This window comes from Homalodisca vitripennis, chromosome 1 (assembly GCF_021130785.1).
Source record: "Homalodisca vitripennis isolate AUS2020 chromosome 1, UT_GWSS_2.1, whole genome shotgun sequence".
Classification (NCBI taxonomy): Eukaryota; Metazoa; Arthropoda; class Insecta; order Hemiptera; family Cicadellidae; genus Homalodisca; species Homalodisca vitripennis.
In genome coordinates, this window is record NC_060207.1 from 139,712,372 (window position 1) to 139,856,550 (window position 144,179).

The following is a 144,179-nucleotide window of genomic DNA, read 5'->3' on the forward strand; positions in this document are numbered from 1 at the left end:
ACCTACCAGTAATGCATTTATACTAGACAACAAAATTATCAAGAACCAACAAAATGAAAATGTTACAAAACAAATAGTAAGAGACAAACTAAACATAACCTTCAAAGATTACATTCGTGTTTACACAGATGGATCCAAATCTGTAGAAGGGGTTGGCTCTGCCTTCTGGATACCACAACTTAATATCTCAGCCAAATATACTTTAAATAAGTACTCTTCAAGTTATACTGCGGGAGTTAGTAGCAATTTTGAAAAGTATTCAACACATAAGTAATCTAAATAACAACGATTTTATAATCTTAACTGATTCTCAAGCTGCAGTAATAGCCATAGAAAAAAGCATGGAGGGGTCGAATAATGATAATCAAAGTATTATTATAACAATAGTTTATGAAATATTAGTGACAAAGAAAAATATCATTATACAGTGGATACCGGGTCACATAGGTATCGCTGGAAACGAAAAAGTGGACAGTTTAGCTAAGGAAGCAATAACAGATGGCATCAGACTTGTAGAATTTAACATACCATTTGACGATTTTAAGGCGTATCAAAAAATACTATACCCATGCTAAATTTAATGAATACTTTTTAGGTTCAAATAAAGCAAAATGGTACTAAACAAATTGTAGATTCAGTCCCAAAACAAAGTTGGTTCAAAAATGTCAAGTTTAAAAGATGGGAGATAGTTAACCTACTTAGATTAAGAGTTGGACAATGCTAATACAAATAGTAGTCTTTTTACTATAGGTAAGTATTTTACTCCGTTATGCTTAAGATGTACTTTGGGTAATAACGAAACTTTAGAGCATATATTTTTCAGATGCCCGGCAGAATGACCCATGCTAGAAGCACAAATTTCAAATTAATTAGTAAACAATTTGGGTTAAATAATGTGAACTTATGTAGAGTATTACAAACCAATGATAGTCAAATTTTCAAAGAACTAAATAGTTTTCTAGTTGCAATTAAACGAAGGATATAACTAAACTGAATTATACACAACAGAAATCAACATACTACATACATGTAACCTTGGGAATAGGCACTTCAACCGAGGCCCCTTCCTTTCGGGATAGGAATGCCTGATGGGCCCCTGGCGAGAAGCTCTCCTAACACCCCACCATTCCCTATCTTCCCACCTATGTCTTAGATTCCCAAACTCCCATCTTTTGAGTGGACTAACGAAACACTACAGTACACTACTGAAACATTCATGTATTACCATTAATATCTCGATTATGTCTATTAGATATACATGTATATGGATTGACTAATACTGCTGAATACCTTATTAACATGACAACCACAGAATAATAGTTATCGCACATCGAGGCTTCATGGATTCCCCAAAGCCTATTAGCCTTAACGCTAAACAAAAAGATAAAAAAAAAAAAAAAAAAATTGTTGAGCAAGTCTATGTTTTGAACGTGATTGTCACTGTTTGAATGTTCTGTTCTTCTTTGTAATACCTGTTAGTTTTTTCCTGTTAATATTAAATTTCTTTTATTACTTTGTTTCTTGTACGATATGAACCGTTTTAACTTTTGAAGGAGTATTGCTGATATTCACTTTGTGTACGGACTTGCTGGAGGCAATGCCAGATTAGCAAGCAGATTGTACAGAGAGCGCTTTCCCAGTTCATAGCGTCTTCAGTTGCCGTTCATATTCGTCTTAGGGAAACTGGGACATTTGAAAAATAATGTTGTAGAACGGGTAAAAATCCTGTACCCTGTAGAGATACGGGTAGGTCGGAACAGTAGGGGAATACTGTAGCAGACAGGAAGGGCGTATTTCAACACGCTGCGGGGGGGCGCCACTACCAAACTATGCCACTGCTACTAATATATTGAAATATCTTCATTACATAGAACAGAGTATATTAATATTGTTTTACATTTAAAGAGTGTTAAGAGTAAACAAAGATAAAACTGTTTTATTATAGTCCATAGAATTTACTTTTAGGGTAACATTAGTTTACTCAACTTTGTTGTAATTTAATTATATTTATCTGCGGCAAAATAATTTATTTTGTTTGTACTCTTAATGCAATTTTTGTAAATTTAATATTTAATTTTGTATATACAGAATATTGTAGATTAAATTACATATCTTCAAGTAGCTTGTTTTATAAAGGAAATGTATCATTTACTACCTACTTACCATATTTTTAATTAAGTAAGGTCCTATATTAACTTTTAGGTTATCAAAGGAAACAAAAAATGATTTATCTCAAATTATTTGTTTGAATTTTCTAGACTGATTTTATAATAAATTCATTGTAATGGTTCCGTGCCAAATCAAAATAAGATATAGTTTTTGTTTAAATAAACCACTTCTGCTCTAAAAAGTATGGTTTTCGCCAGTTCTCTTCTGGAAATGTTATGCAAAGCACATTAGAACAAAATATTACAACCTCGGGTTGTAGGTTTAAGAGCACTTTCATGTGTTCTTTACTCCACCTCCACGTCTAGATGAAATCCATTCGTTGCTGTTTAATCTTAGAAAAAAAAAGATCAAGACTACTTGTTAGCAGCTGACGTACATTCTGCACCCATCTGGTACCTCTAACCGGTAAATTTGAAATGTTTCCATTTTCAGCTGTGTAAATATAAACGCTTTGAAGATGTGAGAATGGTTTTTTCAGTGTGGAATGGTAATTATAATTAATGAGAATTGATAACGTTATCATTATTTGTACAAACTTCTCGTGCACTCTTTACTGCTAAATTATTTCAGTTGTCAGTTCTTTGGTGATACTAGTAGATAATTATTTTGATGTGGTTACACACAAGTTTACTCACAGTTTTTCAAATTGGTAACTTTTAATTCTTAACGATATATTTTATCATGGATGATGATAAAGTTAAACTACGTGTGCAGTTTGTTCAGAACTTGAATGGAACTGATGTGACTGAAGTATTATGGGCAACTCTTCCTTCCCATATGTGTACATTTTTTGTGATTTTTACAGGAATTTTATTTGAGAATGTGGCTCATACTTGTAAAAGAGATTGTATCCCAAATATGTGCAATGTGATTAAAAAAAGAAGAGTACTACTTTTTGTTAAAGAATTCATTATTATCGTTTTGCCTCTAATTTTATTGACAACAAATATGTCAGATATTACTTCCTTGTACAATGTTTGTAGTCACTATTATTACTATATGTTTAATTTTTCTAACAAAAAGTAAGTTTTGTTGTTCCACTCCAAGTTTGTCTTCCAGCGATTTGAAACAAATTTGGAACACTCCAATATGTGACACCAGGAGATCATTCGTAACATGCTGCCGCTCTATTGTTAACACAATGACAGTTATTTCAATTTTGGGTGTAGATTTTTGTATATTTCCAAGAAAGTATGCAAAAACTGAAACCTTTGGATTTTCTTTAATGGATGTTGGTGTTGGATTTTTTGTTTTTTCTAATGCTGCAGTTACTAAAACAGAAAAAATTGTCAGAGGAGGTGTTAAAAAGACTATTCTCAGTTGTTTTGCACTATTTATGTTAGGGCTCTCAAGATATTTTTCTCTCCAGGAAATCAATTATCAAACAAATATAGCAGAATATGGCACTCATTGGAATTTCTTTTTTTACACTTGGAACAATCAAGCTTTTATCATTTATTATATTAAAGATATTTAACTGTACTTTTTGTACCAGCAATTTTCCTTTCTTTTACACATCAGTTCTTGTTGTACATAGGTTTGCAGGAATATGTCATTGGAGATAGAGGCAGGGAAAACTGGATTGATGCTAACCGTGAAGGATTGGTTTCTATACTTGGGTATACCAGTCTCTATCTTATAGGAATTTCAACCAATAAATTTGTACTAGAGACATCTTCAACGCTTGCTCGTGATTTAAAAATAATAATTAAATTGGTATTTACCAGTGCAGTGTTGTTCACCACAACATTGTATTTTAATAACTTTTTCCCTGTATCAAGACGTTTGGTAAGGTCTAACTTATATTTCTTGGGTAACATCTTTAGCTCTACTGCATGTTTCTGTTGCCATGGTAGTTGAAATTATTGTAATACTTATAATTACTCCAGTGAAAGGTAATAAATTTTATAGCTTTTTAACTCCAATTTTGTTTGAGAGTATTAATTACAATGGATTAATTTTCTTTCTTTTAGCAAATTTACACACAGGCTTAGTTAATATTTTTTTTGACACTTTAAAAATTCAAACAATTGAAAGTTTACTCATCCTTGTAATTTACATGGGACTGAATTGTGGTATCATATGTTTCCTATACTACAGAAAAATACAACTTAAATTTTGGTAATTCTATACAGTAGAGCGTCAATTCCTAGCCTAGTAGTTACATAAAATATGACAACTGTATTTTTGGTATAAGTTAAATATTTAAAACTTTTATTAATAAGTAATGAGTAGTTTTATTTATCTGCTCCACTTCTGTAAACAACAACGTCAGTTATGCTCGTTTGCACATAACTTTTCATGACCTCTTTTTTTATTTAAAAAATCTCGACAGGATGGATCCCAATTTATCCAGATTATTGTCGCTCAACTGTACTTCAATTGATACAGGGTTATTTTACTGATAAAAATACAGCAATAATACTGATAAAGTAGTAGAACACATTACTTCATCATTATATTTCAACTCTTTAAAAATTGCAATTTTTATTTTTCTTAATTCTTTGGGTACTATTCTAATATTTTAGGTATGTCACAGGTCTTGTTAATACCGCAACAAGCCTATATACAGCAATTATAAGATCATGTATAAAATTTTGCAGTGAATTATTGTAACTATATTAAACATACCCTGAATCAATTGTATTTGATGACTCCTACTTTTTAAAACTCATGTACACTGATCTTATAGACTGAGATTAAATAGTTTATGCATTATGGAAAGACTCCTACATCATATACACACACAAAAAATAGCACTTTTTCAAGGTTTCAGGTAAAAAATGTAAAAAATGCATATTTTTCATAAGAACTACATTAAAAACTACTTTGTATCCCCAGAGATGACAGTTAGACCAGATCTTTCCACTTTGTTGTTGACTGGTGTGACAATATGACAAGTTTATGCATGTGACCGATATCACTCATAAAATATATTAGTAACTAAAGCCCAAGGAAGACCAGTTAGAAACTTGTCCTAAACTACAAAGAGAGTAGAAGTAATGCACACATTTTAACGCTCTATAATTTACGATGTTTGCCATTGTTAGTTTAGCAATGAGCATATAGATACATTACTGAGAAATTCAATATGGCAGATCCAAATACTATGAAATGAGACCATACCCAGGAGACTGATTTCTTCACAGGAATGACTGTATGGGACCCTCTGTAACAAAAATGTTGTTTAGCATAGACAGGCTACTAACATTGGGAACAAGTGTTGGGTGGTCAAAATTAACTGAAACAAAGTCTAAACAGGGGAGGAGGCAGAAAAAAAATATATTCTACAACACTCTTGAGTGAATCCAGATGATACTTTTTGTGTGTATCCTAGTTTAGCAGAGCTGTAAAAACTGTATAAAATTGTAAAATTCATACAAATTCTAGTTTTGCGATATATATATAAAAAAAAAAATAGTTAATTGGAAGAATCTGGCCCTTTTGCTAAGGATAATTGTAATTAAACCACAACAGTATATATTGCTAGTTTTCAAACATTTTATAAACTTCTCTTGAGCTTTGTTAAACCAATAAATCAGGATTTTATTTTTTTAGGTAACTCACATTTCAGTAATGAGGAAATGGTCCAAATACAATATAGGATATGTAGAAAATGGTGGCTTTTAGCGACATTTATTTGAAATATTTACATTTACATATATTTTTTAATGGCTCATAGGTGATTTAAAGCCCATTTAACTATTTTAAGGAAAAAAAAAATGCTTCAGTTCAAACTGAAAACTTAAAAAGATGTTCGAAATTGTTTCAGGTAGAATTTTACAAAAAAATATGTAAGCGTCCTAATTTGTATTTCATATATATTACTGGCATAGCTGCTATTTTAAACTGCTGATGCAGTGTCCCACTGTGCTGTTGTAACATGAGTTTGAGTTTATGCTCTTCACTTCTCATGCTCATGACTTGCACTCTGTGCAGTGACAATGTACGAGTTTATTTTCTTATTTTCTCTTATTTAGACTCCAAGCAGTTTTCAGGTATATTTAATTTCTTTCTTTTTTAATTGGCAGTCTATTGCCACAAGTTTGAGCTTTTAAGTATCTATATATAAAACAGAAATTTAAGTCTTTTTAGACAGTTAAACAATCAATTGTAAAAATCTTTAACACATAGTTTTTAAAAGGTATTTGAATATGTAAACTTTTAACACCTTCATTGTGACTTTATACTGAGTGATGTCCACTGTTCTCACAAGAAAATGAGTGTTCTAGGGTGTCTGTCACAGTTTACATGTTTAAAACAAGACATCTTACAGAATTCCGTGACAAAAATAAGGGAATAGCTCGTTAGAGCTATTCAGAAAAACATCAAGAATATTGGAGAGAAATTAGATAAATTTCAGAGGTACTTATAAAAAAACAGATTCACTCTCTAACTTCAGGGCCTAATCTTTAAACTTAAATCTAAAATGGATCGAGATTAGAACATCTTTCAGTAACCATCACTTATCTTAGTATTGTTTGGCATGCCGTTTAAAAATATGCTCATGGTGTCCGTTAAAAAAAATAAACTTAACGTTTAAAGTTAGGCACGGGTAACTGTTACTATATGCTAAATGTATCTCTCTGTATCATACAAAATGTGTCCAATAAGTCCATTATAATATTTCAAGGGGAGATAAATTAGCTAATGACTAGTCAGAGAAACAAAATATGAATTTGAAAAATGTTGTTTAGTCTCCAAGATATCAAAACTTTTTGTGAAAATTACAAATGTTGCCACTCTAGAGTGGTATTTCATGTACTACTGTTACAAAACAAAACGAAACTAGGAGTTGTGTTATTTTTTCATAGATTTAAAGTAACAATGATAGGAAATTCTGGCACAAATGGAAAACAGGTGAAACCATAACTGTTTTCTCAATACAGAGAAAAGCAGAGGGATGAAACTTTAGGATAAAAAGGATCATTCTGTCAAATAAATTAAAATAAAATACTTTCCACTTTATTATTTTATCAATAGCAAATGAAAGATTAACCTAGATGGGCAGCAGTTTATGTGATTTTCGAATAAGCTTTGATATCTCTGAAACTAAGCAACTTTTACTTAAGTCATGTTTTGTTGTCTGGATTAGTCATTAGCTAACCTATCACTCTGAAATATTATTCTTGACTTATGGACACTCTGTACAGAGGCAAGAGGATAATACCATATGAAAAATAAAGTACTCCAACCAATCCTTATTAATTTTTTTTTAATAAAGACAATAAAATAACAACCTTCAGTGATTGTTCATTAGACCCATTTCAGTTTGTTTTAAAGATTTACAAAACTTTTGCTCCTTTTATTACTTTGAGGAAACTACAACATTCAGGTAGTTTGTGAGGGAATACTAGTTACGCTCCTGACCCGCAAAGGCCACACGGGCACAAAGATATAAACACAGGTCAGATACTTTTCGAACAGACCTCGTACAAATGAAATCTTTCTCATGATATCTTGCAACATACATTCACATTTTTGTTCATTAAGTTAGGTGTCACAGCAATGTTTAACTAATAAAAGTTTCAGTAAACTAGGGAGGGTACTAAAACGCAAGAGTGCATTGAGATCAAATCTTGTAACTATATCAGTGGTTCCTAAATTTTAAACCCCACAACATATTTTGGCAATTGTGCTCAGTGTATTTGTAATTCAATTTCTTAAATTGATCTAATCTTTTTAAATACTTTATTCAAGAGCATGCAATGAATTAAATAAAATTTGAAAAAATAATGTTGAAATCTCTTTGAAGATATTTTTAACAATTATTTTAAGACAATCACCTAAAATGAAAATTTGTTTAAAAGTATAAATACTCCATCATATGACTGAATGAAGGGGAACTTTAGATTTCCTACTTGTACAATATACTGTATGTTACTTTTATATTTATTTATTAGTCAAGAATTGTAATTGACAGCTTATATAAGTTAAAATCGAATAAGTATTATTTTATTAAAGATACTAATGAAAAACCTGAATTACTGTATAATTCTATAAAACAAGTGAGCAATTTATTCAACAATCTTTAGTCTCACAATGTTATGAACTTTAATATATTACAGCATGCATTACAATAAGAATTCGTAGATATTAAAATTATCTGAAAGTATACCAACAGTACTTATAATTATTATTTAAATGATTATCTATTGAGAATGCATTGATTTAAGACTATCTCAATGTCTTCGCAAAGCTACAATGTACAGTTTAAAATTAAATCCAAACTTTTTCTGTTATCTATTAGATTAATAGAATGTATTTCAGATTATAAGGCACAGAAAAACATTAGTGATGTTGTAATTGTAAAAAACTGGAAATCAGAACATCTTATTTATGACATAATAAGAAATTGTAAAATTCATTGCATTTTAACATTGTAAATCATAATACAACTAGTTTTAATTGTAGTGCTTTGCTATTTTTGTTGATGATTCTCTGTTTATTTTGCATTGTTTAAATTTAAAAAGTGCTGCGTATTTTAATTAACTATTGATGTTTTGTAATTATATAGTTAATTAGTATTGAAAGAGTTTTAATTGAGAAGCTTGGTTGTTAACTTATTAAAATTATAAAATGTCTTTATTATAAATGCTGATGCATGTCCTACTTTTGTATTGACTATGTTTATTACACCAATGTGCCCCTAATGATTGACAATATACTTCTGGATACACGTCATTTCTGTAGTAATTAGTAAATATGTTCAACTTACACATGTCATAAATGCTGAAGAGGAAGAAGATTAGTTGCAGAGTTAGACACTTGAATTTTACAAGGGAATTCATACTAATTACTTTTAGCTGTTTCAAGTAATATAGATATGCCTAGCAAGAATCTCTCTTCATTTTCTCTCAGCTCTTTTATATCCTTCCAGCACTCCATTTCTATATTTTGTGCACTCGAATAAATTGGACCACTTTCTTTCTCCTGATGTTCCATATCCTCTTCATATACTTAAATGACCTCAGCCACTCCTTTCCCTGTTTTACACTGATTCTTACCTTACTCTCCAGTGGCTCTATTTCTTCATAGAATTCACTATTTCACCTATTTCATTATGTTTAAATAAGTTATATAAATGCTAATATAACAATTATACCTTTTAATTATGTTTTTTAATAACTACATATAGTTAGTAAAATATTTTATCCAATTTTGTAGACTTTACATAAAAACTTGCAGATCCAAGGGAAATTTTATTTAATAATAAGAGAATTTTATATCTTCTTTAAATTGTTTCTATGTATCTGTGTACTCTATATTTTGTTGCTATTGACAGAAACATAGTATGAAGTTTATTGGTTTCAATTTTTTATAGTTTATGACATATTCAAATTATTTAATAGAGTATTTTTCAGTATCATGCATTTTTTATAATATATACATATTATTTATCCGTTAATTTAATCTGAATCAAAATCATGCAATCCAATCACACTGTATTACTAGTGCAAATTTGTTAGTTAGGAACATGAACTTAATTTTAAGAGTTAAGAGTAAAGAGGGGTTTTATCAGTGTTCATAATTTGAAATGTAAAGAGAAAAAAAAAAACAAACACCTATGCTATTGTTTTTGTTTGTGAAGTTTAAAGATATACAGTACAAGTACCAATTTTTGAAACCTAATTTAATAAAAACATTGTATGGTTTAATTAAGATAGTTTAATTTGGACCCCGCTGACAAGTGTACGTAGTGGAGCCAATGAAATGTCAAATTTTGGAAATAAACCAATTCAATCCAATATATATACATATGTGTGTGTGTGTGTGCACATGTATATTTACATTTATTTTGTATTTTTTTACATTAATGTTTTACATTTAGGCAGAAATCTTACATTGATCCCTGTGGCTCAGAAAGTGAGTTAGTAGAATCAGCATATTACTATCTACTTTTATAAACATAACTGTACTGTAAAAAATATCTAATTCCAATTTTATTGAAAAATATTTTAGCTGATTCCCAGAAACAACATAATTATCAATAATATTTTTATAACATATTTTATCAGCTAATTTATATGAACAAAACATATAAAGTTCATTAAGATGTGAATTGTGGCATTTAGTTAGTAAGTAAGATGTCTTGAAGGTTGTAAGAACATTAAACCAAAACTGTTAAGAATTATTCTTGTAGAAAATTTGGTTTGAAAATAAGTTTCTTTCATTTAATGTGTTTGCAAATGTTAAATACTTTTATTGGACCTGTTGCCAACTCTTAGTGTTCTATCAAACATAAAACCTGAAAATATATTAATTATGAATGTAAAATATAAAATCAAAACATGAGATCTAAACATTCAAAATTGTTAACTGGTATTGAGTATAAGTTGATGCTTTGCCTCTGTAAATATCAGTGGAAAACCAAACCCAGCGATGATAATGACAAAATTTGTATAATAGAATTAAATAAGTATGTTTTGCTCTCATAATTATGTTGTATTATTTAGTGTCTGTTTGTATGAGGTTTCCTAATGTTTTTTTGATGGTTGATATAACATTAAATATTAACTCTTGTTTGTTTACTGTCTAATTACCCACTCCCTATATAATATTTATTCAATAATTTCAAGTGTATCAAATCAAATCTTTTATTTGCCATTTTAAATGGCATAAGGTTGGAGCTTTGCTCCTGTACTATATGACACATCCAGAACATCAACACTTACATCACTGGATATAAAGTCTTGATTTCTAGCCTGCTAGTAGCGTTTAAATATTAATTTTAATTTGGTTAAGTTCTATTTGAATTAGGAATTTTCTAGTTATTAAAGAGAAGAAAAAAAAAAACAAAATACAATTATAAATGTATCTTATATTGCTTACAAATAAATATGTATCAGAAAGCAAAACATGGGATCTGCCAATTCACTGAAAAAAGAAACAGGCAAACACAATTTTAAGGAAACTAAATTTAAATCTCAAAAACGTCATCTTACACCTCAAAAACTGTCCATCTACAACATATAACACACAATTCAACTTAGGAAAAAATCTCAACAACTGCACTCTCATCCTCGGAAAAATTCATCAACGTCAGCGTACAGCACAAAAATGGCTCTCCGTTGCTACAGCAACCATATTCGGATTCAGAATCAATGAATAAATGATTAGGCAGTCAAGAATAACGAATAGAGTGTAGCTGTTGTCTGACATTCAGTTAACATTCACATGCATTTTATCACAAAGTATAGCTTGTGAGGACGAAATATTTTATTTTGACATTTGTTGTCATACACGTTCAAAGGGTTAAAAAACAGTCTAAAATAGAATAGACTATATTTATTGCATTAACAATATATGTCATTAATGCCAACTTTTGACAGTATTTATCTCACAAACTAAATCCATTCTCTCGACTTTCCATACAGTAGTACACAGGCACACATTAATATACAAAATTCGTGGGATCAACCTCCACAATTACAACACTGCCGTGAATGCCAATCTCGAGTGTGCTCCATGAACTCACCAACTGATTAAAGAGCACAGAACACCAGGTGATGTTTTAACTGTGTTTAAATTTTTTTTTTATTGGTTTCAAAATTTAATGTTTCAGAGAGACTATTAATGAACTTGATTCCAGCCATTGAAGGGAGGTGTTCAAATGCTGCTATTTGGCTCAAAGGCGCTCCCCCTGTCTCTTGTCTCATATTTGTTGTGTACATCACTTCCCTGTCTCAACATACTGTCTCAATGTGTCCCTGTCTCAATGTTAATCCAGACCTAGTAGTGTCACAAAGCACATTATGTCCGGTGCAGAAATTGAACAGCTTAATTTAATATATTTCAAATCATTCATACTCTGTCAAAATCGAAAGGTGGCAATGTACTTGTATTAGCTAAAAATATTGACAATAACTTAAAAGTTAAACCAATAATCCTGCCAGTTATTAATAGTATATTGAAAGAAAAAATATTTTAGTGTTGTTTAGTACAAGTAAAACTTGACAATCTCACTTCTGTACTGGCAGATATGTACCGTACCGGTCACCTTTCGCATGTTTTGAAAATTTGTTTTTAGATAAATTTGATTTATTCTCTAGAAATTATATGCAAAAAATAAAGTTTACATGGCTATTGCTGGTCATATTAACAAAGATGTTTTGGTACTCTCCCCAGGTAATTTTAAACTAAAACAGATTTTGCATTCACACAAATTACACTCAATTATGGACTTTCCTTCAAGGGTATGCAATACATGAAGTAGTGCTATAGAACATTTTTTTAACCAAAATGGATAGGAAAAACTTAATACTTACAGGTTTAATAACAAATTTATCAGATCATAATGCACAATTAATTAAACTAATTTGTCCAAAAAAAAAGAAAATAGTTACATATTTAAGGATAATAAACAACTGTTTTCTGAAACGCTGAGAAAAGAGACCTGGATTGACATTTGAATGCATCTATAACAACAAAATTCAATGTGTTATAAAATATTTTTTATTTATTACTTTGACTTATATTTTATCAAGATAAAAAGTAGAGTTAAAGGTAAGAGCATGAAATGGATAACAAAAGAATTAATTGAAAAAAGAAAGGTATAGTTACCATGTGAAAATTAGTAAGAGAAGATCGGAAACAAAATGATAACTTTTTAAAATTGATAAAAATAGATTTTAAGAAAAATGTAAAATAAATTAAAAACTGTTATTACAGCAATTTAGTTAAGAATTCCAAAAATTTATGTAAAACTACATGGAAAATACTAAATAACAAAGTTGGTAATAAAAACAAAAATAATTGACCTCTTAGCAAATGTCAATGATGACCCAAAATAGAGTCTGCCAAAATATTAATAATTACTTTACTAGTGTAGTTGAAAAAATGTAGTTCCTAATAATTGTGTCAGTAGTAACCCCAACCCCTACAATTTTATATAAAAATCAGGTGATAGGAATCTTCCTTTTTCTCCTAAGCAAATTAGTTATGAGGAGTTAGACAAAATTACGCAGAATTTTTATAACAAATTATCCTGTGAACGAGACGACAGTCACTGCTGTAAGAACTTACTGCTCCATTAAATAAAATCTGCATTACTTACTGGCTCTTTTCATAGATAGATATTTCTTTCATTTATTAACTTGTCAACAGCATCTCAATTTTTACAAAATAATCTCCTTCCAAATGCATTAAAACAAAATTTATCAAATTTTCAACCTTGACAAAAGCCAAAATAAAAATATTATTTTTATGGCAGAAAACTTAGTAGAGGAAATAAATACAATTAAGTTTCTGGATTTATAAATTGATACGCATTTAAATTGACAAGAACACATCAATAAAGTTCTTCTTTAAATATCCTCTGGACTGTATGCACTATGTATAATGTTAAAAATAAGCAGTTTAGAAACATTAAAACAAATTTATTTTGCTTTTGTGCAATCTCATATATCATTTGGTTTATCCCCATATGGCGCAAAATCGAATAGTAACTTAAACCAAATTAAAATTTTACAAAAAAAGGCCATTAGAATAATATTAAAATTGTGTTTTCAGGATTCTGTATAGGAACATTTCTGATCATTACTGTTGTGCTAGCAGAGGGTTGATACTGATCCCTTGGGGCTTTTACAGGTTTAGAGTTAGAGTATACTAGCACCTATAACCCATATATACCCAGAATATGGAGAAAGATAAGCAGTTATTGTAACATACTGTTGTCCTAGCAGAGGGTCGATACTGATCCCTTGGGCTTTTTACAGGTTAGAGTTAGAGTATACTAGCACCTATAACCCATATATACCCAGAATCTGGAGAAGATAAGCAGTTATTGTAACATACTGTTGTCCTAGCAGAGGGTCGATACTGATCTCTTGGCTTATACAGGTTAAGGGCAATTTATACTAACTACGCAAAATGGGAAGTTTCCATAATTATTAAACAAGAAATAGTCAGCAACCAACTTATGATAGCCATAGACTTGAACTATACGCCAAGAAACCTAGCTATGCAGGAGTCAAGTTTTTAATCATTTGCCATGTGAGTTAAACTACGTAAATAATCAAAACATATTCCAAAATAAAATTAAAACATTTATAACTGGAAAACTTCATTAGAAGTTTTTTGTGTGGCTGATGGTGTTAACAGTTTAGTTTACTTACTAACCGTTTTGATTAAAGTACTTAATTTTCTGCTATTTTATGTACATATTAAATTGTATACATTAGAATAAGTTTGATGCTATTCATGTGCACTTTTGCTTTGATGAATAGGACATTTTGAATTGTGGGGAAGACTCCAGTAGAAAAAATAAATTAGAAAATATGGGTTAATGGCTTAGCAATATATGGGCTTGCTAACTTCATTATTGAAGGGAATTTCATTCCAACCATATGAGTTTTTTACAATCAATTGAACTAATATTGAGGACATATTTTCCATCTATTATTCCAAAAACAAACCCTCCTGTTATCTTATTTTGGAACTTTCATATAAATTTCTAAAGCAGCAAGGTTAATCAAAAAAATTGCTTGTACTCCCAATTTCTGAAAAAGATTTATTGAAATATATAGATATGAGTAACGGGTCTTCAATGTTACACTCATCAACACTTATTTCTTGGCAAGTACCATAATTTGTGTTTGCATTTCATATATCTTGTTGTACTATAGACCAAGCTGACTTGCTTTCATTAGTTGAATTGTGCATAATTTGTTTCTCAGCATCTCTTATCTGTTTACTGTACTCAGATTTACATTGTTTAAAATAATTTTGAAAACTCAGAATTGTTACATTTGGCTATTTTAACCAGCTATCTTTTAACCTTGCTTGACTCCTTTAATTCTTCAGTGATTTTTTCCTGATTACTTTGAAAATTAACTTTAAAAGTACTGATTGGGAAACAATCTATATATAAATGAATATTTGTCAATATGGCCTATATAGAATTGTTAACAATAATTTGACCGATCATTATGAAAATTTGTATGTATATATATTTTCCACAGAGAAGGTTTATATACTATGCCCATTGATATAACTCACTGACAGACAGCACTGCAAAAGATACAAGTTTTCAAAGGCCCCTGCCCACTACAAACTGCTATTACGAGAGTTACGTATATGAAATAGCCAAACACTATTTGAAGGCAGTTATTGAGTTATATGATGTATATTTGTATTCAAGATAAATTTCTGGTTGAACTTAACCTTTTCCACTACCACTGGGACATCATATTGTCCCGAGAGAAATAAAAAAAAAATATGGACACTAAAATGATGCTAAATTTGAAGGGCAATTTATGTTAATAAGTCCACTACAGGTGGGTAATTTTTCAACTTTGCTGTATTGGCACAGATAACTTGCTGGAGCACTCAGTTTTTATTGTTCACTGTTGTTTTGTTCTGACCATGTGGTTGCACTTTTAGGAGGTTTAATGGTAGTGTTGTTGATATTTTTTGCTAATGTGACTGTTTAATTCAATATAGTGGAGTTAATTATTTGTTGTCCCTAATAGCTACAGATAAAACCGGTACTGTATATACAATCAATTTGTTTAATATTGATTTTATTTCATGTGAAAAACCTTGTTTAATTTGCCATAAAGTTCTTTGTCTTTTTTTGTGCTGGGGACAGAACAGGTGTCCCCCAGTGGTGATTTCAGTGCGGGACATATACGTCCCAGTGTAGTGGTAGGTACCATGTCGCATTTAAATAGTAAATGACATAAAGTAGTTTTTGCTAGAGTTTCCTCCTTCAAGTGAACCTGCTAGACCTTCGGAAGGATGATTTGATGTATGATAGCGACAAAGACCGCTGACTATAAACCGATGCTGACCTTAGTTCTGGTAAAGTGTGAATTGTGAACAGTTTTTTTTTTAGCTGACAGTGATAATGACGTTCACCAATCTGATTCTTCCCGAAAAAAAGTGGAATGACCGCTTCTGAAAATCCAGCTGCTGCAAAAAACCATGATGGATGCTGATGGACGGTGGGCAGGTTACTATATCTATGATCCTGGCGAAGGGAACTTAAGCTAACCAGCCGGACGACTGTCGATAACAGTACATCAGGCCACTTGCAGATTCTGATGAAAGAACAGGTCCACCATCCCTCAGGCCCCAGAAAACTAACACAGAAGAATAGAACGTGAACTAGGTAAAATAAATAAGCCTTGTATGGTATCGAGAGACCAAAAATTCAATTTGGAATAAGGTAAAACAAAAAACTTTTAAACACTATGAAAAATCCTTGCCAAATAAAATGTTAGGCCCTATAATTTTAGCTAAAATCAACAGAGGTTCAAAGGAAATGACAGTATTTTTGGAAAGTTTTTCCCCTAAAAGCCTCTTTTTATGTACATATCCGCACTGCACAAATGACAAGAATTAATACATACTTGACAAAAACAAAAGAAGAAAAAAAAAATAGTAGCTAAGACAAATTAAAAATCATGAGAATAATGGGGTTATGGTAATAGGCTGCGTTCTCATCATGTGCTACAATCGCTTACCAAACATATCTGACCAACTGGTCCATGAGCAAGGAATCCATGGGGAAATGTAAAGCTATAAAGAAAGCTATATCAAGGAAGCAGTTGGTTTCAGTTAGTTATGATGAGTCGAAGCTGTTAATTCAACCATGCCCAAACCAAACCTGAGATTGCTAACCAAGACTGTTATATGTTAGGAATGAATTAGTATTATACTTGTTTGAAACATACTATTTTTTTCCTAAGGCAAGAACAGAAGCAACATTTCAAAGCATATAGATGAAATCAATGTGCTAAGATTCAAGAGGTAAGGGATCGACCATTCGAAAACAATATGTTCCCCCCTAGAAACCCCATAAAGTGAGGTGGCATAAAAATCTGGGAAAGTGTGTTGGCGATATCTGACACTGGGCTATTGGGCTATGACTTTCAATTGTTTATGCAGGTCAAGATCATGAAAAAGTGGGACGTTAACCATATAGGTGAAAGTAGTTTGTATGTGGCAAACTTTATCCGTACAAACTGGTAAGAGGTGACAAGGGAAGGAAGTTGTGCTGTCATTTGATCCGTTATTTTCACCTCGGGTTCCAAAGTATCTGTTATGTGAAACACGCCATCCTAGTGACGCAACTTAGGCATCGGGAACAGGGTAAATGTGCCTAAGTTTTGAAAATAAACATATAAAAATATGAGAGTGAATTTTGTAATTGTTGGAAGGAAGGTGTAGTAGCAAGTGTCATGGAAGGATTCTAAGCAGTTTGTTGTCCCTGATTAACTTTACACTCAGGACACTTGTGACAACAGTCAAGAGAATGCAACAAAATGGAGAAAGAAAGGTTGTTACACTGCCCTGAAGCTATTGCCTTATACAACTGAAATAATGGGAGGAGTTGAAATTTTCTGATCAAAAAGTAGGTGTGTACGATTTTGATAGGAAGTCAAAAAAATGGTGGAAAAAAGTTGTTCTATAAACTTCTTCTAACATCAGTTGTCAACGCATGGATTGGTTAAGAAGTTCAACACAGGAAAACGTTCTCCTTCTGACGTTCATGGTGCCTCTAGCGGAACAGCTGCTCACCGAAGGATCAACAAATACTTCAGTCAAAAGAAGAGCTAGCATTGGAAGAACATCAAAAGAGAGTGAAAACAATGTCAAAACGTCGGTACTCATTTGCCTGTGGAAGGACAGACCAGAAGAAGATGCAAGCGCTGCTCGGATCACCAGACAGAAAAACGAACAAAAACCATGTGCGCCAGAATGTGACCTCCCACTATAGGAAAACGTGTTTTTTTCAATATATCACACTTAATTATGTAAAATGTAACTCTTCACGTAATTGTTACAATTTATTGGAATTGATTTTTCTTTTTATTTGTTGTAGATATACAAAGTGTTTGAATAAATTACTAATTATTATTTACCTTATTGTTACCAATTACATACTTGTGTATAACTACCAGTGGGACATATGTGTCCCCGTGTTCATATACCAATGGGACACATATGACCCCAGCAAAAAAAAAATTAAAAAATTCTGTAAAAAATAGTAAACGTTACAAAAAAAATCTGAAAAAAATAATTGCTTGCATAATTTGATATAACGAATTAATTAAAATCAAAATTTCAAAAATAGAAAAGTGTGTAGGTGAAAGGGTTAAAGCTTAGAGTGTTAGACCACTTTATTAACATTGTACACTTAATACGTGTACAATGGCTATAAACATACTCCGATATTCTTGATCGTGGCAACAAGGCAAACTTTACATCAGCGTTGGAAGTATATACATTCACTTGAATCAAAAGTGCACATACATGGTAAAAGCTTACGAAAAGTTGTGTGAAACAGCTAAGTTTGATTAAATTGGCATACTAATACAATTTATTTTAAGAGCCCCATTACTTATTTTTGTGACATGAATACAATGCATATGTCTCTTGCTGCACATTTCTTAAACATTTTACAAGGCTATTCTAATTCATGAATCATCCAAGTCATTATAATTCTTTTTTCTAAAATTATCTATTCTAGTTTATATAAACTGCTTTTTTTTTTCTATTTTGTAAGGTATAAACAGATAAACTTAACTCCAGGATTTGAATAGAAATTTTAATTTATTTATAAATTTTTAAGCGCATTACAAATACATTTAATCAATCTAGTAATTCTAGCTGTCCTCTTTAAAAAATTGGTTTACAGTTGAATGACAAATTTATATTATTTTTTTAAATTTTCTAATATGCTTAAATTTGATACTGCACTCAGAATGAAATACTCCAGGGACTTGATGAAGCTATGTGTGTGTGGTGTCCCATTAAACAAATCTCGTGGCAGAAGGTGTTCTCAGGTGAGCAGTCTTTATATTTGTGTCAAGTGTTTAATTTGAAAATTTACTATATAAAATCCTTCGATAAGAGTTTTGTAACGGGCATCATCCCATTCCAAAGCAGACTACTACCTTGAAAATTTCTATTTTTTAAATAAACCACATGCAACCGTGAATTATTCACCATACAGCTGAAATGCAGTGAACGTAGGCAGTGTGTTTTACACTTCTTTAACTGTTTACTGGCTTAGCTATACATGAACTTGCTAACTTCCTTATTGCTAGGAATTTCATCACAACCAAAGGTGTTTTATCTTTCCCCCCCCCCACCCCCCCCCCCCCCCACCCCCCCCCCCCCCCACCCCCCCCCCCCCCCACCCCCCCCCCCCCCCACCCCCCCCCCCCCCCACCCCCCCCACGTTCAGCTGGTGCGTTGCTTTGTTGTACTTCTGTGTTTTACCCCTATATTTCTCCAAACACAAAAATTCAACAAAAACAAAAATTACCAAACAAAAACTAAACTCTTTATTAAAAAAAAACACACAAAACTTGTTTTTATTCTTGAGCGCTGATGTCAACGAAAGAAAAACATCCCTCAAGATAGTACCTATCAGTAAAATATCAAATTCTAGAGGGGCTGATCAGAAATATAAATTGAATTGTAATGGAAAGGCAATTATGTACCGTGCAAAAAACTTAAATAATCATGTGATGCCTCGCGGCCTGCCGTAATCGGGATTCTCGAGAAAGATAATATAACAGTGACAACAATACCAATCACAATACCTGGAAATGCTTGTTGATTGATGGAATGTTAGTTCTGTTACTCAACTACATTGTTTTATAACGTTCTAAGTTCATTGAAAAAAGATTAAGTGAATCTGACTCCATTAAAAATTGATAATCTTTGTAAGTTTGTAATTTTGTAATTAAAGAGTTGTTTTTTTGTTCTATCATGTTTGTTTCTATAAATTTGTATTTTTGTGTTCTTCATACTGGTGTGGTTGGTATAATCCCAAAGTACCGATTTATTTTAGTATAGTGTCAAATATTGATTTGTGAATATAGTGTAACATTACATACAACTTACAAAAACTGTGCCCGGGTCACATTTACTGAAAAAAATCACAACTGGACTTCTATATAAGGTAGGCTTTTGGAATTTTGTAATTAGGTTAAGAGGTAGATATAGTTTACTGGGATATAACAGGAAATCAGCATAAATGTTTTTTGAAACCACTTATTTGTGCTAAAAAAACTTTTTTGAAAATTTAATTTATTTTTCTTAATTTTTATTTTTTTTATAAGTTTAAATTACATTTATGCAACTACAATTTACCAAATGATCAAGGGCATTTCATAAGCAAAATAATGGTAAAGAAATCATCAATATCTATTAAAAAATATAAAAAATTTATGATTCATTTTGTGAAAGCTTGCAAAACTGCTGAAAATGCCCTTGGCGTTTCTGGGTAGTACTTTTGAAAAATAGGCTGGCGTGCAAAGGGATAATTAAAGGTGATTGACAGCTGAAAAAAACATTTTGCACAACCCAATAATGACTGATCTTCAAAGGGGTTTAGTTTTAGTGCAGGTATACTGTGCAATACGATCTTTTTCGACTAATTACAACCCAACAGTTTATTCTATAAATTATTAGTTTGTTTACAAATATTTATAAAAGATTACTCTCTTTCCTGACAAAAATGGAAGTTCTATTTGAAAGTTACATATAATAACAGTCAAGCTGATTAAAAATCCAAACACCACCTGACTGTGATATGTTTTGTTTCTTGTATGTTTCATATTACAACAGATATTTAGCTTTTGTTTGCTCATTTTAAAAACTAAGATCATTTGAAATTAGTTTTTTATGTAATGTTCACTATGTACTTGATGAGACAGTTTACATTAGTTACAAATTTTGTCCAATGCTACATGGTTTTTGTTTTTGCCACTCAACAGTTAAGGTTTTGTTCTGAATGCTATTGTTAAATATTTTTATTAAAAGTTAAGTTTTAAACAATTAGTATAGTTTGAAATTTCTGTTAATTTATTCTGTAAAACTTATAAATCTCAAACAATTAAAAATTATATTTATTTTTCAATCAACAAGGTGTTATTTTTAACACAAAGTTTTGTTATGTAAATGAGTTTTATTAGCTCTTGGAGGGTTAAGTAAGTTGGTACTGAGATTTCTGTTTAGTCAGTTAATACTATTTAGGCTTAAATACATGACTTGTTCTTCTTCTCTTAGTTATGGTTAAACATATTTTGTTGGCAGGGAGCATGTTAGGTAGAAAGCAGGTGTCAGATAACATCCTAACTGTTGTATTGTAGGAGATTTCTGTTTAGTCAGTTAATACTATTTAGGCTTAAAATACATGACTTGTTCTTCTTCTCTTGGTTATGATTAAACATATTTTGTTGGCAGGGAGCATGTTAGATAGAAAGCAGGTGTCAGATAACATCCTAACTGTTGTATTGTAGGAGATTTCTGTTTAGTCAGTTAATACTATTTAGGCTTAAAATACATGACTTGTTCTTCTTCTCTTAGTTATGGTTAAACATATTTTGTTGGCAGGGAGCATGTTAGATAGAAAGCAGGTGTCAGATAACATCCTAACTGTTGTATTGTAGGAGATTTCAATATGACAAATATTGCTATAAATAATATTGTGAAATTCATGAAATTGAACATGAAACATTTCTCAAATTATGTTTTGGACACATGACTCTGATACTAAATGTTCACTACTATAAGAGTTTTTCACATGAAAGTTATTGGAGGTTTCCCATGAACTTCATGAGAGGTCATGAAAGCATATAAAAAATTACTTAGAATATTTGATTCTATTGGGCTCAATTCAGATTTTTAGATATTCCATGGCGTGTGCAAATTGTTGTATAAAATGTTGTTATATCTTGTGAATTTTCATGGTGTGATTAAAAAAATTGTGTTTAAGTGAACACAACTGGTCGAAGGATATATAACATTTTCAAGTCACAGTTCCAAGTACTTAATTTCATTGTTAGTATTTCTAATGGTTTCAAAGGTATACTGTGGAGGTTTTTAAAACCACACTTGTGATGTGACTATCAGAGATATAGGAGTAATCATCAATAAATTTCAGTTTTGTAATGACAGTGATTAGTAGTAATAATAGTAATTAAGTGATGAACTAAGCCTTGATGTTTACAGATTAGGGGTTTTTCCCACTTGAAACTATTTTACTAGCAATTATATGAAAAGTTATGTGTGACTACATAGAAAATGTGAATTTGGTGTATTAATAATGTAAGATTTAATGTTAAAAAAGTTATTATTTGTCATTATAAGTATTTTTTTCCAAGATAACCCAATATGTGTAGCCTGTTCATAAATGCAATACCTGTGTTTAATTTTAATACATAGCTCTTTTACTGATTTGCTCTGAACAGAATGTAGTGTCTTACAGAGATAAGATAAGCCCCTGTTTGTGGTTGAATTGATAGATAGTAATCCAGCCTTTGCTTGAAGTCTTAACAAGTATAAGTAATGGTCTTTCTCAAGAAAACATAAACATAATTTATTATGATTTAGTGATAAAAATCATGACAAAAGATATTTCTTATCCATCTTAAATGTTTTTTACATTTCTATTTAAAGTATAAATGCTACTTCTATATAATTTGAAAAATATAAAAAATAACCAAACCTAGAAAATAATATATTAATTTTTTAAGGATTAAAAAAATTGTTTCTGAGATCAGAATGACATTTTGTTTAAAATGTGTCATTTTCAGGTTAGAAGTAAATAGAACGTATGTTGGCAAATGCTTTGTTTTCCATCTCATATGTATTAGTTATGTGGGAAAATATTGTTAGTTTAAAAACTGACTAAGCTGCAGCACTGAAATTTGAAACATCCTTAAGCATGATTCCACAAAAATAATGTAATTTGCAATATCAAAGTGGCAAAAGAATTCAGCGTATTATACCTAATTTCATGGAAAGTGGTGATTTTTTAAATATTACTCAATAAGTTAATAAAAGCTTATTTAATCACATAATCAGTATTTCAAAGTGTATTTAAATCTCTTAAAGACTGATTGACTCATGTTTTTCTTAACAAATCTTAATCCTGTATACTGTAATACCAGTAGGTTTAAATATCTTTTAAATGTTCTCAACAATGTAATCTAACTGCACTTTTTTGTCACATGATTAGTAATTATGGACCTAGGCCGGTATTGGCCGAAGGTAACTAGTGACGCAACTGGGGGCATTTTAGTGACGCCACATTGACTGCAGCCAAATTATGAGCTACTGGTTTATATTACTTAAAGTATGGCATTAAAGTAGCAAAAATGGTGATTAAACAAAGAACTTATGCTAGTGTTCTGTGTATGAAAAAAAGAAGAGTCAAGAAAACCTTTAGTACTTGATGTTTTGTAAAAATGTTGGGATCCTACTGTCCCAATTTGCTGGGTTTTTCTAAATTTCAAAAATAAAATCTTCTGTATTTACCTTATTGTCGATTAATTAAGATTTTAATGTTAATAATTCCCTAGCCATTTTTAGCTTCTAATATGTCAAAAGGTCTCAATTTAGTATAATGCAAGCATGAGAGTAATTTTGAAGTTAGGAAAGCAAACAATAAAGCAGACGAGTATACTTGGGAGAAAGAGAGAGAAACAGCACTGATTTTGCATTTGTGCAAAGAAATAGTGGTGTCATCAGTGAGTCTGGTTTACTGGCTGCATTTATAATGTCACAGATCATTGCTGACCAACACAATATCAGGTATGTGGCCGAGCTCGGCAACCATCCGTCACCATATTAACGTATTGCCTTCAGCTAATAGGGCAACATTTTATACAATGACCCAAAAATCCACTGGCAACTAGTTGTTACCCTCAGCTAATAGCAGTCTTATGTTTTGTACCACAATACTTATTTTAAATAGTTATATAATTATTTGTGCAATGTAAAGCTAATAAAATAGATTTTCACAAGACCGTACAAGCATTGTTCTAATAAAAATAATATAAAATTTTAAAATGATGGAACTTTTAAACCAAAATTCCAAACAAAAAATAATGTTAATCCTCTAGAAACTGGGCACTTTAGCGCAGAAGACTAGCCTAGGACACAGTGGCTTAAAGCACTTTTTTTAGTGCTCTACATAGATTGTTCTTAAAACCTTATTACTGAAGCTAGAACAATATATTATTGTCTTTTAATGTACTATAAGATAAACATATTCAATCAAAGCCTTAATAATTTTTATTCAAAACGTACTAAAACCTTTTGTAGAATAAATGTTGTAGGAAAGGCCTGTGAAAATTTTCATGAAAGTTGACAGATAAATATAAAAAGCATAGCCTACATTATTTTCCAAAACATAGAAAAATCAATGTACATCATATTCTTGTCTTGTGTAAGTTTGGACAGTACAGGCTCTATTCTGTAGGCATTTGGACTTTTATGCCTTTTATATTGCTTTTTGAGATGACAAACCACCACACTAGACCTCTCTATCCGTTTGCATAACAAAAATAAAGCAATATTATGAAACATTCTCATATGAGGATATTGATGTTTCTCACAGAACATGATGACATCTTAAGGGGCCAAAGGGTTAATTTAAACTGTTAGTAAGTATAGAAAAGTATGAACATTTCTTTAATTGGTCATGCAGCCAATTAATTTATAATTATTAAAAATATTTTAGTAACTCAGATCCATTAACCATTCAGCTATCTACTTATTACTATATATCGTGAAAATTAAAAATGTTTATCTAAACTAGTTGTTACAAGATATCCATTGTTACAGGAGGATAAATTCAAACAGTCTCTGAAAGTGAAACTGGAGATGGCTAAATTTCTGCAGCAGACTCTGGATGAGATGGCAGTCACTGGTAAAGGACACAGTTCAAAGGCAGCCAAAGATTTTGTTGAGTTTTTCGAAAAGGTAGAGTAGCTTATGTATATTAGCTTATAGAACAACCTGAAGGATTTAACCTAAATAAAAAAATTACTAAGCACTGAAAGTAATAAACAACATCAAAATATGGAATAGACTTTGTCGTTACGTATTAGATATTTTGATTTCTCACTCTGCAGGTCAAAGGCATCGGCCATATATAAAATCTTGATATGTAGAATACCACATTGTTCTGTATTCAGACGGTGGATTATAAAGGCAGTAAAATTTATAGCATGACACATACATTGTATTGACTCTTCTAAAAATAGTAGACTTTTAAAATAAAATTGGAATGACAGGGTGCCACCCGACCGGGAATAAGCCGGAAAATTTCAAAAACAATTTTTCCGTCTCCAAGAACTTATAAAATCAAGACATAATTTGACAGCTTCTTCTCAAAACATTGTATTTTACGCGACGTGGTTTGTGAAATTGTGAATAAAGATCGACATATGTTCGTGAGTTCCATTTGACGCCGGTTTACCTAAGGTTACCTCCACTTGTGTAGTGGAGTTTATCTTAGTTAGTTCTACTCCTGTGCCGCGGTAAGCCTCCGTCCCCTTCCCCCAAAAAATATGTAACAATGCATTGGATAGTTAAAATCGGCCGACCGACCGTTTCGGACTTTGGCACTAAACGAGTGGTACGCTTTAAGCGGTAAAGCAGCAGAGCGGTAGTGTTGTCCAACTCTTATTCTTGAGTGAAAATAGTGTTTTGAAAAGACGTGTGTTAGATAGATAGCACAGGCCTAAAATGTACAGTTATAAACAGGCTTAAGTGTTTGGTTCGTTGAATAATACAATGTTTGATGGTTTTATAAGAGATGCAACCCGGTTTTTTGAGTACACCAGAATGTCAGTTGAATTTATAAAGCTTGATAAGATAACTTTTGGAGAAGAAAGTAGTGTGTTAGTTACAACAAGTAACACGTCGAGAAGGGGGCGTTTGCGTCATGTTGCACAGCAATGACAGAATGAGCTGAGGGGTGGGCTGCAGGAGAAACATTTAATGTCTAGAATTGGCGGTGGATAAGCGCCATCGTGTGGTACTGCCCTGCTGCTAACGACTGCCTTGGTTAGTGTTGAGTGTTCCCCATATGTACAACACAAACATTAAACTTTAAGTCCCCACCCAATCTAGCACTTACCACCCACCTCTAACCGCTTGTATCACGGCCAAGGCCTCGGTTGGTCTATGAACGATTGCTCCTCACACACATTCCAATTGTCATCAAATTACATAGGTTAAAACAAAGAGTGACATCATGTTTTGATATCACTGTCACATCCAAATCTCGACCGAACTGCGTTTACACCGGCAAAAAAAATGGTGCAAGTTTTGTGTTGACTATAAAAATTGGTCTAAACGGGCACAAGAGCTCTCGTGAGCACTGCCTCAATCAGTGTCGGACAGTTGGTAACAAGAACTGGAGAACAGTGTTGGCTATTAAAATTTCAATTATAAACATTGCAGAGACATCATTGCCGTGTGTGAACAAAATTCGTCTTGACCCCTGGAAAAACCAGCGTTACAACTGTAGCAAGTACTTGCAACAGTTCTCGTGAGTAAAATTGCTTATCTTGATCACATTATGCTAAAGTAGTTATGCAAATTCTCTTGCAACTTTACTTACCAGTGTAAACGCAACTTAATATTGTTGCCAGTCTACAAACGGCAGACAGCCAGCCGATCAAATCAACCACGCTCATCAGTTTTCGTCATCAGAGTGGCATTGGTTGGACGATGGCTGGAAATCCCAACAGTTCTCCAGTAAAATATTTACCAGAACAACACATATCTACGCACATGTGACAATCGTTCAGATAATTCGAATCGTTCAACCCAAATAGTCCAACGTGCATGAGGATCCTTATGTCATGTTGTTTCGTAGTTATTGACTATAATCTATGATACTGATGCATTCTTCATGTATTGGCTGTTATTAGTGGGATATATTCAGAGCCACGATATTTTCACGGGACTCTAACCAGGGCTACCACCAATGTTGAGAATCTGGAAAAGCGTGCATTATGCATGAATTTCGGACTCCAGGAAACATGCGTGGATATGCGTGAACTTTTATAATGTCCCTGGAAATTTTACTAGAGATGGATTGTTTCTGATACTTGATACTATGACTTTTCACTCAATTCCTATACCAACAGAAGTGCTTAACTATGCTTGAAAGATCATGATTTCACAACATTACTAATATGGAGAAGCTAAATCTCTAATCCAAAAATAAGTCTTGCTAAAACATTTTTGTACTTTCCATATGAAACAATGTAGATAGATAACCAACAAAAACTACTGTAAGTTAACAAATAATATTTTAGTAATAAACTAAAATTTTATAAACATTTTTTAATTTATAATAAACTAATAATTTTTATTTATTTTGGCGCATTGTTGAGAGTCTGCACTGTCTACTCATGGACAAAAACGATCGGCAGTACGCAAATTACCGATTAGTGAAACGTGTTTTTGTAGTTCTTTGTGTATAAAACTATTTAGAAATATATAGCAACAGAATAACGTGATTTTTAAATAATATTTTAATTGAAATTATTTTTTTTCGGTGTCTATATTTGTCAACGCTAGCATGTCTGCTGGTTCTAGGTGCGGACTTTAGCTCCTCAATAGTGAACAGATGATCGCTAATATGTATTTTTTCCGTACGTCGTACTTTGCATAGTTTTAAATAAATATATTCTCTATAAATATACATCCATACATTTTAACGTAAATTTAATCTATTCTGGAAGCTGATTTTATAACCTACCATTTCTATTACTTAAAAGGAGAAATGACTTGGAATTTTTAATATATTCATTTCCCAGAATCTCTGCAAATTCCTTTGAAGTAATGTGATATTCTTAGGCTTCCCCCTCCCCCACAAAAGATAAATTTATTAAGTAAAGTTCAGATGAAAGTATTTGGTTTATTTGTTGATTATACTGGCGAAATCATTGTCTCGTACCGAAAGTTCGTCTACTGCTAGACCTGTGACCCACAATACTGGGCTGCAGTCTGCCCCACGGTAGCGCTGTGTATTCATTTGTTATCTTTGTATTGCCAAATTTAATACAGGTACCTTCGAAACATCACAGAAAGGAAGGTTATTAGGTATACATGTTATGTCGACACATCGAAACACACAAAGTTAAATTCTAAGGAGTTTAAAATAGGTGATAGCGATAAATCGTCACCGAATTTCTCGCATATTGCTAACAACGAAATGCCTAGAGCACCGCAGCTTTGTGGCATTTCTTGCAAATGTTGCTAGTGGTGATAAAATGTCATTGTTACACTTGGTGTAAGGGTTAAATACAGTATTACAGTTGTCTATTTGGTTTGAAAATAGACTAGATAATCGGAAATTTTCGACCGGGAAAACCACGAAAAAACTGGGAATATGAAAAGAGGTTTTCAGTGGCCACCCTGAATGTTAAGACTAACAGATGACAATATTAAATAACATAAGGCACCAGAAGGAGACGTTTTGGTAAGATTTTAGCATATTTACGACTTCAAATTTGAAATCTTAATAATTACAGGAGATCAATATTAACATGTTGACTGCTATGGAAAATTCATGACACCAGAAGCTAAAGTCTAATCTTTATTAATAAATTATCTTAAGCTATCCAGAGGCAGCTTATGGGCAAATAATGATGGATGTTATCGAAAAGGCAGCTTAGATGATGCCCGTGGGTCCAAGGAGTTAGCTCATGGCTAGAGTTTTGTCTCACATAGTATGTCTAAAATGAGAGTTACAAACGTAAAAATATCAGTTATGAAACTATTTTATTTACACACTTTAAAAGTAACATAAATAAAACTATACAAATTTACATTGTCTTGAGGAGTTTAGCTTTACTGCTGGTCTTTTGTGATACTTGTCAAACAATTGACAGCACAAAGCCTTAGTTTTCCCGAACAAGCAAAACAAGTGTATGTTGTCATCGGTCCTCTTTTATTCAGTTTTGTAGTATACACTACAATTTTGTTGTTTCCGGTCGTCCTTCTTAGCGTATTCTTCATTTTGAATAAGCTTGTAGATTGGGTTTTGCGTTGAAGTGATTTCAGCAACAGCCAAAACACATGTACAAAACAGCTGGATCAAGCCCAACCAACCTCACAGAGACAATTTTTTATATCTCACCATGCAAAAGAGCACAAAACAGATATTTTTTCAACTCAAACCTGAGAACAAAAGAGGAAGAAATAGTCCAAACTACCAACTAAACATATTATATAAAAAATATACAAGAAATATTTGATATATAATATATTACTTGACCCAATTTTCTCAAATATATGTGAAAAACTAGTACTCAAGAGACTCCTAGAACGTAATGTATGCAGATGACATCATTCTGCATGAAAAACGAAGACACACTAGCAACTGCCTCTTAAGTAGCTTCTCAACATAGTCTATAAAATCTGTCATGGAAATGACCTGGTGGTAAATCATAAAATACTATAGACAAACCACTTAGAAAGAAACTTGCGCAGATGCAAATATCTGAACAGCACCGCGCAGGAGGAGCTCCCCTCTGGTGGAGGGTTGTGGCAAGCAGTGGTGGGGAGTGGGACCAGTGTCTTCTTGTCTCTGTTTATCAGCTGTGATAATTATTAGGATCGTGTCCCGCTTACATATTTTTTTTGCACTGCAGCTACTTACCTGTTTTATAACTATATTTTATTTTGTCGTGTAGGCCCATACAAGTGTCGCAGTCTAAGCGTAAAGTATTAATTGAGCAGACTCATGTTGCCATAGTCATATCCAGGGAGCTTGCATTTTGTTGTGAGGTTAGCCCCGTAGTGGCAGTGGCCAGTAGAGATGTGTCGTTGGATCTTTACCTGCTCAATTTGAATGGGTCAGTCAGGTGAACAGGTGATCCAGATCAGAGTGTTTCAAAGGACCCATTCACCTTGAATGTTTCGTTAACTTTTTCCTGCCAACTCAACAAATTTGATATTTTTTAAATGAGATATATTATTTTTAAGAATCGTTAATACTTATAATATTAGAATTAAGTTCATTTAAAGAGCCTTATCCATAAAAAATAGCTTATAATATGAAACCTTAGATTCTATGTGTTAGGTTACACTGGATCCCCAAAATCGTTCAGTCGTTCACTGCTATCCAATTAAGAATAATACCGTAATCATATAACTCAAGGTAGGGAGTAGGGAGCCTAGAAATTATGAAAAGTGGTGGGAACTTAATTGTCTAATTAGATGTCTAAAATACATAGTTATTTATAAAAATAAATTATTTTCAAACAAGCAATGTGTCTGTTTGATTTTTAGTAATTTTTTAAAAATATTTGTAAGGAAATAACCTCACTTATGATAAATGAAAGGCATATAAATCAACCAACTCCATTTTTTTTATTCTCTAATTGTTAGTTCTAGGCTAATAGGCTTTGGGAAATCCCATGCCGCCATTGTTCATAAGTATTAACATTTAAAATATTTACTAATGTATCTGATAACTTACAATTAAATTTTTTTAATAAGTTTAATAGATATATTTACATTTACTAGATTCCTGAAACAATACATTTATTGAAGGAGGAGCTCCTCTTATTGGAAAAACTTTTCTATTATTTTATATAAAAGAAAACTTACAATAATTGTCCTATAATTTTAATTTCAACATCTAGGATACGTTGGTTCACAAAATAGTTCCAAGGCATATTTGTTTGTTTCCATCTTGATGGGGAGAAGGACTCCGAGCATGACAACACCAACTACATTGTCTTCTGTGTAAGGTGGGAAGAAGAAAAAATAAACTTAAATAGCTATTATCTATTAATAAATAATTGCATTGATTGGAAATAGACTATGATTGAGGTCTCTAAGTATGTATTGAGAAGCCAGAAAATCTGGTAGGTAATTTGGTTTCTGAGAGAGAAACAATAAATGGTCATATATCCTCAATACTTGATAATAGACATTGACAAAGCACCGGATCTCTAAGCCATCAGAATGCTGCTAAAAGGAAGTTCTGTAATTTGTTGATTACAAATGAACAGAATCATAGCTTGGAATATAAATAACATAATAACAATAAATTGTGATAATTAATGTTCTATTTTGCAGGTAAGAACAGAAGGTGGAGGATTAACGAGTAACGAAGAAATCTTGAAGTTCTCCAAGTTGTTTGAAGATGAAATTACATTGGATTCCTTGACGAGATCACAGCTGATGGCATTGTGTAGGGTTCTGGAACTGCAACCCTTCGGCACTACCACCCTGCTTCGCTTCCAGCTGCGGATGAAACTCAGAAGTCTCGCTGCTGATGATGTGGTAATTTATGATATTTCATTGCAGCCAACATTAAATTAAATTTTAATCCTTTAGTGGGTGGATATATCAAAGAAACCTTATGATAATTTTCTAAAATTGATTCTAGGGGTTGATTTGTTTTATGTTAGGTTTCAAAAATCCTTGCTATTTTATTTGTTTTTGAATTTGTATTAGTGTTTATTATTTTATTAGTAATTTTTATTGGAAGTGTTTATTAATCATGTTAAAATTATTTTAAAGCTTTATGAGCTTAGCATTCTGATAATATACAAAAAGTTGAAAATAAACTTCTAAATATTTATTACTTAAGTTTTTTGGTTCAAACCACGTTAAAAATTGTTGTCACAATTAAATGTTGAATTATGTTGACCTGCAGGTATGTGTAGTGAGCCATATTTGGTCAATAAAAAGTACCTAAACAAATAGATACTTGATACAGAAAGTAACTTGATTTAGATGAAAAGCTTATTTTAAGATTTTAACCTTGTCAGCAGTTTTTCAATGAGCTATGAACCTGAAAACTTTACTGACAGTCATAACACCATATAAGCTTAAGTAAGAACGAAGATAAAGATATTGAATTTAGTAAAATGAAGTGTACTAAATTGGCTAACTGTATCAGTAAACATTGCTAATATCTAGAGGGCAATAGTTGAACTACTTATATGGCAGAACCTTTGACATCTATAGAACAGTTTAACACTTAGCTCGCCACCGCTCCCGCGCGCCGTCATTCGCTATACCGCCAGACGTTTGAGCACCGCACGGATCCAATACCGCCACGGCAAAATCACCCGTTTTTGCATGGTCACATATTAAATTACATAATTTTCGTAAATTTTGAGCTAACCTTTTAGTTTTGGTTTTGTTTTTGAGGGGAAGAGATGTACTTTCAGTTGATGTAATAAATTAGTTTTATTTTTTTTACATTTGTTTAGTAGTATGTATGCCTGTCGTAATTAAAAAAAAAAAAAAAAAATCTTTAAGTTTGAGGTCCAAAAACACACTGAATAAGTAACTTGGGCTCAAATAACGTTTTTTAACCTAAAAGTACGTATTGTTTTGAGCATATACTAAAAGTTACAAATATATTCCACAGAAATTGCATAAAATAATGTAATTTAAGTAAAATTCAAAAAATTTCAAAAATTTCGCTGTAGGATGAAGATACACTTGTTACTATAGAAACAAGTAAATATCAATATTTTATAGTTGAAATGAAGTAGAGCAATACAATTCAAAGTTGATATAAATATATTTTATATATATTATGTTTTAACTATAAGGACAAAGGCGTAGAGTTCACAGAGCCACTATAGTGGCCCGCGGCGCTCAAGGTACCGCATACGGCGAGCCACTATAGTGGCTCACGGCGGTCAAAGGGTTAACCCTAGAAGTGTGGAACCAGCATATTTTATGTCGGTTGTAATTTATGTGTGTTGTGCGGAACCAGCATATTGTATGTCGGTTCAGTTTTTCATTAAAAATAATTATTTATCTTCAAACAATCACCATGTTTTTGGTATCATTGAAATTGTGAGATTCCACTCTACAATTTTCATATAAACTTTTATTTTCTAACTTCAATATTACGGCCGTGGTGAAATGTTTCTGAAGAAGTCATCATTTGAGTTGAATTTCGCGGGTGGCCGGGTCAAAGAAATACGTCATTTTAAACCAATCACAGCAAGTTACGTATTGCCTGCAAACAGTGCTGCCATATGTCAATAGACGCGGAATGAAATATTCTTTCTTCCAGTGCAAACAGAAAGTCATTAGAACGAATAGTTGATTTACTATGAATATTCTAAAAAGGGACAATTCTAAAGTTGTAAACCAGCATATTTTATGCTGGTTAGTATAATAACATTCACACAGTTATTTATTGTCAATAAAGAAAATAAAAAAAACCGTGTAAAGTGAAAGAAACGATCTACCGGTACAATCTTTCAACGGTAAATTTAGTTCAGTAGGTTTCCGGCAGTGCGAAACGAAAGAGATGAATCACGGCGTCGCATCAAGACCAACCCAACCCATCCCTGTCGGCCATTGTTGACCATTTTATTTCACCACGAGCTTATTTTTTTACCGATTTTCATAATTTAGGTCTCTATTTTTTCAGGTTGAAATACTCAACTGCATAAATGCATATGAAATGACAAAAACATTATAAAACAATGTTATTTTGAACTATAATATCTATTGTTTATATATTGTCAAAAATTTTACAATGCAAGGTTTTACAATATTTGACGCACAACAATTATTTTTTACTCAATTTCAAAAATTATTGAGTGTATTTCTTTCAAACATTATGTGCTAACATAATATAACAAGTAAAAAAATTTAAAAAATGTTTTCATATTTTTTTTACATTGCAAACCAGATTATTTTTTATGAGTAAATTCTTCAACGTGGGACTGTTAACAAAAAATGTCATAACTCAGTTCCTTCTCAAAGTATTTGAACATATCTTATATTTTATTTTAGCTAAACAAACATACGTACTAAGGGTATATTCAAAAATTACATAAACATAAAGTATAAGTGAACATTTGTAGCTTGTTTCTGAATTTTGTTACAAAATATTTTCATTTTTCAAAAGAGTTTTTTTTTGTAAGCTTATAATAAACTAATAGTTTATTTAGTTGTTGTTTACTTTTAGTGTTTTCAAATAGCATGTATAATTTACAATAGAAAACTGTTTTTCATATAAATATATAGTCACATTTGGAGGTAAAAATAATGAAAAGCCCAAACCCTTGTACATTTTTGTAAATTTTCGCTTTTGTAAAAAACAAATGGCAAAATTACAATTTTTGTTTAATAGAAATTTTTAATATATTTTCTAATTTGGCATAGAATTTTATACATTTAACATTTTGACCTTACTGTAATATTTCAATACCTTACAGAGGTCCAAACTTGAAATTTTCATATAAAACTTTTTGCAATTTCTCATTATTTTCATAAAAATATATACTAAACCAAAGAATATCAAAAGATTTATTCCTATTTCAAATAGTACAACTTCTGAGAAGAAAAACGATATATAACAATATATGTTTTCTTGATATTAAGTATTTTTTACGAATGTTTTAAAAAACCCTTGCAACACGTCAAAAATGGACTGACGTTTTATCTTTGGTAACATGGACACACTTCTAGGGTTAAATACTACTTTGACTATTTGCTGAACTACAGCTTCCAAATACATAATTTTATCAAGTAAAATAAAGTAATTAATAACAGCTCACATTTGTGTGATCTTGTCATAATTATGCAATAGTGATATTTGTATTTCTATAAATTGTAGTGATAAAGTTTAACGTACTAATAATATGGTTCTTTAATGTCACCAATTCCAGTTCTGACCACAACATTCCTTACAATAATTTGCTCCACAAATGTATTTTATTTTTCATTCTGATACTCTTATACACTCTAAATCTTGTTCTGGTATTTACTATTGCAGAGAATCAAGAAGGAAGGAGTGGATTCGTTAACTCAATCTGAACTTCAGCAGGCATGTCGTGCCCGTGGGATGCGTGCTCTGGGCATGTCGGAGGAACGGTTGCGTGCGCAGCTCACACAGTGGCTGGATCTAAGTCTCAATGAGAAGGTGCCGCCATCACTGTTGCTGCTTTCACGCGCATTCATGCTGCCTGAGACCATTACTACCACAGAGAAATTGGTGGCCACAATCTCCGCTCTACCAGACACAGTTGTGAGTAGCTAGCATAACATTTAAAAAACAAGTTGTAAAGGATGTTGTAGTCATGGAAATATAAGCTGCCTAACTTTGAAGATGTGTTCGACTAAATACACAAAATATTGTTTACATGATGCCATATATTATTAATTCCATTTAAGAAAGTAATTTATCTTATTTTTCTTATTATTTAATGAACAAAAAAACTTCCCTTGTGAACTGTAATAAATTCTGAAGTGGTAGAAACTGTTTAAAGAATGGGTTTTCAGGCTCTTTAGTCAAATTTTCATCTACACGTACTAAATTTTAACTCTTTTAATGCTGCAGCCACTCCTTAAAGTCTTATGCATGAAGTGCTAGACCCTATTCTGTAAATTCATATAACGCCAGCCATTAGTCTATGATGTGGTTCCATCTTGCAAACAAAAATTGGACGTACAGTACTGATATTATTGTTGAGTACAATATTATTAATTATTAAAAGTCATGAATTCAGTAGTTATCTTGTATCGCAGTGTACAGTCTATTGGACAATGCATAGTTTTGCCATTGTGTCATAAACATATCAGCAGATCTAGCAGCCTGTCAAGCGCTGCTGCACCGTCTGCATGTGGCACCAACTCTCCTTTATTATCACAACAATAAATCAATAATCACAACAGTGGAATCGACATTTGCACTGACACATGCACACTACACACTTCAGACTGCAGCGCAATGCTCAGCTGTTTTATGAGTGAGTGTGTATATTTTTGGTGCGCCAAGAGAGGGGGAGTAGTCTGGTCTGTTGCATGTGGACATAAGCAATTTATACTCACTTTGCATAACAATAGAACTCTCACACTACAAAAGTAAACTACAGTGTACTGTAACTTACTAACTGTGCTTAGTATCCGCAGTCAAACACATTTGTCACATAAAATACAGTACAACAGTCAGAAAACTTGCTTTAGTACAATTTGATAATTTTATAACAGAATAGACCCATTATCATGCTTAATACTGTGTTTTACTGTCATTCCGGCTAAACCGAACAATCACATAATCCAAATTGGGTTCCGTCCCAATTAGTTCCGATTAGTGTGGCTCCACTGTACTTATACTTTTGACTGTAGTTTGAACTTCATAATTAAAATTTCCATTGCTTAAATATTTTGTACGTTTCTGAAGATATATCAATTTGTATATTTTTATGTATGAATAATAATAATGACTTGTTCTACCACAACATCACATTTCTTGTCATAGAAAAACATTTTAATAATAATTAATGCTGTGTATTTCTGTTTGTAGGCCACAAAGACAAAGGCTGTTATAGGTGAGAGAGAAGGAAAAGTGGACAATAAGACAAAGATAGAGCTTATAAAAGAGGAGGTGGCTAAGATCCAAGAGGAGAAGAAGGAGATCGAGGAAGAAGCTAAGGTTTGTGTGTCATGTAATGCTGTATTCTAGTACCATTGTATCTAGTATCTAGTTATAAGTTTCATTATTTGAAGAATCGATTCTTGGCTAGAAGTAATAGCACAAAGTAAAAGTAAAAGTCCCGTCATAAATAGAGCCTGCAAGTGATGTCCTTTTAAATTTTCCAGAAGGGTATGCTATTGCCAAATTGTTTCCTAGCATTGATAGTGTTCGGATAATACCATCTAGACTATAAGGCTCTTAGAATGTGCAATCACTCACAACAACCTTGATAGTCAATGCTGTATACAGAGGTGCATTGTCGTGAAAACCTGGACACCTCTGCTCAATTTTCCTCACCTTTTTCTGTGATTGCATTGTGCAAACGGCGGTGATAATTGATTCAAAGAAATCCTGTGGATCAGCACTTTATTCATTTAAAAACTCATTAGAGCAGCAAACATACTCCTCTACTTAAGTAACTGAAATAATTCAGACACCCATCTTCCTCACCTTATTCATATGCTTATTTTCTTTTCTGATCTCCGAAATACTTGTCTTTGAAAGTGCGAACCTTGCAGCTATTTCTTTGGTCTTCAAATGCTGGTCAGACAGTATTTTGGCTTCCACATGTTGGAATGTTTCAATTATGATTTTTTCCACTAAACAACCGGAACGTGGGTCATCATGCAAATTTTTTTCTCTAATCTGAACATTTTTGCCCATTTTTTCAGTAGAATATGAAGGGGAGGACTACCCTTAATTTCAAAGCACTCTTAAATTCATGCAGGAGTAAGGCCTTCTTCACACAAAAATTGAATACCACACGGTACTCAATCTTGAACATTGTGAGACAGCTTTATTTCCTCTGATGTAACAGACAAGACTGCTGATACGGAAAAGATTCGGGCAAGTGATAAGAAGTGTACAGGCATGAGCGCTTAACGGAACCAGTCCTAGCCAGCTTGAAACAAGTGAAGTTGGTCAGGCTGGAAACTTCACATTGTACATATATATGTACACTTTTCTAAACATTAAATACATTTGTATATGTTTTTGTCATTTTCCTTGGGAATTAGATTATATTTTAAGTGAGCAATTATTTTACAGGTGGTGGTAAAACTGGATAAGGAAGTGATAGTAGACAAGGCTCCTACACTCACCGACACAGCAACAGTGCTCATTGATAAGGCTAAAGAAGAGAAGGTAAGTGGTTTAGGCTTCAGTAAAAGAAAACAGACTTTGAATTAACCTTTCCAGCTTTATTGACGCGGATCCGCGGAGGGCCACTACAAGCTCAAAACGTTATTGCCGTGGATCCGCGTTTTTGCATTCTTTATTTTCTTACTGCTATGTTAGTTGAATATTTTGCTGCTAGATGGTTCTAGTAGTCATGCGACATACAGACGGGTTGCCCTGCCTCGAATTCTATTACAATGGGAGAGGCAGTGGCTTCTAATTGGCCAAACACTGTCTAGCGGGCGTGGCCCCGCGCCTTTCACAAAGCCATTGACGGGAGCTCCCGTCAAGGCATCTAGCCAGTTAGTTAGTGAGAAGCGTCAGGTACACGCACATGTATTTCTGTTATCGCTAATTTTCTGTTGTGTCCTATTCTTTTTAAAGTAAATTATTCATATTATATACATCAGTGTCCAGTGTTTGTTTAGAGTTTTTTTTTACCATTATTCGTGTGAATGGCGAATCCAGACAATTCGGAATTTGAAGATTTGATAATTCTGAGCGATTACTTGGTCAAACTTTTTTATATTTTACAACGGTCATAAGGATGTTATCAGAAAGCAAGAAACATAATTCAAGCCCTGCAAGGCCGTCCTACAGGTTGCCGAGCGATAAGAAGGTTCAAAGTCCACACGATAACAGTGGCTTGCGGGAGATGCGCGGAATGCTAGTTGTGACAGCCCGCCACCAAATAAACACTCTTTGTCTACTTTTGTATTTTTATAATTTTATTAGTTTGTAATGTAGTATATGTTTATCTGTAAAACTGTGTTTCATTCCCCTATTTACTGAATAAATGATAAAAAAAATTAGTGACAACTACACTGCTATTCTACGATATTCTCAAAAGTTAAAAATTAGCCTAGGAAATCCAAAAAGGGCTAAACAAATTTTATTTACCGTTAAATAACTCTATTTTGGCATACAGAAACGAAAATAAATTTAACTTTACACGTTGAAAATAAAAAAAATTGTAACTTAATCAAGGATCAGGTCCAATTTTTCATGACGTTTAAAGGGTTAATAAAATACTAAAGTAGAGATGCACAGAAATAGGGAGTAGCTAATATGTGGTTGAGACAATCATATCACATGACTTTTAGTTATTTTATTTGGCTGTTACACATTATTTTATAATATTTTGTAAACAATTGATTTACATTAGAATAAATGTCATAAGCTGTGAAAGGTTTCTTTGGACACCTGTTGTTTGTGAGCAGTTATTGTTTTATTATCATCTGTTGAAACAAAAGCCACTTTAAGCTTGTGCATGACTGATTTAACAGGCTAGTGTCTATTATTACTTAGTGAACTTCCGCAACAAGCGGTTTTTTGTTTGTTATTATTATTTTTGCTGTTTGTGTCTGTAAATATTGCAACATGTTAAAAGCAACAACAGGCGATGCCCATTCAATTGGTTCACTAATATTGTTTACCAGTTCAATTATGTTTTCTCATAAAGCCTATTACATGTTTTATATTACAGCCTTCTTCCTTTCTAATCTTCTTTTACTACCTTTAAATGCATATGGAACAGGTCTCTAGGTTTATAAATCTTTGTACAAGTATTAGAGTACATGTGAACTACAACTATTTCACCATGAATTGTACTTAAATTATCATCAAACAAATTTTTACGTGGGTGAGCAACATTTTGAATTTTTTGTTGGATTGTCTAGGAACTTTTGGTAAGTAAAATTTGAAAATTTTGCACCAGTTAAGTCTAAGAGTGGATATCTTCTTGCTTTATGACTCTTATTATTTGATTGAATGTGTTAACTGTAATAGTAGATTTTCCTAGAGTTTCTATTTGAATATCAGTATAAGCAAATAACCTTCATTAGTCCAACCGGAGAAAGTATCATTGTACGCTATCATCAGGTATCCAACAGCTTAGTAGTGCAATATCAAAACATTGAATCTAAAATCTCCATTCTTCAGCGTCTTCATTAAATTTGTCAAACTGAGATATTGTAGGCATTTGTTAGAGAATTTTTGTTGTTGTTCTTCTACTTTATGCATAGGATTTTCATGTCCTCTATTTGTAGGTATATCGTCACCAAATAAATAACAGGAATAGGAACTACTTAAAATACAAAATATTAGGTTTATGGTTTATTCCCAAAACACAAAAAAATTCCAAATGTCATCGCCTCCAGTAATAATAATTTAAACACATGATTCGTAAATATAAAAATATTGTGTCATGAAACGTGTATTTGATAAAGAATTAATGAACAATATGATGATCATTAAGGGCTTTTCATCCAGAGAACTTAAGACAGCTACTATTAAACAATAGACAATATCTTTACTTGTAAATTCTTTTAGAATTACAATAGCGTTAAAATGTTATTAATGAATTGAGTCAAAAAAGTACAGGTGAAACTCAGTAACATGTTTAAGCCAACAAATCCCATTGAATTCACCAGTTTGTGAAATGGGTGCTTCAACAACCACCTCTTTAGATCCCTTTCCTCTTGAAAGCATTGCTCTCTTCATGTAGTTTGATTTTTTCAGGCAGGATGTTCAATTGCTTAGTTCCTATGTAAGATGGCTTTCTCGAATACAGTGCTATTCTGTCTGCTAGTAAACTGAAGTTTAAAGCCCAGCATGTGTTATATGTATGCAGGTCTCTTTCCCTTATCAAGTTGTTACAATTTACAAACATTAGACACTATAGTGATGATTTTGAGCTCAATTAACCCTTTAATAAGTATGGATGTCATATGACGTCTTCTTTTGATAGGCTAAAATAAGTAATGGATGAAATCAAATAATTACCAAAAGGAGTAAAAAAATTAAAGTCTTTAAAATCTCTTTTTTTAAAAATGTTTATTTACATTTGAAAGCCTAATAAAAAAATACTCTACGTGTTCTACAAGTCAATATTTCAGTACTTTTTCAAAATCAAATGTCTTATTTCCTCACTACGGCAGACTCGTTCAATATTGTATGCCATTTGGACAGTAATAACAAATCAGATGGTTGCTCAACAAATATAAGTCACTCTCACAAGATAAATATGGCCACAGTATGTAGTATACAAGGAATGGCTAGTATAATGTGGCGGCATATTCTGACAGCAAAGCGATGCACGCTCAACGCGACCTTGAGTCAGTGACTTCTACCAGGTGGCTACTGCGATCTGGTGGTAAAATCACATTACAAGTGAATCTGAGCACACAAAAATGGAAGTTAAGTATGTTGCCGATAGATGGAACCACTTTACAGACTAGTCTACTAAAAGGCAATCAGTAATAGCAATACAATAATACAAAAATACACAGGCTAAACGTCATATGCTGTCCTTAATCATTATGTAGAGTTTACACGCACTCCTTAAAGGGTTAAGGCTCTTTGACAAGTATCTCTGGGCTGTAAACCTGTCTTATCAATTGTAACACCCATTTACTTAGCTCCATTCACAATTTCAAATTATGGTAGCAATCCCACCTTTTCTTTGTTGCATCTCATGACAAACTGCTTAGATTTGGCCTTGTTTACAACGAGATTGTTGCTGTGGCAGTACTGAACAGCTATCTCTGCAATGTGACTTGAAACTTCCAGGTTATAAGGTGTGCTGTTCCTGAGAATTATAGCTGTATCAGCTGCATACATGATGGTCATTGCATATTCATTCAAATAAATGGGAATGTCATTTGTAAATAAGATATAAAGAACAGGACCTACAATAGACCTGCAAATATTCCTTTGGTAAACCTCTCAAAATTGGAAGAACTTTGGACCTTATATATCGAGTTAATCCTTTTTCTGTGTATACCAGTTCACATGGTGTGTGTTGCCTGTCTAACAGATAATTTTCAAACCATCTGTCTGCAATTCCTTGATACCAATTGCCTCCAGTTTTACTAAAAGTTAAGCATAATCCAGATAATCAAATGCCTTGCTGAAATGTAATAGAATAGAAGTAGTAGTGTTGCCAGCTTCCAGTTGATTAATTATAAACTCCACTAGACTTATAACAGCAGTAGTCTGGGATCTGCCTTTAATAAAGCCATACTGATGTTTTGTGAGAAGGTTGTGTTCAGAAAGGTGGTTCGTGAGCAGAGACGGTGCCATCTTTTCAATCACATTGGAGAAAGTTGATATCAGCGATATTGGGTAATAGTTTTTTTCCACATCAGCAATGTGTTATTTTTGTGGTGGAAAATTTGACTCTGGTCATGTTGTGGTTCAGGAACAACTCTTCAACTTTATTTTTGTCACGGGAAGGCTCTAGACAATTAATTTTGATATTACCCATGAGAAAATGGATGAGAAATGTTACCCAAGTTGGGGCTATTTGTAAAGCTTGTGAGATAATTTATATTCATCCATGTTTCCATGAGATCTGTAGGTGCCCATGACATACATAGGCTGCTAATTATTCTTGATTTTCAACCATAGCAACCTCACATACCAGCTCCTGGCTAAGCTCTGTGATTTGTACTGGTTCAACCACATATATTAGAGAATCGTTACAAAAATTGCCACTCCTCCTTTTTTGTAGTATTTCTGGCAGTATCAGATAATATAAGTATAATATTAAAGTGTAGCTAATCAGATTGTCTTCAATCTATTCTCTTTTATGATTAATATATGGAGGCTGATTTGTTTTAACAAATGGTTAATAATGTAAATTTTATTGGACAGAAATCCGGGAGCGACATACATGTCACAGTTGGGAGTTGTCAGTTGTTTGATAGATTATGCGTTGATGGATTTTGTTGGAAAAAGTACCATTGGAATTGTTATAAAAACTGCTAAATAGTTAGTATCTTGTAAATTTATAATAAATGACGTAATACAGCTAATGCCTATCAAAAGACAAAACTTTTGCTGCTCCCGGTTTGTGGAAGTATACTTTTAAAGTGGTGGTCATGCTCACTTATGCATTGACGGATTTTATTGAAACAAGTACTGTTAGATTTGTAATAAAATTTTTCAAATAGTTTGTGTCTAATAAATGTTTTATAACTACACTGTTTTATTTTACATTTTTTTATTCGACATTAACAATTTTCAACAGTCACCATTTTGTTAATATTAAAGGAAACAACACAATTAAAAATATCTGTTCTCTATTCAAAGATATGTGCCAAATTTGGTGTATTTAGCTTAAATAGTTTTAGAGATATTTTTTATTAAAAATACAAAATGGTGGCTAGCGGCCAATCAAGACATTTCTTGACCTATGTTATATGACATTTTTTGTTTTAAATGTATTTTATCAACCACAGAAGTTGTGACATCCTTTAGTAAACACCCTGTATGTGTAGGTAGTACTAATTATGAGTAGATTAGAAAATGAGGATTCTACATCTAACTGAGCTATTCAAATATAAATACAAATATATAGGTATACAAACATGTCTAAAATATTAAACATTTCAGTTGAACTGTATATTATAGTTTTTTTGATGTTTGAAAATAACTGAAAAGAACACATTCATGTTTTTATATTTACAAATCTTGGAAATATATTCAAAAGCTTGTGACGTGAAGTAAGTAAAGTTTGTGCTGATACTTACATAAGATATTCATTGTTGCAGGACCTGTCTAGTAAAGAGCTGGGCGAGACACTGGAAGACGTGTTGGACACAGTAGGCAAAGACAAGAAGAAAATGATCATCGAGAAGGAGGAGCTTGATGATCTCAAGGAGGAAATGAAGGATTACCAAGAGGTAAAATCCCCTTGTGATGGTTTACATTTGAACTTAAATTAGGTTTATTGTAAATGATGGTAAACATAATAATGTGCTGTATGTTTACCAACTAATTTTACATAGCTTTTAACTATACTATGGGTATGCTATGAGCATACTGTAGTGAGTTTTTAATATGTATTCTCCACTGGAACCACTTTATCACTTGCTGCTAAAAGTGTTCATTTTAATTCTGTTTTGTAAAATGTCAAACATCAATTTGTATACACTTACTGGTGCAATAGCCACCTTTCAATATATGTTCTAATACAGGGGTACAATAGTAGTGTCTACTTCAGACTGCCTCTAACATTCCCTCTCTACTGCCCCTGTGTCTGAGCTACTACAACTTCAATGTCCAGTAACTACTGGCTACTAGTGATAAAAAAATTTGGTGGCCACTGATAGATCATGTAAACTAGTGGTCATCCATTTTTTACTTACGCGCTACTTTGAGTAAATATGAACAACTTGTTACTAAAAAAAAATCATTTCTTTAACTCTTATTAAATACTCCTTTTTGGTTTGTTTTTCTTCAAACTATTTAGAGGGAAAATGTAAAGATTGTTTTCCAAAAGTTGTTTTATGATAAACAGTTTTGGTAGCATTGATCCATCTCGTGAAGATATCTCAAGTAATCAACAACAGTTAGTTTTTTTTAGTTCATATTAGCTGTTTCCCACGTTTTTAAATTCCGTAGACCTTATAACACTTAGTAAAAGCACTTATGATGTAATATGATGGAGTCCTATGACATTTTTCAAACATAAGTAGGCGTACATCAGATTCATGGTATTTCATTGTTCATGTTTAAGACTATCAGAGTTTAACATGACTCTTATATCATGTATCACGCAGAATCTTGTTTATCTAGGTTTTGAAAGGTCTTGTTCAAAAAATAAACTGTAGTGGAAAAGTATTGTTTTATTAACATTTACTACCATTTAAAATTATTTTTCAATTGCTCCAAGAGTCTTCAAGAAACTATTTGATTTATTTTTCAAACAATTTTACCTCAATTAATAAATTATTCATTTATTAGATAAGTTTGTGTTTTTAGTCGTCCAAGTAAAAATGTTGAATGTTTAAAGGAATATTTATTTGTTACTATGACTCTTGATGTGTCTACATTTCTGTATTACATTTTATACTTGTGCTCTTACATTTCTTGTTTACAGTTTTTGTAAACAATGCCACAGTAAAATCTTGTAACTGTTTTGTTGTTTTCAATGGTTTGATTGAATACTTGTGTTATAATAAAGTGTGACCCTGTTCACTTGTGTAGGATTTGTGATTGGAGAAACTACTGGCTGTTGTTGTAGTCATATACACTGGTCGCACTTACAGCTAGTCATATCTGGAGATTTAACCCATTGGCCTATTAGGACAAGCGTCAATTGCGTGGTTCTGTGTGGTACCGTATATGTCAGAGAATACATGGATGGTGTAATCTTTTGGGTCAACAAGACACGTTTTCAGTTTTTACATTTTTTTAAATAAAATACCTAAACAAACAATACAGGAGAGATTTTAGGTTCTGTAAACAGTAAACGTGGTGTAGATACGAATTATGCAGTAGTAAAATTAAATTTTAAATTGACAATGATGGAGATTCTCTCTCTTCAGTTGTTGAAGGAATTGACTTTGAGGATTGAGTTACTACAGAACAACTAGTGGAAACAAGAACAATTTCAATGACGATTCTGAGCCTTAGTTGAACGATCAAGCCCTATGCCAATGATTTTAGATTTATTGGATAAAGTTATTGAGCAGGTATATTTAGTGAAAATATTGAACCAGACTTCTGGAAATGTTCATTTGAATATATAAGTAGAAACTGAATTTATGGTATTGTATTTAAATTGATAGAATAACTCCTACAAACTTGGATTTCCTAAGTGTATGCAGTAAGGACAAAGTAGCTTGGTCAATGGGTTAACACTACGTTTCGAGATCTGCAATCTGATCTCTTCTTTTGAAGAGATCTCTCTTAAGAAGTTAAGAAGTCTCTTAAGAACTCTTAAGAAGAGATCAGATTGCAGATCTCGAAACGTAGTGTTACTGTTTTCTTGTTTCACTGAACAATGGCAAATGTCCGGAAAAATCCTGTTTCCTTCACAATCCTTCCATCGTCAAAAATAACCTTCAAACAAACAATGGGTTAAGCTGAGTGAATGTTACCTCATGCTAAGTTATGTCGTTACTGGCTGGCCGAGGTCATGACTGTATTAGAATAACCATTTGCTCTTACAAGCACACCTTACTCTCTGCTTTCTGCCATCTTGTATGCTACTTCCTACTTTCTGACCCCATCAATCTACATGTAATCCAAGTTTATGCACTGTTGGCCTCAATTAGTAGAAACCTTCTATACTTCATTAAATGAAGAAGAGAAAAAATAATGAATAAGTGATACTTGTGATGCACTATTAACTACGTTGATAACAAACAGTATTTGTCTATTGTTAGCAGGTACCTCAAATTGATGAGTTCATCTTTAGTACAAATTACAGCATAGTTTAATTAATGTATATAAGCTTTGGTTGTAGTATTACTGGCCTTTGATCTACCACAATTATTACAATAAATTATCACAAATCACTTTTCCCTCTCTATAACATATGGAATATCAAACCAGTAAAATTAAATCAATATACTAAATATAAATACAATTTTCTTAAAATTATCCTTTATAAATTTATAATATAAATTTAATTTCCCTTTCTTTTTCTAAAAACATTAAATACCTTCACAGTTTTATGAGAAGTTTTTGAAAGTCGGTAGTCCTACACCTCTTGCTCCATCTGTTTTGGGTTGGACATGTTCGGAGTAGAGGAGTGGAGACGAGGTGAGAAAATTCCCGCAGATAGAAAGAGTTCTGGCTTGCTGATGATCCTCCAAGGTGGGGTTTCCTCCACTCTTGACTCAGCCTGTTAATGTGCTATTGTCTGTCTGACCAGACTCTCTAACCAGGACAGTTTTGTCTTAGACTAGACAGTTTTTGTTGAGTTTGATTCTTTTTACTAATTTCTGCATGAATGGCAGGTGGTTTGGGGTTTTTGTGGTATGTACAGTGTCAGTTGAGTTGTTTGTAGAGCAGTTTATTGTGTTAAGATTGTTTTAGCTATGGTTCTCTTTCTTTGTGATTCAAATGACATTCCAAGATGGTAGTTTGACATCATTTCATGGCTTTGCTATTCAGAGAAATTTTCCTGTAAAGAATGGTTACTAGTTTTGTTAAACAAAAAATGTGGTTGAACACATGCTCCCTCTCTTTCCTGTTCCTTCTCACTTCCCATTTAGCTTTGCCCCTTTACTGAGTTTGCTTGGTTATAAACTCTTTGTCTACATTCTCTTTTCTATTTTCCTGTAAAGAATGGTTACTAGTTTTGTTAAACAAAAAATGTGGTTGAACACATGCTCCCTCTCTTTCCTGTTCCTTCTCACTTCCCATTTAGCTTTGCCCCTTTACTGAGTTTGCTTGGTTATAAATTCTTTGTCTACATTCTCTTTTCTATTTTCATGTAATGTAAATTCCCTTTTTCAATACAATTTTTATATGGCTATCGTATGAATCTACTTTCAAAAATTAATTATGTTTATATCCTCCAGTATATTTTTTACTATTTATAGGTGCGATATATGATATGGCATATGGTGACAGAAAAGTTTAAACTCATAAATGTCTTACACATTGTTCGTAAAAAAGTAATATTGTATAGTTGTAAAACCGCAGAAGTAAGATTGTAATAGACATTGTCGGTAATTCTAAGCAATATATGGGTCAACCTCGATTTTTCTCATATTACAATATATTGTTCCAATAGTCAATTAGAGAAGGAAATGACTAGAATTTCTTGCCGGAAAGCAGTTATAGGGAGCAGGCAACTGCCAGACGGTCATATATTCTTAGAGTTACCTATTAGTGATCAGGGGCACTGACGTGATCTGGGCTTCAAATTTGGAACTACTCGAGTTAATTTTTTTTCTAAAAGAGCAAGCAGCGCGAAGCGCTGCGCAGCGGGCAGGCATCGTGCGTGATCCTTTTTTTTATTAAAAATTTTTGATAAATTGTTATTACATATTACAATATAATGTAGGTAATGTATGTAAAACAATTTTAAACACATAATTACATGCTGGAAAGCAAAGTAAACCAATATAATCCGCCCAATACAAAATCTCCGTAAGTAATCTGTGTCATTCCTTTGGCCTGAATCAATTCAGTATAGACGAAGATCACGTACGATGCTTGCCCGCTGCGCAGCGCTTCGCGCTGCTTGCTCTTTTAGAAAAAAAATTAACTCGAGTAGTTCCAAATTTGAAGCCCAGATCACGTCAGTGCCCCTGATCACTAATAGGTAATTCTTGCAGTTGCCTGCTCCCTATAACTGCTTTCCAGCAAGAAATTCTAGTCATTTCCTTTTCTAATTGACTATTGGAACATTATAATGTAATATGAGTTGCCTGCTCCCTATAACTGCTTTCCGGCAAGAAATTCTAGTCATTTCCTTTTCTAATTGACTATTGGAACATTATATTGTAATATGAGAAAAATCGAGGTTGACCCATATATTGCTTAGAATTACCGACATTGTCATTAGAGAAGTAAAGGATGCCATATATTTTTGCTGACAATATCTGTTATTTGTGTTTAGACAACACAGTAGAGTGAGATGACTTTTAGTGGAAAGAGTATATAGTATCACTAAGCTGCATGTGGCCTATTTTATCTATGCGGACCAGAATGATTCTTAAGCAAGTGTATATATTACAAAGAAATGATTGATTGATTAAATTAGCAATTACATATTAATACGTATCAATGTTCTTTGCACTAATATATTGTATAACATTTACTTAAGCTACTCTGAAAAATAGCCGAATTACAATAATTATAAACAATAAAACTTATGGCTATAAATGAATATTTTTATGTTGAATTTTAAGGTTTTTAGTTTGATAAAAGGTTTAGTGTTGTTTTTTGTTATATCAGTGTGATTTTTGTACCTGGTACAAAATAAAAAAGGATATGATCACTTGCAAAGGAGATCAAGATAGTTGATGTGAGATAATCAAAAATTCTTAACACTTTTTTATGTGATATAATCTGAGTGTACAGGACCTTAATAAGGTTACGAAGCTGGTGAAGCAGTGAAATTGGATGTGAAAGAGTAAAGGGAATCCATGTGGCTCTCAAGTACGTCATTGTCTGTGACATAATGTGATGTGTGTTACCAGGACGTACAAAACTTGTAGGAAGTGGTGACCAAGTTGGTGAAGGAGACAAAGACGACAGGGGTGGAGTTAAAGGAGTGGAAGTTAGTTTGTACATGGCTGTTAGATACTTTATTGTCTATAACTTGATTGTATATTGTTTGTGTCTCCAGGATGTACAAAACCTGAAGGAGGTGACAAAGTTGGCGAAGGAGGCCAAGGCAGTGGAAGTGGAAGTGAAGGAGTCAAAGGCAGCCAAGCGGCTTTCCCGTACTGTCAACAGGATGATCTCCAAGATGGATGCTGCCTTGGCTGAACTCGAGAAAAAAGAGATGGCCAAGAAGGAGAGTTTGCAAAAAGTGGTTACTCAATCAACTAGGTAAATTTATTTAAGAAATTACTATTAGATATAAATTATACCTATAACTGTTGTGGTTAAATGTCACTAAAAGTTAAACATCAATAGAATATCATTCTTTAAATGTTTATGATGATGACAATAGTATTAAGTTATAATGTATATGGTAAGGAAGAGAGCACATCTCTTTCCACTTGGTAGATGAATATTCTTTATCTTGAAACTCTGAAATCCATCCTCCAATCCTTGGCTCCGGAGCTACTCATAAACTATCATTGATTAAAATGTTTTCATACAATGTTCTACCAATAGTTTTCATTCTGATCCACCACAAGACATTTTAGTTCTATGGAAAACTTCTTGCTCTAGGACTCTGCCCCCTGTTGTTCGTTTAGCCCCAACAATAAACTGGACTTTGCAGTTTATTTATAGAACATCATGCCAATTTTTATCAAGCTGCAATTATAACTGTAACTATATTTATATTTGTGATAATGAGATTTGTGTTATAATCAGTGTTTGATCTGATTAATTATATTGAATCTTAACTTGTAATTAGATAGTTTAATTATATTATAAAGTGCATAATTGAGGATGAATTTTTGAAAGGCCAACAGGATTAATTTACTGTTGTTGTATTAAAAAAATATAACACATTGAGTGCTACTGGCTCAAATTATAGTCCAAACTCGCTTCAGATGCTGCCAGCTTCATTTCGAGCCTGGCTTCATTTGGCTATTATTACTTAATGCAGCCAGTATATGGTAATCACTTGAGGTGGAATGTTTATCGTTTCATAGCGTTCTGAGGGTCACCTGTTTATGTGATTGTAGACTTGTGAGCTAAATAACTATATTTATCATTACTGTGTAGTTGTGGTTAGTTTAGTGATTGTGTTTGAAATATTTGCTATAGGTGGTGGCTAGTTGGGTTGTGGATGGGAATCTACCACGCCTGTTGTTTTACATCTATTTAGAAATGAAATCTTTTAGCCTAGTAATGCTAGTGATCCAGTTGTCTGATTTACGTGGCAATGATAGTGACCTTCAAGGTACAGGGCTTGATGTGCGCCTGGCTCAGCTGTGGCAAGAGATAATAATGATAATGACGGGTGGTTTGATGATGTAGGTGATGTAATTTACAATTCTTAGTAGATACCCTTCACAGAAGATTTTAAAAACATACTCTTTTTTAAGAAATGAGCTTCTATTACCATTACCTCGCAATAACAAATCAATTGATTGGTTTGAACTTTGCTAGATAACACAATTTTATAGGAAATAGTTGATGTTACTAATGAACCATTGAAAATAACAACTATAATAGGTAGTGTGATTGGTAGGGTATCCTTTAGAAAGCGTAGAGGTATTATTATCAGCCCCGACCGCATTGCTAGTCATCCTCGAAAACGCGGCAATCACGTCAGCCTCACTCACAGGTGCAAATGAGAACCGGCAGCCAGTCACATCCTGAGGAGCAACTCTCAGCTCGGTGACATAATCGATAGCTGCAGATTCATCTATTGGTAAATTTACAAAATTGTAATTTATTACATCGAGGTCAAATGAAACAGGGGTATCAACATCTGACTTTCCAATACCTAGGCCCTTGACCCTGTTCCATAGCGACCTCGTGGACTGCCGCTGAGACAGAGTTCTATAGTAAAACCTAACTTGGACATTTCTGATTTGCTGTGTACAATTCCTCAGGCTTGTATATAGCCCAATCTTGCGAAGAATTTGACCTTTTGACCTTACAGAAAGCTGAGTCTCTGTTAATGTTTCTGTAAATCTTTTATGAAATCATTTATCCAAAGGGCAGGAGCTTTAGAGATTCTTTTTGTGACAATCAGTGCATGTTTATCAAATAAATTGATAAGGAAAGAGTTAAAATGAATAACCATGTCATCCACATTATTGGCGGCAGTAACCTCATGCCAGGGCAAAGGAGCAGTATTAGTGAGAAGAGCAACATGTCTAAGTCTCTGTATTTCCAGTACTTAATGATTTTGGCTTAGATGTTGGGGTTCAGAGTTTATGGGCGAAAAAAAATTAGATCATGCTTTGAAAGTCCAAGGGCAGGAAGTTGTCCGTGGTGTGCCACATGGGCTGGGTTGGAGACAGCCATGATATCCAGCCAAGTAACGGTTGTGGTAGTATAGTGAGTAGCTTGAAGTGGAAGTAAAGTCAGATTACAAAATTGCAACATCAAGTAAGTTTGGTCCTAAGTAGCAGGTCCAATTATGTCAGAGTTCGGGTCTCCAAAAGGCTCTCTTGCTGATATACAGGCTTCAGAAAATCTTTCTCCTTCAATGTCGCCACACACGTCAGGACCAAACAGTTTTACTCTGGTCTCATCTGTAAAAAGTACATGCTTCCAATCTTGCAATGTCCAATGAAAAGGTTTTTGTGCAAATTGATAGGTGAGCTCTCTTCGATGATCTCTGGTGAGTCTTGGGCATGTAGCAGGTCTCCTACTTCGTAAATTAGATTCCCGAAGACGGCGATGAATGGTTCCAGCAGAAATATTGAGACTACAGACATTTCTGGCTAATGCCTGTAGATTAGATCGTGTAACGGTCCGATTTCTCAAGTACTAAGTCTCAAAAACTGATCATCTCTTTGGTCTGTGGCTCTGACATAGCTCACACCTCCTGTAATCAGAACCAATATCATGGAATCGAGAGACTACCCTACTAACTGTGGTGCGATGTACACCTACCCACCTGGCATCTGCACTATAAGATAGTCCAGCTTCCACCAAAGCCCTCACCCTGATCGACTCAGATATGGTTAAAAACCGATACTGATCCATAATGACAGAAAACTAACCACTAAGTGGTCTCTTTTGTGATACACATACTTCTCCCAGCGCTTCTGCCACTGTTGAAAACATTTCTAGAAGGCATCTTTTGGAATGCTGTTAAGCTCAGCCGTTGTATTCTGTTTAATGTCTTCTCTTTCTTGAAATCTGGTTCCTTTAAGGGACATTTCCAGCTTAGGTAATAACCAGAAGTCGCAGGGAGCCATGTTGAGAAAGTACAGAACTTGGCGAACCAGAGGTGTGTTGTTTTTAGTGAGATAACCCTGAATTAGATGTGCAGAGTGGGCAGGTGCATTGTCGTGATGGAGCTGCCAAGTTTTTGTTGCCCACAGACACGGTAGTTGGTGCTGCACAATATTACATAGCGATGAAGAACCTTAAGATAGGGTTCTTTTGTGATGGTTTGGCTATGTGGTGCGTTTACTCATGATACACCACTCCACTGGAGTCAAAGAAAACTGTCAACATGACCTTGGTTACGAACTTGCCGTGCTTTTTTGGTGTTGGTTGAGATGTGTGTTTCCACTGCAATTATTGCGTCTGAGTTTCCGGGTTGTATCCATAAATCCTGGATTCATCACCAGTGATCACTGTGGTCAGAAAGTCAGAGTTACTATTTGTACTGTCTAGTATGTCTAGTGCAATTTCAAGGCGAAGTTGTTTTTTGCTCCATTGTCAGCAACTTTGGAACAAATTTTATGACCACTCTTCTCATTTTCAAATCCTCAATTAAAATTGAATGTACTGACCCAATGCTGACTCCCATTGCTTCTGCTAGTTCTGGGACTGTAAGACGATGGTCCTCAGTGACTTAAATTTTACACGTTTTCAATAACATTTCACATTTCGGCTTGTCAATGGCCTGCCGGAACGCCACTTTCCACTAACGTTTGACCATTTTTGAATCAATTGTACCACTCTTTTATTCGAGTACTGCTCATGGCAGACTCCCCAAATCCTAATGGAACTTGCGAATCGCCAAGCTTTTGGCAAAATGTAATGCAATAACGGTGCTTAAGTCTTTCTGTCATTTTATAAATTGATTAAAACTACTGAGCATAACAGAGAAATCTACACTACTAGGCTAACTGCCGGCGACTGAAGCTTTGTCATGATACGAAACAGTGCATGTGCATACATGACAGTCCCCCTCCACATTCCCACTAAGCTTGGCCACCAACACTTCATTCGTTTAAGCGGGAGGACAGAAGGTCCGGTACTTTTTGAACAGCTATTGTATATGTATCTTTAATGAACCTTTAATTATTCATTTAGCATTATTATTACAGTCATATGCTTGTAACCTTTAATTTCTAAATGACTTGAAACATGATGCCCCTTTGTAAATTGTGTTCAAGACAAAGTCAGATATAGATAAATTTAATCATAATTATAATTTGAGAAATTGAATTAACTTTAGTTTACCATCTCACATTTAAAATTATTAAAAAATGTCCCCAATAAATGGGTTTGAAAGTACAAAAATCTACCAACTACAAGGAAAAATAAAAGTGAAATAAATTAATGGAAAAATCTTACTACTTATTTGAGAATATTTTAAAGATACATTTACTTAATATCAGTAGCTGTATAATAAGCCTAATTGATTTCACTTGCTTCAGTGATTCAATGATCTTTTGAACCTTCAATTTTGCTTTGTATGTGAAAATAAGGTCAATAAATGAAAATTTTAGATAAAAGCTATTGACTGTTGATTACTAATACAGTCCAATCTTGATAATCCGACAGATATGGGACCAGCACAATCTCAGATTACCAAGGAGTCCAGATTACCAAGGGTGTCATTTACATGATGCATAAATAACATATAATCAGTAAGAAATGTGAATATAAGCAAACACTATACTGTAAGAAAAAACCTTTTTACTGTACGTACCTAATTATAGTAGAATGAACCAACTGTGCATATATAAGTGAAAACTCAAAATACCATCTTTACATTAAAAAAAATTAAAAACAGTTTTTTGCTTCTTCTTACTTAGATTCTGAAATCACATTCTCCTAGAGATTTTTTAAATGAACTATTGTCTCAATTTCAACACCACGCTCTTGACAGCAAGTTATAACGGTAGCAGCTGCCGACACAGCATCATTACAACTGACATTAAAAGAACTAGCAGCCACTTCGATCTCGTTGCCGTCAGTCTTGCCGTTGTCTGGAGTAGTGGTCTCTTCAATAATCTCATCATCATTTAAGTCGGCATTTAGATCAGCCTCCATCAGCAACTTCATTAGACCTTCTCGTGGTATGCCCTCATTTTCTTTCAACATTTTTTGTTAATAAATGAACAAGTCATAGACAGACTATCCAAGTAAGTTTCATCATAATCTGTTTCGTTTTCAGTATCATTTTCAAGTGATGGGTGTGTAGGCCACACGTTTTTCCAAGACAAAATGTTTATTTTTGTAACTTGGTTCCAAGCAAAAGCAGAGTTGATGACAGCATCCTTGATATTAAATGTTATAAAATGTCTGAAATATCATCTCTTGTGTTGCTCACAATGTCATCAACAAGCGTTTCTTGTAGTGCATTTGAATGGTTTTTATGACATTTTGGTCAAGTGGCTGGGTCAATGATGTTGTTTTTTTTTTGTAAAAACATTATCTCAATGCTTCCATCTTTGGTTTTAACTGTCATTTCAGTTTCATTAGGATGGCCGGGAGCATTGTCCAACAATAGCAATGTTCTTTTAATTTATTTTCTGTTAAAAACTGTTTGACAGAAGGAATAAAGTTCTGTTAATAACATTCTTTAAAAACATCCCGGGAAACCCAAGCTCGATTTTGAAATTTGTAAACAATTCGTAAGGTTTCCTTTTTAACATTTTTAAAACACCTAGGGTGTTTAGACTTGCCTACTACCAATAGTTTTAACTTTTGTATACCAGAAGCTTTGTGCATGGCAATTAACGTTAAACTTTCTTTTTTTTAACTTACTGCCAGAAGCACTTTTTTCTTCATGAGTAAAATAAGTTTTTGTTGGCAACTGACGCCAGTTCAAACCCATTTCATCAGCATTGTACAGTTAATCGGGAGTCAAGCCCTCAGCTTCAATTTTATTTTTTAACTTAATTTAAACGCCATTATTTCTGACTCATCAGCTGACAGTTTTTCACCAGATATTTCAAGAAACCGAATTCCGTATCTGGATTTAAAATTACCAAGCCATCCATCGCTGGCACAAAAGTCATCTTTATTTATGACTTTATTATAACAAGCTTTTGTTTTCAAAACGTCACCTGATATTGGAGCATACCTGTGGTTTTAACAACAGAGGGAAAGAAACCCTCTGTTGTTGAAACCATGTGTATAGAGACTCTTCAATCCTGGGGAATTCACCACCCTTTAAAGTTTTCCTGTCTCCAGGCATACTTAATACAGACTTCATCAACTGCTCAATGTTACTTTTATGTTTCACAATGTTATAGACAATGGCCCGCCCTATTCTGTACACAGCGCACTTAACGCAGCCGGTGGCTTCCCTCATTCATAACGTTGAATAATGGACCACTTCTCTTCAAGTTTCAGTGTTGTGTGTTTACGTTCAGATGCCACTAGTACAATACTGTACAACATAATAGATTGCGCACGCACACATATCGTAGCAAAGGACGACAGACTTTATGGACAGCTCACGCGTGGCTGTTAGGCAGTGGGGAAACCGGAACGTTCGATTTTGGTGGAGTGGGGGATCACGTTGTAACATGAAACACAAACAGCTGTAAACTTGTACAGTATTAAGTGGCCTAAGCGGCCAGTGCCGGCTGCCGATAGCCTTTTTCGAGTGTGTCGGACTACTGAATGTGTCGGACTGGCAAATGTCGGATTATCAAGATTGGACTGTACTATTATTGATAAAATTATCGTAAAAAATACTTGTCTTAGTATTTAAGTTATATGAGGTGTGTTCAAAAAGTATCGTGAATTTTGTGTATTTTCAAAAATTATTTATTTATTCGTGAATATCTATTTTGTCCCCTACAAAATAATCCCCCTGGGATATACACTTGTGCCAACGTTTTTTCCAATCTTCGAAGCACTTCAAAAAATCATTTTTTTGTATCTTGTTCACCTCCTCCTTCGATGCCGTTTTATCTCGTCAATCGTGGCGTAGCGTTGTCCTTTCATGGGCCTCTTCAGTTTCTGGATCAAGAAAAAGTCACAGGGGGCCAGATCTGGGGAATGCGGTGGCTGTGGTATCATTAGTTTGTTGTTTTTGGCCAAGATGTCGCGTACAAGCAGCGATGTGTGAGCAGAGGCGTTATCGTGGTGCAAAAGCCAATTTTGTTTTTTCCACAATCGGGCGTTTCTGGCAGATTGCTTCGCACAGATAGCTTCACGCAAATTGCGCACAACTTGCAGGTAATATTCCTTATTCACCGTTCTACCTTGTGGCAAGAACTCATGATGCACCACGCCCCTGCAATCGAAGAAAACTGTAAGCAAAACTTTCACATTCGACCGAACTTGGCTTGCTTTTTTCAGTCTTGGTTCGTGCGGCAGCTTCCATTGAGATGATTGAGCTTTGGTTTCCACGTCATAACCATAAACCCACGATTCGTCACCAGTTATGACCCTCTGGAGCAAATTCGGGTCGTCACGGACAGGTTCCAACATCTCATTAGCAATGTTCATGCGATGCTTTTTTTGATTAATTGAGCAATTTTGGTACGAATTTTGCGGCGACCCGTCCCATCCCCAATTATCGATTAAAATCGAATGGCACGAGCCAATCGATATGCCTAGGTCCTCGGCAATTTCTCTAACGGTGATTCAACGATTGGCCAATTTCATTTTCTTCACTTCATCAATTTTTTCGTCTGTTGTTGAAGTGCTCGGGCGTCCGGCACGCTCTTCGTCGTTCACATCTTCTCGGCCTTCTGAAAACATTTTGTACCACCAATAAACGTTGCTTTTGTCCAAAGTAGCTTCTCCGTATGCCACAGTCAACATTCGGAATGGATCCGCGCACTTAATTTAGTTTTTCACACAAAATTTAATACAGGTTCTTTGTTCCATTTTTTTGAATAGGTAAAAATCAAAGACGAACCAAAACACGTGCAAGCAAAGCAGCTGTCAACAATTAACTGAACATTCAAAATGGCCGAAATTGTCAACATAAGTGAGAGACATATGTACCAACATAACGCCACAAAAAAATCTAAATTCGAATATACATAACCCGCGAAAATTCAAAATTCACGATACTTTTTGAACACCTCGTAATTTAATAAGTGTTATAAATAACAATTGTGTGCACGCACATGCATGGTTACATTTTCTTCTGTTCTGTATTGCATTATTGTGATGAGTAAAACGTTGTGTTCAATACATTTTATTCTATTCTATTGTTAAAATTTCACAAGCTTCATTGTTGAATCTTGTCAGTTTTTTCACAAAAAGCTGCTTTTACTTCCTTTACAGTTGACACTTTCCCTGAAGAAAAAAGTATTATCTAAAAACTCATTACACCATTAAAAACTGCATATAATTCTGAACAAAATAGCGAAATTAAAAGTAATTGACTAAAAAATAAGCATACAAGAAAGAAAATCATAAAACATTGCTAGTTTACTCTTTTGCGAACGGAACAGAAATAGCAGTATTTTATGAAATAAAAAAAGTTTTGGAAATGATCCCAAATAAATAGTTTTAATGCACAAAATGTCTTCGAAATCTGTGATGGTAGGTAATTTATACCCCGTATACGACTTGTCCGTGTACTTATTTGCGGTAGGAATAGTTCCTGGATTTTAAACACCTATTATTATAGTTTAGAATTCATATCTTATAGTCATAAATGTCTGGAACATAACTATGATGTTGTCACTTAAATGAACTGGCAAAGCTTCTTTAGTAATTAAATTTGCAAACTAGTCAGTTGGTGGGTAACCTTTAAGGTAAAGCTTATAAAAATTAAAAAAGTGCTTACTTATTATTTATTTTAATTACAAGAAAACTATTATTTTTTTAATATGAAAATTTTTTAAATACCCACTTTTAGCTGTTTTTGTTAAATTTGACATAGGTCTTTTAAGTTTATGAAAATTGAGGTATAACACTTTTTCACATATTATTTGTGTTATTTACATTACATATATACACTTTTTTGAAAGCTGATTTTAGTAGGTTTTTGTTCAGTATGGGAAACTTTGAAGTAAGAAGCCATACACAAATCTACTTCGCAATTACTGCACTGGTAAGCGATTCCCTGCACACTTTACACTTCGAGAAAACTACACATCTCATTGTAAACCTGTCAGCATGCCCACACCATCTAGTGGCATAACAGTGAACTTACTGTTATTTATTTCACTAGTCAAATCGTCACCCGTCAAAAATAAAACAGGTTGTTGCTGCATTACAGCCCATTTGTAGTCTTAAGTTAGTGATGAGTTAGTAACTCAGGTTAGCGGGTTAAGATTTTAAATTTTACTTTCCAAGTATTTTGGTAAAAATGTACGGTTTCATTGTTATTATTAATTGACAATTCAAGGTCGTCCATGTATCCTCTCTGAGCCATATAAGCCTTGCGGAGCTCCTCAAACTCAGATACATATTTGAGTAGCTTTAAGTAAGGTCAATGTTGGTGTTAATAGATTAAGTAAATTGCTTAAATAAGATTACGCAAATTAGCACAAGTTCAATGAGATGATGATAAATTTCTATCGATAAACTACCCAGATGAGAACATAATATTCTATTGAACAGCTGGGATTAAATTTCAATTTTCATATTTTTGGTGGCTGCATATGAAGACGTGCATATGATTAACTAACTCTGGTTATTTGCCTGCAGTGATGAAATGTTGAGGGTGGACGAGTTGATAGAAGCCATCCACAAACTGCAGAAGGTTCCTGATGCCTCACGCCTGGCCAGCATTGCTGAAGTGTTGGGAAAGATCGATGTTGACAAGGATGGCGTTGTCAAAGTTGATGATCTCCTTAAGGTGATTGTTACAATAGCTTTACCATTATGCTATTTATAACAAAGTGGACTAGTTTTTACTGTTCACAATAAAACTGGCAAAGCACTAAGATGGCTGGAATTCCCTTGTAATCTTATTTATATATTACAACAATTATTTAATTGTTATATATTGTTTTATACTCCCGGTCCTGACTTTTTCCCAGTCGGATGACCACCCTGATATTGTTAATATTTTAGAAAAATTAGAGCTAGCATTGGTACATTAGTTCAAAAGCATAGTCCAGGGAACTTTCATCTAGCATAGTTCTTGCCGACTGCTTCAAAGGGAGTTTTCGGAGTCACATTCTGACCATCTTATGTTTTAGAACATTTTCTAAGAAAGATGGGTACTTACCTAATCGCTTAAATCTAAAACTGTGTAAAGAAAATTCTTATTTCTTTTAGAATGTTCTTCTTCTTCTCACTATAAATGTAAAGAATTTGAAAATAATAAACAATGTTTACACAGAAAAGTTGATTTGATTACATTAGACATGCTCTTTTAATTAATATTTCACAACTTTAGAGACCAAGATGAGATTTGTCACTTCTTTAAAAACCATTGGGGCGTAGACCAGATTTTCTAAATAAGAATAGGCCTATATTCATCCCTGGAACTGTAGAATGTCCTTGTAAAATTTCAGTACAATCATTTGAATAGTTTATGTGTGAAAGCAAAACAAACAAAGGCACTTTGGTATTTATAAAATTAGTACACTTACGGCTTCGCATGCAATTTTGTAGATTTTACACTTATGAGCACTTCTGATTCGAGTTAATTATATTTCCAACGCCAGTGTTAAGCTTGCCTTCTTGCCACAATCAAGAAAATATACTAATAACAATGATAATGTACCTTCATCCACAATTCAAACTGTGATCATAACACTACTATAGTTTCGCCTTTTAATAAGTCATCTTCTGGTATCAGTGTCAATAAATATTAAAAGCGAGGATTATCCATCTGAAGTCGTCATAATTTAAAATTTATGAACACAGGACAACAACAATGAATAAATAAATAATAACAAAAAACACAACATTTTATAGGCCTATCACACACAAATATTAAACATGATATAACATCACGGTCAACAGAAGACGGAAAAATATGTGAAAAAGTATATATTTATGGCCATAGTATTTTACTCCAGTCTTAGTGATTTTTTGTTCCATAGTTCATTTCACCTTGTTTCCTGATCAAGAAAATATATATCACAAATCAGAGAAACTTTTTCTATCAAAAGACAACTAAGATGGGTTTTATAACAATCTTTAAGTTTATAGTAAAAATTAGATTAGTAACTCTGTCTTTTATATATAACACTTAATATTTGCTAAAAATGTACAATTAAAAATACATTAAAAATCACACTCTAACATTTTTTTACAGAAAAAATATTTTAGTATTTTAGAAAATTTAGAGCTGGAATTGGTAGCCTAAATTAGATTAAAAGCTCAGTCCGGCAAACTTTCACGTAATATAGGTATTATAAACTTGAATATTCATCATTTGTATGAACAATCTCTTTTTGAAGCCATAACTGTCAAACTTGACTCTCAACTGGTATTAATATCTATTTATAGAACAAATGGATCAGACTGACCAATATCTGAGTCAGTGAATGTCAACAGTGACTCACCATTGTGTGCCAATAGAAATAAGATCAATAGAAACGCTTATTCTGCAAATTTATCATTTATTTTACTTTAAGAATGTATAAAGTATCATATTTGCTAACCCTCTTTGTGATTAATCCTTTTGCCCACACATGCACAACTAGCAGCTTTTCAAATCGGGTGTTCACTATAAGAGTAACAATATATTGCAGTATACTGCCATTTTGATGTATTATTACATTCATGTTTCCAATTTTTGTTCAACTACAGGTTCTGGAGGTGATTGGTCGAGAGAACATAAAACTGAACGAAAAACAGATCGATGAGGTGATAGAGCTGCTGAAGAAGGAAGAAGCAATCAGTGAAGAGAAAGTCGGGGAAGCTGGTAAACCAGCTGAGTCGAAGGATAGTAGTGATAACAAGATGAAAGAGGCTGTGGAGATGTTCAAGGTGACTATGCCACCACTACAGGAGCCAGACTCTCAGTTACCGAGTCCACCAGTTGGCCAGGGAGTCAAGATCAGTGGTGAGCCACCATCGTGTGCTGCCATTGAGCAAAAGGCCAATGGACCAACAGAAACGCCTCCTACAAAGTCGTGATTTATTTTAGTTTAACTTAAGTATTTGTATTGTGTAAATGTCTTGTTAACAATATATAAATAATTATTCAGAATTTACAGCAGGTATTTATTTTCGTCCTCATAGCTCTGATTTAAATTATAATATTTAAATAGATTATTTTCCTTGAATTTTATTCTGTGATTAAAAATGTAAATTTGTGTGTAGTGTTTGTTCGTGTCTGAATTTTGCTTTCAATTGCAGTTTTAAATTTTTTTTAATTTTGTCAGTTGATTTTATTTTTTTCTGAAATAAGAGAAAGATATTTTTATTAATAATATTTTATCTTATTGTCTCCAATACTAATATTTTGTGTTCTAAAGTAATATATAATATTTCTTTCAGAAATTAATACTTGAAACAAGAATTATGAGGAGGGAAGTTGAAATCGTTGTACTAGTAGTAATACTTTTAATTCAAACTGATTGAAGCAATAGTTATGTAAAAAAACTATTTTAGATGATATTTATTGTTTCCTGTGTTATTGCTAATTTACACAATTAATCTCTACCTTTGAATAATATGGAATCCTCTGGTTCATATTTCATACAAACATTTATAATGGCTACACTCAGCAAACTGTTTCACGAATTTAGATAATGTTCTGTTTTGTCATAAAAATAATTATTTTCCAATTTGACATTAGATTAAACTCATTCTTGGTTGTATAATACGAGGTGTGATCAAAAAGTTCCAGGACTGAATTTTTATACATTTATTCATACAACATACAGGTTATTCGAATTTGTCTCCTTCAAAGTAATCCCCTTGGGAAGCTACACATTTTTCCCACCGGTGTTTCCACTGATCAAAGGCCCCAGAAAACTGTTCTTTTGTAAAGGTGTTTAGCAGCTCCGTCGTTTTTTCTTTAATTTCGTCAACTGCTTGAAATCTTCGTCCTTTCAGGGGTCTCTTGAGCTCGGGAAGAGAAAAAAAGTCTGCTGGAGCCAGGTCAGGTGAGTAGTGGGGCTGAGGAATGACAGTCATTGCGTTTTTTACACAAAAGTCACGGATAACTAATGCAGAGTGAACAGGAGCATTGTCATGGTGAAGGACCCAATCACCACTTTGCCACAGCTCAGGTCTCTTTCTTCTCACAGCATTACGCAATTTTCTGAGGGTTTCAAGATAAAGAAAACGATTAATTGTTTGACCTTGTGGAAGGAATTCATAGTAGACGACACCTTTACAGTCAAAGAAAACCGTAAGCATGACCTTCACATTTGATTTGACTTGACATGCTTTCTTGGGTCTTGGAGAGCCTTTTGATGTCCATTGTGATGATTGGGCTTTTGTTTCCACATAGTAACCAAAAACCCATGTCTCGTCTCCTGTAATGACATGATCCAAGAAGCTTTCGTCGTCATTTGCCTTTTGAAAAAGTTCCTCAGAAACATGAAAAACGTTTTTGGTCTTCAGTTTTGGCACAAACTTTGCTGCAACACGAAGCATTTGAAGTTTTTCAGTTAAAATTTCCTGACATGACCCAAATGAAATGTTACACTCTTCTGCCATTTCACGGATTGTTAATCGACGGTCTGATCGTACGAGAGCGTTCACTTTAGCAACATTGTCATCATTGATTTGACGTTGAAGGGCGTCCGGAACAAGCATCGTCGTCTGTGGATGTTCGGCCATCTTTAAACCTCTTGAACCACTGATGACAGCATGATCAGCTTAGACATTCTTCACCAAAAGCCTCTTGTAACATCAAAAAGGTTTCAGAAAACATTTTGTTCAGTTTCATACAAAACTTTACACAAACACGTTGCTCTTCTTTCACATTCATTTTCATTCAACAAAAAAAATAGCCAAACTCTATAAAACTAATCTCAAACAAACTGTGCTAATGTTACTTTCAGTGATGTTATGATTGATCTGCAAACATAGCTGTGTTACTGTTGAGTCAGGGAATACAATGCTGCCAACCGCATCGCTGTGAAACATTGCATTCCCATAGTATATAAAAAGTCCTGGAACTTTTTGATCACACCTCGTATATAAATTACTTTAAATGTTATCTTAACAGTTAAAGGCTAATGCCAATGTTTTTTTGACAAGGTGGTGCACATTAGAGGAAAACGATGAATTTTTTTTATTTTATAAACAATTTAAAAATATCAATGAACAAAAACTAATTTCTCAAATAATTAAGTGAAATACTTGTAACAATGTAACATATATTTCAGTTTTAAAAATATAATGATTGGTTGTATTTAACTCTTTAGGCCAGATTGCTACTCCAGTTGAAAATTGATTCCATACCCATCTCTAACATCAATTTATTTTTATTATAATGGAAATTATTTTAATAAAAATGTTTATACATTCTTGAATATGAACACAATTCTAAATTTATAGGTATTGTTACTATTTTATGTTTAACCAAGTGCATTGTAAGCAAAATCAGAACATTAGTGGTTGTTGGCTAAAATAATGTTACTACTATAGTAGGAAAGAGTTAGTTTCGGGTTTGGTAATTAATATTAATATGTTGCTAATTTACTTATAATTTGTATAGTTATATTTATTATTTTTTTATGGATGGTGCATACTGCCCCATTAGTGTTGTTTCATAGACAAGTTTTGGCGGTTGTATAATATAATTATATATTGTATTTGTACCTTTAGTTTAAATGTATTTTAATTGCATAATAGTTTCTCTTCGTTCATTGTATTGTTCAATACTACATAATCTAACATAGGCTTTACAATAATTTCAGGCTATGCAGTATGCATTAATTTTCTTTTCAAAGGCTATGTTGTGATACAACTTGGTAGTCGCTTTCCAGGGAGAATATTTTAATGCAATTACTACTCTTAAGTCAATTTTTATTACAGAAATCGTTACTTATAAAATAACTTTTAACTATTTATTGATTTAAAAATGTCTAACAATGTTCATATAAATGTCGAGCAATAAATAAAATTTTGTTCTTCCTAATAAATTATTATATTAATTATAATGTGCTCTTAATACAAATGTGACTTATAGGGCCTTTCTGAATCTTTAGTTTAAAAACCAAATATTACAAATTACAACAGTTATCATTACAATCCTGTCTGAAATAACATCTGCACGAATAAAAATGTTAATAAATAATTACAGAACATAACCGATTGTACTTAAACCAAATGAAAAGCTTAATACTAACATTATTGCTCTGTATATACAGCTAGTATGTAGTCTAGTATTAAATAGTTTAGGGGGATGATAAAAAGATCATGTAATAAAAAAGTAATAATTGGTGCTAAGTTAAATACTGTTTTAATTAGAAATTAGTCAAAACTCTATCATTACCTTCAATTATATTTTAAAGTTTTAAAAATAATTGTTTTCCATCATATTGAGTAGGAATACATGTTCTATTTAATAACGTATTGTTTCAATAATAACTTGTGTGGAATAAAATCTATCAATGAAAATGCATTTCTGTGACTCCCTTACAGTTTTCAGTGATGTTTGTATGTCGTACAATAAAGTTGGTTAAACTCAAATCTTCACAATACTACTGTAAAATTGAGAATACATTTTCATTTGCTGTTTTGTTTTTCAACCAATATTTTCTCTTATGCTTTGCACTTTTACCCCCTCTGATATAAAATGTGTTAATTTGTGTTAAAGCTATGTTATTGTACAAAACTAGATTCAATAAATATATAGTTAATTTATTGCCTATGTGATTGTTATAATTTTTTAGAAATAAATATGTAGATACTTTTTGCTTTTAATCAATTAATTTATATTCCACACTTTACTCTATTTGTTGTAAAAAAGTTACAAGGATTAGCATATTGTAGAAACAAAGAATACAAGGTAAGGCCCATAAATTTCCGGCCTAGGGAAGAAGAATGGTCATAAAAACCATTAAATTTACAGTTTTTTTTTTCAATAATATTCTTTAAGCGCTATATACTTCATTCAGTGCTTAGGTAACATTTTTGTACATTGAATCCTCCTTTCCTGCAAAATGTTCTTCCACAGCTGCTTGGATCTCTTCATCTGTGTTAAATTTCCTCCCACGAAGGTCAGTGTCAGCTTGGTAAATAGTTATAAATCACTGAAAGCCAGGTCTGGGCTGTAGGGTGGATGAGTAATTTCTTAGAATGTACAGCCCTTCACAACAATTTGGGCAGTCAATGCTGTGTGCTCAGGTGCATTGTTGTGAAGAACAGGACGCTTCTGCTTAACTTTCCTCTAAGATTACATTCCACAAGCAGTGAAATAGATCCTAATAGCAGTCTAATACATCTCATTCACTGTGGTATTCCTTTCTTTGAAATCAATCCGCAGTGTACCTCTACAATCCGAAAATTTTGTTTTGACTTCTCTTTTTGGTCTTCTCCATTCCATGGTCTCATTTTTACTGAGATGGTCATTTTAGAGACCATTGTGTCATATTCAGTCATAATTGATTCTAAGAAATTATGTGGGTCCATTCTGTATTCATTTAAAAATTCATTAGAGCAGCAGACATCTCCTCCTTTTGAGCAGTTGAAAAAATGTTTGACACCAATCTTACACTCACCTTATTCATATGCATAATATGTTATTTGATGATCTCCATAATACTTGTCTTTGACAGTGCCAACCTTGGAGATATTTCTTTGGCCTTCAAACTCTGGTTAGTCAGTATTTCGGCTTCCACAGAATATGGGTAATCATCCAGAGCTTCTTTCCCAAACATGAACATTTTCACCCGTTCGTTTACTATAGAATATGAGGGGGAGAACTGCCCGTGGACTCCATTGAAGCACTCTTTTATTTATTCAAGAGTAAGGCCCTCTTTAGACAAGAATTTAATTACCATAAATCTTGAAGATTGTGAGACAGTACTATTTCCTCCAATGTCAGAGACAGACTAATAATACTGTGGAGATTCAGTAAAATGACAAGTGTAAAAGTATGGCTGCTTCTAGCGAAACTGGTCCCAGCCAGCTTGAGGCAAGGAAAGTATATCAGGTTGAAAACTTGCTTCGAACTAGTTTCTATGGAAAGTATCTGACTGTATGTAACTTTTAATTCAGATATGTCTTATTAAGTAATTAATTAGATGGTTCATTATTATAATGAATACTTTGGTCACAACTAAAAAGGGTTACAGCTAATAACACTTTTTTCTTTGTTTTGCACTGATATAGAATTTAGTCATCTTAAGAGCAGTGTTCTAAAGAGAGTGTGTGTCGAACTCTTGAATACTGATGAATCACAACAAGGGTTAGGGAACTGTCCGTCCATGTGGGAGTCAGATTAAAATGGGTTAGTAATGTGGGTAATAACAGTCAGTAAAATTGGTAATAAAGTTGTCATTTTTGTAGTAAGGGTCATTACAATGGCTAATAAAGGTTAGTAAAATCGGTAGTAAGCTATGGTTCATGGTTAATAAGGTTGAGTAATATAGTAATAAGGGTCAGTAAAATGGGTAATAAGCTCCACACTCATCATTCAGCTTTCCCATTACTTGTTTGTTTCTGTAAATGGTTCTGGTAATGAAAAAAATAAAAAACAGAAGCTAAAATTATATTCACATTAAAAACTAAATTGTGTCTTACTTTCTTGATCATACTTTATACTTGAGTTTTACATTAGATTAACAAATGTTTGATGATATACATTTTCTTTTCATCAGGTTTTTTTATGTAAATTTGGTTTGTAGACTGTAAGTTATGTATACCTGGGAGGTGAGGCCAAATAGTCGTATTTATTTTATTTTAAAATTTAAAAATCAAGAAAATTTCTTACAGGGTGTTTCCTGGTTTTTAATTTGTCGTGTTCTAAGTAAAATCGTAATGTATAAGCAAAATTAAACTTTTAGTATTTGAACAGGTAGATCTATGAAAACGTATTTTGTTTTGAAACATTCATTTGAGTTATTTGTTCAAATTTGTGAAGGTAAATTAAAAAATAAGCAACACAGTTTCATTCAGCTAATATACATGTATAGGGATTACATTCACAAACTGTTAAGGGAGTTAAACAATTAAGTTAGATGGTGCATGTAACTCGATAGGATTTGGCTGAGCATTAGTGAATAGTTTTACATTGACCTTATGAGTAACCATGATGCCAACGGGAATTAGCAGATTAAGTAAATTTGTAAACAAACTGAGTCCAATTGTATTAGATTTCAACATGTAGTAACTTTAATTCTTAGAATAACAGAATGGAAAATCAATATTAAAATTCTGTGACAAGATTTGATTTTAGTACACTTTTCTTATCACATTTTCAAAATCAGTTTACAGCATTACAAATATTGTTTTTCAATGATACTATAAGAACATACATTATTTAATTACATTTAATTTCATGCATATAAAACATTAGACACTGTGCGGTGCCACCGGTTAATTAACTGGTTGCAAGACGCTTGTCCACTCTTGGATCAAAAAGTATAGATATCGGAGTTTGAACGTTAACCACAAAATTTTCACTAAATCTGCCAATGGATGGGAAATGGTCTAATATATTAACCAATTGCGGATCGTATTGTTTTGGCGCGCGGGCACGAATTAATTTACGGTCAGCGGCCACACGAACAGCAATGTTGCGCCACAGTATCGCTCGCTATCGTACACTAGAAAATTCGGCTGTGAAGGTATTCGTTCAGATGGAACATGGGCCTACTGGGGTATCTGTGATGTAGGAACGATAACACGCGAGCAAGGTTCTGGGGTGACAGGGATGATGTCTAAATCATAGTCTAAATAAAGCGGCTCGGGCGAAGCGATTACAACATCCGGGTCATTGTCTAGACTAAACCCGCCAACATGTACGTCTGCGTTTTTTCGTTGTGTCACTAACCTCAAAAGTATTATAATAACAACTGAAGAAAACACCCAATCAGAAGCGCTAAAAAGCAGAGAGTAAACTCATATGAATGATTTTTCAACTTCGACGTACAACTGCGATCTGTAGGATATTTATAAAACTTTTTAAAACTCTAAACATAGACTGTTGTTAAATACTCTTAGTTGACAAGTGAAGACGATCGCCCGATCTATCAGACATTAAAAGAACTATGTGGAGGGAAATTTAAAAGCAGACCGCTTTTGCGACCTGAGCTCGTCGCTCGTGCCGTTAGGCCTGGCTGCTGCGTGACGAGCCCAGCTCGTCAGTGATCCGCAATGGGTTAAAATAATATTTAATTTATTACGACTCCTTCTTAAACTTATGGGTAAGAGTGGACCGCGCATGATCGTCGGCAACACCGCCCTCGACGTTCTGATGGTTCCCACATTTCGAGCATGCGCCAGCCACGGCAAATTAACAAAATCTGTTTAACTAAGTTAAAGTGTTGTTAAAACTATAGTTTTAAATTCTGTTTACAAAAATAATGACTATAAGCTCAATAAAGTGACCAATGTCGAGTTTTTTTAACCGAACCTAATTGAGAATGAAAGTTGGTTTACAAACAACTGGCTCGATAACAAATTGTATCCATATAGTTAAAAAATTCTAAAACTACATGCTCTAAGTTAGTACTCTTGTACAAAACTTTGGTCTTAATAGTTTTCCTGTTATGAATGTTCAAATTTGTAATTTATTTGAAAAGCACCAAAAGAGGTACCATTTTTCGTTATTACCAACATAAAAACTTAAATTTAATGTTTTTAAACAATTTTATTTATTGTAGTATCACTAGATAAGGGAATACAACATTTTCCAATATATAATTTTTTATTTTGTGCAAGGCCTTTCTGAATTGATTCAGAAAGGCCTCACACAAAATAAAAAATTATATATTGGAAAATGTTGTATTCCTTTATCTAGTGATACTACAATAAACCGTTTTTCCAATGCTCCAAGACTCTACATACAATTTTATTTATGTCTAGACACAAAAATGAACTAGGTAAATTTTTATTTTAATCCCATAATTTTCGCTGAACTAATTAGTTTGTGTTTATCTAGTTAGTTCAAACTAGGTTATCTATACTTTTTTTATGCAAGAGTAGTATCCAACGAACGACCATCTTGTTGCTATGACTGCGGTGCTGATGCACCTTGGCTGATACACACACGAACAAAAACGAATGTTGTATGCTTCTAAATGTCATGTCTTGGTGTCTGTAACTAGTACTGGAGATTTTTATGAAGTTATGTTATAGTGTAATTTTATTTTGAAATGACAGACATTCATAAAAGGTTAAGCAATTTCTTAATGATCTCTAATGAAGGTACTAATCAAAATCAATCCATTTCAATGAGGTTTAAACATAGGTGTTTACAAAACAAAGAAGGCTACAGATTGAGTGATGTTGGTAGGGCCTAATTAGTTTTTTTTAAAGATAAATTGATGTTAAAATTAACTTTAAAAAATGACATACATTATAACATTATTTTACACAGATGTATAAAATGTTGTTAGAATATTTAGAACCTCAATAATTTAAAGATTTTTTTGAGAGGTGTTATTAAAAGCAGTAAAGTTATAAAATAAAATTTTAAATTCATCTGTACAAAACACAACAAGTTTTCTCTTTATTTAAAATACAAAATTAATTTAAATAGTATGGTTATTTTTTGCTCATAATTTAGTAGAACAATTTCCAAACTTTACTATTACACTTTTCATGATAATTAAAAAGACAAATTAGTTCATAAAAAATATTTAATTACTGATAAAATATTATTCAGGTGCCCATAGCTTAAATGTCCGGTCATATGAACAGGTAGCAATATACTTGGAGTCTGGGGTGATGTCAAGACACATAACCTTGCCATCGTGACCTTGCAGAGTTTTGAGTGACTGCCAAGTCTTGTTGGACCAAACCTGATGAAAACAGACAGAAGCAAAGTACAAGTATTATTATTATGCTTGAAAAAAGAGTACAACATTTTCTCTGCTTAAAATTAAATATTTTGTATATATTTACATTCTTATTAATTTCTGTGTTCTTTAATAATTCATTTCAGTATAACATAAATTTTTGACTACAGAGACCCATCAAAATTTTAATTCCAATTTGTTTAACTTCTTTTTTAAAATGGTCTGAGGTAACTGCCTTTATTAATTTAGACTACCTTACATATTTTTAAAAGTTATGAATATAAAAACGGATATACCTCAAGTTCCTTGAGCAATTAATAGCTTATTTATTAATAACTGGTGGATATAATACAGATACGTTCATTTGTCTAGTATACACTTTTTTCAGTTACCATCCACACATTTTTTGATGATTTCTTTTTCTATTTACTGTCCAAATAACTCTTACCTTCTTTTAAATGTTGTAAACTCAATTATTCAAACTGACCAACTGACTGAGTTGAAGACTCTCCAGCAATTAACTGATGACAAAATCTAATTTTTGTCTGTCTATATACACTATCAAATGAGATCAACTAAAGAGTATAAATTTGATTTGAAACTCTACCTCTACAGTACATCAATATTGAAGAAAGTAAAACCCGGTCCATTGAGAGTACCAATTTGTATATGTTAAGGAAGTGGTCCTGGTTGCATAATTGGTCTTATGAGTAAGCACTGTAATATCTTAGTAAGTTTACTATTCTAAATACTACCAAAATTATATTATAAAAAATAAAAGACTTCTTTTTACAATTAACAAATCAACTATATTAATGAAAACTTACAAAGCTATGAAGTAGGAAAGTTTATTTCAAATAGAAATTCCTTACATCAATTAAACAGTAACAATAATACATTTGTATGCACAAAAATACACAATTATCGGGACATACCAACCATGCTACGTTTGACCACTACATCGGCTGACAGAAAATATAGCCACAATTTACAAACCAAAGAGAGAGAAATACAATACAAAACTCCTATATTTATAACTTGGACCTTATAAAATATTCTGATAAGGATAAATAACTGGAATAACATATCAGCAATATTATCCTTGGATCTGTTGCTAAACAAAGGGTTCCTCCAACAGGGGGTGTTGACCCCCTATGTTGAGGCTAGTAAGAACCTTTGACACTTAGAGAACAAACCCCACCCCAACAGTCATCTCCCGCAGTAGACTAGACCTATCGAATTACCCTTGCACCCCAGAATCTCGACATTTGTGATTAGTGATGTGGTGCTCCTGGACACCCATAATGTTGCCCAGATTTAAGTGACACATCGGTTTTTGCTGTACCCAGTGGTAGGTTCAACTGGTAGGTATAAACCAGCCAGAAGTGATCCCTGCTGGGTAAAATTTTACATAAGTTTAGTCTAATGATTGTTGGCAACCTGTATATGAACAAGAGAAATTTCATGTTTCTTTCTACAATAATCTGCCCATAAGAAACTCATAATTTGCCATTATGAGCAACTGTACTGCAATGTAACAAACAACAAAGTAAAATTAGGATGTCTTTTTGCTATCATCAATGCACAATTATCATTCTGTACATCTTAGAGTACAAATAATAGAGATAATCTATTTTTAAATTGCAAGTAAAGAAGGCGTCAACACCACTGATATCTAAAATAGTAAAGTAAGAAGAGCTATTCAACTGTTAGGATATTAGATTATAGGCCTGTGTGATTGTTTTACTCCCTTCTTGGTATTGAAGATTTCATTAGTCGACTTCATGGTAATCCAAGGTTTAGAAGTACTGACTACTCAAAATTCAAACCCTTTTATTTCATTTCAAATCAACTAAACATTTATTTCAAAATTGTATCATATTAAAAAGAGCACAGTTTACACTGTGGATGAATTTTTGGAACATAGCATGAAAAATTAACCAATCGCAAAGGTATAATTTTAAAATGATCTAGGTATCTTCCAGGTTATACTGTTTTATTAATTATTAGGTAACAGTACGCCACACTACATTTCGTGACAGGCTTAGCTGAGATTCAATTCAAGTCTATAGCTTATTTCGTTATTGACAGATAGAGTAATAAACATACAGAAAAGAAATGTTTACACTTCACAAACAAAAGAAAAACTGTGTCAGCCTATTAAGTGATAGACCAACTATGCTCAACCAAATTCCATGGTTGCACCATGCACTATCATAAAACTCATCCTTTTCTATGTAGAAATGAAGTTACATACAAAATGTACAGTCTGCAGATGAAATGTTTTCAAGATATGGCCAAATGACTCATTCATACTTTTGTTCATTAAATTGGGTTTCATATAGTGTTTAAAAATAATAAATGTTTAAACACCAAGTCACCATAAAATTATGTTGTATGTGTTAGGCTACATTATATTAATATATCGCATGTACTTTTTCCAGCCACTAGAGTGATAGGCTTTGCTAAAGCTCAGCCAATAAATATCACATTATCTTTTTAAATCATTTAGAACAGTTTGTAGTATAGTATTAATAATATAGCACAATCTCTACACAAATAAAATATTTTATTATTAATTTGATGATTTCAATAAAAGGCCTATGACAATGTATGATTACCTTGGCAGTGTTATCATAAGAGGAAGTGATGAGGAAGTGTCCTCCTGACCTCTGATACTTCACATGACTCAGCAGATTCATGTGTGCTGGTATTGTGTAGACACAGGCTCGTTTACGCAAGTCCCATACTCTACAAGTATTGTCCTCACTGCCCGTTGCTATGTGATACCTGTTAAGAGAAGAATGGATTAAACTAGCTGTTACCTGCTGTAATCAGGTGCAATTTTAAATTGTGTTATAACTTTGATGTGAATATGTATCAAACTATTCCTTTTAAATTTAAACTTGTTGATATGTGTATGCATGAACAATTTTAATAAAACAGCCAACTCCTGATAATATGGGGATGGATAAACTGTGTTGTGGGTCAACCATAAGAGATCAGTGAACTACAACAAATCATCAAAATCTTAAGAGTAGTACACAAATATGTAATTGCATAGAACATGGACAATGATGTACAGATTTTACCTTTGAAAAGCGTCAATTAAAGCTGGAATTTTTTATTACCCAACTAAGTATTTTTTGAAGCTGTTTCACATATTAAAATTCTATTAAATTCAATAGATGTACTGAAATATATATAAAAAAAAAACACCATTAGGCACAATATGACACTTTAATACAAGAGGTAAATAAAATATAAAAGGTAAAGTTTTATGTTTATTTCATAACCATATACACTTTGCCACCAACTTGGAAGTTTCAGTATTCCTTGATCGTTGAAAGTTTGAGGGCGAGTTGTAAACCAATTTCGTACATGCTCCTCGACTTCTTCGAGCGAGTGTACTGACTGCTAAGAAGAATAGCAAAATTACCATTTATATTTAAACTACCCATGTAGATAACACAACCATGTTTATACTAGTTGAGCATCTTTTTAAAAGGTGTAAACTAAATTGGAGCAGGGAGGGTTGTATTTATTGTATTGGAATATTTGTAGTGGTCCTCCACACAGTGCAATAGCAGGAAATGAAATCAAAATGTTTCCCATCTTCTTTAACTTTGATGGGTTTTGATAATAACTAAATTACCCATCTGGTGAGAAGTCAATCCCATAGACAGCTTTGAGGTGACCTTCCATGAACATGATGCAGCGGCCTGTTCTTAGGTCCCACACACGACCAAATGCATCCATTCCTCTGTCAAAACAAGTGGAAAGTTCAGTATTTATGTTAACATGTTCGAGTCCGAGCATAGATGAGTATGTTACACCTGTGATACATTTTTCAACTTAGTTCTTATTACTTAGCCATACTGTTACTAAATATAATGGTACTTATCAATAAAAGATTTTACTATATTAAATATAACATGACACCACTCTAGCATCAATAGTACTTGTAGCAGTGACTCATACCCCATCTGATACCTATCATTGTAATGAAACTTCTGATTATCTAGCAATTATTAGTAATATAATTAAGAATGTACTTTCCTATGATTATATTAATCACAAATTATTTTATGATGCCAACTAATGTCATTTTATTGACTGAAAAATAAACTATAGAATCCCACAAATTCTGCATAAAAGCTTGTGAAAAAGTCAGGTTATAAAAAAACAGAAATTAAATAGTAATATTCATTTTGAATCATTTTTTGTTTAACGTTGATTAGTAAGGGATTAGTACGGCCATATTTTAACCCATTGAGGGAGCAATTAACCTAGCCTCTCTAGGACTGAATGTTTGAATTGATTTTGGCAACTGTGGCTGACTTCTGAATCTATGATGTAATTATTGTAAATTTCTGAAAAGTCACTGTCATTAACAATATTATTCAGATTTACAACAACTTTTTCATGGTTGCTACGTACTGACACTCCTCGTAATCAACCTCCTGTATTTTTTCGGCGCTTTTTATATTAGAGTACCAAAACCTCTAGTAAAGTGGTTGTGCCTCATGTATGAACTGGCTGTTCTACTTGAAAGCCACCATGAAAGCTTTGTTCCTTTTTGCAACTCCCTTCATTTTGGTTCATATAAATTCAATTGGATTATACAAACAGAGATACAGAGCATAGTTCACCTTTGAGGACTGCAAAAACAGTTGCTCAGATTGTTTGTAGAAGCTTTTGTGATGTGCATAAAAGATCACATAAAAACAACACATCTTGTAAGGTTATATTTCAACAACCAAATACAACCAAGTTTTCAAACTTAGCTTTTTTTCAATGTTACCAATAGAGCTTCTTTAAATATGGACATAAATTGTGTTACTCAATTAAAAATTTAGTTTTTTGAAGAGTACCTAAAAAAACTATCTTTAGAGTTCCAAGGTTAAAGATTAAGAACATCCCTCAAGTCAAACTCTATGTCATTCATTGGTTGGACAGTTCGGTAATGCAGCATACCTCTGATTGGCTGAAGCCAAGTGGCAGCCTGTATGGACCGTGCCGTCAACTGTCTGCTGTAGTCGTGTTTAGGCTAGTTCTGTAATCTCAAATTTGCAAATTGTTAAGATTGATTTTTTCACATTCTTGGTTTTCAATATACATATCTTTAAGTAAGTCTTGATATGCAAGGTTGTATTTGAGAATGTACAAGTCCAAGGTAAAGACAATATTCTTTCTACAAAGAAGCCTTTGTACATTGGCATGTAGGCGACACATAGAAAAACCAGATACTGGTGATTTGGAGAGTATTTCGAAGCTCCTCCATGATAATGTTCCAGCCCAGATCACATCATTGTGACCATCTACCTTATTCTTAGGGGTTGCATCTTTGCTGTAGCCACAATACAATCCCTTGTAGGCCCGGTAGATTTTTTTCTGTTTGTAAAGCTCAAGAAAAACCATAAATGTCACCGTTTAAAATATATTCTTGTTAACAATTAGAGTGTCACAGTCTTTGGATGAGTGTATAATGTAAGCTGATTTCCAGGGAACCTTTGCAACATGGGAATCATGGTGTATCACTACAAGAGGAGACATTTTGAAGACTTACAATATGTACTGACAAATAGTGGAGTCGCTTGATGATGAAACCTTTGGTTTTTGAAAGGCCTCTTCCAAAAAATAAAGAATATTAAAAAAGTATTGTTTTATAAACATTTACTGCTCTTGAAAAAAATGTTCCAATTGCTCCAAGAGTCTTCAATATGCACTGACTAATTCAATTTACTGAATAAGACTGTTTACAAATTCTGGCTTTATATCCTAAGACTTAAAAAAACTTATCACTACGGTCAAATTATTATTCTAATATATCTCATCCAGGTTTTATAAATTTTTTAAAAAGGATCTTGTAAGGCTATGAGGGCTTATAATTATTACAATTACGGCTAGAAGTTATTAAAACTAAGAGACAATGATAATAAATAAATAAAGAGATTTAGCAGTATGTTAAAATAAATAAAGAGATTTAGCAGTATGTTAAAAGAACAGGTTGTAAACCAAATAACTAACACTGAATAATTATTTAGGCAAAATAAGTAGACTGTTTCTAGTTAAAGTGTATACCCTTACCCAGTGGCGGCAACTGAGCCATCAGACTGAAAAGAGATGCAGTAGACTGGTTTGCCATGACCCTCCTGGTGGAGCACCTCCTGGCCCACCTCCAGGTCCCACAAACGCCAAGAATGGTCGAAGCAGCAGGTGCCCAGGAAACGGCCGGAGGGATGGAACTCTATCCGGGAAACTCTATGTGGTTCATGGCCTTCAATGTCTGCCAGTGGGTCCTCACTGTGACATCAAGGAATTATAACTAGAATACGAGGGAAGAAACTTATGTACCATTAACCCAGTTTGGACTGAAAAAATTACCCCATTCATTAAATCCCAGCACTAAATATTTTACAAGGTTTAAAGTAAAAAGCAGGTTAACTTAGAAAAAATCAGTGTATAACATTTTGTAAATAATATGAACTCACTATCATTCTAATATGTTAATAATGACAAAATGTTCTTTTATATTTACTTTTTAACAATTGTTAACATGTATAATGCCAATTATATGTGGTTCCAAACAGATGCAGATAACAGGTGACTCATGGCGATGCACATTCATAAATATAGAAATCACTAACTGCAAGCAAAATATTAAATACAAACTTACAAATATTAAATACTTATTGGATAATTAGGTTATCTATCTATAACATATGGGAAATACATGTTTTAGCAAATACTAATTATTTGAGTAATGATGATCAGTTCTCATTTAAGAGACATCCAAACAACTAGCTACAGCGATCTATTAGAAGTAAATCAATTATGTTGTGTCATGCCTTAATCTTTGTGTGATGTAAACTGTAGGGTCTCAAATAGGTTACGTAGTTTGTAATAAGCAAATATATTTTAGTGACGGGCTTCAAAAATACTAATAAACATATAAATAATGAAGAGTAAATCTGAGTTCTGAAGAGCTTAATTCCAAGCTTACTAAGTAACATCTACAAAAAGACACACCACTATTTTAAAATCTAATCTGGATTTAATTTGAATTAATTACAGTAATTGTTCTTTGGATGACTGATGGCCATATTGTACCAACAACACTCATAAATTCTGCATATTGAACAAAATCAGACTGAGAAATCTTTTAATTTTAAACTGGTGAGCAAAGGTGCACTTTTTCAAACAGTGATCTTTCACTTTTGCTAATTCATAGTCCAGTTATAATTGACAAGTCTGTGTCACTCTTTTTATTATTGAATCAACACTGAATTAAAAAAAAGATAATTACTGGAAGGTTAGACAAACCAATAACAATAAAAGCATTGCTATAACAAACCTGTCCAGTTTCCAGAGTTTGACTGACCCGTCAACTGCACACGAGGCTAGCGCACACAGGGTTTCTTCCTGCCCAACTCGTGGATGGAACACAATTGCGCCCACATTACAGGTGTGGCCCTTAAACGTGCGGACCAGTTCACAGTCGGGAACAGACCAAAGTTTGCATAATCCACTCCTATCAATCAAAAGTAACATTACAATTATGGACATTTTTACAAAAATTGTAAACTACCTAACCTGACCATTCTCTTCTACAATGCAGTGATTTACAGACTTTTTAATATACACCAATCTCTATTGAAAAGCAAACAAAGAATGATATTAAACTAAATTAACCCTTTGTATTCGACAGGCCATTAAGTGTGGCCCGAACTGATCTCTCACTCAATTCAGATGAAACTACAAGTAGTTCTCCTCTCGGCTCGGCGAGCCACAGTTATTGGCCGGCTGAATTGTGCATCATCACTTGGTGGTTATGTATCCATATATGTAATTTTTACTTGTATTTAAATGGTATTATTTGAACTTCACCCTTTAAATTACTGTCATTTAAATACAATTCCTGGAACACTTAAAAAATTTATTACTTTTATGCTTAAAATATTTTTGAATTGGCTATTTATTATTTATATTGTGTACTTGAATAGTTGTAAATACATCTAAATATTGTAGAAATAATTGTAGGTTTTGTTCAAACTATTCTGATTTGAATGAATAAATAAATAAATAAATATAAATATATACATATATATATATATATATATATATATATATATATATATATATATATATATATATATATATATATTTACCAGAAGGTTTTTTCAATCTTCAAAGAGAGGTTAGGTGCCAAATGGCTCACAAATTTACAGAAACAGGTTATTCTCTTCTTAACAAATAAACCACGGTATATTGGTTTTAAACATTTATAAATTTTCGTATATCTAGGTACACTTCTTCAGATAAATATACATGTATAAATATTTACATAAATTGTGAAAAAACATTAGGTTAGAACTCAAACAAGAAAAACAAACATTATTGAAACATCATCCCATTGAACAGTTCATCAACGTCATATTGTCAAACTTATCTAATCCTTCATTTCAAGATTCCTTAAAAGGAAGAAACAACTTAACGCCTATTGAAATAAAGTCTATAAAATCACTCCAAAATAACAAGGACATTATAATAACACCGGCTGACAAAGGAGATAAGGTAGTTATTCAAAACATGCAAGATTACATCACTGAAGCAGAAAGACAATTGTCTGACTCAAATACATGCCAATCACTTGACAAAGATGCTTCCAATGAATTTAATAAAATTATTAAACAATTTCTTAAACAACATGGGGAAAATGAAGAACTATCTCTTAAAACAATAAATTTATTAACTCCCAAAATTCCAAGAACTCCAACTTTTTATCTTCTTCCAAAAATTCATAAAGATATTAGACCACCTCCAGGACCTCCAATCGTAACCAGCTACGGTTGCCCAACTGAGAGAATTTCTGCATTTATCGATGATCAGCTGCAACCATTTGTCAAACAACTACCCTCCTACGTAAAGAACACTGATGACTTCATTTCAAAACTATCAAAAGTTAATCAACCTGTTTCGAAAAACACAATTCTAGTTACTGTTGATGTCACATCACTGTACACAACCATACCACATGATGATGGTATAAATGCTGCTAAACATTTTCTCAACAGCAGACCCATTGACTCTAAACCTTCTACAAATTTCTTACTAAAACTTATACATTTTGTTTTAACAATGAACTGTTTTAGATTTCACAATAAATTTTATCTACAAGTCAAAGGCACAGCCATGGGAACAAGGATGGCTCCCTCTTTTGCCAATTTATTCATGGGATTATTGGAAGAAAAATTACTAAATTCTCAGAACCATCTTCCTTTAGTTTGGTTTCGTTTTATTGATGATGTATTTTTTCTGTGGGATCATGGTGAAGAACTCCTTCAAGAATTTCTACATGCATTGAACACGTTTTCAACCCTCAAATTTACTTGGAAATGTTCTCATGAAATTCTTACTTTCTTGGACGTAGATGTTTTTATAGAGTCTGGTTTGTTAAAAACTAAAATACATGTAAAAGACACAAATACTATGCAGTATTTGAATTACAATAGTTGTCACCCCACTTACGTGAAAAAAAGTATTCCGAAGAGTCTTTCAATTCGTGCGAAAAATCTTTGCAGTAATAAGGACGATTTTATTAATTATATCAGTAAATTAACTTGTGGTTTTAGAAAATTAGGATATCCCGATAAAGTTATCAAGAACAATTTGAATCAACCATCAAACAAAAATAATAATCCTTTTCCCCAAAACGGTCCGAAATTCATAACAAAATTTTATCCTGGCCTTCACAAAATCAACGCAATCATGAAGACAGCCTTTAACCTACTTCAAAATTCTCAAGAAACTAAAGACTTATTTTCAAAATCTCCAAGAGTTGTATTCAAAAAGCCCGCCAACATTAAACAGATGTTGGTCTGTACTGATCCTCTAAAAAAGGAAAATAAGGAATCACAGTCCTTTGGATGTAAACCTTGCCAAAAACCCCGTTGTGGAACCTGTGGATCATGTCTACAAGTCAAAATTTCAAAAGTAATGTAACCAATCATGTATATCCTATCAAAGGAACTATCAACTGTGACACAAAAAACCTTATTTACCAATTTGACTGTAAATTTTGTGAAAAACAATACGTTGGCCAGACATCGAATCCTTTATGGATACGAGTAACTGGCCATCGATTTGACATTGTCCATAGCGATATAGAAAAACCTTTAGCCAGTCACGCTATCAATGTCCATAAACAAAATCAGATAGAAAATTGCTACACCATCAAAGGCATAAATAAGATCCCTGAAGATTCAAACGAAAGCCTTAATAGATTTAAATTGAAAAAAAGTGAAACTGCACACCAATTGGTGCTTCAGACAAGACATCCAAGGGGTCTTAATTTAAGATAAATTTAGTTTTCGTCAACTTATTCACACACGTCATGCCATGGCCCATCAGCTGCTGATCTACTGTATTTATTTATAATGTTTGTTTTTCTTGTTTGAGTTCTAACCTAATGTTTTTTTCACAATTTATGTAAATATTTATACATGTATATTTATCTGAAGAAGTGTACCTAGATACACGAAAATTTATAAATGTTTCAAACCAATATACCGTGGTTTATTTGTTAAGAAGAGAATAACCTGTTTCTGTAAATATATATATATATATATATATATATATATATATATATATATATATATATATATATATATATAATATATATATAATATATGGAGCAAGTACTTGCTCCACTGGGACTCAAACTCAGGTCTCTCACTTGCCGGGTAAGCATGTTACCACTACACCCGTTGAGTGCTCTAGCATGAGGACAATTGCAATAGGCTGACAAATGATTCAGAAAGTACCCAACAAAATGAAAGGAATAAAGAACATGTTTTAACCTATTACATTTAGTTTTAATGTTAACAATTCTTTTAAGAATCCCAACTTCTGCTCCAAACATTAGGAAAAAGTGTTTTGTTACCAGTTACAGGGAAAGTGTTGAAGCAAAATTGCATATTTCTCTAAATGTATATAAAATGGGTTTGTTCATTTTACTTGTATGATATACAAAGATGAACTTCCACGATTTCTTACAGTATCATAACTGCATTAGTGGTTATTTGATTTGAATTAGCATAAAAGGAATACATTAAACTAAAATTACATCTTTGCATTAACAACTATTATGAATTAGCAGCAGCACAAGTTAATTAATTAAAATTAATTTCTTGAATGGTCAAATTGACTATGAACAAATGAAGTCCATGTTTCTCAAATCTACTAATAAAAGTGAACATAAGAGACGCCTCACACTTCTTTTATTTAATTCTTAAAAGAAAACTTTCATTGTTCTGTATGGTTTAATAAAATATATCTCTAATATTTGTAACAGAATTGCCTGAGGATCAAATTGGTAACCTGTTAATTTCCAAATCGGATGCAGGGAGCATCCATTGTAAAAAATATTATCAACAAAAATAATTGTCAATGGAAGCAGTTACCAGGAGGCAGTAGCCAGCATGGAGGAGTCAGGACTGAAGTTGCAGTATGACAGAGGCCGGGTGTCCCCAATCTGACTGCAGTAGATGGTGAGCGAAGTAATGAATTTCTGCAGTTCCTGTTTTCTGGCAGTCACAGTGGCTTCTGGTAGCTGGGCCTCCTCATGGGCTGCGAGCAGCCGCTGTCTCGCCCTCGGTAGAGAGTACTCTTTTCAACAACAAACATTAGAACTATTATTAACATCTAAGGTATTATCTCAGTTCAATTTCAGAAATATCTCTTGACTGAACTTGAAACCAAAAATTAAATAACAATTGTTTTAACTCTCTAAAGTGAGATCACAGTAAATTAAGGTAATAAATTTATTGTATTAGCAATGATTTGACATGGCATGAAATGGAAAACTTGAAAGGTAGTCATGACGCCAAGCCTTAGAACTAATACTCAATCTAGTGACTGTTTCTTGTTAATATGGTGCATTAAGTCTTCGATTATTTGATATAGTTCTTTAATGTTATTTTGTATTTAGTGTTACAATTTTTATTGTTAAGTGTCTTCTTTCAAATTTCCCTGATGACTAAAACTTCACATGAGTCAGCTTGCATGGTCTGACATATTCTGCACCTGTGCTTCGGCGTAACCTGTTAACCATGGTGTACTCCTACCATGTACAAGAATCAACTGACTCTGATTTTATATAAGGTTGTACAGGCCTTTGCTGACTAAGTAGGACATGACATTTACAAGAAAGAGCCCTCTTCTCTCCAAATCACTTGCTGTGCCTGTTTGATTTCTATGAATATAGTAATGTGAGAGATATGAATGTCTCCATAACTCACCTTATAGGAGTCAAGACCAGTGTCCCATCCCCTCACCACTTCAAAGCATGCATCCACCCTCTTTGCAGTCTTTGTTTTATTTGTGAGGTCTTTGCAAGTGAATGATTTGCAAACTGTGTCATGATTTTTTTACTGTATAATACTTTATATTTTGTTTATTATTTCTTACAGTAGGCATTAGCAATACAGTGCTTTTAGTATGTAGTATAGAAATCATTTAATTATATTTCAAACATTAATTTTTCTATTATATAAATACATAATGGAGTTAATTGGTTCTTTTCAACCTCTTATGTGTTAATTATAACTTTGAATTTGTTGATAGTTAAAACATTTTTACTGATCTCTTGAGGTTTAAATTATTCAAGTTTCACTGTATTATTTCATTCAGTCATACATTAGTACTGTTTTAAATAACAAAAATATCTTTAATGAAGTATGTATATTTTGTTTACCCAAGTCTATAATGTTAATATAAGAGTTTTTATAGGATAGAAATAGCAACATTACCTTTACCAGACTAAAAGGTTCTTCCTCTTCTTCTTAACATAAAGACAATAGAAATAAATAGGATATTTTGTTCCCACTAGCATTTTGTTACTCATGGGAGATGTTAATGTAAGAAGAGAAATAAAATAACCTTCTAACCAAAATAAAATTAAAATCTAAGTCAATAATTGTTTGCATTTGTCAACACTACAGTTTGCAATAACACTGAGTAATTTCTTTACCTGTAACTTTTAAACAGACAAGTTGTGCCAAGAGCTCAATAATAACAGCTTTATCCTCAAATAAAAGAAGACAATGAAATACCACTGTTTGGAATATAACAGAACTCTTTGAATCTTGGATTAAATATGGTACAAATATTTTGGAAAGTTTATACTAGAATCTCCAAAGGGGTATGATTCTTCCTTCACAAGAATTTAAAATGAAACAAGGATTTTTTTAGAAAACTCTTACTACAGTATCACAAAAAGTTACTTGTGATGCGTGACTCTATTATTACATTACCCCAACATCTTACAAGTGTACTGGTGTAAATAATTAATTAGGTATACCTGCAATCCAAAGTCGAGAATCTTTTAATATGTCCGGACCCTCATGGTACCAAGTAGTCTCTTGATCCTTCTCCTGCTGGATCCTCTCCTCTTCTTCCTCTTGTTTCCTCTGTATAGCATCCTCTCCTAGCCTGGACCAGACAAAAAAATGTAAAAGTACAACTTTGATTAAACAGAATTAAATAATTCCACACCTCTATGTTTAAAAGGATATGGTATTAGACATTTGCCATTGTTATTTGTTACAAAAATAGAACACTGTATTTAAATCTACACTCTTCCTTAGGTGACAAAACCTCCTAAGGCAAGTTTAAACATACACAAAAACTTAAAACTAAAAGTGTGATAATAAACTTGCCAAGCACTAAATTACATTTGACAACAGAATAAGTTGTACATTAAAAAAAAATCAAGCGCATATCTAATTGGTACAACAAACCAGACTTTTTGACATACAGTATATTCTGTTATCAAGTTTATTTTAGGCAAGTTCATTGCCACACTTTTTAGTTTAAGTTTTTGTGTAACTTTAACCTTATGTCTCAAGGGTTTTTACATCTGAACAGGGTAGATTTTAATCATTATAAAGTAGCAGTCTATTTTTGTAACATATAACAATAACTAATTTTCAACTCTATGTTTAGTTGATCTTGTAAACGTTAAATATTCTCTGTACTGATCATTTTAACATCAGATAATGAAATTAACCCTTTTGAGTGCCACGGGTATTTTCCGAAGGCATATGTATAAAGTGCCACGCTGTTTTTCGCATATTTGTAAGCTTTTGGGAAAAAAGCTGTTGTAAAATAACTACCAAACAGATTTCTATCATTTTGTTGTTGTTTTTTTTTCTTATTAAATGCAGAATGTGATACATATCGTTACAAATAAAATTTGATTTATAAAAATATAAAAATTTCAGTATTTATAAAAAAAGTTTTTTACTTTTGTATAAAAAAGTTAAGTTTTGACCTAATTTGTGTGTATAACGGTATTTTTAAGATTTTTTTTCTTTATACCATGATAAAGGCCATATGATTCTAAATAAAACCCATGTGTAATATCTTATTCTAGAATTTTAAAAACATGGCATTATATGTATTAACAAAATGCTGCCCGGTACCGACATTTTATAAACTGTACTTCATTTATCAGAGTTTAGAAATTACTTAGTAATGATGTAGTTTTCCCAATAAATCTAATAAAACATTAATATAACACAAATAAATATGATTAGTAAATTTAGAAACAAATACTTGCTAACATATTTTACATAAAACTTTACATTTACTAAACAATAACCCTAATAATATTTACACTGAAAAATTCACGTTTTTCGCTTGAACACAACTCAAATCATACATTACTTTTGTAAAGAAATACAGTAAAATACTGTATAAGTTAATATTTTATTTTGTATTTACTCAAATGCTTGGTTATCGGCACATAAACAACAAGAAATGCCGTTACGCAACACGGTACTCGCTACGTCGCGTGACTAGAAGACAGAATCATCGTACAGGTACTTATCACAGCCCACTATTTTTGGACGAGTTTTCCTTATCAGGGATCAAAATAAACTTCATTATACGTTCCTTCTTCCATAATGAATCTAAAAATACTCGATGAGTCATACTTCCTATCTCCAATCGTCTCCAAATAGACACACGAATGACCAGACATTTTCGAATAATGAAACGTTGTTCTTATAGTTTTTGATTTAATTGATTGTCGTAATAACTTGTAAATTCCAAAATAGGTTAAATAAAGTCAGTTGTTTTTAATACTGTAATTTATTTTGTCCCCGATAAGGAAAACTCGTCCAAAAATACTGGCTTCTTGATAAGTACCCAAACAACATACGTTTCACAGATAAAATAGTAGAGAAACAAAATAAAACTCGTATTTATTGATAGTTTGGATCCTATTGAATACAGCCATCTGATTATTTGGCCAAAATAATCTTGTACTATATAAAATATTATCGAAATATGAAACGTCAAAATTGGCGACACTGGCACTTTATGCACTTTTCGTACCGTCAAAATTAGCGACGCTGTGGCACTCAAAGGGTTAATATAAACAAAAGGTGTTCTACACAAATATAGCTTTGTTGTATCACTTAAGTCCTGAAATTTATCATTAGCTGATAAAATAGGACACAGATGAAATACACTACTTGTGAATTACTAAAGCACAAATTAAAATGTTGATAATGGGTATAGGAGAGTTTAAGTATGGATAATATTCTGTGTTATGTGTCATATGAGTATAAGTCACTGTTTTAACACTTATCTTGTACAGATGGTTCCATATTCCACAGAGAGTGTTTAGCATGCAATCCATAATTACAAATCTCTCTCCCCTTCACAGCATAATCCCTGACTTCCTCATTTGACATTCCTTTTCTTACTCCATAAATTTCTTACTCCATTCCTTTTCTGTCCTGTACCTCTCTATCTTGCATTAATCTTTCCCTATTGTAAAATAATAATGGCCTATATCCATAACAATCCTGTTACACTTTCAGATCTTCAGTAAAAATCTAAATTAAAGAAAGTTCAGAGTTATTAACTCGATGCTATACTTCCGTACTTTGAACTTCACACATTACCTGGATAACAAATCCCTTAAACGGCTCCTCCTCTCAGCAGGACCCTCTCCGAACAGACAAATAGGTTCACCCAATTGACGGAGATTCTTTTTAACTTCAGAATCATCGGTTGAAACATTCACTTGCCGTGCTTTCTTCCTTCGCTCAAACTCTTCCAATAAAGCTTGCTTATCTTTGGACATTTCATCTTCCAGATCCATATACTCTAAAATTAAAATCATAAAAATAATTAATATAACCAACCAATAACACAAACATATTGCTTTGAAAAGAAATTACTAAAAATAAACCAAGTGAATTTAAAATATTTTGGGTAGGGTCAGACCAACAACCAATAATTACCTGTTGACTTTTCATAAAACTAAAAGATGGCTGGTATTTATTATAATAAACAGTTAATCTGCAGTCACCATTTAGAATCAACATATCACTACAGTATTATTACTGCTCACTGACCTATAAACTACATCAATCAAAAGCCTGTGAAATTTATTTTATGTTTAGTGGTCATAGATTTTATTTTTGCTTGTCTAACTTTTAGGTCACTGTATAATTTTTATGAAAACTTATAAATTTTAATCTAAGAGACTGCAAAATTGCCAATTTTATCCTGGCACTTTTGACTAGTCACAAGGGGATATGAGATGTGCAAAAATTTTGCAACATCTCATATTTGCTCCTGGCCCTGAAAGGGTTAAACTAAAAACCAAACTATAAAATTGAAAAAATCACAAGTATACATAATTTTGTCCCCTTGTTTACTCGGAGTCACTGCTTTGTGATGTCTTTATTTTTCTCTCAGGCCTAAGGGGTCTCCAGAAATGTTCTAATAAGTGGAAACATTCCCTGTGCACACCTGTATTACAGCCAGGGCACCAAAATTTGCTCCGGCCTCTTTTTTGATTTAGCAAACTGTGCACTGGCGTAATTTGTCCCTAGCTTGAAAGTTCATTAGGGTCCGGTTCGTACTCTTCACCACTGCCAAAACAAAAACAAAACACAAAGTGAAATGTCTGAAGGTATGTCAGGAGCTTCAATGTCACTTGCATCGTTTTCACTAGATACATATTCATCTAAAACATCCCGAATTACACTAGAATGTTCCAAAGTACCACGATCAATGTTTATAAAATCACACAACACCGCAGTCAGCTGTCAGCAGTACGCAGTTGTAACGTATCGTCAAAACAAAGTATGACGTAATGCACTGCCTCCACAATTATGCCTTATAATAAATCTCGTTCAAATGATACCGAAATTGAATATGTTGCTGCCATTTTAATATGAATATAATACAAAGCGCTGTTATATAGTCGCGGGCGTGACTTTGGCCATCATAATAGGCATTAATTAGTCGCAGCCGCAACGAAAAGCACTCGAAGGGTTAAAAGGAAGCAAAGACAATGTTCAGAGGTAGAAGTTAGTGAATTAGAGTGATTCAAGCCAGATCCTCATATAAATAGTAGTTTTTATTTGTTTTATAAGGTTTTTATGACAAAAATTCTATTGTACACCTGCTACACAAGAGTGTTCCAATAAAAAAGTAATACCACTTTTATTATACTGAATGAAAAATATTAAAAACCTTTAACAGTTACCTAGCAATTGCATATTACATGAAAAATGCAACTGTGTATGTTTATGTAAATATAACAATAGTATGATTTTCCTAGCACTTGTATTACCTCATACAATTATATGTTTGACTTTAGAACAAAATTTCCTATTATGTAGGTAAATTGGATTTCTTAAAACATAAATATTGTAAAAAGTTTTGGTTACTTTTATTTTTGATAATTATGTTATTTTTACTCCAAGTAAAAGTTTTAAAGCCTGCAATTATTACAACAAATTATTAACAGGAACCCTAAATAAGCTGATTCTAGGGTTTTTACAAGAATAATATAACACAATATAGGTAAATGATAACAATATATATTCATATAAAGTTTATGACTTGTTATGAATTTTAGAAAATGTCATATGCTTTCCATTCCTTTTTATGAAGCATGAACATTCAATTAAAAACTGTGATTTAACTCACCATCAGAAATATGGACATTTCCTGCAGGACCAGATCCAACTTGATCATTTGTTGGAGAACTGGGGAGCTCTTCCATACTCTCTTCTCCTGGTGGAACCAGTTGGGTTGATTGTAATCGCAAACGCTCTTGTTCCTCGATAGAGCCATAGTGAATAGTGTTCTGTTTTTTCACATACAGAAGATCCTCATCATCAGACATTTTGTTTCTATAAATAAGACTATAAGGATTAGTTTATATATATATATATATATATATATATATATATATATATACACAACATATAAATTACAATTTTATTTAAATGGAGTCACTTATCAAATATATGTTTTGTTTACAATCAATCATAAAATGTGTTAACATTGGAATAGACAACTTATTAAATCAGTATAGGTTGGTTATATTGATAAATATAATTATGCAATAGTGATTTCAAAAACTGGTTTTGCTTACTATACTCTACCCCAGTCTACCATCTCTCATGAAAAGTCTATAATATATACACCCTTAGTGTTAAACACCACCCATGACCCATAAATTTTAGAAAACTACACAACATTGCTTTGAAAGAAGATAATACATGTTTTTCGTAACTTCAACATGTAGGACTCGTACCGAAAAACCCATTATGTGAAATTTGTGGGAAAGAAACAAATGTAACTGTGAGAGGAGTAAATATGGTCGTCTTCAGTTTTCCTAATTTTGGTTATAATAATTTGTTTGATCACTGTTAATATTAAATTCACATTTTAATTTAAAACATATGTTTGTTGTTGCGGACTACAAACACTTTTATATCGATTGATAGTCTAGGATTTGAGATGTGAATATTAGGTATCGATGATTACATTCTTCGATATAAAAACCGGGTCCGCTTATCGTACCCTACCCAATGGTTCAAAATAATTAATCAGTATCCATTGATTATATCGATGGTTATGATTAAGTAATATCGTTTGCCAATTTCGATATAAAAACCGGGTCCGCTTATCGTACCCTACCCGTTATTTCATTCCTGCTGTATAGTTCATTTTATTCTGTGCAAGACAATATGCAATATGACATACATTCATATACTACTGTTTTTGTTTGGTATTAGCAAAACTTGTATAACCAAACTCTTACGTATACACACCATTTTAATACTTTATGTATATAACTGTTCTTTGTTTTATAGCTTTGTAATGGTTTCATCTACGGTATGTATAAAGTTTATGCTTTTCTGAAACAAGATGAAATGTGCCTATCTCACATTTACATTTTTCTCAGAGAAACTTGATTTAATAGGTACGGTTCCTCCCCCATATTTGAGCAATTCTTTTTGCAAAATTTGCATTTCATTAGGTTACCTTTTGTAAATAATTTTTTGTAGCTGGCTTACTTTAAATTCAAATATTATTTTTTAATTCTGAACAAACACACACACACACTTATTTATTTATAAATACATTGCTAGTAATTTATATGTTTAATGATTTTTTTTAAATCCTTGCATGAAGCTCTAAAACAGGCCGAAACTAGGCCTACAGGATGAAATGACCGCCAGTTGTAGGGTTAATACAGATTTCAAATTCGTACAACACAACTAATCTAATTTTTCTAATTTACCTTTCAAACTTTAGAGCCCAAAATTTAAAAAATCTAAAGAAATCAATACGATTTAAAAATGCATCACTCTATTAAAAAGTAAATAAACAAATAAGGTTAACCCCATCGCCACACCAATCCTGTAAGTAAACAAAAACTTCTACATCTCTGGAAATGCCTGCTAGCAATGTTGTCAACCTGAGAGTTGCCAACTTGCCAAACAAATATGCGATGGCCATTAGATTACCCGTAGCCTAGAAACAAATTCTCCGATTTTGACAGTCATAACGTGGAAATTCTTTTATGGTCCTGCGATATCAACTACCATACGCATGACAGCTTATTATTGGTCACGAGTAAAAGAATAAATACATAATTACAACAATAATCACTGTAGTGATTGATAAGTCATATACAAAAAATGATTATTAACAATACACACTAGAGCCATCCTTAAAAATAGTCCCATTGTGGCTTTTACGTTTTAACTTTAAGTCATCCATCAAACTCGGAGTCAGAACTTTCTTTGATCATGAACTCGACCAGTTAATACCGAGTACTTAAAGTGATTTTTCACTTTCAAAAACCTGTTTTACACAAAGGTCAAGCTCAAATTCCGGGCTCATAAACCGCCACATTTAAAATATATAGAAATTTCAAGATATGCTGCTATCAATGTATGCAACGTTACAGAAAGCAACACGTACGACACTAGATTCAATAATAAAACTTTATCTACACTAAAACAGGAATTATTCACCTGTCCTCCGATGTTAAGACCCATAAAGTTCGTAATAATATACGTAACTGATTAGGTATCTGAGCAAGTGTGAGAAAACAATTATGAACTTTTCCAATGCGGAGATAAAGTGCAGATTATATTGATTCCAAACTGGACAATTTTATTCCAACATAGAACACGACTGAGCTTTGCAGAGCATCTTCGAAGTAGAAATAAAGACATATCAAGATGAATTGTTGATTAAGCAAATATGTTGACGGAGATCCTTTTGATTTAACAACACTATTGTAATGAAATAAACATCACAGCATATACTTTTACCATGCTATATTATTCTTACAAGTGGTCTATAATAAACATAGCTGGTAGCATGGTGACGTTTTCCAAATAATTTAAGGATGTGAATCCAGGAATGTACCCATATATAAATGGTTCCAAGAAGATCAGAGCAGTCAACAAAGCCATTAAATTTTATAGAGCAGGAATCACCAGCCAAGCGTCTTGTCTTAAACTTTGGAAGATAAATCTCCCCCTATGTGTCGCACTTAAAATGAAATCAAACAGGTTGTTACCCCTATTGCACTGATCTTTCAAATAGCATCAAATATGAGGTTGATAGAAGAGACTATCCTCAGATTCCTTTTTGTTGTCACCCTCACTAGAGCTTCAAAATAATAATAATTTATTAAAAATACATTAAAAGATATTCAGATTCATAATATGATAAACTTTACTCCGAGAATATAGACGAAGAACAATACTTCTATGGAGTAGACTAATATAGTAATAAACTATTACATTATGTCTTTTACATTTCTATGTTTTTTTCATACTGCCTCTATTTAAAGGACGAACATAAAAAAGATAAGCTGACTTGGATGGTAGTGATCATACAGGTTACGTCACCTTATTGCCGACTGTCAATTGGAAGAAACGGAGGTTAGGTTATGTGTAAGTGGAATTTGTGTTAAATTTAGACATTAATTTTAAATTTTATATAAGTACTGGAACACTCAAATTATTCGATATTTCAAGGTTTAAAAACTAATGCATTGGTATTGTTTAACAAAACTAAATTACCTAAAAAATATTTGTAAACCACTAATGAAAGTACACTACCTAGTACCTAGTTGTCACAGTCAGACAACTCCCTAAAATCTGTTGATAAACGATTTGCTCTACAGTTGCACACTAAAATAAATTACATAATTACCTCTTCAGAATTTAGAGTGACCCAATTGTTCCCTCAACACTAGACTTTTAATGACACCACTTTCATGTCTTCAATCATTAACTCCATGAAATTTTACAAAATGCTCTTCAATTGTTTTAGTACACTTCCAAAAATTTTCCCTCTGTATTTTGAACCTTTCTGTTGGCTGCAGTATAATAAGCGGCTACCACCACTATCGAATCCTCAATATCATGACTATCTAAAAATACTGAAAGCATAATGTTGGACCGAATTACAAAGAGGTATTTCAAAAAACAATTAGTTCTGTTGGTTTAACAATACACCAACATCATCATTTCTGTTATGTTATTTATCATTTCTGTTGGAATGATAAATAACAAACTATCTATGTTATTAATATTCATAAAATATTACGAACAAATAAATTTAAAATTTTTATACTTTTTACTATTTTTAAGGATAAATTTGTCCGACTCGTACTTTATTTATTTATTTATTATTTATTTCAACGGCATCCGCCAATATACAATAATTTCACAACATTTTCATGCAACTTAAATATAACATCAACAAAATAAATAACAACTAATTAAATTACAGAAAGTAGTGATTATGCAGTGGAATAATAAATAAGTATTAAGATTTGTGAAATAATGTTACAATAGTGAAAAATCACAAACATCATCTCCAACTGATATTAAGGGGAAAAAAAACTCTATCACTCATTACTGTTGCAGTCTCTTTTTAAGGTGTTGCGATGCTGTCATAAAACATATCACCATCGGAAGGAATGCTGTTTCCACGCCTATGAAGTCAAGCAATAGGACCGTGATAGCTGTAATTGTTTGAGTGGTGGCAGGTTGAAAACATATTCCTGGATCTTGCTACCATTAGTCAAATACCAAACACATGATTTTACTTTGAATTAGTTTAGAGCTATAATGTCGAACTGAGTTATGTTTTAGGCTTTTTAATTATAGTTTCAGATTATATAAAATAACTAAACTTTATTTAAATTATGTTTCAGCAGCGAATACTTACAATTAATTTAGCCAATCTGAAATGGTATTTCTGCAGGTACTGATGTAGTCAAAAATACATTCATTAATTAAAACTTCATAGTATGTTTTGAGTCCAACTAAAATAGTACATGCTTTTCAATATATTTATAATACCAAATTTAGAATGTTACCAAAAAGGCTTTTCAAGTGCAACATCATGTTTGTTCTGACTTTTCTTGTAGCGAAACACTTTGATTTCCACTTTTAGTTCCAGTTTTCATTTCTTCACTACAAACTGGACACTTGATTTAAAGAAGCAAGGTCATCTTGTAACCATTTAATAAAACTTTGTTCAGTGTTTAAAAATACATTATGAGACAATAATTGCATATTCTTCGCCCGTACCAGTAAGATTAAACGCCGGGGCGGCAAATCACGAATTTGACGTTACCAACGTATTCTGCTCACCCTCCTGAACAAAAAATATATATAGTACTATGGGGTGCAAATGACAAATAACATAATTTTAGGGGGTATATTGATAAGTGGTTTAAAAGTTCCTAATGTTTTAATGTTCAGTTAGTGTGCTGTGTCTGGATAATCTGTTTACTTGAATATTATCTGCGGCCGGGACTGATAGCAGCCTGATAACGTACCTGTTATCTGAGTTCTCCGGGGCATGGGTCAGTTCTACACAAGATATCGTGTTCAGTAGATCGGATTGAGTGAGTGCGTTTACAATGATGAATCAACCATCCACTAGTTCAACCAACCCTAGTGAATTGTGTGTGTCGGAGTGTTTCGTAGGGCACGTAAAGAGTTTACGTTTTAACCGAAACAATATTATCTCTTTTTTAATTGAACATGGAATTTTTAAAAATGAGTGTATGTGTTCGTCGTGCGGTCGATTGGTGTTTTTAAACCGGGAAACTTTGTCGTTTCGTTGTGATAGACGACTTTTTTGTTGCTGCTGCTCAGCTGTATCCGCCAACACACTAATGGTATGTGTTCTCTGATCCATCTATATATTTGAGTTTTTCATGATTTATTTAGTTTTTTAACTTTACATAATTGCCTTTGCATTACATTTCAATTTATATTTTTGATCAGCCCCTCTAGTATTTTATATTTTACTGATAGGTACTATCTCGAGGGATGTTTTTCTTTTATTGACATCAGCGCGGGGCAGCACCCGAAGGTGCTGCCCCGCGCTGATGGCCGGAGGCACTCGTAATTAATTTTTTTCTCGAAATTAAGAAAAACATTATTTATTTTGATCAAAATTCTGCTCATTTCTGTATTATTTTTCATTTACGTTTGCAAAGATGGCGGCGCAACCGATGACGTCATCACGAGGTTCAATCATTGGCCACAAAAGGTCAAGTGACGCTAGACGTGGATGTAGAACATGGAGATATTACTGAAAAGTTATTTAATTTTTCATTTTCTAGAACTTCGTTATTTCTCATTTCCACCCCATCAAACCTTATACTTTTTTTTTCTATATGACGATTCCAATAAGTTTTTAACGCAAAACTCGTTTTTTTCCGCCCCGGCCGTTAATATGATAATTACCTCTTCGCCATTGTTCTTGCTGATGTCACTAGTCTACTCAGTACTAATTAACCCTAAAAGTGGCAGGCGCCGGATATACGGCGCGGTCGGCCGTCTAAGTTACAGTGCCGGAATTCCGGCCCGATTACGTTGCGTTGCATTATGTTATTGGCTCTTCTGAGAGAGTTCAATAAGATCGTGTCCAATCCCGAATTGCCCGTTACGCGCGACCTTCCTCAGCAAGATAGCCGGCTCAAATCACGCAAGCCATCACTACGAACAGCATCCCAGTTGATAGAGGAGAACTTTACGCCTAATGCTAACTGGGCGTCATCCTGGGAATCATTCGATGGACGGAACAAGTTCTTGATATCCGATCCTACGAAAGCAGCGGGTGGCTTGGAAATTCCTCGAAAGGAATGGGTTTTATTGAATCGTTTTCGAACTGGGGTTGGGAGAAGCAATCACTGGAAATTCAAGTGGGGTATTACTGACGACCAGACGTGTGATTGTGGCGCAAACTCTCAGACAATTGAGCACATTGTAAACGACTGCCCTTTGCGATTGTTTTCTGGTGGTCTGGCTGGTCTGAGTGGTTTAGAGGATGGGTCTCTAAACTGGCTCAGTAATTTGGATTTAGCTTTGTGACGGGAGATTTTAATATTATTTTTAATTTATGACTCAAGAACTTTGTTCTTACGTACTTTTTAATAATTGTAATTTTTAATTTATTTATTTATGGATAGCTGCCTTTGTCCCCCATACGATATATATATGTTATTTTTGAAGGAGTAAATATAATCTGATTGTGATAAAAATCATATATTTGGAAAGATGAAGAATCATATTTTACAATGATAACGTATTTTATTAGGTTTTATACTATTTATAGATATCCTCTATGGATATATATATATATATATATAAAAACAGTTGTGCAGCAGACGTCTGGCCCGCCCGCACAACATTTGTTTACTTTCTATTGTTGTTCCAAGTCCATAGTTTGGAGTTTATTTCAGCTAGTTATTACTTATGAGCTAAATAATAGTATATTACACATATTTTTGTAAATAATTTGTGATAAAATGAGTGAAATCTTTAGAGATAGATCAAGTGACTTGAGAGAACTGCTATTCAAACTGCTTGAGGAGCTGAATTCTACACTTGTATATATTGTAAATATAGGTATGTAACACCAATGCGTTTTATATTTATTTTTTATTTGATTTATAACCAAAATGATTCATAAAAATGGTTTTAGGGTATTGAATACATTATATGTCAACATGTATATATCGGCTTTATGTCTTACCCCTGTGCATAAAAATTAAGTGCTTTGGTAAATTTCCGTAAAAAAAAACACAAAAAGTGTAAATATGGATTTTAAAAGTCATATAAAATATATATTTCTGATATCACCAATAAATTCTAGATAAAATGTTTATATTAGAATTGTTTTTTTATACGCTTGGTCAGGTATGAAACGGAATCCGAGGATAAAATTTAATTTTTTTACTTTTTTAAATCTTTTTGCCGCATCAAAAATTTATGACAAGAAAAATTTTTTTTGTAGAACATGTTTTTCTGTGTTATTTTATAAAAAAATGATGTATAATATGTTAAGTTTGGAGCATTAGTTGAGGTAGTAATATATATTACAAAAATACACGAAAAGTTGGCCTAAAACACTGTGCCACTACAGAGAATTTACAATGCCACCTCTAGGGTTAAATAAAAAACAGCTCATAATTAATTATGAATATCTATAGGTAAAATGTATTTAATAGTTTCAATATTTTTAATTGATAATCATGATTCTATTGTGGTGGTGGCCACTTATTATATTGCAGCCTTCCTGTCTTCTGGGTTTGTTATGAGAGGATTTAGTATTTTAGCTAGTGTAAATAGAAGCCAGATTGGTTTTTTTGACAAATCATTGTTATTGAGTGTTTCCCACAACAAACCATCTCATTTGGAAATGTATAAATGTAGGGCAACTGGATCTAGTCTTTGTGTCTAACCATTTTTCTGAACTAAAAAATCTTCAAAGCTGAATTTTACTGTTATAATGTATGAATATTTTGTGTTATATGCTTGCTTATTTACCGCCAACCATCAATTAGAGAATGGCTTGATAAAGCAATACCGTTTTGGAACGTCAACACTTTCAAACATCTGTACCCTCGAAAAAATATGAACTCAAAAGTCACATTTTCCAGTTATATAAGGTATACTTTAATTACAGACATCACCAACTAACTAACATACATTACATTGAAGAATTATAAAATGTCTACAACAGATATCCAGTATCCTTGTAACAGTTGCCAAAACATTTTAAGAATTAGCTGTAGTTGAGAAAAATGGTTTTGCAGCATGATTTTTGTTAAATTTCTTCCATTATGTTTTATTAAAATTATCATTGTCTTAATATGTTTAAATATAATACATTTTGACACAAAATAAGAACATATATAGAAATATTTACACATCATTGAATTATAGTAGTTACTTTATCTTATTTAATCCATGAAGTCAAAATCGTGTTTTCTTAGGGATGTATAGTTCCTGGTTACGCTTTATTCTAATAAACGTTCTGCTATATAGATAAACACAAATATCTCTTTAACTCTTTATTTGACTGTATATAGTGTGTGTCACACAACAGAGCATAGTCACAGTCAGGATGATGTATCTGAATGGATAAATGCTAAATAAAAGATTAAAGACATGTGGAAAATTTTAAACAAATTCTTATGATTTGAGTAAAACACTAAAAGCGACCTTTCAAAATCTGACAAATCAGGCTTAATAAAGTTTTTGGTAACATAGTTTAAGGAAGCAGCAGATGCCTCAGCATGATCAACGAGAGATTCCAACTGCAGGAAGAGATATTTCTCTTCAGCGAACCCTTACTTATACATGAATACAATTTTGGAAAGTTCAGAAATTTAAAACATAATTGATTAGCATTTGTAAGGTTAGTCTCCAAAGTAGTCTAGATGCAATGCCTCTAAAATCTACAGTACAAAATTTTGTGTATATGATTATGGATATAAATAGTACAGTAATTTGAATTTTTGTTGCAGAAATATGGGCCTCTGTAAATGTCCAAAACGTAGAGTGACAAATCAGTTTTGTTTTGAACACAGAGTAAATGTCTGCGAGTATTGTATAGTTACTAAGCATCCAAAGGTATGTATTGTTTAATGGATAGCATAACCTGTTTAACTTATAATGATATTAGTTAACCCTCTCCCGCTCATAATAGTTCTGAGATAAGGAAACTATCTTAAAATTAAACACCTGATTTGTTAGGATTAGATGGGAAATAACAGTGATAATGTAGTTGTATATGCTGTTGTGCAGTCATACTTAAGACCATTTACATATTATTTATGTTTATATACAGATTTATTTTTAAATAAATTCTTAGAGAAGACTCATGTTTTATACAATATACCCAAGAAACTTGTATATTTCATATATATGTCAGTGCATCTTTTTGATCCAGTGTGTGGTGCAGTCCTATTTGCGCTGGCTGCAGGACTGTGATTACAGTCCAAAATGTGTTCTGTGTTCCAAGGATTTGATCATTGAAGATTGTGTCCGACTCACATGTTACCGTAAGTGTGTAATACTGACAGTGTGTGTGTGTGTGTGTGTGTGATCTAAAAATGTTTTTCGATGAAATGTATTTAAAAACAAAATCATAAAAAATTAAATTGGATTTAGTAATACAATTAATTGGATTGAATAAAATAAATTTACGAATTATTATTATGTATTAACATTTTTTATTTGCAACTAATTATATTATAAAAAAAACAATTGGTCCTTTTCCGTTAATTCACCACCACAAATTTGTATACTTATAATTCCGTTAATTCACCACCAGAGGTATTAATTGTGGAAAATAAATTATGTAATTAAACAGAAAGGAGAAAAAAATACACGACATAAGACGAGATCCTGTTAAAAAAGTATCTGCTCGTACAGGTTTGTATCCTGACACTCGCGTTTGGAACATGACCAACGGTCTTAAGTGTCACTGAGCCGTAATGTCATATCATGTTTATTAGTACACAACCTCGGGTTGTGCAAAACACCTCTCAATTACAAAAACCTTACTGCCTTTTCTTTACTGTCGCACTCACTAGCAAGCTGTAACATATTCATACTTGCGGAGAAACAGTGATTGACTGGACTGGCCACCGAGCGCAAGTTTGCTTATCTTTATCGCTAAATGATAAGATAAGACTTGCATGCTTCTTAGAGGATCAAAAAGAACTGGAATGAACATTCCAAAGTGCGTTGAACATATCCGTAACCGTATTTAATATTGTTAGTGTTGGTGAATAAACGGAAACTCAACGACATTAGTGGTGGTGAATTAACGGAAAAGAGCCGAACAACTAACACATGTAAACCCTGTAAAATACTTGTTAGAAGCAATTTACTCATGAAAACAGATTCCATAATCACAACAAACATGCCTAAATATAAACTTTAAACCAAAAAACTTGAAACAGCTAATCTTTTAATGACATATTAACAGATTCTGAATATTTAGAAGATTTCATTCCATATTCCAATGTGGGTGGAGTGAAAAGCTGTATGATGATACATAGGAGTTCTGGAAGCTGCCTGCTTAGATAACCTCTCATTTATCCTATAACTTTCCCTTCTAGCAAGTTCTGACAAAATAATTAATGAAAAAAATTTTGTCACCATTTAAAGATTTGTGTTCATTCATTCGTTCAAAAGGGGCAGTCCTAAAACCTAGGCCAAAAAGGTTTTAGGCATTTTGCATTCCTCACTAAGTAAAAAGAGATGTTCATTACATTCCAGCCCTTCCAAGAAACGTAATGAAGTGCTGTAACATCAATGAGCTCTCTATGAGATAACTTGTCCTTTGTAAGGCCATCACAGTAAAAACTATGTTCTCAGCTGTGTCTTCGTGCTGCTCGCACATCCTACACATTAGTATCTGTCTAAGATATCACTAATTTCACAGAAAACCGTGCCTTGTAACAGGCCTTTTTTTCCATTGCAAAACACCTCTCTCCAGCTGTAATCCCTTATGGGAAACCTCTCTGGAAGGAAAGAGTAAAACTTACTCATTCTAAGCTCTGACATGGTGACCCATCTACCGTGATGCTTGTCCTTTGCCCAGCAATTAGTTATATGATGTGCCTAATTATATCTCTGGATGTTCCATAGAATAGCTGAGGCTCCATGAACTTCTTTGATGATGTCTTATTTGCCAATACATCAGTGGACCCATTACCTCTAATTCCAGTGTGGCCTGGGACCCAATAGAAAGTTGGGTTGTTGAGTCTACCCTGCTTGAAAACAGTAATGTAACAATCCCTCACAATTCTTCACCTGAACACACTAGAGAATATAGCTTTCAGGACCATCTGCCCCAGTGGACTTTGGTCCAGAGTAATCCCGAGATGCTTCACCTGAGTTTACAAAAGAACATTAATTCCTTGCATCATCAAGGGTCCCTCCTCCTCTTTCCATCTTCCTCCTCCTAGTAAAAGAGATGTTGGTCACTTTGGAAGAATTAACAAAGTCCAGCCTTTGAGCAACAACGACCCACCATTCCAAGGGCACTGATCATCAAATCAGTAACTGTCCTACTGTGCTGGTAACAGTAACTGTCCCAAGGATCATTACATTATACGCATAGTCCATAGCAAACACCACTCCTATTGACTCCCAACCACTTGTGGTTGTCCTTGGAGCAGATCTTCAACCACAAGGTTCCACAGCAATGGAGACAACACCCCCTGGTGGTCTTTGTGACTATATTCTCACTATGCAGGGATGTGGTGACATACCTGGTATGAAGCAGGGCCTCAACCCATCCACAGAAAATATCATTCAACCCATGTGCTTTAGCTGCCTCATTGATGGATGCGGCACAAGTATAACCTAAGGCCCCTTGAATGTCCAAAAAGCAGGTGAGAGCTACCTCCTTATTCTCAATCGCCTTTTCAATTCTACTCACCAGTTGATGAAGAGCAGACTCACATGATTTTCTCGAGTGATTTTTTATTGTTTTCCTGAAGATATCCCTTTTTTGGCTACGGCTTCTACTTGTTTGATACAGAAACCATAATTAATTGTGTTTTAAAATATGAAACTATTTATAATTTAATTCTGTTTCAAACACCATTATGAATCCAGTGTCTTTTACTTCATTGCTGTAAGTGGCAAGGATAACAAAGTTATTAGTATAACAAATGGGTTGAATTAGGAGAATGAAACTAGGTTCAAATTCAATTTCAGGTGTTTTGTAGGAATGATAAAAAAAGCTCATCTGATTTTGTGTCTCTTATAGTCTTTGACTTCATGGAGTAGTGAAACTGTAAATGTTGACGATCGCGATGAAAATAATATTTTGAGTAAATGTGTAATAAAGAATATCTTGAAACTATTAATCATGTTTAGATGTGTTCCACTGGGCGTGCCTGGACCAGTATGCCCGCAGGATGCCTGCCACAACAGCCCCAGCTGGTTATACATGCCCGTCGTGTAAGGTGGGCATCTTCCCCCCCACAAACCTTGTATCGCAAGTTGCTGATGTGCTGCGAGAGAAACTGGCCGGAGTCAACTGGGCTCGGATTGGCCTTGGCTTGCCTCTGGTAAGTTTTATTTTTTAATTAATTTTTCATGTTAAATTATTATAATTTGTGAGCCTTGTAATGACCCTTGTTACCGCTATAGTGCTGTAATCAATTTGTAAGTTATGATTACATAACACTTTGATCAGTAGATTATTGTTCTCAGTGGCCAATATGAACAGCTGAGAATCTACAGCTTTTACAATATTATAATATGGTATCTGTCAGTGAACAAGCCATCAGCTGGAATCTATGTATTTATCTTGTTACCATTGTTTGACTCTACAAAGTGTGGCCATCCTTGCTGGAGACAACATCAAAGTACAAGAGAAACCTTATGTTCTAACATATTGTATATCAATCAAAAGCTTAGATTGTCAGCTATTACACAAAATTAAAATTATTACAACATATATATTGTTCTACAGAGTAATTACTTGTTTTACAAAGTTTCTGTAAGCAAATTTTCAAATTACAACAGATAATATATTTACATTCTAGCTTTTGTGCTGAAAAAATTATATACAACAAGTATATTTATTAGCAAAAACATCATGCCTGAGAGTGGTTTATAAAAACCTTGGCAAATTATCCATGATAGCACAGAAAAATATGATGGCCAGATCTAAGGTTAGGGTACGTCTTTGAAACTGAAACTGCCTCGACACGACGATCCATAACTCGACTGGTACGAAAGTACAACTATGAAAAAATGAAAGGTTCTTCTGAAACTGTCACGACAACATGACCATTGCAACATACGCCTACCATTACAACGAAAATGTATAGGATTCCACTGGAACTTACACAATGAATCAAAGCATTAGAAGTAGAGATCGGTTGTTCCAACTGGAGCTGATAGCGTATGTTGCAACGAATCTGAGTGTCACAACTAGAGATGGGTCATTTCAGCTAGAGGTGACGTAACTGTTGCAATGAATCGTAGCATTATGATTAGGTTGTTCCAAATAGAACTGTTGCAATAACGGTAGGAGTTCATTGCTGTGTATCCTAAACTGGTTGCTACTGGTACTTGAACGATGAGATAACTAACTTTTCAAAGAGGCTACATTATTATTCTCATGGTTTTTACCCTCCTCTAATTCCAAATACAAGAGAATTTATTTCTATTCAACACTTTTGTAATTTATAACAAAGTATTTATAGTTGTTTTTTTTTTTCTTAATTTTAAACTATAGTATAAAGATATTGAATATTATTTTGGTTTAATGGTGTTATCAACATATTTTTGATTTTAATCGAAATAAAATTAATATTATTAGCATACAATAAATATAAAATACATATATACAATACAATAAATTTTGTAATAAAAATATTTTGATTCTCCGTTTTTAAAAATTGTTAGAATTTCAATCACCGATTAAAAGTACTTGATTAGTACATTTTAACTTAGCCATTTTACAATCAAACAAATCCGATATACATAAAACGAGACATAACGAAATGAATACGGCGTTTCGTTGGAATGGAACTGTTATCTAGAACCAGTCCACAGCTGATGCAATGGTCCGCATTTGGAACCGCTTGTCACACCACTAGAGTTAACCCACTGGGTTGATTGGAATACCAAATATACACATTATTAATAATTTGTTGTATATTTACATAAAAATTATTGTTACATTTCTTTTGGTTAATGAAAAAAAGATTATTTACTTTTGCTAAAAATATAAAACAATCAAATTTGTTTATTTGAGAAATTTATAAAAACAGGGCCATGTATACATACATATACAGAAACAAAATTGAGGGTAACTTGATGGGAAAGGGGGAGGACAATACCTGTTGGTCTTTTTAATTTTTTTATGTTGAAATATATCTGTATTATACCCTCACGTTTTTTATGGAGGGAGGTTTGCATTTGGTTCTATCTGTTTTGTTTTGTTTCTTGTTATGGTTTTCAAATATTTCTGCTGTACATCTTAACTTTTTAAGCGTGTCCACTTTTATTTTTACTTCAAAGCATATTTTATCTTGTGTTTTAAAGCTTCACATTTTAAGGAAAAAGATATCAGGTCTTCAAATGTTGTTTCACTTTAAAAATAATATCCATCATCAACAACATTACTAAACTTAGAATAGCATCATTTCTTAAAGTGTAATTTTACAATTTTACTGCTTTTAGTCTATTGCGCTACATTCACAATAAACTCAGTTTGCTAGTACTTGTCATTACCAAGTATGCATTGTGCAAAGCATTTGACTATTGGAAAATTCAACCATTTCCACATCTCTGTTATCAGAGCATAGGATTGCTAAGCAAACTTAATAAATTCATAAATCATGGATAACCTAAACTACTGCTTTGTATTTATATGCAATATTATGAATTCAGTAGTTGCTAATGTATTGTTTTAATAATCATGTAGGCGTCAACAAGGAAAACCAGTAGTTGTTAGGAGTCTGCCAAATTATTTTGATTTGATATGCTGCCTATTGCCACTAGAATGAGTTGAATATATTAACCTATTACTGCAGTCCTTCACTTATATAAATTAAATTCTAATAAAGGTAATTTTATATCATTTGTTCTCAGCTAAGTGAAGAGGTGGAACCAAATAAAGTGAACCCCGTCAAGAATCATGTATCAAACACTACGCCTCTTGACAATATGGTGGATGGACACAGGAACTCTCATGATGCTGTGGTTCACGTGGAAGAGCCTGTTATAACCTACAGCCGGACAGACTCGTCAGGTGAATCCTCTTTGTTATCCTCAGTTTACTTTTACTTTGTAACATAGGAATAGGATGAAGTGTGACTCCAACTGAGTTTGTTTGCCTTCTTGAACTACAATCGTACTAGTGTTGATCAATAGGTTATATAGCTATATCTTATAATCATTATAATTTTGAATCAGCTAGATAACATTGCATCTCTTCTCATTATCTAACCAACACATTCTGTAGAATACTATCGTTCAGTTTCTTTCTTCGTTACTTTTTAAGTAATGCAAAATAAATATGTTTTACTACATGGGTACTTCTGTATTATTATTATTGTATATTGCAGTGGGAATCACCAACTTTGATCTCATGTTGTATGATTTAGCAGATCTTGTACAACAGAGTACTAAGTAATATTGAAGGGGCCCTGAATTTTTGACTTGAGGTGTGCAGGTGAAACCCTTTGAGTGCCGCGGGTTGCTAATTTTGATGGTACAAAAAATGATAAATTGCCGCCGTCACTAATTTTGATGTTTCATATTTCGATAATATTTTATATAGTACAAGGTTATTTTGGCCAAATAACCAGATAGCTATTTTCAATAAGTTCCAAACTATTGATAAATGTGTTTCATGTTGTTTCCCTACTCTTTGATCTGTGAAACATATGTTGTTTAGGTACTTATCAGGAGACCACTATTTTTGGACGAATCTTCCTTATTGGGGACAAAATAAATTACAGTATTAAAAAATATTAATTGTAACAAACAATGTGTAAATATTTATTTGTGGAGTTGCCTGAAGATGAAACCTTTGGTTTTGAAAGGCCTCGCCCAAAAAATAAACAATTTGGAAAAAGTTGTGTTTTTATTAACATTTAGTAATATTTATTTGTGTTATCTTGATGTTTTATTTGATGTATTGTGAAAACTACAGTATTACTATGTAATTTCTACGCTCTGACAAATGAGTACAGTTTATAAAATGTTGGTACCGGGCAGCATTTTGTTTAGAACATGTTTGTTTTTATTGTAGAATCATAATAATTATATTTAACATGGGTATTATTTAGAATTGTATGGCCTTTATCATGGCATGAACAAATATATATATATATATATATATATATATATATATATATATATATATATACAGGGTGTACATAAAGTTCTGCACAGGTATAATATTTTCTGAACGATAACAGATAAATCAACAAGATTTGGTACATCAACACTACACCTAAAAATCTACTTTTTGAGGGAATGATCAGTTTTCTGTAATATCATGGGGACGTCCCGCAAGGAGTCAGAAGGAAATCTTAAATAGGAGCATAGGCCAATATGCACATCATTTTAAAGGGCTTATCTAGCAGAGTGTAATGCATCACCGCACTCAAAAAGATTGATCCAGTACAAAATGGCGGCTGTTCAAAGATTTTATTTAAAAAAGATGTTTACTTACCAAATGTTTTCAGAGTAAATGTTCGAATTGTTCACCTCCGGTTATTTGACAGTTGGAAAGACGCACATAAAAACTATTAACAGAATTTTGCAGGGCAACTTGAGGAATCGTCTGACATTCTTGAAGTATTCTTTGTCTCAGTTCATTTAAATTTTGAGGCTTTGTTTTGTAGACATTGTCCTTAAGGTAACCCCAAAACAAAATAGTCTAATGGAGATTGATCTGGTGAACGCGCTGGCCATTCTACAGTCGCCTGCCTTCCGATCCACTGTTGCCAAAAACAGTGTTTAAATAGGCTCTTACGTCGATGCCGTAGTGTGGGGGTGCTCCGTCCTGTTGAAACGAGATATTCTGGAAATGTTCTCCAAACATGTTTCGAAGTGCTGGTGTAATTTCATTTTCCAGCTAACGTTGGTATGATATTGCATTTAAATTTCCTTCAATAAAGAAAGGACTTACTAACTGGGTACCTATCACACCAAGCCAGACATTCGCCATTAGTAGATACTGCGTATGTGCCTCCCGCATCCAGTGAGGATTTTCGCTACTCGAGTAACGGCTATTGTGCCTGTTTACGCTTCCATTCAGCATAAATGAACACTCGTCTGAATATTGTTTACATCAATTTCGTTGTGATCTATTTTGGCCATCATAGTTTCACAAAATTCTATACGTCGATTGAAATCATCTTCGTTGAGTTCGTTCACCAAATGAACTTTATAAGGCTTAAAATTAGACCCTTTCAGAATTTATTTAACAGACGTAACAGAGATGTTATGAGTTTGTGCTGCTGAGTGTAGGGACTCTTGCGGGTTCTCAATAAATGACTGCAATACATCTAAAGAGTTGTCTTCGGTTGTCGCAGTAGTGGGCCTTCCTGACCTATTTATTTATATACGGTGTACACCATTTTACATTTGATATAGGTATTATGAAAATACAAGAGGCTTGATAAAAACAACTTACATAAATAGTTTACATGTATACGTGCTAAAAGCAAACAAAATCCAAAACAAGTGCCAAATAACATCAACATCGTGAATAAAAAGAAAAATTACAACAGCAACATAGTTCATAAACAAGTGCAACATGCAGTTGGATCTGCAAAAAAACTTAATTAAAGTAGCATATAAATTATAGAGTTATTTACTATACTACTAAGAAATACATATACATATGAGCAAATACAATACGAAAGAAAAAATAAAGTTTAGCGTAGCCTTTCTTGAGATAAAAACATCTCAAGAAACCATTTCAATTTAGCAAAATATAAAACATGCTACAATACATGCAAAGTTTGATGCCATTATAATATATGAACAAAAGTGTTAAGAAAATAGCAAGCAATATATAACATTCACAAGAAACCATTTCTATTTAGCGAAATATAAAATATGCGACTATACATGCAGGGTTTGATGCCATTAAATATAAACAAAAGTGTTAAAAAAGAAACAAAAAAAAGCAGCAAACAAAATATAACATTCAGTGTCAGAGTTTCACGTGTGGCCAGAAAGATATTTCGTGACCTCCCTCTTGAATGATGTGTCGGACATGCTGAACAAATCAATATGTGCAGGAAGACCATTTCCCAACCTGTGAATTCTCGGTATTGTACTGTTGTACGCATAGTTCGTAGTGAGGAATTCCCTCTCGAAAAGCTGCACAGATCTTGAAGATGGTCGAGGACATCGAAGATTGATCCTCTCTAGAAGTCTCGGGGAATCACAAGACAACGACAAAATCTTCTTCAAGGACATCTATGACGATCGGACCAATCGGAAACACTTCCTGTTTCCATTTATAAAGCGTTGAACAGTTCTCCCTACAGTTGTTCTAGAAATTGGCTGCCTCTCGTGAAAGTAGTCATTAAATAAATGGCATGCTAATATGTATACCCATAAATATATAAATATATATATATATAGGTTCAAACTTAACTTTTTGTAAAAAAGTTAAGTTTGACCTTTATAACAAGGATTTACTTTATAGAAGGACATCACTAGATAATCAGATATGCTAATTTTGATGGTGTTTTACTGGGCTCAGGGTGGCTACAACTTCTGAAGCAGGATTTAATGAATTTGAAGTACTTCATTGTCACCAGTCTAACGCATTAGAATCAGACATTGTATTGACAGTAATAGCCATGTCTGGATAATTTGATTGATTTTTCGATTTTTTTCTTAACATACTCTGCAGTATTGTCTTCAAAATTATATAGTTCTTTAAAAACTTATAATTTTCCTTTAAAATTAGACATAATTGTTAATTCCTTAACAATATTGCACATGTAAAAATGTTCGTAACTTATAATTTTTCAAGGAAAAATATTTCTCCTACATGTGTAGGTTTGTTGATTTATCCCTATAAAACTACCTCTATAACCAATAAAACTTAATTTTAATGTAATTTTTATATTATTTAACTATTAACATACTTCCACAAATATGAAATACAGTTTATTCTTCATTTAACAAAAGATTTGCAAGAGAAATGTAAACATTTTATTTTTTTTATGAATCAAATTTAGTTTCATTAACCAATTCATAATCTAGTTTTTATAGTACCTATTTTTTTAAATAAACTAAATAATAATGACAGGTTTTAAGTAAAACATAAATTATGGAAGGTTTTTATTGCCGTTTATTGTTGAAAAAATTTTTACCTTTAATAAATAAATCAGTTAGTAGAACAACAAAAGCAGAATAAAAGAACAGCTGCCAAGAGGCTACAGAGTCTCGAAAGGCTAGCTTGCATAAGCATCACAATAGCAATGAGCTCGTGCCCAATGCTGGCACTTTAAGTGGTCCTAGGATACACTCCTCTGGGGTAGGAGGTGATGAAGACAGCCGCATTAAGCACTACGAAGCTTCTGGGTACAGATTTGATTAAGTCTACCTCTTCAGAAGGTCATATGAAAATAACCCAGCAATTTCCTGAGACTGAAATGTTAACTAACGTATCAGAAGGAATGGTTAAGAAATACACCTTAGGTAAACCATACACAATCTCTATTGAAGGTAGGGAAAAATGGAGTAAAAAGGAGGCCTACCCTACTAAAGGAGTCCAGAAGTTCTATACATATGGTTCACGCCTTGACTCTACAGCAGGATTCGGTTTATACAGACTAGGAGTTAACCTGGAAACACGCCACGGTCTTCCAAGCGGTCATGGCAATAGAATCATTTTTAAATAATATTTTTATTGATAATCATTGTTTTCTAAGTGTTGTATCGGCAAATACACAAAATAGAAGGATACTCTTAACATTTCATTTAGTACTGTCCATGACTTACATGAGAAATAATTGTAATTTATTATCAAGCTACATTGTTTGTAATGTCAACACCCTTCAAATAAATATTAATCTGCAAAAATGTATTAACTCAAACCGACAAACTTACTTTAGGAGGTTTTATAATAAATAGGTGTGTTGATTTTATAAAGGTTATAAAATTTTTATTTGTTATTGGAATATAATCAAGCTTTTTAATTATAAAACTTGTCTAGATTCTTACTAAAATTACAAAAATTATTTATTTTATCCTGTTAAATATCTTCACTTTTTTGTTGTTGTTTATAAAGTCAATTTCGGATTGTATGTCTTCATGTGTTTTCATTTTGGTAAAGTCTGTGACATGAAACTTGGTTGATTTCTAAATAAAATGGAAAATGATCTTAATGAATGATTCCTGAACTTTGAAACTGATCTTTTACAGACGATAACTGTTCCATCTGATCTGTTTATGCAATCTTCTGTAAGTATATCCTAATCAAGAAAATGATCTTCACAAACTACAGAATATTTTTTAGGTTCAAAACTTTTCCGATGAGTAGTCTCCCATTTTTTCCTTAAAATCATTATTTAATTAAAATTTAAATACCGAATTTAGTTCTGTTCTGTTGTAATTATAATTGCATCTTGGAACACAACACTTTTGCGGCATATCAAATGGAATACTCGTATTTATTTACCTGGAAGTCACTGTATAAAAATTAATTACTTCTATGTTAGGCAAATAATAAACATGAGTTTACTCACTCAGTTACTAATGAAACATACTACTAATGCCATTGCTCTTTTGCTATGTTATTTGTTAATATAAGCAAGCGCGGTGCAGCCACCACGACAAGTCAGCCACTGTTTAGCACAATGTAGCACCATGACGTAGCAGTGGTGGTGGAGGAATAGCTTGCCAGTCTAGAGTTAACGCTGGCCCCGTTCTGTTCATACAACATACAGGAAAACTAATTTAATTTTTCTTCAGCATAACTCAGTACAAAAATATGAAAAAGGAATTTATATATATATATATATATATATATATATATATATATATATATATATATTGTAGATTTTTACTTTTAGTATTTTAATGTAGTATTTATTTGTGTTAATTGTTATATATATATATATATATATATATGTGTGTCTATTATATTTATGTTTGGAATAACAAGTACTAAAACATTATGTTAGATAATTCAAAAGACCCACTCCCCTATTACCTTTCAAACAAAAACAACATATCAAGATCGTTTAAAACACAAAAAATTGTAGTTTTTTCGAATGTATGGGAATTTTAATACCCAACCCTAAATGTGGCATTGGGGCCAAGTTAAAATTTGAAAGTAAATCCTATTAAGTGATATCTCATTTTAAAGGCCCTTGTAAAATAAGAACAATGCCGTGATCCAAAGGTTTCTATCTCAATCTAGTACAAAATGGTGGCCTGTCAAAATTACAATTAAAAAATTCACTAAAAATCATACTTTTGGTAAGAAACTTTCTGTTGTGGAGAGAAACGTAGGTAAAAAATATTATCAAAGGCAAGTTTCAACATGTTATCAAAGGAAAAACTATCAATACAAATACCATTTTGGACATGGGGCTGGATAGTAGCTCTTACCTTTGTTTCAAAGATCAAAGGAATACTGTTATGTCTTTTACTGTCAGTTGTGATAGTCATTTGTTAAATAAAGTGGTTCTAGCATACTAGTAAATTTGTTTAAAGGATTTGTTTTGTATCAAAATATCTGATAAAGAAAATGTTGAAATATTGTGAAAAATTATATTGTTAATAAATTATATATTATACACACTACATAGAAATAATGGAAATAATATCGTCCCTGCAATACTCAAGGTGACTTCAAGTCTTGTTTACAAAAAGACAGTGCTCCACCGAACCATGACATAAACATACAAAAGGGCCTTTAAAATGATATCATTCAATGGGCGTTTCAAATAAAAATTTGAACTTACCCCAATTTCCCATTGAAGGTTGACGGTTAAAGTTCTCATAATATATCTGAAAAATTATGATTTTTAGTCTTATAACAATCCCTTCCCGCCATGGATATTCATTCATTTTTTTTTTGTTCTCTTAGGACAAGAAGCTTATAAATTGCATTTAGTCCTGTTAGAACCTTTGTGCTGCTTCCGGAGTGATAGGATATTCAGGATGGGAAGGTTAAGGAGTAGGGGCTGCCTCCTATTGATATCCATGAGGAAGAATTAGAGCACTACATCTCAAAGTCATGTCTTCCCGGAAAAAGGGGAGGCCAGCTCTGAACCAGCCTCTCCAGTCAAAGTAGGCAGGGGGTTGCATACCCTTGTTGAGGCTAGCAAGAACCTCTGAAGTTAGGGAACAAACCCCACCAAAATCTCGACATTGCCCATGAACCCCCAGAATCTCAACATTTGCGGTTAGTGATGTGACGCTACTGGACATCCATAAGGTTGCCCAGATTGAAGTGGCACATCAGTTTTTGCTGTGCCCAGTGGTGGGTTCAACTGGAAGGTATAAACCAGCCAGAAGTGATCCCTGCTGGGTATGGATATTGGTTAATCCAACTTCTGTTCGAATGTTAATAGGGGGTGAACTTTTGGAACACCTGCTATATCAAATCTATAAATGAATCTATATACATAGCCTATATTGAAAGATAAACCAATTTTAAAATATGACTTAATAATAACTTAATTTCAAATAACATTAGACACTGTGTCTAAAGCATTATGATGATCATATGATCTACAGTATTGCTATTACGTAGAATCTAGTTGCCAAAATAATTCTGATTAACAACAGAATTCGGCACTGGTTGGGTATTAAGAACCTAAGTCATCGTCGTTATTCTGTTGCAATACAAAGGTCATACTGCGTAAGGCCTTATCAAGTATGGCTGTTAATGGGAAGTGTTGATAATTTTACATTTTTATACAGGTCAGCAGTCAAGACGAGTTTACAAGGCAGTTGAAGAGATTACTCCGGTTGGTTTTGATCACGATGAAAACAAATACAAGAGGAAATCTTTTTTGGAATGGTTTAAGCGATGGCTGAAGTAAGTATTGTACAAAATTAAAAACACCATCAATGAATATTTAGTTTGTACAATAACTTTATCAGCATTCTTAGAAAATTTAAATATTTACAGAAAACTATATAACAGTATATTATATCTCTGTTCTGGTAGGGAACGGTATAAATGGAAGTTAAATAATTCAAAATTCAAGGTACCAATAACAAAATTTTACTATTCAACGTTTTGAATTATGCAGACTTTATTATTTGTGTATAATATTAAGGGGTTGGGAGAAAAGTTAAAACTATCTATAATTTTCAATTTATGGTTTATTATTGGACAAGTCAATTGGATAGTCACATTTAAAATATTTGAATTATCGTAGTTTGACTGTATCATTATAATACATTTGTTGTTTCTTTAACATAAATTAATCAGCCATAATTAGGCTGAATAATAATTTATTATGCAGAGAATACATAAGGTTATGTCTAAACAATTATCAGTGCATTGTATGCCCTGGTACTAAACGCCTGTGTTACAAACTCCACAGGAACTTTTTGACTTTTTTATTAATAAATAAAAATTGTCTATGGTATGGTCTCAGAAATATGAGAAAATTGGGTCGGTTGCCTTCAGTTTCGGCACTCTTTCAGTACTATACACTATTAAACATCTGGTTGTATTCTTAGATCTGTAGGCATTGATAGATGTTACTCTTAAATTGGCTCAGTCCTCTTGGTAAATAATAATAGAGGTCTGTGATTTAAGAAAATTGGCAGACTTCTCTGGTCGAATGATAAGACTGATTGTCAGAGCAATCAAATAATTAGGACGGTTTTTTTGGCAGACTTTGCCAGGCTGTCTCTGTTAAAAGTTAAAATTAAGATGTTTTTTGGGCAGAATTAAGAGACTGTCTCTGTTAACAAATAAAACATTGGGCTGATTCCATAGATTGTCAATATTGCTGATAAGTATGGTGGAATTTTGTCAAAGTTGTATAAAAGTTATTATATAATAAAGGGATTGTATAACTATGTCAGGTTTTGGTGGGATAATCAAGAACCATGTCAGTATGATAAGCAGTATAGCAGCTGGATGTATTGCTGAAGTTCAGTGCAAGGTTGCAGTGGCACTGCAGTCTTGCTGTTTGGAGTGGAAGTGTCTGATGACAGACAGCTGAGAGTGCAGTCAGCAACTCTCAGGTCAACACTCCCAAACAAACCACAGCATTAAGTTTGATGTCACAGTCTAGTTGCCTAATAGATCAAATATGTTGATGCACTCTTGAGATATTAATTAAGTAATTATTCTTGGGTTTCTTAATTTTTGTTTGATGAGAGCTTTGTGTTGGTGAAATACTTAGCATGATTTAAAGTTTGTGTGTATTTAACCCTCTCCCGCTCGCAAGGCATGAATCGGCACGGCCACCACATAGCCACTGCAGCTTAAACGGCACAGATCGGCACGCACTGCTTTACCCACTAGAGCCATAGAGCACAGAATATTAAGAGCACTTTCTATTCTGTGCTCTATGACTAGAGCCGATAAGTGCTCCTCTCGAGTAGCAATATTTTGTTCTACTACGGGTTGTTTGCTATCAGGAGACCATTTACTTTACTTTTACAGTAGATTTATTCCATTATTTTGCTATTTATATTAGTTGTGCGGAAACAATAGCGGGTTGTAGTCGTACACTTAGTGACAGTGAAATCAATCTTGTTATTAGTAGTGATTGCGACGATTCAAGTGAGTGTAGTGATGTACCAGAGCCTTGTGAAGTGGTTGGTGGCATTGAGGATGTAGTTTGGAGTGATCACAGTGGCAGTGACGGCGAGCCAGACAATGACCTTCACCAAGTAACTGTGCAACAAACAACCCCGCACCAGCGGCGCCCAGCTGTCCATGTGCCCCCTCCCTGGTCTCGTACAATCAACTTCATTGAACGAATATATAGTAAAATAATTAATATATATAATTATAGTTAATTACAATGAGAGAACGTGTGTAAGTTGAGGTGCCGCTTATTTTGACCGAGCGCGAGCGGCAGAGCGAATTAATTGAGGTTAGAAGCACCGTGAGCGCCTGGAAACAATACGAGGGGGAGAGGGTTAACACGTTAACTGCAACCATAAAGGATTCTAGAATTCCCTGTATTGCCAAAATTTTCTGTACTTGTTTTCAATATGTCATTGTTGTTGTGGAGAATATAACGGTAAATAAAAACGATTTATGCAAATTATATGATACAGGGTGTGGGGCTTAACTTTGGACCAATCGAGTCGGCAGATTTATTTTTCAACCGAAATTTCCTGAAAAAAATTTCTTGCCGACCCGATCATGCCGACATAGAAATTTTAGTACACTTTGGAATATTTAGTTTAAATGGCTGTGAAGACAGTGTGCGGTCCTTTTTTATTACTCTATGGTGCGTGTGCAATGAACGGCTGACTGAACAAACATTCCTAACTGCTTCCTGCTCACAGCTGATACCTCGCGTAGTTCGTGCCAATTTATGTAACCTCGCTTGCACTCGCTGCTTTCATTGTTGTTATTAGTTACATAGCTGTATGGTTGTTTATATTAGTCTAAGCTTTATTAAATATCAGAGATGAGTGAAAACCTGGATGAAAGTGATATAGAGATTTTTTTGGACGAACCGATAAGTAGTGAACGCGATAGTTATGAAGATAATTATGGTGAATTGGAAAATTATAGTGGATCTGAGTTTTCTGATTTGGAAACCTTGTCGATGCGCTGGTATCACAAGATTGCAGAAGAACTGCTTCTTGGAACAGCTGTTGTCAATGCGTGGCTAGCGTACAAGAATGATGTAGAAGTACTGCTCAACGTAGAAGAAGTCATGTGTATTCCATAAAAACGTACAAAGAAAAGTAAGCGTATTCACTTTTGATTCTAGAAGACGAAATTCTGTCCGCAGTGCATTCAACAGACCATCACTACATTTCTGAGTTAACAGCTGTCGTTGGCGAGGGAAAAAACAAACAGAGATCAAGGAAAAACTGCAAGATTTGCTACAACAAGGCTATGCGTGAGAGCATCGTCAAGCATCAAAAAATCTGAAGAAAGTGAGAACTTTCTGTGAGCTGTGCCCAGGCAAAGCCCTACCTCTGCAAAGACTGTTCTAAGAAACTCATTTTATATACAATAATTTCAATATAAACGCTCCCAAGTAGTTTTTCTAATTTCATTCACAACGATAATGAGGTAAATGGAACGAGAATAATTAATAAAACAATATAATAACATAATAAAATCAATTAATGAAAGTATAGAAGAAAAATATATCAACAATTGGTAAAAAATAAATTTGCCGACCCGATCGGGAGATAAAAGTTCATAATATTCTGCTGTGTTTTAGTGAACCTAAAAAATAACGAAACAACTTCACACAATGTTCTCTGTTCATTCTTGTATCTATTTAGAACATTTAGTCCACTGGTTTGCCACCAGAGCCAAACACAATGCTCGTAGCTGCATTAAAGTAAAACTATGTTATCGTCATAGTGAGACCCGATCGGGTCGGCAGTGCATAGTAGCAACAAAATATTTGCCGACCCGTATCGGGTCAGCATGGCAGTTAACGTGTTAAGTCTGGTAAATGAGGTTACAGCGTGTGTCTCTCTTTTAATTTGGATAATTTCAATCTTGAGGTGTGTAGTGTTGGATTTTTTACTTTAAGAGACTTACAATGGTTAGTTAAACCTGGTATTGGTAGGTGATCTACATTCTTGTCACTTACAACTTTTAAAAACTTGCCTTTTCACTGATGTCACTATGCTTGATGTTGTGGGTCAGCGGGCATTTTTTCAGTAATCTTCAATAATCTGAGAGCAATAATCGGATGGAAAGTGACTTAAATCAGTATGGCATTTGATCTTTGGTCAAATAAACTTCATATTGACACAAATTGAAAATACAAAAAAAGTCCACTTGTTTATATGTCTACTTACTACTTTTTGGCTGTTGTCTATCAGTTATCATCTCCCCGTGGGATAATTCTAGAATACAGGAACTGTAACTTTATCATTTTAATCTAAAAGGTGTTTAAATATTCAATGTAGTATGTTTTGAGTGCTTTAAACAATTTGTGTTGAAACTACACAAAGAGAAAAAAGTTTTCTACTTCCTGTTGTCTATTTGCCAGTTACAAGCTGTATGGTTAATTTTTGTGTTAAGGTTGTTAGTTTTGTGTTCAATTTGATGCACAGTAATCAAACAACTATAATGGTCCTTGTATGGCATTGTGACTGTTGTAAAAAGTAACACCAAATTAATCAAGCTCTATCCCACAGCAGTACCAGTAACAACAGGCGATACCACTCTGGGTCACTGCCATCCCGTTACTGTAAGCTGGCTATTGGTCTGGTTGTGGCCATCTTCATGATCATCATATTCGTCAGACTCGGCCGTCTCTCCGTCGCTGATGATCCAGCCTTGGATCCAATGAGTAATCCTAACATCAAAGTCAACGAGTAATAATCGTCTCTACACTTCATTCAGAACTACAAGTACAATGGTTGTCTGTGAAGCAATGTTTATTTGCCCTAAAGCTTATTTTAACTATACTTTCATATGGTTTATTACAATTTAGGTAACTAAAAGATCTTCTGCCTTGGACAAAAGATGATTTCTGAATATAAATTTTATTTGTTCCCTAGTTTAAATTTATTTGTATTTCTCTAAATAAAATATCTCTTGGGCACTGGTATGTTTCCATAGTAAAAAATAATTCTATCTATTGTATAAATTAACTGATTTAAATTCAAGTTAAATTTTACTATGTGATTTTATAAATGAGTCTGGTACCCTTTTATTGCACTTTTTGGTAAATTCCCTTGGGCCACAAATTGGGTTTGGACTTTGATGGTTTAGGTATTGCAACCATTATGTAATTTGTATTTCAGGTAAAGTTCGTAGAAATCGCCCTCATGATGAAATTTTGAGCATATTTTTGGATTTTCTCTGATCATGATCCCCAGAATTCATAACCACCATAATACAATATATCGTGTGTGAACACATTCATATTCAAGCAAAAAGTTAACTCAACTAATTCCATAGACACAAACCAATACAAGTTATAAACAACTGTTATTCTTTAACTTTTTCAATGTAGCCTATATCCTAATTAAGATGGCTTTTATTCAAAGTTTGGAAAAGGAATGGTTATGTATCAGTTGTTATGGATTAAAAAACAAAAAAAGTTGTTTTAGAATTCTCAGGTCATATTTGTTTAAGCATGTTTTTTAATATCATGTATAATTTCCAGATAGTGGATGTTCAAAGTTTTAAATAGTATACAACAATGTGGGAATAATTGTAAACAGGATAATTATTGTAGTTCTTAATAGATACGAACTAAACTTCCTACAGAGGCAGTATTTGTATATACGAGGGACGTCCACAAAGTAACCTCCGTTTTGAAATAAAATATAAACCAGTTGAGATACAAAAAGTGTATTATATAAATGTTAAAACTACAGCTTTTCTATACTTTTCTACATATTCACCATACAAATTCAAGCACTTTTTACAGTTTTTGAAATTCCGTCTTTAAAAAAATCTGCCGCCTGAGAACGTAGCCAACCAACCTGTCACAGCGTTTTTAAGCTCTTCATCACTCGCAAACCTCTGAGAGGCAAGCCACCGCTTCATGTACGGGAAAAGATGAAAATCACTGGGAGCCAAGTCTGGGCTGACAATAGACAATAGACAAACTTCTTTATTAGCATATTCATCAAGAACAGTAATAGAGTCAGAAATTAGATAAACTTGTTTTGGAAAAATAATTTTTGAGTCCGATGATGCATCACATTTGAGAGCGATTGTTGAGTTCCAGTTGAGGCCTCCAGTCTTGGTTCAAGAATTCGTCAATGGTGTAGAAAGGCTGTCCAACAAGCAAGTCATGGAGTGCTTTTTTAAAAGGGTTACCCTGAAGCTCTCTTAATGGTTGTGGTAGATGGTTCCATAGCTTTCGCCCAATGTAGGTTGGTTTCTCCTCGAAAAGTGCTGTGCGGTGTATGGGTAGAGTGTAGCTTGTTGCATAACGTGTGTTGTAGTGATGAAGGTCCTTTCCAGTTTTGAGATTCTTCTGGTGTGCATACATGATAACTTCTTGGATGTATAGCGCAGTAACAGTCATTATCTGGAGTGTCTGGAAGGCATGTCTGCAGCTCTGCCTTGGTTCTAAGTCAGCCAAAACTCGGATGGCTTTTTTCTGTAGGGTAAGAACTCTATTAAGGTTTCCAACTGAGGAGCCACCCCAAACCGCAAGTCCATACCTCAAGTGAGTTTCTACTAATGAGTAGTAAGCTGTTTTGGCTGATTCCAAGTTGCTGATCCATTTAATGCGTCGAACAACATATATTCCAGATGCTAATTTTTTGCAGACATTGTTCACTTGCTCAGTCCAGGTTAGGTTTCTGTCCAGAATGACTCCAAGAAATTTTACATGATTTTCAACTGTTACATTGGCGATGCTGGGAGTAGTGTCTCTTTTCTTACTGAAATTAATTTGTATTGTTTTTTGTGGGTTTATGGCCAGGTCATTTGTTTTACAATAATTCAGAGCCTTGTTTAGAGAGGCTGTAGCAGCTGCACAAACACCTTCTGCAGTGAGATTCCTTATCAGGAGTGTTGTGTCGTCTGCGTACATTACACATGATGTATTATTATCTTGGGTATGTGTTGGGAAATCATTTACAAATAGAATAAAGAGGACAGGGCCCAGTACAGACCCTTGTGGAACTCCTCGGAGAATAGGAAGTGGTTTTGACTGGTGTGTTTTTGTAATTCCAAGTGTGGTTGTCTGTACCTCAACTACTTGGGTTCGTCCTGATAGGTAGCTTGCAAACCATTTATTTGCTGTGTCTGTGATTCCCAGTAATGTTAGTTTCCTTAAGATGAGGTCATGTCCCAAACAGTCGAATGCCTTACTATAATCGAGAAGAAGTGCGGAGATGTATTGTCCTTTGTCTATTTGGTCAATAATGTCTTCAATTAGGCTGATTATGGCAGAAATGGTAGATTTTCCCTTTGAGAATCCATGCTGGCAGTCGTTGATTAAATTTAGCTTCTTGAGGTGTGTCATAAGTCTGATGAGGACAACTTTTTCAATAATCTTTGAAAATGTAGAAATCAGGGAGATAGGACGATAATTTTGCACATCATTTGTAGATCCTTTTTTGTGCTTCGGGTATACTTTCGACAACTTTAGTGCAGAGGGAAACTGGCCTAGGCTGAATGATTTGTTTATTATACTTACAAGAGGTGGAGTCAGTTCTTTTCTGCAGTATTTGACAAGCTTAGATGAGTATTCATCCATTCCACTTGACTGTTTTGATTTAAGGGAGTTTATAATATCCCTGACCTCGTCATTGTTTGTTGGTGTAAGAATTAAGGACTCTTGGCAGATTATTTCTGTTCGAAGGTCAGGTGCATTTATGTCATGGTTCCCTATGACCTGTCTATTCTTTTTCAGCGTCAGCTCGGCTACATTAGTAAAATAAGTATTAAAATGTTCAGCTATTTCCTGAGGGCTATCAGTCTCTCTGTTATTAATTTTAATATGCATTTGTGGATATTTTACTTGGGTTTTTCCTCTTTTTTCGTTGTTTATAAGGCTCCATAGGGCTTTACTCTTGTTATCAGCTGATTTGATGTAGTTTGCATTTGCGTTTTGGTTTAATTGTCTGAGTTTCTTGTCATAATTTTTCTTCCTTTCTACCATGATCTCTTTGTCTTGCACATTTCCTGTTGTTTCATATTTATGTAGAGCCTTTAGAAAGTCAAATTTAAAATTTTCTGCCTCATTGTCATAGGGGAAAGTTCTCTTTTTTCTTTTCTTAATACATTTCTTTTTGGGACAGGCAATGTCAAGAGACGCTTGTAGGATCCCTTGAAAGATATTGTATGCTGCATCTGAGTCCCTAGTGAGATGAATTTGGTCCCAATTTTTATTGTAAAGGATAGATGTAAGCGTATCAAGGTTCCATTTACTGAAACATCTTTTGTAAGCATACTCTGACGAAGTTTTCAATTCAAAGCTGTGAATCCTGCAAATTTGTGCAGTGTGGTCAGAGAGTCCGGACTGAATTATGGCTGTGTCGATGTTGTCTTCTGTAGGGGGGTGGTCAAAAACGTCCCATTTGAACTTTTCCAAAAGTTCTGTTGTTCTTTGAGCTGTATGAGGGCGCGCGTTATCATGGACAAACACAACACCAGATTTCAGAAGACCACGACGCTTGTTTTGAATCACTCGTCGTAGCCGTTTTAAGGTTTCACAGTAAGCTGCAGCTGTAATGTCGTACCACGCTCCATAAATTCAATGAGCAAGATGCCCTTAGCATCCCAAAAAACTTTAGCCATTAATTTTCTCGCTGAAAAAGATTGGCAAGCTTTCTTTGGCTTGCTTGGCGAAGCGGTATGACCCCATTGCATTGACTGTTGTTTTGTTTCGGCATTCACATAGGCTACCCAAGTCTCATCTCCTGTAACGATCCTGTTCAAAAATGTTTCTCCTTCAACGTCATACCGAGTAAGAAAGTCTATGGCAGAACTCATTCTTTTCATTTTGTGATCATCGGGGAGCACTTTTGGAATCCAACGAGCACAAAACTTGTGATAGCCTAGTTTTTCTGTCACTATCTCATGCACAAGACTTCGAGAAATTTCAGGAAAATGATCTGAAAGTTCCGAGATTGTGAAGCGACGGTTCTCGCGAATTTTCTCATCCACTTTGTTCACCAAGTCATCACTGACGAGAGATGGCCTACCACTCCGGTCTTCATCGTGAACGTTAGTTCTTCCATGTTTTAAAAAACGAACCCATTGACTACACCTTCGCTCATAATGTTTGGGCCATACACCGCACTCAATTCACGATGTATATCAGCTGCTGTGTAACTTTTCGACCACAGAAATCTTATTACACCACGCACTTCACACTTGGCGGGATTTTCTATCACGGCGCTCATGTTTTTACGTTGTAACAAAAGAACGTGCGATCGCACGATGCTCTCCCTTGCACAGCTAGAAGCGTACTGAACGGCTGCGCACACCGATGTGAGAATGGCGGCGCTACCCCCACTACTTATCGCGCCACGCCCAAACGGTGGTTACTTTATGTACGACCCTCGTAGTTTGGATGTGTTTGTTAGTCAGTCTCAACAAATAAAATATTTCAAGAATGTGGTCATTCACATTTGGGCAAAATTTTGATTTCAAGTATTTCATGAGATAAATCAAAATTGAAATGTAATTTCATAAAATTGTCAAGTAATTTCCAGCAACATTTATTACTACGTATCTTTCGATAACTTGCAGGGTTTCAGTTGTAAAAGTATACAATTGAACTGTTATAAGTGAATATCTGTTTACAAACATAATTTTGGATTAATTGTTACTAAATCAAGTCCATGTTTTTACAAAGAAATTTATATATTTATAAACATTTCCGTCTTCAGTTTGGCCTCACATGAAATCTACCTTTCTCCTGTGCAAGAAGGGATATGTCATGTTCAGATTTCTTACTAATAAACTAAACAATTCAGGCTTTCAGTGATATTTTTAATTGTTTATAGTTAAAAAGTTACATTACAACTAACTATATGTTGTTTCTATAAAATACACAATACAAATCTTTTTTGCTCAAATTTAGGGTATATATATCTCCACACATTCAGTGATTTCATGTTTGGACTTTCATGATATTGACTCAATCCTACTTTCATGATCACAATTTTTTAAGGAGAGGCAAATGCATTTATGCACACAGGTGGCTAGCCTGTAGGGTAGAATTCTCACAAAGGCCTGAACTACCCACTAAAAACCTCCTCTACACTTCAGGTCTGATTTCTACCTAAGCCCTCAGGCTTTGCGCCGACCTGGCCTTTGAAGATTCTTGATCATATGGATGTATTTACATTTCTTATTTTCATCAGTAAAACAAACGGTTTATAAAATTTTAAACAAATTTTGTTTGATATATTGGCACTAATATTTTTATCACATATCCATGTTTCATTATGAAATCAACAACATGCCTATTTTGACAATAAAAATGGTTCACATAAACTAATTACAGTAAAATCTCCGATATACAGTCTAATATGTGCAGTGTGATCCATATATGGAATAAATAATCCAGATATCAGAGATTAAATTTATGACCATTACAAAATAGTAAATAATAAAGAATTATGACATCACACGTCTCCCGATTATTAGCTATTTTAACTCACACCCACTATTGTTAGATTTAGACAAATTGTTTACCAAAACAAAATGAAATAAGGAAATGAGTAAAATCAAATCAGAACTCAATCACTTCCTGTCACTATTGCAGTCAGCAGTTAGCTAATAAACGAAAATAATGATAGCAGAGTGAGGGAACAGATTTTAGGAAAAAACATTATACTGGACTATCTAATCTGAAAATGTTTATATTAACCCTTTTAGGACCAGTCCAAAATTGTGTGTAAAAAATGTGGTTTATATTTTGGTCCATGTTTAAAAAACTATGTACATGGAAAATGTGCGATCTTTAGTGCTTTTGGGAAAATAATCATAGTTCATATGTTCTAATGAAAAATATATACTTAGGCTGATACATATTTTTCAGTAGATACACTTAGATATACATATATGTAAAAAAATAAATTTTGTTTGAAAATTTAAGTTTGATCATGAAAACCTATTGAATTTTAAAATATTTTTTCCCGTGGGTAATGTTATATTTTGATTTTACGTGTAATTTTATATAAATGTACCAAATTTTAAAGCTCCAGTATTTAAAATAAATAATCTGTGACTACATTCTATACATATTTGCTCAAACTAAGTTTTTATCATGACTACAGACAACGCCTTATAGTCTACGTAGAAAGCAAAGCTGAAAACATATTTGCATGAATGTGAGACTGCCTTCTTTTAGATGAAATAAACACACTCTTATTCAGTTTTTAAACTTGACACGTTGTACACTATTTGCAAAATGACCGAACTTCTTTGCCTCTAGGCCCTACAAATGATTATATTTGTGTTTTATCAGACAAAGAGGATGGCAACCCTCTTTGCAATTTGTTCAGACAGTTCTGGACTTATTCCTGCTCTTATTGTATTCCTTTCTTGTTTGGTACAAACCGAGCACGCTTTTCTCTTTATTCCCAGGTAATTTTTCTGTCTTTTGATTGGTTGTTTCATCTCCCATTTTCAGGCAAGCTGCAGCCTCTGTGTTCCATCACTCTTTTTTCCAAACTTTTAATTACCTGAACAATGAATATTGGTATCTGAATATGGGTTTCATGTTGTTTAGTAGTGTTTTTGTATAGGATGTAAATCGTGAATATATATTATGAAAAATTATAAAAAATCCACCGGCGATAGAGTCCTCACCTGGTCTTTTTGGCACAAGTTATGACCGACAAGAGATCGCACAGCTGGTCTTTCTTGCATAAGTTCCAACCAGCTATAAATCACAAGGTTGATCCTAAAAGGGTTAATAAGACGCCAAGTCAATCAGAGATGACCAATGCCTATGATATTCGTACAGCAGGTAGCCATGTTGCCCCACCCCTCTCAACTGCTGAGTTCTTGTGGAAATCTTCAAAATTACTTGACTTGAATGAAATTGCCTATTCACAGAATATTGTTCAGATATGTGATAAATAATTGTTCTTATTTGGGTTGATAGATAGAGGATTTATTTAGTACATTATCAGCCAAACATGACCAATAGCTGTGTTTGTGGTGGGTAGGGTACGATAATCAGCAAAGGATTTTGCAAATCTTAGAAGTATCCATAAAAAAATATCGTGGTACTGCGAACCATGCCGTATTGAGGTTAAGAAGATGATAGAGAACAAGTCTGATCAACCTGTTGCAAATAGCGAAGAGGATGGGAAGGCAAGTCTATCTATTGTACTCGATGAATTGACAACTATAAGGTGAAAATTTGTTAAAATTAAATGCCAGAAGTTTCTAAAATTGAAAATGTTTCAAATAGGCCTAGGACATTGTGTCTTCTGCGTTATCACCGAATTGTAGTAGCAGTGACGTCATTGATGTAATGGACGAACATGAAATCATGGACCAAACCGGTGGCTATGTCAAACCTATTGAGGACGAAACGGTCATGGAAAGTAGTTCCAAATCTAACATGTCGTCCGTAAATGTAAATAAATGGAAAACTGTACAGACAAGGCGCAACCAACGAAATATAACTCGAACTGTAGTCAGGAATGAAAATAAAATGAAACCTGAAAGAATAAAATCATCAAGTGAGGTCATTGTTGGTACGTCCAAAAATCACTCCGCCACCATTACACCGGCCGGCAAGAAAGCCGTTTTGTTTGTGTCCCGTCTAGGAATGAAAGTTACATCGAGTGAAATTACTGAACACGTCAAACAATATTGTACTGGTGAAGTTGATTGTGAAGAGGTGAAAACGAAGTTCCCGGGATACAGGTCATACAAAATAAGTATCCCATTTGAAGACAAGGACAAACTGTTGAAAACCTGACATCTGGCCCGAGGGTCTTTTGGTTTGTAACTACAGTTTTCGTAGAGGTAGGCCAACTCGAAATAGGCTTGATAGTACACTCCCAGCCTCTGGTGAAAATTTTTTAGGATTATGCCCATGGCAGAGGAGCCGCTTAAGGACTTAAATCTTACAATTAACGACCCAAGACATGTTAACAAACTTTTAGGGCCTAGGCCTAGTTCTGATGTAAATAGACAATGTAGGCCTACTAGTAAACTAAAAATTGCCAGCCTAAATGTTCAGTGTATTAAAAAATAAGTGTGATCTAATAACTCTGTTTATTCAAGAAGTAAATTGTGAAGTACTATGTTTATCCGAACATTGGTTAACTTATGAGGAAAGTTTGTTGTTACCAGACCTTGGGTAACCTAGGCCTTACCAACATCTACTGCCGTAGTAATCATAAAAACGGAGGTGTAGCCATTTTTTCCTCTAGTAAATTAAACTGCAAAACAATTAATCTTGATGCATATTGTGTTTGAAATGGTTTTTGGAATTGACAGCTGTAGAGATGTCTAATGTGTCCACCATTCTTGTATCAGTGTACAGATCTCCATCTGGGGACTTTGAGCATTTTATTGACCTGCTTGATTTGTGCTTAAACTACTTGTCCAAACTTAAAGTTAAGAATATAGTTTCTCTGTGGCGACTTCAATATACACTTGGAGATACCCTCTAGAGAAGAGGAGCCGCATTCTCAAACCTTCTGCGTAGCTACGGTCTCTATATAACATCTCGTGTGCCCACCGTGGGGCTGCTTGTTTGGACGCTGCGGCCACTAACGCTGACTCGTGGAACACAGAAACTGAAGTGGTCAATCCCCTCGTAGCTGACCATGGAGCTGTGGTGCTGACGATTTCAACAGACATGGTAAGACCCTGCACCAATTCTTGGCTTGCTAATTACAGGATTGAAAAGAGAGTTATAAATTCAAATAACCTGTCCTTGCTACGTAGGGAATTAATGAATGCCCAGTGGAAATTAAGCAAAACACCTATTGACCCTGCTGCTAATTTTGAATCTTTTTTTCTGACATTTAAGGACAAATTCGACTCTTTGTTTCCTGTAAAGTTTTTCAAGCATAAGCATAATGAGCCTAAACCATCTTACTCCAACAGAGGACCCAAGGTTAAACAATGGTACACCCCTGAACTTGCTAAAATGCGTGCATCTGTTTTGCTTCTTCATGACTATCATAAGAGTGCTGGTAACCTGGCTCTTAAGGATGTTTATTACAAAATGTACTGTGAAAGGAAAAGGGAGTACAGTTGGGATGGTCAAGGAGGCTAAAAGAACAGTAATACTAACCACATCTTACAATCTTCCAATCCATGCAAGTCTGCTTGGGAAATAGTAAAACAGTCACAGGAAAATCTGGTCCTGTCCCCATGACTATGGCGACTCTGATGAGTTCAATAATTATTTTGCCAATGTAGCTGATAACATCATTTCAAGCTTGCCTGATGTGCAGACAGACCCTGTTGCAACAATGATGGACCCTATACCAGGACTGAGGCTTATTAAGTGGAAGGGAGGTGAGTACCATTGAAGTACTAAGCATGGTTAGGGGATTTAAGGACTCAAGGAGCCAGGATGTTCATGGGTTGTCTACATTTATTTTGAAATCTGTAATAAATGAGATTGTAGGGCCTCTTACTTTAACTGTTAATGCATGCCTCAGAAATGGGATATTTCCAGAGATTCTGAAAACCTCTCGAACAGTACCAGTCTTTAAAAAGGGCGATCCCATGCTGCCATCTAACTTTCGTCCGATCTCCTTGGTGCCTATCTTTTCCAAGGTGTTTGAAACCATAATGAAAACCCAACTTATGGAGTACTTTGAGCAGAACAAATTGCTACTTGACGCTCAACATGGGTTTTAGAAGGGGAACGCCTCAACAACAACAGCCATGCTTAGCCTAGTTGATAGGATTACTGAAGCTTTTGAGGACAGAGATTCCGTTTTTGCTTGGTCTATGTGATCTAAGTAAAGCGTTTGACGTAGTTTCCCACGAAATTTTGTCAGCAAAGTTACGAAAGTACGGGATAGGGGGCACAGTGCTAAGCAGCGTCTGCAATTACTTGTCCAATCGTAAACAGCTAGTGTCACTTATGGGGGCTTCTTCAAACACTAAAAGTATCCTGCATGGTGTTCCACAGGGATCTGTTTCTTTGGGCCGTTTTTTGTTCACCATCATGATCAATGACCTGCATATGAACGACCAAACTTTGTTATTTGCAGACACGACACGACCCTGATGAGCAGAGGGAGCGACATCACCCAACTACGTTTGGAAGCCAGTTTACCTACTAGAGGAGGCTAAAGATTGGTTCAACTGTAATATACTTAAGATAAATGAAGAAAAAACCCAGACGCTGCTTTGCACTCTGAAGACTGGGGTCCCCTTCCAGGAGGCGGTAAAGCTGTTGGGGTTCTGGCTGGACTCTAAGTTAAGTTGGAACGACCACTTATCAAAGGTATGTACCAAACTCTCTCGAGTCATTTACCTCCTGAGGAAGCTAAGGGCTTTGATAACCAGACCTTATCTTTGACTGTGTATCATGCCCTTTTTCATAGTCACCTGATGTATGGCATTGTGCTGTGGGGACATTCCCCGGCTGTTCGGGATGTATTGCTGCTGCAGAAAAAGGCCTTAAGAATCTTAACATCATCGGCCCCGCGCGAACACTGCCGGCCCCTTTTTATGGAACTCGGCGTTCTCACCGTATACAGCCAGTACATCCTCAACACCCTGGTGCTTCTTAGGGAGAACTTGGCTGATTTTGTGACCAGAGACAACGTGCATAAATATAACACCCGCCGAGCTCAGGACCCTCGACCTGCCCCGCTGTCGTCTCAGTGGCACTCAAAAGGCCTACCCACAGTCTGCAATCAAGATTTTTAACACTTTGCCGCAGAATGTGCGAGTACTGGAAATGAGAGATTTTAAAAGGGTGTTAAAGGATCGTTTGCTTTGAGAGGCCTCTGTACTCCCTGGAAGAACTAAATCATGAGCCACTTTTTTAACTTTCACGTCGTACGCCATCTTGTAAATATTTTGTAATGTATTTTTACATGTTTTAATTATCTATTTATTGTACACTGTGTGTATTAATGACGCAGTCTATCTGACAAGTGTCGGTCAGCGACGTAGATCACAAGTATTCAAGTATTCAAGTAAGTATTCAAGATAAGCGGACCCGGTTTTTTATATCGAAATTGGCAAACGATATTACTTAATCATAACCATTGATATAATCAATCGATACTGATTAATTATTTTAACGATTAATTAAATAATCTATATCAATAGCTGTAAACACTCTAAAATAATACTCTTAATGTAATATTTCAATTTTATATAAGTAACATTTGATTATTAAAAATGACAGTCAATTTTAGAAAACTACACGACATTACTTTGAAAGATGATAAGACATGTTTTTCATGACTTTGGACTCCTGCGGAAAAACCCATTATGTGAAATTTGTGGGAAAGAAACAACTGTAACTGTGAGAGAAGCAAATATGGTCGTCCTCAGTTTTCCTAATTTTGGTTATAATAATTTGTTTGATCACTGTGAATATTAGATTCATATTTTAATTTAAAACATATTATTGTTATTGAGAACTATAGATACTTTATATCGATTGATATTCTAGGATTTGAGATGCGAATAGGTATCGATGATTACATTCTTCGATATAAAAAACCGAGTCCGCTTATCGTACCCTACCCTTTGTGGTTTTTAGATAACATAATTCTTTTTATCATGTTAAATAATATTATTGTGGTTATTGCAAATGTTGTAGTACCATTCATGTTGTATCAAAACTTTATTTAATCAGTAGTTTGAACGTGTTTTTTTTTTCTTTTAACAAATTGAATTTGGTGTTTGTATAATAATGTAGACAATATGCTGTACTATAATGTGCACTTTAAATCATATAAACAGAGTTAATTATTTATTTGTACTGAGAAGGTTACTTATGAATAACATAATACATACAAACATTTAGAAAGTTACTGTTTAAATTAAACAAAATTATTTTTACACACATCAGACATTTATAAAAACTTGTTAGTAAGCCTTCAAAATTAACAACTTAGGGCTTAAGTATGTGTTATTACTAATTGATCATGTAAGTTATATGTACCAGATTTCTGTACTTGCAAGTATATTTTTTCATCCTTAACCTTAGAAGCGTCTACCACAAAATTCTGAATTGTGCGCTGGTTTTTGTATGTTTTACAGGATTCCTTTGTAAATTTTATAAACAATCTTATATGTAGTATTAAATCTATAAAGTGATATATATATATATATATATATATATATATATATATATATAATTTTTTCTTGTTGAGAATGAGAGAATAAAACAAATCATTTTGAAGTGAAAATAAAAAATGTATTTATATCACAGCATATATCGATTATTATTTGATACATGAACAAATATATTACATAAAAGTATACACATTACAATAAAATATAAGATGTTTCAAAAATTCAAAAAAGCCAAATAGTGGGACATTTAGTTTTGAAAACAAAAATACATTGTGTTATGGGGTTCAGAAATAAAAATGTTGGTAATGTTTATGTTTACAAAGGAAAGGGTAAAGTGGCTCATTTGATCCATTTTCAGTTGCAAAGCAACACAATAAAATTCTCTCTCATGAAAATTAATATACAGTACAACCCCGATAAGTCGGCTCCCGTTAATCCGGAAGTCCGGCTAACCCGGACCGATTTTCAATTAAAAAATGAAAAATCAGATAAACATTTCAATAATAAAAACGTAATATTTTTGAGTGGTATAGTATCCGTGAATCGATGTTGCATCAGTATTTGATGGGACTGTACGACAGTGAGTGTGTGACTCATGGCACACGGCGGCCGAGTGGCGGTCATTGTCCCGGATTCTCGGAAACAATAACAGACGCGTATTTCCCCAAATCCTCTCTGAAGTCGATGAAAATGACTCTGTGGTTAGGGGCAGACAATAACGAAGGCTATGAGCCACTTACTGACGAGGAAGTGATCGCGTCGTTTTTACCTGATGCTAATGAATAAGGCGCTGAGGAGGCAGACGGGGACATTGAACACCCAGTGATGAGTCATGGAGATGCAGTGACCAAACTAAACGAACTAATGGTTTATTTCGAGCGGCAGGCAGAAACATCGCCGGCTGAATTGCTCATGTTGAAGAGACTGCGGGATCGCACAGCACGCAAGCGGCAGACGACATTGGCACAACCAAAGCTGACTGAGTTTTTTACCAGAAAATGAACAGTTATAAATGTACTGTAAGGATTAATAATAATTAAATGTCCATATGTTTGATGTTTTTACAATTATTAGGGAGTTTATCTGTAGTATTTTATTAATTTTTACCTAATTCTCCGGCTAACCCGGATTTTCGTTAACCCGGATCGGCCGTGGTCCCGATTAATTCGACTTATCGAGGTTCCACTGTATTCTACTTTTGTATGAAGTTAGCTGATGTAGAACAGTAAAGTTATAAATCAGCGTTTTACTTCAAAATTACAACAAAAAGAAATAAAACAAGATACAATAAGTTATACTTTAGATTGAACAAAGTCAGTCATGTCTGATTCCATTAGAATGTAACATATATCACTTGTTCTACAAGGATCATACATTCTGAAGTATTATAATTATCAGTGCACGATAAAACTGCTTAATTTGAATAAAAAAGCTTCTGAACAAAGAACTAATTGGTTTGTTTACAATCTCCAGATTGTTAACTGCTGCAGAGAAGTTAACAAAATCACATCCGGGAAACTCACTAAGTAACAGGATAAAAGAAAATCAAAGACTAATAATATGTTACCCAACTTCTGAAAGCTGTAAGAACTAGAATGAGATTACAATGTGAGACCCATCTTATGAAGGACTCAGTGTTCCAAAACCCAATTTCATGCAAAGTGATTTTACACCTTGAAAAGACGATATTGTATTTTAGAGATACAGTGATCCTCAGATGTCAGCTTTCGCATACAATGATGTGCAAACCACTCAGTGAAGGAACCTACTCACTACATAGTGTCAATAACATACAGAGGTCATTGTCTCTTTCGCAGACTATATTGATTTTATTGCATCTCCATCACACTCAAATAATTGAACTTGTGCCATAGTCAGTTGAGATTGGCTAAAGCTACCACCGTGTCAATGTATGTGTATGATCAACATCAATAGAATGTGACCACTGTGTGTTCTTTAGCAGTTTTGTATAATGTAAACAGACAGCACTGGAATAACACTAAACATCTAAAAAGATGCTGAGCTAACGGTGAAGGAATAAAGAATTTTAGTTCACCATAGGACATAAGTAACAAAACTGCATTGGTTTGTGGTGGTAAGTAGCCTAATTGCATTATTGAATCAATCCTATGACTATTATATTCACATGAATTATTGGTGATGTGAATTTATCCAAACACAGGTGGCCTGTTATGCAAAATTCAATCAGTCACAAGGACGTGTCCATTCTCCCATACCCCTAACCATTAATACTCATGTCTAGCTGTGTTATTACTCACCACACTGATTGAAACAAAATTCTTTTTTATATTTGAATAATCTTCCTTAACATGATAAATACCTATTAGTGTTTAACTATCCACACAAATTCCTTCAGAACATAAGTTTTCATCCTACCACATAAATGACTAGGTTTCAATAGTATGTTAATTTTGTTTGGGTTTCAACATGCAAATATACTGCATTATGTCAAACAATAACTTTGAATGAGTAATTCAGATAGCTAATCCTGTGCTATGGTATATACTCTTTAATGTAGACAAAAAGGTAGTGAAATTGAAATTGTGTCTGTATTTTCACTATATAAAAAATATAGTGTTATTTTTCATCCTGTAACAGTAAAATTATCATGAAAATTTAATGTAGTTCGGAAAAATAACTGTTTGATGGTGGTTTTCTTCTGTATCACTATGAAATAATAGTCCATTATTTGTAAAGTGGAGGGTTTTATCTACTTTGAAAGAAAATGGTGCAGTTAGCATTCCAGTTAGGATTTTGTTTTTATTGTTATTTGTCGTACAGATAGGTCTTTTTTTATTTTGTATGTAGTCCCTCGCATTCACCTCAGCAATTAAGAAAGACAAAGTATTGATTGATGCTCTCATGTGTAAGGTAAATGAGTCTGATGGTGAATGTGGTGCTGTGCAGTAGTAATAAATGTTAACCATAGGATTTCCTGATTAGCCTAAATACGAGCATATAGCCTGGTCTAACCTGAGATTTAAATAAGTGTCTGTAAATAATTGACATACTGATATTACATAATATAGAGATGTATTGGGTTGAAGAGAACTAATAGATTTATATTTCTGAATAGAGTCTTTCAGTGTGAAAAAATTATGCTATAATCATGTTGGAGACCAGAATAATGAGCTGGAAGTAAAGTGCCTGCTATGGATTTTTAAAATACTCCTTCATACTTATTCTGTTTAGATTGTAAGTTTTACAGTTTTATTCTTGACTAATAACAATAATATTAAGGCAAAATAATGACTGAATCCTAAATCTTTGCACTTTAATCATTTAACTGTACCCACAAACTTAAGAACACAACCATATAAAATATGCTTGAAGCTATCAGATCATCACCTAAAACATGCCTGATGCTATCAGATCTTATTATTAGTTGGGCCTAAATTAAATAAATTTTGAAGTAGTCAATTCAATTGTTCATCTATCAAAGTTTTTTATTTGCCATTTATTAATATTGTGTGTACATTAACAAATGTATAGTAGTTATTTTTAATCATCCAATTATATGCTAGAAAATGTTAGGCAGCTTTAAACTTAAATTTTAACAAAACTTTATCAAATATACCTTTTTCTTGTCCATTTAGTAAATTAACCATTTTATTTATTTTCTTCATATTTGTAGAACGTAAATTAGACTTAATTGCTTTTGTTAGCTACTGTATAATTATTTATTATAATATACTTTCACATAAACCAATTATTTTATTCATAAATGTTCAAGCATGATTTTGAAATTTCAAAACCAATTGCTTTTTGTACATAAAATTATATAACATTGAAGTTGTAGCCTTTATAAAAATGTTTCTCTGTGTAAATATTTTGTAAATAAATGGGTTTAAAAATTTCAATTTTTCTTCATTTTGCTTCCATAACCTGAAATATTTGAATCCTGTTTGTAGATGTGTGTTACTTTAGAAATAAGAATAGTTTTATGCATAGAAGCTACTTCCTCCTCTGCATATTAACCACTCAATATGGTTTGGTGATATATGGATGCATGGTGACAGCTTGTCAAGTAGTTCTATCTTGTGGACATTTCTTGAATTTATTCTAACTAAGTATAAGAGAAAATTTTAAACAAAACTATAACACAAGTTTGTATTTTTTTTTTTTTTTTATTCTAGCTGCTTTATTTTGTTGAACTTCCACAATATTCAAAATGCTTCTGTCAGCAGATTATCATCATGGCAGCATTAATGAACAAAGCAGTGATTCTTCTATACCATGAAATATTGTGGATTATTTCCATTAGGAAAAATATTTTCCTTTAGAAGAGTTTTGCAGTAGATCCATTTTTAAATTCTCGTTAATGACCCCTCATTGTTGTCAGTGTGAATTCTGTGTTAATATCTATGATTTCTTATTGTTGTATCATTTTTTAAATCAGAAGTTAATTAATTAATTGTCACCTTTTAATAGTATTTATCACTAAATTGTTTGTCACAAAAGAATGTTCACTAATTGTATTTTGTAATACACTTGATATTAGTTATGAGAGACTTGCCTGTGTTTTCCAATTGCTGCAACACTCTTCCTATAACAGTAGATTTACTCCATTGTATTGGTTGAGTTCACATAACATATTTCATTCACTGGGAAATTAAAGTATTTGCAATGTGTTCAAATCAGCAATAAAAAATCATTAATTTATTAAATTGAGTTCACTGTTACCAATATCTTATAAAATTATCTATTTAATGTATACACTTAGCACGTGTACACCAAATTTAGATTCAGAAGACTCATTTGAAATGAAATACAATTTTTAGCATTCAAATTGTTATTTCTTCACATCAGATACATTCTAACACAGTCAATCACTATTATACAAAATTCTATAAATCAGATTTGGATATCACATGTAGAAAAATTGAAAGAATTTTAACACGTGCTTCCCTTACAGTATCGGAATTAAGAAGAAGGAATCAGGCTGAGATCTTTCTTAGAACGTGGTGGCTTACACAACGGGGTCCACAAACCAGAAATGGAGGGAAACTGGCAGCTCTTTAGTCTCCAACCCAAACCGATAAGTTTGACTTGAATGACAAATATCCTTCTTGTATTTGTTTTCAATTTCTGCTTACCGTTCTCGGTGCGAACCGTTAGAATTTAAATGTAACCCATATTGATTTGTTACAGTTTTTATATTGTTTTTAGTTTTTATATGTTATCTCAAAGCTGTGATAAGTTTTATTAAATTACAGCTTGTGACAACGAAATCAGTCACTGGATGGGCAACGTTTCTTTGTCATCTGACAGTATAAAAATACTGTCATACATTTGTCATACATATGTCATACTGACATACATTTAAGTATAAAACAATAATTATATAATAAAGATATTATTATATAATTATTATATTATTTCTCATTATTAGTTTTATTATGAGAACTTAAGTGAAAAAATATGAAGGTCTGAAGAAAATTAATGAAAATATTATTGCTTTATTAAATCTCTGCGCTTTTATTCAGATGTTCAAGAGATTCCTGTCATATGGTGGTTGGAAATCATCAAAGAGCACTTAAAACTTGTATTTTCTCAATAAATGTCAGCTTTAAATACCTGTGTTCAAATACCTCATGAGAATGTTATGGAGTTCTAGGCCCTCACAATAAACATTTTAATTCATTTATTATCTCAATAGATACATTTTACAAATAATAACTGTATCTCAGTGTTCAAAGCTTTAATTGATATTATGTCACATGCAGGCTTAAAAGTTCTTAATATAAGTTTCAGTCAGTTTGCATATTGTAAAATTCATTGTGCCATACAAATTTGTTTAATAATATACATTTTTTATTTTATCCGTCAGATTTTAATCACTGATAGAAGACAAACAAAATCCCAGCATATGCCACCTTTTCTTCAGACAATTCAGATTGTGCACATAGTGGTATTTGTCCTAAAAAGCTAGCCAAAACCCAAGACTTCATCTTATATGGATAAAATTTGGTATTCGGGTTCTTGTTCAGTGTTTAATTACAAATATGACATAAAATTGTAAATTAACTGTAATGGAGTACTGCAGGACAGCTATTCTTATCGATTTCCATAACATGTTATACAAGTAGTCAAGATATGATCTCGTTCATATAAAACTTTGCAAAATATTTTTATACAGAAAGAAATATGGATTAAAATCAATTCAATATTCAGTAGGGACTCTGGCCGGGCTGCAGCAGTGGGCACTGTAGAATTAGCATCCTGATTCAGGGGGACGCTCTGCACATGATCTCTGATCAGATGCCACAAAAGTTTTCCTTTGACAGACCCTTTAGGATTGTGATACCTCCTAGGGAAGGATACCTCTTCTATCATGGTTCTATCTTGTATGGTTTACAGATGGCTCTAAAACAAAAAGTGGCACAGGCGCTGGAATTGTGGGGGTGAGACCATGCAGGGAGTTGGTGGCCCCTATGGGTCCTTATCCTACAGTTTTTCAGGCGGAGGTCGCAGTCATTATGGAATGTGCTCATGAGAATCTTCGTCTGCGATATAGGAGTAAGACAATCAATATTTTCATGGATAGTCAGTCAGCACTGATGGCGCAGGATTCTTGTGTGTTCAAATCCAAACTTATCTGGGATTGCTATCAAGTCATTCCTTCCCTTGTCAGAATCAACAATGTGACTGTTTGTTGGGTTCCTGTCATAAGGGAATCCCTGGGAATGAACAAGCTGATGCCCTCATCAACCGGGGCTCAGTGTCAATTATGACAGGTCCTCAACCATTCTGCGGTATTCCAAGGTGTGAATCCTTTGGGGCTGTCTCAAAATGGGTTCGCGCTGAACATGAGAGAAGGTGGAGGTTGCATACTGTCATGAGAATGAGCAGAATGGTACTACATTCGCCTTCCTCCAGAGTGGTGTCTGACCTCTCACTAAATAGATCAATGTCTTCTCGGGTTATAGGTCTGATCACGGGACATGGTCATCTGAGGAAGCATCTTCACAGAGTCTGCATCCTTCAGGAGGATCCGCTCTGTAGAATGTGTGATAAGCAGGATGAAACTGCCGAACACTTGCTCTTTGATTTTACACATCTAACCGATTAAGTTCCCACCACTTTTCATAAAACCCAGGTTCCCTACTCCTTCCGTTGAGTAATACTATTATAGTTATGTTCTTAATCAGTTAGCAGTGAATGAAAGGAACGACTAAACAATTTTGTGGACCTAGTGTAACTTAACTATAGTTTTAGTTAGTTTCATATAAGTCATTTTTTATGGATATATCTGATTTGGTAAAAAATATTAAATTGATTCAATTAGCAAGAAAACGTGAACGAAATGTTCGAGGTGAATGGGTCTTTTAAAACACTCTGATCAGGATCACTTGTTAACCTGACCAGAGTCTGGCCACTGTGTTTGCCAGAGCCAAGTCAATAAACACAGAAAATAGCTGGAAAGAATATAAAACTTACCTTAAACATCATAAGAAAATAGTCCTTTATGCAAAAAGAGAACCCCTAGTAAATAAAATACAATCCTCTAAAAATATTCCAAGAACAACCTGGAATATCATTAATTCAGAGACTAAATCATTCGCTTCTGTAAAAAACATTAATCTAATTGTTAATGGACAAGATATTACTGAGCCAATGGATGTTGCAATAGCATTTAACAGGCACTTCACAAGTGTACCTCATATTATCTCAAACCAACTTGACTTGCTGAATTCAAGGCATTACGATCCACAAAATTTTTTGCCAAATCCATTTGTTAATGGTTCATTTTATCTCTATCCTGTTTGTGAAAAAGAGATAATTGAAGTTATAAGTAAATTTAAATCAAGTAAGTCACCAGGCCTGGATGGAATACCTCCAAGGATATTGAAGGAACACATCCACATCCTGTCAAAACCTCTTTGCTCTTTGGTGAATAGCTCCCTGACTCACGGAGTCTTCCCTGAATGCCTCAAGGTAGCCAGAGTAACTCCAATATTTAAAAACAATAATTCAAATCTTGCAGAAAATTACAGACCTATTTCAGTTCTTTCAGTTTTTTCAAAATTATTAGAAACTATTGTAAAATTACGGCTTGAAAATTTTTTAAAATCATTCTCAATAATAAATAAAAATCAATTTGGTTTTCAATCTAATTTGTCAACTTCAGATGCTATCATAAGTTTAACTGATTATGTGCTAACTGCCTTGGACCAGGGACAGTCGACCTGTGGCCTGTTCTGTGACCTCCAGAAGGCTTTTGATTGTGTAGACCATGAAATTTTGTTAAATAAATTGGAGTATTATGGCATCAGAGGAGTTGCTCTCAATTGGTTTAGTAGCTTTCTGAGGGATCGCAGCCAGGTAGTAGAGATAGTTCAAAACAGTGCTGGTTCTGTCCATAAATATCTATCTCCTGCCCGCTATTTGGAGGCAGGCGTACCCCAAGGGTCAGTTTTAGGTCCAATATTATTTTTAATTTTTATAAACGACTTACCCAAGCAGTTCAATTTATGTGACAAATTAATTCTCTTTGCTGATGACACCACTAGTTTGATTAAATCTGACAGTGATATTTTCATGACAGCCAGTGAGTGTATGCAGCCTGTGGTACAAGTGTCAGTATTTTCGAATTTTTATTCTTATATGAATGAATTGTCATAATATAGTTCAATATAACATTTGACTTAACTGTCGAGACTTAAATGGGACAAAAAGTTTGAAATTTTATAAACTATTTTGAGAATGAAATTAATATATAAGTAACTTACCCCACAGAAGATAAAAGCACATGTTTTTGTTAGTGGAAGTGTGCCTGTGATTTTGATATTTATTGTGACTATTTACAACATAAAACTGACTGGAACACTCATCACTTGAACTGGGTATATTATTTAAGGTATTTTTGTACTTGCTGATGCAATATTGATTTGACTGAATATAACACTGACAGGAAGTTGTATGCTGCTTTGACTCCTACAGTAACAGGCAGACCATTCTTAACCAAGCAGAACCAACTGTCACATCAAACCACCTGTAGTGACAGGTCAAGGTCAAACCAGCTGTTGCCTGTTGGCCACCTGACTTTATCTCTGACCCTTTGCGTCTTCTGCTCTGACCTTGTCTGCTATGTTTACAATGTTTTGTTTACATTCAGACTTTTCAAACATATACTGACTTTTTATTACGACTTATACCCTGTATTAGTCACATTTTTCTAATGACTAATTTTAAACGAATTTATTTAACGGGTATTTATTATTTATGCATTTAGTTATCTTGTGAACTTAGTATCAGCTGTGAAAATGGCCAAATATCCATGTGGAATATGTGAGGACAATGTAAGGTCAGCTGGAATCTTATGTACAGGTTTTTGCCATAAATGGATCCATTTTAAATGTGCTGAATTAACCCTGCCTGATGTAAGGATGATGGAAAAGGAAGACTTGTTAGGACAATGGACATGTTCAAAATGTAATTTAAATTCCACTGATGACGAAAATGTGCTATCAGGTAAAAATGTGATTGGTGAAGAAATCATTGAACAGTTAAACTGTTCTTCACTTGCCGAAGAGATAAACAAGTCCATTTTGCATGAGAATGAAGAATTAAAACAAGAACTTCATCAGGAAAAAAATAAAAGTTCTCTCTATGTACTGGAACTTGAAGACAAGTTGAAAGGCTGTGAAGAGAAAATTGAATCAATGAAAACACTGTTTCATGATAGAGAAAAGGAGCTTTCAAAAGAAATAACATTGTTGAAGCAGAAATTAAAAAGGGAAAAAATAGCAAATGAAAATATTATTTTACATGCTGAGGAGGAGATCAGTAACAGTTTGAAACAGGACTGTTTGCAGTCTGGAAATTGTATGAGGTGTGTGATTTATAAGGAAGAGACTAAAAAAATGCTTGAAACAATACAAACACTGGAAAGTATAATTAAAATCTTACAAAGGGAAAGTTCTGATCAGCAAAAACAGTATGATCCTTTGAGTCCGGAGAAATTCACCTGTCTTAATTGCTTTCCCCCTCTTAACAATATTAATAATAAACAAAAACCTCCTTCTGTTGATAATAAATGGCAGGAAGTGTCCAAAAGCTCTTGTCGGAGGAAACACCGATCATTTGGAGTAATTAAGAATGTAGCGGTTTCGGACTTCACTTCAGAGAATTCTTTTGCAGTGCTCCAGAATGACTCTGAATCAGAAAAGTCTGATTACAATGAATGCACTATCACATCCAACACTATCAGTACTCCATGCGAACGTCCACAGTCTCTTACCCGGCAAAAAACTTACAAAAAAGTCTCGTCTGCTCATCAAGAACGAAGAGGTCATATTAATATAAGAAAGAATAACGGAACTAAACAAAAACTGCTTTTATGCGCCGATAGCCATGGCCGTGATTTAACATTTCACTTAAATAAACATCAGCAGCAACTTAAAAAACACACTAAGTCATTGGAAGCTGTCGGTTTTATTAGGCCTGGAGGTTTAGCCGAGCAGATTTTGAACTTTGACAACATTGATGGTGAAGAACTGGGTCCTGATGATGTGCTGGCCATTGCATGTGGGTCTAATGATGTTTCCCGAAATGAAGCACAAAATGCAATTAATGCAATTAAAGAAACAATTGTAAAATATAATAATTCTAGAGTAGTCTTAATGGACTTACCCTTTAGGCACGACTTACAAACTTGGTCATGTGTTAATGAAGAGGTTAGACAATTTAATAAAAAGCTAGAAACTATTAGTCAAGAGTTCCCCAATGTCTATCTGGTTAAGCTTAGTAGAGCAGACAGACACGTGCATACTCAGCATGGCATGCACTTAAATGTAAGAGGGAAGCACTGGCTTGCAGGACAAATTTGGGAGGCATTGGATGAGACCAAGAAGATAGAAGTGTCCACGACCCAGGGAACTGCTCCACAAGAAGTATGTGCCAGCAAAACTGATGAGAGGTCACCTAACTCAAACGCTGCCGATGGTATCTGTGCTACAGCCTTCACTTCAGGCTCTGAGCCACTCATGGATGGGGAAAAGGAAATGCCGGCCTCTTTGGGAAACTGTCTACTGACAGATCCAGCTGCACCACCATAGAGACAAGCCTTTATTCACAAAGTGTGAACTGTTGTAGAGGTAACCAAGGCGTTGGTTATCAGAAGTCTGGTAAAGATATGAGGGTGTCGGATAACAATAATGACATTCCTTTCAAAAGTAAAGCTAACTGTAGGAAATTTATAAGAATATTGCAGGCTAATGTACAATGCATACGTAACAAGCTACTTGAGCTTGAACATGTGGGCGAAAGTCATAAGATAGATGCAATTTGTGTTTCGGAGCACTGGATGACAGAAAATGAAATTGACTTGTTTGTGCCCAGTGGATATTTGCCTGCAAGCTTCTATTGTAGAAGAGAAAAAAAGAATGGGGGGTCGGGGATTTTCTTAAAAAGTAGTATAAAGTTTGAAGTTTTAGATTTTAGTCAGTATAATGCGGAGTTAGATATTGAGTTGTGTGGTGTCAGGCTGATTGAACAGAATATCATCCTTGTAAGTCTTTATAGGTCTCCTCAGGGCAATCTCAAAGTTTTTTTTGACAATTTTGAATTGGCAATGAAATCAATCTTTAAAAAAAACAGCCTGGTGACAGTCTGTGGTGACTTCAACATCGAAATGGCGTTGATTGATCAAAATATTTCTATCAGTTTCTCTAATTTACTCAGATCTCTAAATTTAAACTGTACTGTCAAGTCTCCAACCCATGCAAAGGCATGTATAGATAATATTCTGGTCAATTTCTCAGAGGACTTGTATAAAAATTGCAATATGGAGTATCAATTTGCCGATCATAAATCTAGCATGATTAATATTTATGTAAGACAATTGGAGAATAAGAATTCAAAAGAGAATATGGGTAGTATTAAATTTGAGTTTAGAAAACAAAATGCGGCACAAATAAATAAATTTATTATGTTTTTGAAGGAGGAAAAATGGAATGAATTGGATGAAAATATGTTATTGAACTTAGGGGTAGAACAACTTTTTAATAATTTTTTTAAGAAATATGTAGACTTGTGGCACTTTAGCTCTCCACTAATCAGTAAAAGTAAAAAGAAGAATATTAATAGTAATAGGAAAATCAACTGGTATAATGATAAATTGGCAGAAGATAGAAATGTTATGTTAAATTTTTTTAATGTTTATAAATGCCTTAGAGATAGGGGGTCAGAGCAGACACCTGTAGCCTACAACGTGTATTTAGCTTCTAAAAGAACTTACAGGTCAAATCTGACCACCGCAAAAAGGCAAGCTTATGAGCAGTATATAGAGACATCAGCTAACAGTTGTAAGGCTGCTTGGGAAATAATCAATTTGGAAAAATCTCCTGCTTCTTCCAAAGATATTTACTTAGATCCTGAACTTACTAACCAGTTTTTCCTTGATTCAGTCACTGAGCTCTCAAATAATCTGCCACAGAATAATTCTCCTTTCATGGATTTATTGGGTAATATTCCTGTTCCTCCTAACTCATTTCAGTGGAAAGAAATTAAACCAGATGATTTAGTTAAAATGGTTTCTAAACTCTCAAATTCCAAAAGTATGGACTATTACTGGTTATCTAACAATATAATCAAGAAAACCATCCATGAAATCAAAAGGCCATTGGCTATTGTCTTCAATAAATGTCTGGAGGCGGGTTTTTTCCCTGACTCTTTAAAAGTGTCAAAAGTTATTCCGATTTACAAAAAAGGTGACAAGGACAAGCCGCAAAGTTATCGTCCAGTTTCTATTGTCCCCATTTTCTCTAAAATTTTGGAAACCATCATGCACCAACAGCTTTTTTTGTATTTTGAATATTTCAATCTCCTGTCTGAATCACAATTTGGTTTTCGGCCAGGCAGGTCCACAACTTCAGCGGTGTTGGAGGTTGTTAGTCATACCCTTGTGGCCTTCGAGAGGAGGGAATCAACGGCTCTATCTCTCTTAGATTTAAGCAAAGCTTTTGATTGTGTCCCCTTTGATTCAATCATTCAAAAACTCAAATATTATGGTATATCTGAGAGTGCTTGTCAGATTATTACCTCTTATCTATCGGATAGAAAGCAGTTTGTATCTATTAAGGGGTGTAATTCTTCAATGAAAGAGGTAACAATTGGAGTCCCACAGGGGTCTGTATTGGGACCTTTCTTTTTTACTGTAATAATTAATGACCTGTCAGTGAACTTAAATGTAAACTCAGTTATCTATGCGGATGACACGTCTCTTTTCTCGAGTAACCGATATCTGGACGTTCTTCAAACAGAGATTGAAAATGCTCAAACCGGAGCATTAAATTGGTTCACCTCCAACAAATTACATTGCAATCCAGAAAAAACTCAAAATCTGTTGCTGAGTTTAACATCTAAAGAAAAGCCTCATCCTGTAAAGTTGTTAGGCTTTGTTATTGATTCGAAATTGACCTGGGCTCAGCATGTAAATAATGTGTGTATAAAAATCTCGAGAGTCAGCTATTTACTATGGAAATTAAGAGCTTTAATATCAATAGAACATCTGAGGTCTTCCTATTTTGCACTGTTTCAATCACACTTATCTTATGGTCTAATTCTTTGGGGTCATTCTTCTGGTGTATCGGATATTCTCATCATACAAAAGAAAGTCGTCAGAACACTGTGTGGAGCCAGGTATCTTGAACACTGCCGACCTTTGTTCATCCAAGCTAAAATTCTTACAGTGATCAATTTGTACATCTACCATATCCTTATCTACACTAAAACTAACTTACATTTATTTTTCACTAGGCAGCATTTTCATTGCCATTTGACTAGATTCAGCCATAAGCTTGACTTGCCGCAGCATCGCCTATCAAAAACAGGCTCCTCACATCAGGTAAATTGTGTCAAATTTTTTAACAAATTACACGTTTCGGCTCATGACACTCCATTATCTAATTTTAAGCACAAATTGACCACCTGGTTACAGAATAATCCATTTTATTCTGTAGAGGAGTTTTTACAAACTGATGTTTGCCTTATCTTTTAAGCATAAGTAGCCTATTTATCTGTCTAATTGTTCATTCATGAAATGTCTTATTTATGTATCTTATTTAATAGCCTGTTTTTAATGTATAAATGTGACTGTGCCTATTTCATTGTAATGATCAATGGCAATAAAGTATTTGACTTTGACTTTGACTTTTGACTTTGACAATAAAACTGAACTATCTCAAAAATTATATGATAACATTAGTTTGATTTTTAACTGGCTTAAAGCTAACAAACTATCCTTAAATATTTCCAAAACATCCATACTTAATTTTCACTTTATTAGAAACTTTAGAGAACAACTTGAAATAACTTTTTACCAAAGTAAACTTACTTCTACAAAAAATTGTAAATTTCTTGGTGTTACTTTAGATGACAATCTTAGATGGGAAAATCACATCAGTCAGTTAAATGGGAAACTAAATTCAGCATGTTATGCTATTCGTAAAATTAGAGACTTGACTGACTTAAGAACAGCAAAAACTATTTATTTTGGCTATTTCGAATCTGTGTTGAGATATGGAATTGTTTCCTGGGGAAGTTCACCATTTATTGAACAGGTTTTCAAAACTCAAAAGAGAGCAATCCGAATTCTACGAAATTTGAAATTTAATCAATCATGTAGAGGACATTTTTTTAATCTTCAAATTTTAACAGTAAGAAGTATTTACATAATGGAAGTTTTAACTCAAACATATAAAAGAATACAGTCCAATCCCTTTATCTCCCATCATAACTACACAACACGTAATAGTTATTCTCTACCTGTTCCTATACACAGAACAACCCATTTTAAAACATCTTTCTCTTACAATAGTCAGCATTTTTTTAACAAATTACCTTTAGCATGGAGAGAGATTCCTACATTAAAGGCTTTCAAAAAAACTATTAAAGAATACATGCTTCAAACTGAAATTTATACTTTTGATGATTTTCGTCCGAATTCACCAGAAAATAATTAAGATGTGAAATATCATACCACCTAGTATTAGCTATATGTTACTTGTGTTGTAGTTAGTATTTTTTTAAATTGTTATTTAGTATTTAGTGTTATTATTTCTTGACGAGCCTTATAACATTGTAATGTTCTATTGGGCTAATAAATCATTTCATTTCAATAAATCATTTCATTTCATTTCAAAATGACTGACCCGTTCCAATTGAACGGGTCAAGATTGAACGACATATCTCTACTGGCCACCACTGTCACTGTAACCTCACAACAAAATGCATTCTCCCTGGATACGTCTATGGCTACGTGAGTCTGTTCAATTAATATTTTACGTTTAGACTGTGACACTTGTATAGGCAGAAATAAAATATAATTATTAATTATAGAATAGGTAAGTAGCTGCAGTGTAAACAAAAATGTGTAAGCGAGAAACAATCCTCACAGCTATAGGTAAACCGCTTCCAAAAAAACCTTGGTTGATTTGAGTTCTCGCAGGGTGGGGTACATAACCCTCCAAGTATCCCCACCACTGCTCGGCGCTCACTCTATTTGATCAGCTGACTAATCCGGCTCAGTCAGTATCGTTCACTGCTGCGACCCGTTCAGTTGAACCGGTCAGTACAGAGTTACTAAGTCTTCCCGCTAGAGCGTGGTTTACCGATCATCGTGTTCAACAAACTGAACGACCTGACCTGATGACCAAGTGAACGAAAGGATCCGCTTGCAAAAAAGTGTTCGAATAGAGGAAGAAACAACATATCTTACAGGGAATGGATAGATATACAGGGTGATTCATGAAGTTCTCCCCCCACTTCTACAGCACATTGTACTAGTAAAAATAATGAAAAAATGTTATATAAACATAGGTCCGAAAACGCTTCGTTAGCGAGTTGCAGCTAGCGAAAGAATTCGCCTGAATTCCTGGGTAAAGAGTAAAATAAAGCCATACTGAACTTTTTGAAAGGTTAATTAAGTAAGAAATATCGTGGATTCTTATGTATTTTTACCTGATAAAGTTAATAAAATAGGTTTCAGAACTGTACCTGTAGTAGGTTTTAAGGGATTCAGGGTTAAATGCAAAAAATTGGGGCACGAAACAATGTTTTTTTTAAGTTTGATGTACAATAACTTTGTTAAATTGGTAATAAATACATAAAATCAACAAACATTAATTGTACAGAATTAAATTCTGAAAACATTGATATAATCAAAGTCTAAAATAAAACAGAAATAAGTACCAAAAAATCAATTTTATTCAGTATAATACATTACTAGCTGTAAAGAAATACCGTACGGTATTTAGTCAAAATAAAACAAAAACAAAATGTTTGTTCCTTAATGATGAGATAAATTGAGAAAACAAGATTAACTGTTAAATAAATTTGTTTGTAAATAAAAATATCACGTTTTATTACGTTGTATTTTTTTTTTAAATAAAAATTTACATCAAATG

The 144,179-nt window shown here is 33.5% G+C and overlaps 4 protein-coding genes across 5 annotated transcripts; 3 read left to right on the plus strand and 1 right to left on the minus strand.

The window, feature by feature from the left end:
* Window positions 1-2,571: 2,571 nt before the first annotated feature.
* On the plus strand, window positions 2,572-10,691 carry LOC124372052 (GPI-anchored wall transfer protein 1-like). The gene is given in 4 exon segments (XM_046830413.1): window positions 2,572-3,589; window positions 3,591-3,665; window positions 3,667-3,960; window positions 3,962-10,691. Coding segments are annotated over 4 exon segments (1,149 nt in total). The 5' UTR covers window positions 2,572-3,142; the 3' UTR covers window positions 4,295-10,691.
* Window positions 10,692-13,807: 3,116 nt separating this feature from the next.
* Window positions 13,808-60,977, plus strand: LOC124353467 (mitochondrial proton/calcium exchanger protein). Its single transcript, XM_046803311.1, has 11 exons — window positions 13,808-13,830; window positions 15,130-15,136; window positions 24,763-24,900; window positions 31,030-31,236; window positions 34,712-34,963; window positions 36,242-36,370; window positions 37,460-37,555; window positions 43,144-43,275; window positions 48,687-48,892; window positions 58,514-58,664; window positions 60,575-60,977. The coding sequence occupies exons 1-11, from the start codon at window positions 13,808-13,810 to the stop codon at window positions 60,902-60,904; spliced, it is 1,671 nt and encodes a 556-aa protein (XP_046659267.1). The 3' UTR covers window positions 60,905-60,977.
* Window positions 60,978-69,519: 8,542 nt separating this feature from the next.
* LOC124372060 (U4/U6 small nuclear ribonucleoprotein Prp4) lies at window positions 69,520-89,492 on the minus strand. The gene is made up of 10 exons (XM_046830425.1): window positions 89,324-89,492; window positions 87,718-87,923; window positions 85,674-85,878; window positions 83,060-83,190; window positions 81,162-81,366; window positions 77,054-77,230; window positions 75,787-76,002; window positions 73,352-73,459; window positions 72,318-72,486; window positions 69,520-69,699 (listed from the first exon to the last, which is right to left on the minus strand). Exons 2-10 carry the CDS (start codon window positions 87,914-87,916, stop codon window positions 69,556-69,558), a joined length of 1,554 nt encoding a protein of 517 aa, XP_046686381.1. The 5' UTR covers window positions 87,917-87,923; window positions 89,324-89,492; the 3' UTR covers window positions 69,520-69,555.
* A 1,426-nt stretch (window positions 89,493-90,918) lies between these two features.
* LOC124372070 (zinc finger protein-like 1 homolog) lies at window positions 90,919-115,710 on the plus strand. 2 transcript variants are annotated; one of them, XM_046830436.1, is made up of 7 exons: window positions 90,919-90,995; window positions 96,884-96,989; window positions 97,309-97,420; window positions 100,257-100,450; window positions 102,990-103,149; window positions 110,814-110,931; window positions 115,209-115,710. In XM_046830436.1, the coding sequence occupies exons 2-7, from the start codon at window positions 96,888-96,890 to the stop codon at window positions 115,390-115,392; spliced, it is 870 nt and encodes a 289-aa protein (XP_046686392.1). In that variant the 5' UTR covers window positions 90,919-90,995; window positions 96,884-96,887; the 3' UTR covers window positions 115,393-115,710. The 2 variants fall into 2 exon arrangements, with proteins under 2 accessions (XP_046686392.1, XP_046686399.1); XM_046830443.1 differs by having other exon boundaries at window positions 115,212-115,710.
* Window positions 115,711-144,179: the final 28,469 nt, after the last annotated feature.

Bases quoted from the DNA above. Each gene is read 5' to 3' on its own strand.
- LOC124353467 (XM_046803311.1), top strand. From the start codon at position 13,808: ATGGAGAAAGATAAGCAGTTATT. The intron at 31,237-34,711 runs GTAATTTATGAT...TTACTATTGCAG, and splicing joins GTCTCGCTGCTGATGATGTG to AGAATCAAGAAGGAAGGAGT. The intron at 43,276-48,686 runs GTAAAATCCCCT...TTGTGTCTCCAG, and splicing joins AAATGAAGGATTACCAAGAG to GATGTACAAAACCTGAAGGA.
- LOC124372060 (XM_046830425.1), bottom strand. From the start codon at position 87,916: ATGTCTGATGATGAGGATCTTCTGTATGTGAAAAAACAGAACACTATT. The intron at 83,191-85,673 runs GTAATGTGTGAA...TGTCTGGTCCAG, and splicing joins TTAAGGGATTTGTTATCCAG to GCTAGGAGAGGATGCTATAC. The intron at 69,700-72,317 runs GTAATCATACAT...TGTTTTCATCAG, and splicing joins CTTATGATAACACTGCCAAG to GTTTGGTCCAACAAGACTTG.
- LOC124372070 (XM_046830436.1), top strand. From the start codon at position 96,888: ATGGGCCTCTGTAAATGTCCAAAACGTAGAGTGACAAATCAGTTTTGT. The intron at 97,421-100,256 runs GTAAGTGTGTAA...AATCATGTTTAG, and splicing joins TGTCCGACTCACATGTTACC to ATGTGTTCCACTGGGCGTGC. The intron at 103,150-110,813 runs GTGAATCCTCTT...ATTTTTATACAG, and splicing joins CAGCCGGACAGACTCGTCAG to GTCAGCAGTCAAGACGAGTT.